We start from the raw sequence: 144,179 nt of genomic DNA on the forward strand, positions 1-144,179 counted from the left end.
TCTTCAACAAATGTTTTTTTGCTGTGTTTTTGTTATGGATATAATTATCTGTGAAACTCCAGAAGGTCTAAGGAAGAGTCTTCACTTAATTTTGATATCGTCAAGAAAATTAGATTAATAATCATACATCCATTGCTGGAGGTGGAATTTTTGAGTACGATGAGTGTTTTGATATAGTGTTTTTTCTTTTACAAATATATTTAAAAATCTAGAGAAGTTCACCAATAAGATTTTATTGTTAAACTTTTGAACTCTAAATGAAAATGAATTGCTATTTTTTTTTTTTTGTAAATTTATGGCTATAACATAAGAAATATGCCTTTCGATTTACTTTAAAAGCCGTTACTGCTCTGTTAGAAACATTTGTATAGTATTTCTGCCTAGATACAGTTTGTCCCATTCTTCTACCCAGGTAGATCAAGCTCTAGTTGATATCTTGCTGCTTGGTGTTTGAGAATGGAATTACTGATGCTCTCTTCCTGTAGCTCTAAATTAAAAATTTGGATAACTGAGTAGTTGTTGTCAAGTTCTAAAACATCTATTAAATCCATAACAAGGAAAACAGGCTGTGATCTCCTCCCACCCTTTGAGCACTGAGTGTTTGTGTTGTCTTTTGAGATGCTTATTCCCACTACTGAAGTCAGATAGCTATATATTTAACTATTTTTTACCTCTGTTGAAGTTGAAATGAATGAATAAAAATGTTGACCTTAGTATAATAGAATTTTGATCTATTCTTTTCTCTTCTTGGAAGAGACTTCAGGACTCTGTTCTGCTTTTTATCAGCTTTTGAATATTGTCCATATCCTTAACATTTTTTTCCTTGTTTATGCTATTTTAGTCTTTTCCAAAAAGGACATATTTCCAGAAAATAAATACAAGTGCTCCTGCACCATATTAGCTTTTCACACTAAGGCCTGAGTTCTGGAGGAAGAGCTCTTGCTGATGTCATTTAGGTTTTTGGTAAGCAGAGGATATTATATTGTTTATAATCTAAAAAATGTTTTTATATTGTTTATAATCTCAGTCAGAACAAAATAGACAAGGTGTGCTATAAGTTTCTTTAAATTAGTTACTTCTACATAAGAAAAGATAGTTTGATAAGGAAAATTAGATAGAAAAGGGTGAGGTTGGGACTCAGATGATGTAAGACACAAAGGCTTGAAGGGGGCACAAGATCTGTGAGTATTTTTTGGTAGGAGAAACTGGTGACAAAAGATCAGATTTGTCCGGTACCTGGGTAACAGGTAGAGTTTTTACATTGCACTTTTTTTTTAACTCTTTAGAAGCACTGGTGCAAATAATGCATTTTTAATATATGATTAATTTTATCTATATGTAGACATTTGTTTTCCTCTAGCTATGAAACAGGTGAGCTGAATCCTGCTTGACCACTGCTTTAGTGTCGGTTAAAGCTGAAGAAAGTAAGCCACTCCTCTCAGTTGGTCTAAAATAGTTGCGAATTTTCATACTGATGGTCATGTTTGGACTTGATTGGACCCATTCACTGGAGGATTGCCATGGTGCTACTGACTCCAGGCATATGTGTTTAAACATTCTGTTGGACAGTGGAAGGTGGTTGTTTCTAAAGTGTTGGGGTTTTTCTTCCATTTAAAAGTACACTGATGAATTTCCTTGGGTTATTTCTGTCATAGAAAAATATAGAATTTGGTTTTCTAGTTGAATTTTCTTTCAACTCATACCTTTTTAGGAAAGAAAGGTTGCATGTGACTCTGAAAAGCATCATATTACTAGCTTTAAAAAAAAACACTATTTTACAACCTCTGTCATAGTGGCAACTGATGACTATATGACTGGATTTGGTAAGAGTTCTCCTTTGATGCAGTTTAGACTTATGCATGTGATACTGAAGCACTTTATCCTAGAGTACCTCTTATCAGTAGCCTGTGATCTGAATGGAACATCACAGAAGCCTTTTTAGCAAGAGCACTGACTAGAAGGGGTAAGGTCTTTCCAATTGCCTTAGACAAACGGTATTGCTTTGTTTAATGTATCAAGTTAATTCTTGAATTCAACTAGTCTTTTTCTTCTCTTTTGGAATTAAAAAGAACAAAAGTTATTTTGCTGCTATAAAAATCATCATAAGAGATGCCATGTAATTACATATTAAAAAAAAACTTTTGTGGTTCTTCTGGCTGTTAGGAGCTGCAAAGTGGATAACAGCTTCCAACCTAATTTTATTTGTATAAATTTTTTAGTGTAATATCAGATATTTTAAAGTTCATTCAAGTTCAAATGATCTTCTGAGCAATATGAATGTATGAAAGAGTAATATCAGAGCAATCTGTAATAGGGTGTCATATTTGTAAAATAAACAAAACCCCAAACACCCCAGGTGCTTTTTTACCACATTTTCCTTTCATCATCATGCTTTTAGTTAATCTTTTTGAACCTCACTAGAAACGCTTCTAATAACCAAATTCAGCATCTTATATATATCTATATGAATATACATACACACAAATATATATGACTAATGGCACAACACTAATATGACACAACACATGTTATGTTCTAGTGTGAAATGGCATAAGGTGTGGCAGGGCATTTCAGTACTAACTCACACACATTGAATCAGCATTTTATGTCTTGGCCTGTTGATGAAAATTCTAGTTGCAGTATAAATAAACTTACCCTTCCTCCAGTTAGTACTCTGTATATCTGATAGGAGACTGGAACTCTTTCCTGGAAAAGAAGGAATATGGGGAGAAGATGTGATTAACTTTATTTCTACTAGCAAATATCTTTAGTTGGCATTGGGTAATAGAGTCAAAAAAATAAACATAGAAAATATTTTTGTGAAAGGTTTGTTTCTTCCCATTGAAAATCTATGAATCTATAATTGAGTTACATGCAGAGCAAAGCATTTAAATTAAGGGCATACTTATGTTAATTAACTGTGCTAGTGCCCATTACTAGTTGTATAATAATATTTTTTCTTTCAGCATTTATATGGGTATATATATTAAATGTGTGGAAATGATAAATTTATTGCTTATTTACAAGTAAGCTCAACAGATGTGTAGACAGAAATAACTGAACCTGGTTTTCGTTGGGAATTTTAATCAATCCCTTCACCTGCTCATTTTTCTTGAAGTTCTAGGTTTAGTTCTCATTTAATTTAATACTTCTCTCATTTAAGGATATGATTTTGGAAAATATAAGTTTAGGACTGAGGAAAACAGATCAGTCTGGCAAGAATCATCAGGAGACTTGGCTGCAGTTCCTGTATGCATCTCTGAAACAGAACTCTTCTTCAACATTTCTCTCCCTTTACCTCTTGACAACTTGCAGTGGATTTTTTTTCCCTCCCTCTGAACTTTTTATTCTTTTGTGGTTAGATTGAGATGTGGGGGTTGGAAAAGTGGTACAATAGATTTTTTTTTTTTTGAAACTTTCATTTCCAGGATCTGGATGGATCTTGACCTGTCTACAGAGAGACTGGACATGGTGATTTTTCCTTTGGCCAAGTGTGTACACTGTGCTTAAATTTCTTCAAAGCATAAGTTTTTCTGTTTAATGAAACCTGAAAATCTAATGTGAATTGTATAATCTTTAGTCTGTAAAAGTTGAAGTTGAGAATTGTGTGGAAATATTTTGTTTTCTTCCTATTTAAAAATACCCAATAACAATCCCCCCTCCAAAGTTTCATGTTAATGTCAGATTTTTCAAGTTATTTAGAAGAGTCTTTTTCAGCCATAATAAGCCAAAGCAGTAAGGTCTCTGGCCGAGTTCCCTCCATGTATTTTAAGTGGAAACAATACAAACTATTTTTCCTGACCTATTTCCTATTCTTATCTAGTTCTGCCCAATTATTTTGTATTTTATATGAATGTAGACGTGCAAAGTTTAATTTGATGAAGGTTCTCCCAACTGGAATTCTAAAATTTATCTTCAGAATTTAATGTGTACAGAATACATCTCTATTTGCATTTGCAAGGTATCCTTCTAGGGCAAGTTGGCAGAGGAATATGAAGGAAGCCAGTAAGGATGGAGGAAGCTGAAAACTGAGTCATGTCACTCTTGGATATATGACCTGGAATAGCGAAACCATTGCTTTGGGGTTTTGACAGAACTGTCATTTGCAGCATCATTAGTGTACTAATGTACATAAATGTATAAAAAATTCTACTGTAGGTGCCAATGACAGCTCAGGATGCTGCATTTCTGCTTTGATGTGAACTGCAAACCTCATTTAGGAAAAAAAAACAGTTTTTGGGAAGAGATGTGTTATTATATAGGAGAGCTGAGTGGTTCTTGTAATGCTTTATTTTCTTTGCCCAAGACAAAGCAATGGTAAAACATACAAACTATTTTGTTTAGGTGATGGAAAAAAATTGTTACGCTTTTAACTCGAGGAGCTTATTCTCTTTTTCACAAAATCTTAATTAAAGTAGTCAGACACATGTGCTGAAGAAAGAGATTAATGGAGTGTGCCTTTATAGCTAATAGGGAAGTTCATATGGTCTAATTACTATCTATTTAAATAAAACTGAAAGAAGATTGGGATTTTGAAGTTCTTTCACAAAGCACAAAAGACTCAGATCTAATGGGTATTAAACAGGAATGCATGTTTGAGTGAAGAATTTTGTTTACACTTAACAGTTTGAAGAAAACTATAAATACAGGTTTAAAGAAAGTACTTTTCTTTGAACTTCTAAGGGGTCATTTGTTATGTATTGCAGCTCAGAGTATTGCTAAATGCTGAATTCATTACCTTATAATTTCTTTTGTAGCAAACTATTGTGTTGGACAATATGTCTACGCTGCTGTTTGATTTAAAAGATCAAAGCTGTTGTCTCTGATGAGCAGTGAAGGCTGCCTATGTTCAGCACTAATAGGTGTACTCAAGTGTTGCCAAGATTAATGTGGAGATGACCTTGTGCCTATTTTCAGAATCGCAGGGGGGCGAATTCTGTCAACAGTGAAGATGCATTTGATAAAAGGCCGAAGCAATGGGGATCCTTTCTGTCAGGCAGTAGAGGAAGCTGTAGAAGACTTGGATTTGAAGATTAAAAATATTATCGATTCACAACAGGAAACCTTGAATGCTAGCACTACTGGAGTCAGTCCAGCACGGGTAATGGGACTTCTTTTGTTCTTTTGACTGTTTAGTGTTATAAGAAAGCAAAAATCTTTTGCCTGTTTTGTTTATTTTACATTTTTAAAAGACTATCTATAGAGTATAATCTTTTTCCTAACTGAATTAAAGTAGTAATTTCCTCTACAATGTGATTTTACACTTGCTGAAAGACTTATACTTGAGGATTATACTGTGAATATCAAATAACTGATTTACATAAACTAAATTTCTTACCTTAAAATGGCAAATAAAATACTCTTCAAAGCTTAATTTGGTTGCGCAGTAATTATAAATGTAGATACTTAGTGTCAGATTTGCCATTAATTTCAAAGCAGTAAATCTAACAAATTTCCAAACAAAAGAACCTCATGAAAGTAGAATTAAGGTTTGGAACATGTATCAGTAATTTTTTATTAAAATACGCAGGTTTTAATTAGTCCAGCATCAAGTATTTCAAAGGGTAACGCCTTCAAAGTAAGGTTGAATATATCAGAAATCTAAAGCATGGTAAAATGTGGAGTGGGAAGGGAATTAAAGCCCTAAACAAACATGTGTAAGATTTTCTCTTTTAACACTATTGAAAGTATTAATTGAAGGAATCAAGATATTTAAAGTTCTCTAAATTAGGTGTTGAGGGCATAATCCAAGACTTCTATTTGTGGTGCATGTACTGTGAATCTATTCTGGTTTATATTATCTTTTTGTGATGAAAAAATCAACCAACTATTTATTTTATTTTATATCATTGATGTATAAGATATCTAATTGTCCTGACACTAATGTATTTTATTTTCCTAGCGAATTTAAAAAATATATAGACACCTTCAATGTGTTTAGAATTGTTAGGATGCTTTTTGTGAAGTCATTGGATTTATGCCATGGTAGTAAAAGATTTTTAACAAATTAACCTTCAGTATCCTTTTTCTTTAAGACTGCTAAAACCAGTCAGACCCTATTGGCTAGTTAAGCTGGTCTAAATCTGTGTGTCAACAGAGTATGTTGGATATATATTTCATCCTCATTTTCCTGTTTGCTATGAATGATGTATTTCCCTGTTTCCTTTTCATATCCTTCTATTTGTTTCTCTTTCCCATCTGAGAAAATTATAACTGCCATCAGTTCTGTCTTTATTTAGCTACTTATGTTACCAATAAAACTTAAAAAATTTATGTAGATCATTATAATGACCAGGTAAAAGCTTTTTACTAAAACTTTATTCTTTAGAGAAATTCACCATTTCTTTTCCAAAATTATATTTATTTCTTACTGTTCTCCAGAAGTTCGTAGTCTGACTCTGTAGAAATGTTTAATATCATCCTTGTTGAGGTGAAGATGGTTGTATCCTGATGTGGGGAGGACCTGCAGTGGAGAAGGTCATGAAGGGCTGTATCCCATGGGAGGTGTTCCACACAGAGAAGACAAAGAGCATAAGGAAGAACTGGCTGCAATCCTCATTCCCCATCCCCCCGTGCCATTTGAGGGAAGGAGGTAGAAAAGTTGAGAGTAGTTGAGTCCAGGAAGAAGGAAGGGATCCCATTATGAGTAAATGTCAATAAATTAGATTAATTTCATGAAGTCAAATTTGTTTTGCCTGTGATTTGTAAGTGAACAATCTGTCCTCATCTTACTCCCATGAGCTTTTTTCAAGATTTTTTCACTTCCTGCTCTGTTTAGGAGGAAGAATAGAACAGTTTGGCAAGCACCTGGCAGCTAACCAGGGTCAACCAGCACAGTCCTTTGTGGGCCTGAGGAATTAGAGATAAGGACAGTAGTTGAGAGAGGTAATGGGTAAAATGTGGACTGAACATTGGTAGAGAACAGGCAAAGTATGGGGAAACTTTTTTTTTTGTACTTGTGAAGAGATGAGGGTTAGAATGTGTGTAAATTGTGTGCCTTTATCAGTGCTGTGTTTACTATTTTGATGTGGGGATTTCTTTTTGTTGATATAAGTGAAATCTGTGGAGATTGTGATGAATTTCTATTTTAACAATTACCCTTAAGCATAGAATTCGGAGAGCTGAGGAGTAGAAAAGGGAGCTTAGACAAATGTTAACATAGTGATATCAAATGACATATTTTAGTGGAATTTGGTGTGGAAGAACATTTTACTAAACATATGGAAGGGTAGATTTCATTTTGTAATGAAAAGAGGATCAAAATTTAAAAAGTCCAAAAAAAAGTTTTCCAAATTAATTCAAGCTCTATTACAAATTAGAGCATCTGTATTGTTCTATTAAGATCTCAGGACGGCAAAGATTAATGCTTTATTCTGATTCTTACATAGAGCTTGGGGGTTTTGTTTTGATTTCACTTAGTAAGAAAACCCCTTGATACTATAATTTTTCTGAAAAAATATCTATATTGAGTTTAAATTTTGGGTTGATAGGATGTTAGGCTTTTTTTCCTATGCAAGAGATTAAATAGTTTCTTTGAGTGCAAATTTAAAATAGGATCTTTAAGTATAGAGGTGAAAATTCTGCCTCCACTGGCTCAAGGCTGCTTCCTCATAAAATGTACCTAAAAAGTGTAACTTCATTAGAAAAATATTTGCATTTCTCCTGGCAGTGGCAGTTTTCTTCCACCATTGCTCAGTTTTCCTGCAAATACCTGGTTTAGAATAATCTAGAGCTCCAGGAGAAGTTACTACTTTATGCAGCAGGAAGCACTATTTTGTGTTGAAGCCTGCATGAGTGATTAATAGGTATTATGATTTATGTCTTCCTAAGAAAATTACTACTGTAGATGGATTCTGGCTGGAACTATTTTGTTTAAAAAAAAATTGATTTATTATTAGGCTTATTTATAAGCATGGGTTTCTTTTTGTCGTACTGAGATCTTTTTGTTGTCTTAGAGTTATTATTTTGCCTTGGACTTTTGTCCATGGTTAATACATAGAATAAGCCTCTGGTGTTGTAGTATTTGAGATTTCTGAAAGTTATTTCTAAAGATTTTTTTTTTGTGTGTCATCAGTCAACATGGTGCCAAGTTTTTACTTCTTTCAATAAGACAAATTCACGATGGCACACATGACTTTTAATAAAAATCTATGTTATGGTGATGTAACTGAAGAGGTTCAGAATAAATTTTGAGGAAATTAAATGGTACTGAAATAGGCCAGTTCTGTAAAGCCAAATAACAACCATTTCTGTAATTGCTATTTCTAGCTATTGATTATAACTTATAGTAGCTGACTGACACGTGTTGCTATGGTTTCTTGAAAGCTACATGCACTAATTGGTGTAATCAAATAGAGAGAAAAATAGAATTTGATCTTTTCAAGACTGTGTTTAAAAACAGTTAACTGATTAGATAAATGCAGTTCATTGCTTGTCTTGCCCTTCAGAATAAAGTCAGGGTATTCAGTGTTTCTGTGTATTAGTGAATAGGAGAACCTATAGTTTTTAAATAACTACCACTGTGTATTAAGCCCTAAATTTCTCTGTGGAATTCCTAATACCTTTGAAGAAAAATATAGCAACTTTCAAGATTTTTTAAGTCCCACAGTGGCTATGGATTTCTCCATCTTTACTGCTTACTGTTACTGAGCACTTCCAGATGTGGATTGGTTTTTTTCTTTAAGGAATTCTTTATTCTTGTGGAAAATCATGGGCAATTCACCCAAACAACAGGAAATGGTGCCACATACATCTGTTGTCATATCTTGATGGAAATCTCACTTTTAACCAACTGCTTTAGCAGATTGGTAGTCAGAGTTGTTGGACTTCACAGAATGTGTTTGTGTAGCAGAAAACAGAAAGTTCATTTCTGCTGCACAGTTTCAGCATAGATTTATATATTTTTCCCTGTGACTTGCTCATCAGTGTATACACATAGCTGTCACTCATCTAAACTCCACTAACTACTTGGGATGAGAAAAATATTCCCATGGAGAAATTCTGCATAAATTCCCCTTACTTGTGCTGATGTGGATTGATTTTGGAGGCGACCTATTGGTCTGGCTTGCTGGACTTTGCTGTTTTATCTTCCTTTTTTTATTTACCTTCAGCCAAAATTGCATTCCATAAATCATGGCACTGCATATTGTGGCAGAGATACTGTAAAGGTCTTGCTAGTTCTTCTGGATGAAGAAGCTGTCAGTCCTCCTACCCAGAACAAAGCAGATCTGTTGTGTGACAATGAAAGCTTAAATTTGTGTGGCATCACCTCTGTTTTGACACTCTTCAGGTGAGTATTAGGAGGTTGCTTTTGTTGTGTTACTTTGTGCTTTTTTTTTTCTTGTTTTTTTTTAAAGGATCTGAGTCGAACAAAGCACTGATGTTACACAAAGCAAATAACCAATGTGCAGTCTGCTGTGAGATTAGGTGTAAAACGATAGCAATTTTAGAGCAGTTTTGAGTTTTCAAAAGTTTTCTAAGTCTTCATTTGCAATTTCTGCGTTTTCAAGATACTTTTATAACATGAATTTTTTGATATAGTACATTTCTGGGCTGGACAAACTCTATGAAGGACACTCAAAAACCCATTTCTGTGGGCACTGACAAGGAAACTCATCTATCCGTGCACTGAAGAAGCAGTGATGATTTATTTAGTCACTGTTCCTGAGGAATCATCAGTTGTTGAAAAAAACAGGATGCTGAGAATTTGGTTACAAAGAGTATTGGTTACAAAGAATTATGGTTACAAAGAGGATTCATGAATGATAGGGGAGACAGTAACATGATGAAGCTATTTTCAAGCTTCATATTTTGGCAATTAAAACAGGAGAACCAATGCAAGGCTGGCAGAAATTTTGCACCAGAGATAACTAGAAATAAATACAATAAAAAACAAGTTAAACAAACCAAATTTTATTTATGAAAAATTGGATAAAATGAGCTACATAAATAATGAATTATTGTTGAAGAACCTGTCCTCATTGATCTGCCATGACCTTAAACAGAGTAGTAATTACTTTAAAATGAACAGGTTAGTTCTTATTTCAAGACCAAAAAATTCCCCTTTATATGCATCATTAATTATTTTCATTATAGGCATAAAATCTTTTCATTGATGTATGTACCTACTTAGATAATGATATGTAAGATAGTGGAAACATTTTGTGTGAAATATGTGGAAAGCTATATTGAATGTCAACCAAATGCTATTCAGGAGGGTGTAAGTAGAATGGTGGCTTAGAAGATCCTCACTAGCATTACAAATATTGATAATACTGTGTCTGCAGAGCTACAATATTGGAAACGCACTGCGAAATGAGTACCAGAAACTGGAACTGTAGGTTTGGTTTCTCTGTGCTCTCTTCAGTTGTCACAGTACATGTGGTTCCTTAGGAAGGTAGAAAATAAGGTAAAGCTTGGAGGGTAAAGCTCTTTGCCTTTCTGTTTCTGAGGAACTTGGTATGGCAACAGTTATTATTAATGAATTGATTTTACATGTTCTAAATACTTACCTCTTTTTAGATCTCCAGCACGATCCAATGGCTCTTCTCCAAAACCTCTCAGACAACGTATTCTGAAATCTATGGATGAAAAAGTAATTAAGGTACTCTGTAGGAATTGCTATGCAATTATAGAGGCATTGTAATAATAGTGATAAAAGTAAGTGTTATATTTCAGCCAGGTATTTGAGATTTTCATCCCATAGTCAAAGAAATGTAATTGTGTTTTACCTGTAGTAATTGGCCAAGCTAGAGCAGTATTGTAATATGAATAGAAATATCTAAAACTGCAGAAAAGAGAGCCTTTAAATTTCAAAGTACTTCCTAATGAAAATTTCTTAGTGATGGTGTACTCACTCTCTTCATTTACCTGTGTATTTCAGGACCATAGAAATAAACCAAGGTATATGAAAGCAGAGATAAAACTTGAAGGCAAGCACATGATTTTAGTTCTGATAAAACAGACATTGAAAAAGTGCCTTTTTTTCTTTGATGCTTTTGATTTGTACCAATCTGAGGACATTTCTATAACATTTCTTTGTGAACAGTAAAATAAAGATGTTAATGTTTGCTTTTTGTAGATGAAATGGAAATTTACTAAGAGCACATTGATATTATGAGGGGCTCTATTCAAAAGAACCATGTTTCTGAAAGTTGTTGTCTTTCAGGGTACTGCATTTTACATAGTATTTCCTTAAAATTGAAAAACTTGAACATTGATGGAGGCAGAGCTTGCCTTCTGCAGTATTTAAACAGAAAGCTAAATAAAAGTAGTGGCATAATATTTTTTACAGCTTTAGTCCTGACAATATGTAAAAACACAAATCTAATTAGTGTGATAGGAAGAGGTGTTCTAAGCCATCAGAACTGGTTCTAGAACAGCATGATGGAGAATAGTTTTCACTGGACATTAGATAAACTTGAACACATAATGCATGTCTAAGAAGTAGAAAGACATCAAAATGAAAAGCACTGTTATTATTTTCAGCATGAATTTTAAATATGCTCCAACTTCATTCTGAGTCCTTTTATGTGGATTGGGTCAATGACGAGCATTTTGGATACATGCACTAATTAGGGTGAAATTTAGTTTAAAACTCATAGGCAAATTATGAAAAATTGATATAGGATCTTCATTTTATGTAAACATCATATTTAAATTGCGGCTTTACTCATCAAATAGCAAAAATGTGTCATAATGTCTACGTAAAATGTTTAAATATATCATTCTCTTAATGAAACTTTTATAATTGGATGCATGAATGGTTGTGTTCAGGATCAAAGTGCAAAAATTATCTAAAAGTAGTTACCTGCCACAATTGAGACATTTGCTAGTTTGACATGTTTTTGACAGAAACAAGCAAAAATATGAGTCAAGTAAAATTATTGTTGCCAAACAAGTAATGACTTTTATAACTAAGACTCAGTTTTGTCATTCATTTTTGATTTCTGCCCTCTTACATAAAATCCTACTTTTTTCTTAAAATGTTGATCTTTCATTTTATTTTCAGGTTTTTTTTCTCTCTACGTCTCTAAAAATTTCTACAGTTTCTTTTGCATGTTTCTACTTCTCCATATTCTTTTAAGTCTATCTTTTTCTTCTTTTCTCTTTCTGTACCTTCTTTCTGGCTGCATACATCTACAAGCAAAACTTCATCTATCAAGAGTTCACAGATTAGAGTGACCTAAGTGTCCCTTTTGTCAAAACTGGCACCTTCTATTAATTCTGCACTATCCTGTGGATACCCAGCTCTTGATCTTGAGGTGGCAGGTCTGTCTTTTCTGATGTATTACTATAACACTGAAGGAGGCATTGTACATGTTATATTTTCACTACATGGCATTTCTGGAATATTTTTCTTTATCTCTATGTCTACTCAAGTGTAATTTACTAGGCGTTCACTTTTAGTTTTTGATGTGCTGCTGTATGTTTTTCTTGGACTTGATAGTTGCAACTTTAGCCTACATTCCTTTACTGAGATTACTGTTCTGATTGTTATCAAAGTGATTGGACACTAGATGCCATCCTAGTGTTTGTATCAGTCTGTTCCTTTAAATTGTGGTATATATAAACTACTTGTTTTAGCCTGTCTGAATCCATTGATTATTTGATTTGCTGCTTTGCTCTGCCCTTGCTTATATTCAGCCTGCAGTACCAGTCTTTGTTGTTCATTTGTCAATTTTCACCTGAACCCTTTTAGCTTTTACACTGTTTCTTATGGCTGAAGGGATTTCCTATAGATATCTGCAGAACTCGTTATACTCCTTTCAAACCTGTAAATCAACCTCTTCTCAAATCTTAGTAGTGCTTTTTGTTGAGATGAATGCCCATTACAGTGACTAATTTCAGTTCCTTTCGCTGTGAATCCATATATTTCTTGTCTAGGATTGTAATGTCTCTTGGTAGAAATAAATTTTTTTCTGTCCTTACTGTACAGCATGTAGCACAAAGAATTCCTTGTCCATAGCTATAGATGTCAAGTGGTGTGGTAATATTTACCACCCTCTTACACTGAGTCAACCTCCATTATTATTCCATGCAAACATCTTGAAATATGTACAGGTTGCTTGTAAACTTTAGTTACAAATTTTGTTATGCATAGTGCACTCATGTTAGCAATTGATTCAGGAGATACCAGATATTTTGTTTTTTGAATAAGGGAGTAGCAATATTATGTTTCTTCTCAATATCTGTGCTCCTTCAGAGAAGTTTCTTTAGCCATATGTGTGATGGTAATGTTAGTTCCAAAAGACTACCCTAAATACCTTTTTACCATGCTGCCTCTGACAGGTGTTAGGTGGTTAATCTACAGCATAAGTTAAGGATATCTCATTAGGACTTATCCCATAAAAGTTGCCTTTTCCATGGTATTTGAGAAGGGAAGAAAAACATAGTAGTAGTGCTTAGTTTGGTTGTATGCTAAGTCTCTATTTCTAAATGAAGAAATTTAGTACAATTTAGAAAGAAAAAAGAGAGACACCTTAACTAAAAATAAAATTAAAAAAAATAAGCGAGAGATAAAATGTTGTTGTGCCCACTTTCCTTAAGCGGAACTGATTTCTCAACTTCTGTGGAATTACACGGAGGAGTGCAGATTGATAATATTTAGACGTAGGGCATGTCATCAGTATGTGTTTTAGTATCTAAAAAGAAGGACAGTGGATAAAATAAACATGTAGCTGTGAACTGGAATTGCTGTTCAGAAATAAAATAAATCTTGTGGATATTTCCATTGTGCCAATACAAATTTCTGGCAGTGGTGAATGACAGGGAAATATTTTTTCTTTTTCAACCCTCATTAAATACTGGAAGTAACACAGAAATATCACCTAACTATATTGGCATTTGTTGGAAAGCAAAGTTGTTGCTCTTATTGCTTGGTGAGAAAGAAGTCTAGGGAAATAGCATGTTGCATTGATTCATTTCCTCTAGCAGAAGTAGGTAAGAACAAGAATATGAAACTTGGTTTTTCCTTTGGGAAGAACCCTTTCCTTTGGGTCTCTAGTTTATCTATTGTTTAAGTGAAATGTCTTCTGGTGAGTGGTATTTTGTAGGAGTCTTTAATTCAGAAAGGTCTGTGGAACATGTATTAAATTATGTCTCTTGTCAGCTGTCCTTATGTCTCTTGTCTACTTTATTGAAGTACATAAGAAGGTTCAGTGGACAGGAGAGAGTTGTTTAATCTGATAAGGGTTCATCCATCCTTATATCTGCTTTTTTGAGACATATTTATATTTATGTGAAATGAATAGAAGCCCTGTTGTTGACTAGTTGTTTTGTAGATGTCAATGGGTTATTAAAGCTTTGCTTAGTGGTGTGAGAGGGGAATGAACAGGCTGTTACAGTAACCTGCTTTGTTTAGGCTGAGGAGCAACTTAGGACAAAAATGTTGCATAATAAGATTTTCATCTTTGTTCTGCACTGCAAAATATTGAGATTTTCAAGTTGTAGGTGAAATCCTGTTCCTGAACTAATGTGACTGAATGGAACTGAGAACTTCAGAACTGAGAATTGAAGAATCAAATTTATTAGGCTGTAAGCATGCAATATATCAGAGTGTAAGAGATCTTTTTTTTGTAAAGTTAAGATTATTTTGGCCTTTTGATATATTGTTTTAGAAATCCTGCTGCATTGTTAGCAGACTTACCCTGAAACAGCTGCAAGGACTTTCAGTAGTTTGGTGTGGTTTTTTTCTTAATGTATCCGGAGACAACCTTTCCTATATGAGGCACTATTTCCCTCCAGCTGGGAACATAGCTGCAGATCTAGTTTTAAGAAGAATTTGTGGCTTAAGGACTCTAACAAATCTTGGCATGCTTGAAGTTCATTGTAATTTTACTTTGTATAGAAATCCTTCCAAGAAAAAAGCTCCACAAAGCAAAAATCCTGGTCTGCCTTTCTCATGTGACTTTTTCATGTCTCTATAAAATGACTTAATATCTAGCTTCATGCACTGCTGTTATTTTTCATAGCTTAGTTCTCTAAATGCTGTTACTTGAGAGAATTGTTTTGCCTATTTGTGATTCCAGTACAAATAAACTGTGACTTGGAAAACTATCAACAGGAAGTTATCAAGAGTTTTCTTGTATGCCCGCTGTAACTGTGAACAGAAGAGCCATAGTAATAGAGAAAACAATCCTCTTCAGGTAGTGGCTTCATCTATTGTTGCAAGAAATAGTTATTTCCTAAGTGCAGTATAATTATGGAGAGCACCAAAGTTGATTAGTAGTTTAGTAGAGGAGAGAAGGTTATATGTTCAGCACAAAATCTGAGGAAAGACTTGGTGTCAGTTGATAAACCACATTTGTGTAGAAAATTACATTTTTATTTCTACATGACCTGTAAACTACTTTTAGTATCCATAGCTGTGAGTTTGGTTTGAAAGCCAATAATGAGGTGATTTGGGGTTTATGTTCTCAAAACAGTAGCAGGTTATTTTGGGATAGCAAAGGCTGGTACAATATCATGCTAAAAAAAAATAATTATTGTTTCAGTACAATAAAAGCTGTTAATACCTGAGATATTCAGGATATTTTTTTAATAACATGCCTTGGTTTGGCATGTTACTATTTTGTTACTCGTCCCTTTGTACTCCTGTCCCTTTTCCAACTTCCTCTTTCAACTTACCTTGAATATTTTTTTTCTCAAAGGACAAGGGTAAGGATGGAGAAAATAAATTTTCTTTCTCTTTTTCTCTTTCAACTAGTACTCTAATTGTTTGGCTAGAAAATAAAAACATGTGTTTGTTGTTACTGATGTAGGTTTTCAAATTCTATTATGCCATTCCAGTGCATAAAAACCAAATCTCAACATTCTTAGTGACTAAATATTGGCAGTACTGTATGCAGATGCTGGAAGGAGATCTGGAACAGATTATAATCTAACTTTTAGAAATAAATAGAGCATGCACCATTAATATTCCACATAAAAGTGACTGTTTTATATGGGCATCTTGAACAACTGAAACCTTTCTCTAGATACAGATGTCAAGGTGGGAGAATGTACTGCTTTATCTGCTTATTAGAACTTCTAATTCACCTACCTGTGCTGAAAGAGTTGTAAATTCTATCCTACTTTCTCCCAGCTGAAGAGTGGTAACAATGAACATTTTTTTCTGAAATGCAGCAGAACCTTTCTTTGTGTGGGGGTAAGAGCAACATCCAACTTGCTTGTGAAGAGAAGGAATAGTAAAGCTGAGTTCATTGTGTGCCATTTGTGTACAGCTACTCAATTAGCAAACTGATCTCCAAACATTTTTTCTCTCCCAGAGCTCTTGGTCATTGGAATGGTGCTCTTAAAGCAGTGAATTTTAGGCAATTTAATGTAAAAAAACTCTAAGGGCTTTTTTCTAAGAGCTTTTTCAAGCTGTTAACAGGCTTCATTGTGTGCTCCAAGTAAATTTTAGGTTCATGTTTCTTCTTAAAAACATTTCAGTGAAGCTCTACTTTCTAATTCAGTGCTAGACTTGTGCTCCCTTGTGCTGCCTTCAAGCTGTTAAATGTGCTTATTGTATTCCACCAATGTAATACAATTCTGTACAGAACTGTAGTGAATATATGTTGGTAGACTAGTTGAAAAGCTTGACTGCTTCAACAAGTTGTCTTACACCATATATACATCCTCTAGATTAGTTCTAGCATCCACAGTCTGATTTGGTAGAGCTTTGTGACCTGTTTGCAAATACCTCACTGATATGTAATGCAATAGGCATATTTCAATCTTTAGTGAAGTTGAAACACAGATGGGTTCATGTTGTGACTTTTTCAGTATTTGAGCTTGACTTCTGTCTGTTGACTCCACATATTCTATCCCTACAAACTGAATTAGTGAAGTGTCAAATTGGAGTGGTAAAAAGAAACACTGTTTATAAATAACCCATGCATTTATTGTTGGTTATAGAATGGTAACTGTCAGGCTTTCTAGCTCAAATTTTATGTTCTTCATGCTGTATTTATTTTAGATTAATCAACTTTGAAAAATTGACTTCTTTGCCTCTTGCAATATGAATGTGATAGAAAGCCATTCAAGTTATTGCAGAATTTTTGATGTGTGTCATTCACTAAACAATAATTGAGAATTGAGGAATTTGTAAAGGATTAAGATTATGTTTCTCAAAAACATATCAAATACCAGAAAATATCATCTTAATATTGTAATTGTACAATATGTTTTTCACTAAATTTAAGCTAGACAGCTGTTCTATCCTTCAAAACACTTTCTGAAAAGAATACAGTGGCATATACTGTCTACAGCTTCCTCACAAGGGGAAGAGGAGGTGCAGACTCTGCTCTCTTCTCTGAAGTGGCCAGGAATAGGACACAAAGGAATGGCATGAAGCTTTTTGAGGGGTTTAGGTTTGATATCAGGAAAAAGATGTTCACCAGAATGTTGATTGGGCACTGGAACAGATCCCCAGGGTAATGGTCGCACTACCAAGCCTGACAGAATTAAAGAAATGTTTGGACAATGCTCTCTGGCACATGGTGTCATTCTTGGGGTGTCCTGTGCAGGGCCAGGAGTTGGACTTGATGGTCCTTGTGGGTCCCTTCCAACTCAGCATATTTTCTAATTCTACTTAGAGTCAGTGAGCTGAGGCGTAACCTTGAAGCATACAAACCTTGGTGAATATTTTAAAGTACAAAGTAAATTAACACTAGAAAGAGATTTGAGTTTTTGATAGTCAAGTTTGTTAGTTTGCCCTGTTAAATCTCCTTTCCTTTCCAGTCTGTTATCTGGCCCAGATATATTGCAGTTTTGGAGTGATAGACAATGGGGAAAACTTGGTCTTTTTGGCTCTTGAAGGAAATACTGAAGATTAAAGTAAAGCTATATATGTCCAGGCATATTGATCCAGAAAGAACAACTGTCTTTCTGTAAATGAGTGAGGTATTTTTTGCCAAATTCTCAGTGTATTCACTTGGCCAACAGCAGTGCCATGAAGAGATATCTAGGTTGCATCTTAGTGATAAGCTTGAGTCTGTTACCCTATATGTAGGAAAGCAGGATCTGATCAAAGTGGCATCAATGTGACTGAATTTTGTGGATGAAGTCCTCTGTGAAAAGAGGTTTCTGGGAACATTATTCTTTCCTTCTGTCTAAATCTGAGAATTTGAGTTAGAAAAAAATTATACCTCTAAGACTCAAATCTGATCTACAAGGTTTAGTCTTGCTTGTGCTAAGAAGAAAAGTAGACTTGCATAATGCAAACCTTGTAATCAGAGAAGTGTGTAAACCTCTTATTTGACAAATCACTCCTGCTATATATTTATGTACTAATATTTATTTTATAACAGTGCTTATTATGTGTTCTTTTCTCTGATGATTTTACTGAAGCACCTGTTCAGCTCAAATTGATTTAAATTCACCTGTGCAGTTAGGATAGAATTATAATCTAAAAATCCAGTTGTATTGTAGTTATCTGCTACATCTTTCAATGTAATTGGTATAATCCAGTGCACTTTCAAATGGAAGTGAGGGCAGAAATTATCTTGCAGTACCTATATTATCCACACTTAATTGTACAGAAAGTACACTTGACCCAAATTCTCAGCTAATGTGAAGCTGTAACTTAAGAATAAGCTGAGGAAATGTTACCTGTGACTTGAACTAAATGGGTATGTTTTGGCAAGTGAGGAGTCAGACACTGACATTCAGTGGTGAAATGGCTTTGTTTTGTGAATAAATGTAAAATCTGAAATATTGATATTCCCCTTCCATATAAAAACATAAATTGAGCTGCAGAAGTATGAAAATTGACTGTTGTAGCTGTGACACCCACTCAAAACAGTGGAGTCTATCAGAAGACAGGGGTAACTTAAGACAGGAAACTTTAATTTGAAGCCCTAGGATATAAAGTGAACCTTTCTGAAAGAGCTGAAAGCAATATTTTTTAATTATTTTAGTACTTTGAATAGAATAGTAAATGATTATTCTTGAAAGCCCTTATGATTTGTAAATGATTATCTAATTTTCTTTCTAATTTGAGAATTTTCTGGTATTTTACATAAAAATAATTGGAAAGCTCATTATGATGCAAGTCTTGCTGGTGTTGTCTTTCAATTTGTAAATAATAGAAGCTAATAGCAGATTGGTGTTTGCAGATGAAGCAATCTTCAATTAAATCCCAGTTTGCCTGTACGTATAAAAATGATTTGAGTGAAAAGAATGGTCAGCATTCCCATGCAATTCCAACCTGCAAACATCCTGCACCAAAGCAACATTTAAAAGCTGGAAAGCCCACAGGTAAGCTATGGTAAGATTGAATAAATAAATGTGATGGGTAATACTTTAAATGCTATCCAAAAAGCCTTTAGTATAACTCAAATGTTTTCAAGGAAAGGAACAAAAATATCTCATTGTTCTCAAAGTCTCATATGCCTGTTAAATCTTTTTGCAATAAAATTGTAATGCCAATGCTTTGAAAATATGTTTGAAAAGTGTGCTGATGCTGCCTTCAGTGATATATGTTGCATATATGACATATTTGTTCTTATTCTACAAAAGTAAGCCAAGTGCAATTTATATTTTTGCCATTAAAAAGGGGGAAAATTTGTTTTACTGCACTACAAACTATATATAATATATAAAATTTCTATGCCCTTTAACCCTCTCTTTCAATATCTTAAAGTTATAAATCCACTTCCCTAAATTAGTTCTTACATGTTTTTGAGCAATGTAATTTTAAATTGGCAATGCACTTATGAACACATAGCAAATTGAATAGCAATGACCAGCATAGCTTTGTTTTATTGGTAATACATTATTTTTGATTAAAAAAAAAATAACATGGCAGTCCTTATAGAAAAAGGATGTATGTTCCCAGGTAACTTTTTATTTCCTCACATATGTTTTTGATATTCTTACATGACAGAAGGTCCAAATTCATATCTTGATGTACCAGGGCTTGGAACTATTTCTGAAAGTGTTCACCAGACTAGAAGCTATACAGAAATGGGAAAGCTGAGTTGTCAGCCAAGGAACAAGAACTCTGAGAATGAACAGATGGATTTGAATAATGACAAAATAATCTGTGACAAGGAAAGTGAACCATCTTTGCAAAAAAATACTAAAAGACTTAAGACTTCAAACAGCTCTAAGAAGGAATTGGACAGCAAAATTGGTGGGAAAAGAAAACAGACCAAAACTGCAAGTAAGAATAAGTTGATTGCTGGTCAGTCAAAATTAACTCGCTTTTTTCAACTCTAAGTTTGTTTTCACATGCATGATATATTGATAGTTGTAAAATTTTGCAAAAAAAAAAAAAGGAAACTTATGAATTACTTCTTTCCATACATAAATAATTGAAAGTAGCTTGTATATTATAGTAGACAACTACTTACAAGTCTGGATTATGCTGAAGTATTTTATTTTTGAATAACAGTACATTGTTAATAATTACACTGTTATTTTGGTTAATAAATTATGTATCTCTCTACAATGCAATGGGAAACTATTTTTGGATATGTATGTACAGTTGCACTAACACTTCGTAACTTCAAATGACATTAAATTCAGAATAAAATGTTTAATCTTCAGAGAAGGTGGTGGATGTGAGTGGTTTTCACACTTGCCAACAAGGTCGATAGACTCTTCCCAGCATACACCTGAGGACTACAGGAAAAAAAGGAGCTTGAAAGTTTAAATCATCAAAGAATCAGATTTCTTATGGCTTCTGTAAATATTAATTTAAGAAATGCTCCCTCCCCCATACCCCAAATCATAACAGTCATGGAAGTCTCTAAATGAACCTTTACCAAATTGCTATATTGATATTGCAGTGTACTTTACCAGAATGAAATAATTTTTCATGGAAAAATAAAACATATTTACTGTCAAAATCTCTTCTTCCTATAGGGAATTTAGCTGAATTTTCTTCATCTGTAGTCTCTCTTTCCTCTATTGACTCAATATTTTGAAATTCAGTGTCAGGTGGAAAAGCCATGGCTCCCTTCAGTGCAGGATAAGGTAGTTGCTTTCTACCTAAGTTGGTTAGCTGAACATGATTGAAGAAATCATGTCTGGAACCTCTGTCCTGTTTTGAGGGCAGACAAGAAGTTTATTTAAAGCCAGTTGTATCACATTTTGTTCTTTATACTTCAACAGTGAAGTTGCTTTTTATGTTTAAAAATCATACATTAATAGTAATGACCTGTATTACATCTTTGGCCAAAATGGTTTAATTGACATAATTAAATAATGAGTCTTGTGTTTGGCAATGTTAAAAACCTGTTGCTGCATACAGGGACATCATCAAATATAAATATAAGTTTCTTCTTATCCCTTCCCCCCACTCTCATCCTTCAAGTTTTGGCTACTATTTGTGAAAATCAGATTTAATTAAACTCTCCAAGTTACACATTTAGAATCTTGGCATTACCTATATAGAGTTGAATTTTTTTTTTCTTGACTATGTTATGTTAAACTGATATTTTTATATATTTTCCTGGTTAATGCTTTAAATTGTTGTACTTGTTTTCTAAAGGAGTATAAATTAATTTCAATTTTACAATTAAGCCAAAATTTAAAACTGAACTCACCAAAACCTTCATGTTTCCAGCATTCTTATCACTGAAAACACTGCTGTCTTCAGTCTTGTAATGCTTCAGCAAAGGTATAGCTCCCCTACTGATACTTTTGTCTCCATCTTGTAGAATTTTTCCTAGATTTAATGCAGTTAGCAACAAATCTTCATCTTCTACCTCTTGAAGAGACTTTGAGAGTAGAAAACCTTGAGAAAAAAGAGAGAGAAAGGAGAGAATTAGGATATATGATGAGATGCACATTTTTAGTTATTTAACTCTTGTATAGAGGTTTGGCACTTCTTAAATTCTAAGAAAGCTTTTCCAGTGGTAAAAAATTGTTTTCCATTTCTGGAATGGCACACTTTATATATTTTACAGGCTGAATGGAAACTACTTCAGTGGCTGACGAGTTCATGCTTTTCAAATGACTCATTTTAAGGAGTAACCTTTTCCATAATCCTTCTAATCCCACCTGTTTAGAAGTAAAATATTTCTTTGTCATACCTAATTTGTTTCTTTGTGTGTTTTTAGAGCAGATTAGTTCCTTTTGGTGGATCAGTACAACAAAGTTTACAGAAAAATTGATGTCCATTTGTGCTGTTTATAAAGCCTTACCTCTGGTTAAGGCAATTTAAGAAGAGGAATTAATCTATATAAGTAAGCAGGATTGTTGAAAAGCTGTGATGCATCATAGTTTTGATCAAAACTGGATTCACTAAAGAGCTGAAATTCTGGAAATTTGATGATAGCTTAGACTACTACTGTGTTAAATCTAAAATAATGTGTATTTTGATGTCGATGTCAGGTTACATTATACAGAGCTAATGGCTAGAAATATTTATTAGTACGTAATTAACTATGTTTGTATTTTCTTACTGAAAGTAGACCTTTCTCTGCTACAAATATAACATAGTCAAATATGCTTGCTAAGAATGTAGAAAGAAAACTCCAGATTTTCATTTAAAATGCCTTTGAAATGTATCTACTGCCCTGTGGAAGGAAATGTAGAAATTTCTGCATACTGTTGTCTTGTTACAGTTTGATGGGGCTGTGGTTTTTTTTTGTTGTTGTTGCTGGCTGTTTTTGTTTGGTTTGGGGTTTTCTGCTTTATCTGGGAAGTGAATAGGGCCAGCTAAAATTGAGCTAATCTCTTAATGTCAGTGCTAGAAACCACACATTCGTTGACTGTTGACTGTGTGTCTCTTAGCTAGTACTTCAGGTTTTATTCTTTAGCTTAGTGCTGGGAACCATGCTGCTATTCAAGGCAAAGCACTAGGAAATTGGCCACTGTTCCCTGCTAAACTTCCTGGAAAAGCACCTGCATTGCCAAAGTAACTTCTTGGTAAGGTATTTCATGGGAAAATACCATGCTGGACTGAGCAGTTTTTTTGACTAAGATTTTTGGTGTACCATCTTTTCTCCAAATGAAAAAAGTGCATTTAATCCTTTTTGGGCAAAGCATCTCTCTCAAACAGAATTGTTGCTTTTCATTGTTTTCATTTCCTTGCTCTAGAGCCTGTACTTGCCTTTGTGAAATTGAAGTGTTGTTTTTTTTTTTTTTTTCCCTTTGACTTTAAGTACCTGGCCACAGAGGAGACAAATTTGAGAGTTAATTGTACATTGTTTAATACTTATTCAATCTGTTTGCTAATTTTTGCCTCACATTAAATATTTCTACAGTTTTGCTCAATTAATAAAGCAAAAGCCATGTATGCTCTCTTGCAGGTACTTTTCATTTAGCTCAGCCTTGACAGAACAAGAGGAGTGCTTTGGAGGTGTGTTGGCAGCAAGCTGTTCTTTTTCATATGTTGGTCTATCATTAAGAGTTGGAAAACAAGCTATCAACCCAGTAATTGTGGAGGTGACAGGAGCTTCTCCTCTGAAGCTCTGGCACCCACAGGTGTGCAGCATCTCACATGGGGCTCACTTTCAAATGCTTCTGTCGTGTAATACAAAGCACAGCTCCAGTGAGTACAACTGACCTGGATCATTCAGAAAGTCCATCTACAGCATCTGGCTGGTTTTCTACTATGAGACACAAGCTGTCTGTGAATGAATGTGAAGTCAGGGCAAATTTATGGTACTTGCCCCAGGACCTTCTACTGCTTCTTGAAGTAGTTGTTAATTTAAGGAAGCTCCAAGGTGATTCTAGTGATAATGAGTATAAACTTCTAACTGGGCTGCCAAGAAATGCAGAGCACATCTGTAAATTCAATGACTTACCAACTGCTCTGAACAGACAGAAAACATTTGTACACCTGCAGATATGCTATGTGTGTTGTGTACACCTCTTCATAATGCCTTGGGGAATCCTAGCACACTAATGTCTATGCTTTTATTTCTTCCTCCTGCATCTTTCAATGTCAGTAAAAATGTAAAATGTTTTAATACATCAGCTTCTATGTTTTATTTGGACTTTTTAAAAATTTATAACTAGTATTATTAACCCAGTAATTCTTTCAGAACAATAACAATTCAAGAAATTCTTCTTGCTTCCACATTGCATCTAGTCACAACAAAATATGAACACTTAACATCAGAAATCTCATGTGGTATATGTAAGTAAACAAAACCTAGGTGATAACATGCCTGGACTTTCTCTGTACTTGTTTGAATTCTTCCAGGAATGGGTTGCATAACAATTGTAATAGTTTCATTTTGTCTTGTAACTACTATAATTACTGTGTACATGTGCTTGAACTTAATTCCTAGTATTGACTGAAGACTAAATGAAGCAGGGTATGTATTGTATAAAGTCAATTATTTGCTATTATCAGAATTGAAAAAAACTTCACCATGTCAGAGAAGCTATTTAAGCAACCTTAATAAATCATTTTAGTCAATCTTAAAATAGTGCAAAACCAATTGGTCAATGTTAATTTGGCCAGTGGCTTACTACTTCTGATTTTAAAGATGGTTGGGTTTTGTTTTGTTTGTTTTATTTTTAGTTTGGATCTTGTACATATTATACAAACAGCTGTATTTTAGTCTGATTTGTGGAAATACTAATCCCTTTTTGTGTATTGTTCTGCCTAAATACCTCAGTGTTTTAGTTCCAAGCCCTTCCAACCAAACCTAACAAGCAGGTGTTAAAGTGGAGATTCTCTGTGCTAAAAATGGAAAGAGTGTATCAGCAGTTCACAGGGCAGATAAGAGCTAATTATTAGACTTCATTATTGACTGTAGGAAATTAAGACTCTTGCCTAGCACTGTTTTGTTGTTCCTCCTGCTGAATTAGTAGTTACCTGGAATCAGTAAATTGATTTAGCATTGAAATATTATATTGAAATAGGCACAATGCTGCATATAAGAGATCAGCTCTGGACTTGTGCAGGAGCACAGCTCTAAATGTTTGGAGAACCTAAAAGTCATCTTTTTAAATGTGTCAGGAGAATGTACAAGAAAAGGGTGGTGGTGAAACGCCACAAACTAAATGATTTTTACCAAATTCCTGCCCAAGATCCAGGTTATCTGAGGTTATAGTCCTCTGCGGAGTTATAGTCTGTGTATTTATAGAATGAAATGTTACATTTGTGTTACAAATTAATTTCACAGTTGCGAAGATATTAAAAGTATTTTCTGCTGTTTGTTTTGAAAGGCATTTCATAATTTCATTTGAAGCAAGTACATAAAAATGTGAATATTTCTTAAGGAACTCTGCAGCAGTAGAAGAGAACAATTTATGCATAGTTTCTTCTAGCAAAGTTAGTGATAAGCATATTGATCACTGCGTCTGTCCCTTTTTAGAATTATTTCTACCATATAAAATGGTCTGTTCTTGTAGGAAAGACTTGCTAATACACTATGTTTAGAATTAAGCAATTCACTATTTAGAAACAAATTAACCCCCCTGAAATTTATCCCCCCCTCCCAACAACTAAGTTTCTTCTTCTGAAAGACCTTTTGCAAAGTAGTCTATATGTAAGTCTATTAAGGATGCCAAATTAATAAATGAAGTGGAAAGAGGAAAAGAGAGATTGCTCAAGCCATAGTAGGCTCTTAATTAAGGAAAAAAAACCCAGTGGTGATAGTGAAATATTCTGTCTTCATGTAAAAATCTGCATTTCTGAGAGAAATGCCTGTGGACAAAGCACACTCAATTATTTTGTAACCAACCAACAGCAGGAACTTCCTTATGAGAACAATAAGGAGGATAAAAAAGACTGGGCCCTGTTACTTTGCAGGCAGATGAGAGGATTTCAGCCAAGAAAAAAAAAAAAAAAAAAAAAAACCACAAACCAGAAAAGCAAGAGGTGCAACTGCAATTTTGAGCTTCATTTGAGCACAGGATGTCTGTGAGAGGCTTTGGAGCTGGCTATCCATTGCAAACCTGCTAAAATTCCTGTGTTTTCTATTCTTCACCATAACTGTTCATATGGTTTTGATAGTGCTGAGAGGAGTAATTTATTTTGCATAACTAACATAAAGGGAGGAATACTTTTTTTAGGAATGTTGATTCTTGAAAGCTCTTTACCAATGGTGCAGGAACGATTGGTGGATTAAGACCCCTACAGGGCAGTGTATGCTCTTGTTGGTACACAATGATGGTAAGACTGACCACAGCTGGGGTTTGAGAGGAGCAGAGCAGCAGTTCTTCTCTTTACTATTATATGAAAGGGGTCTAGGTAAGGTAACGAATGTTATTATCAATATTTTTCACATTATCTATGGATCTTATTGATGATGTAGTTGTGTTCTACACATGTCAGTCCAGGTTCTCTTACTGGGCTGGATCCTTTAAGTCAGCTTGCATGATAAGATGCAGCTCTCGTGTAGACAGAAGAATGAATCCAATTCATTCTTCTGCTCACTTTCTTTTTAGCAGAGCAGTTGTTTGGTAAATTGGCACTTCATCAAAATACAAATAATTTACTGTTGGTCACCTGAGGTTTTTTACAAAAAATATCAATGCTTATTTAGGTTTTTTTGTTTGGTTGGTTTTTTTGTTTCTTTTTACATTTCAGTCTCTTTTAATGCAATTCCATTTTCATCAGAATTGTTTCTACTGATGTTTTTTTCTTATGACAGAGTATAATTCTCAGTTGTTTGGAATCTTGTTAGTTATGGAACAATAATGCTGCATTGTGAGTCCATGAAATATTTTTACACTGTTTTGAATGTCAGGTACATTTTTGAGATATGCTATTTTGTAAGATATTCCTTAAATAAGTCAGAGGTGTTTACACACAGAAATGCTCTAGTATAGTTTTCACATGGTAAGCTGAGCCACATACCTAAGATGTTGGTCTGGGTTTTTCCTTGTGAATTCTGGAAAAATAATCAGATACCTTTTAATTCTGTTGTTGTGAAGTAAAATTTAAAACCTACAAAGATCCACCAGGTATTCTCTGTCTGGTTTGCTGTTCCAGTCTGTGATTTTGGCTGTTCTACTCTTTACTCTATTAACAAGGGTTTGGAACCATATAATCTTTGAGGCCCTTTCCAAATCAAATCATTCTGTGATGCTACTCTTGCCATTCCTATGGTATTAGCACTATAGTGTACAGAATGTTACAATATGTGTGTTCTCTTAATTGTTGTGCAATGCTTGTAGTTGTTATCCAAGGACTAGGAGTGCCTTTGATTTAGTGACTCTCGTATCCTTGAAGGTATTTTCTTCATAATCTATGCTAGCAATCTAACCAAATTGTACCTGCTTCTGTTATATCAATTCCAGTCATGTCTTTTTCATCCCAAGTATGTGAACTTTGTGTATGATTGAAACATCTGTCTCACAGACTGAGGAAGAGGAATTGCAGGCTATTAATCATACAGTTTCTACTGTGTATTACCTTTGTCTGCAGAAGAGACTGTGCTACCACTGATACTCAAAAGTACAGCCAGATACTTATAAAAGCTCTCAAGAGTTCCTACACAGAATGGCAGTCACAGTGGAGATTCTGATGGAAACAGTCCAGGAGAAATCAACCAAGTTTCTGGACATACCACATCCCTCTATGCCAGCATGCCTGGTAATTCCCATAAATGAGGACCTGTGGGAGTCAGCCAAATTACTCTGGCAGATGTCTGCTTCTTTAGTGTTGACAGTCCAGATGGGTGGATTGTTGTTATCCAGTGCTTTCTGCAGGCTTTGAACAAGTCTTTATGCTGGCGCCAGGACTGTTAGCCGTGGCAGCAGTCCACTGGACAAACGAGCATCAAGGTCTACAAAGAACAATGCCACAAGGTAAAGAATTGTGCCAGATGTTACTTAATTAGAAGCAAAACCTGCTTTAAGTTATCTTATTCTAGCTATGATCTGGTGTTCTAATCAGAGATGTCTTTTATGGAAGATAGCACTGCTGTCAGTGAAATACCAATCATCATTTGCATTGATATAGGATCATTAAAGGTTTACCTTAGCTAGAGTTTTGTATTTTACAAGACTCAGTTATTTCCAAGCAAAAAATTAAAATGTTTACCCAAGGATATCCCTATGTTTAGCCCTTGTTTTACATGCCCCATATTTTGACTATTAAGTGTCATTTTCCCAAAGGTAATCAACAAGAACTACCTTCTTTGATAAATGTACTGCTGCAATAACCTTTGCCAAACATTATGGCTTAAGCTTGATCGTTCATTTAGTAGCCAGGTTTTGGTTAGAAGTAATATTTGCTGCTGAAATTTTTCTGTCTTACCATTTTGGAGGTTGCTGTCTGCCATTCATCGTTGCATCCACATTGACTCGCATTCAAAGACTAATCTTTGGCTAATAGCATGTCTGATTCTCTGAAATGTTATCAGCACACTTCCCATATCATACTCTGTCCTTATTTCTGCTGGCACTGCCTGCTGTGGACACTGAGCTGTAAGTGATTTTTAAGTGAGCAAAGGAAGGGTTCCTGCCCTTTACGCTCCACTTATTGGTATGTGGCAGCTGGGTTCTTACGATAGTTCTGTGCAAGACCATGATCTTTATGAGTGGAAGTGCTACATATATGCAAAGAATAGAACCAATGAATATTACAGGTTCAGCCAGTAGACTTGCTGCTACTTTGCAGAGATATTAGATGTTTCTGGATCTATTGTGATTTGCCAGTGTCATTATGCTTAGGATCTAAATGTTCCTTACCATGTACTGGAGACTTGTTCACAGTATCACACTGCAAACCTGCTAGCCCTTCAAAATAATGGGACTATTGAGGGTAAAAAAGCATCCCACAACTGTCTTAATTATGTAGGAATATATTAGGTAGGTAAAATCTTGAAATCTCGTGTGTTGTTGACAAAAGCTTTTCTTGACCAATATGTGAGGCAGAGATTACATTTATCTGTTGCTTACCCATGCCAAAGTAAAAATATATGTGAACTTGAGCTACTAATAATTTCATAAATGTTGTGCATAAATATTGGTGTTTATTGAATCTTCAGCCATTAGCTATTTTTCTGAACTGCTAAGATTGGATTCAGTTGAAATAATTTACAATTTCTAAGATATTACTAATATGCAGTCACAATCAAGTTTGATGACCACTACCTGTTTGTTCAGAGTTGCCATCTATAATTGCAAACATTAATTTTAAATAAATGTGTTAGGCAATTTCTGGTGAGGAACTATCAGGTTTTAAGACTGGACTTTATGATAAAACCTATAAAAAATGACAACAGAGCAAGTTGCACACATTCCAGGGGACATGTGGAGTGCAGTGATGATGACTTCTTGACACACAGGCTGATTTAAGGCCTGATGAGGCAAAGCACTGTAATGGACTTGGTGCCAACAATTAGGAACTGGGTATGAAGATTTCTTATTTTTGTCTACAGTGACCATAAAATGGTGGTGTTCAGGACCCTGGAAGAAAAGAACAGGGCAAATTAGATCACAACTTTGAATTTCAGAGGAATGAACTTTGTTCTGGTTAGAGTTCTGCTTGGGACAAATCCATGTGATAGTCTGGGAGAGAAGAGGGATCCAGAATTGCTGAATTAACTTTTACTCTACAGGGGAATATGTTTGCTAAATTTAGGTTTTCCTAAATGTTAGCATTTATATGTCCTGTTTCAGCAGATGTATATTTAACCTGCATTGTCTACCTGATTTATTAGTTCATCTAGCAAATTATCTATAATATTCAACAAAACACTTTCTTCAGAGCAGAAACAAGTCTAATAGCATTATCTCTAAGTGATCAGAATGAATTTGTTTTCTTTCTGATCTTCTGTGGTGAAAATTATTCTAGTTCATTTAATGAATAAATGTCTGAGTTTAACATTTAGCATAAGTATTTTTAACCTGAAGTGATAAACTTGTACTTTGTGTTGCAAGTAATAACAGTATCACCACTTCCTGCATGAATAGTTTTAACCATTAACAACTTTTCTCAGTATGTATATTTATGGGTTCTAATTAATACACATCTATCATGTTTATTTTAAAATGTAACTGCATTAATATATTTTGTCACTATATTTAATAAAGCCATAGAACATTCCAGAAAATGTAACATAGGACTTTTGACTGTGGAAATATTATATTTGTTAGTGGGAAATGAAGTGCCACATATTTAGACATATTCATTGGTGGAAAGTGATGAAGAGCATTTTATAAATTTTTTTCATATTTAATGAATGTGCAACAAGTTTATATTTATTACATTCTGTGGAGTTGTTGAGCATGAGTTGTTAAACATAAGTTGAAGAAAGTAAAGGGAATTTAATTTATGTGGTATAGTTCTATGCTTCTGGGCAATTTTGTATGAAGAATATTCCATAAATGACTTCTGAATCTGACTTTATTTCTGATTTATGCATAATATGTAATATTGTCTCTAAACAGAATATTTTTATTCTCATAGTCATGGGGTTAATATGTTAATAACTGTGCTAAGATATGAAAATGTCCATGTTAGATGCCAAGCTGTTTTATTTACCTCCTTGCATATGTAAGTTGAAAGAGGGAAAAAGTTTTCTAAGCATTATTGTGATAGTTTGATAGTAAGCTGCTGCTTAAGCAGAATTACGCATTAGTCCTTTTCTGACACTCTCCTTGCACTATTATTTCTGATTACATAATCTCTTGAGTATTTTTGTAGATGAAGTCACAGATAATCCAAAAAACCAACAGTGTTTTTATGTTAGGAGAATGTGTGAATTGCAATCATCTAGATTTTTTCCTGTTGTTGAATTTTCTTTCATAAACAGGCAAACATTTCTAGAATGGTAAGGAAATTGTTTATTATCAGCATCCTAAAATGGGTACAAAAGCTAAACAGTTACATATGACATTGATTATATTGAATAAGATAATCCCTGCAGTATTTTCCACATGATGATTATGCAAAATCATGCTTCCGATGACTTAATTGCAGTTCTTTCCATAATTTTTCATTAGAAATAATCAAGCTCTACATTTTGCTAGGTATTGTCATTAACTTTACATATTTTTGTGAGAGCTGTAGTGCTTAATGAAAAATTGGTTTTAATTATCAAGAGAAGCTGAGTAACATGTCCCTCCAATTTTAAACACTAGCTTCTTTCTTCTTATAATAATTTAGAGATGAAGCTTGTCAAATTAGTAAGCATTTTATCAACCAGAAGAGATGACTGAAGTTAAACTTACAATTAAACCTAGACATATACCTGTTCAAGGAAACAATAGGATTTGACCATCAGGTATTGAACGAGAATTGTGAAAAGGTAGGGAAATACTAGGGTTTATTAATGCTAAAAGTAACTGTGAATTATAGTTTAAAAGACAAATGTAATAAATTTATGTGAATTATGTATTTCATGGTTTATTTTGAAAAGTATGATAAATGTTGAATTAAAATGCAGTGTTTTGTAAACTGTGTATATGTGCAAAGATGTACAATAAATTGTAAACATAGTGGGTCTCTGTCATGTGGAAATTTCATATATTGGAGACTGAGGTCTTAGGGTCTCACAAATGTCAAATCCATTACATACGTTAGTGGAGTCAGAAAATGCATTCCCTATATACCATCCGCTATAGAGCAATTGTTTTAAGAATTAAAAGGTCTGAATGCATCTTTCTTACATTCCTTGGTCAAAAAAGCCAACAGAATATTTAACTATTAGTAGTCCAAAAGACCTTATGGGTCGAAAATAAATCTAAATCCAAAATACTTCTCATACTGACCAGCAGTAGCTTTCATTAAAGTGAAACCATCTATGTACAAGTACACATATTAAAAAACATAGTAACATACATTTTCTTTGAGTATTCTGTGACTGAAAAATTAGTCTCATTGAGATTTTTTGTCCTGACATTTCTAGCTTAGCCAGACAATGAAATATCTCATCTTGCATGTTAAAATGTCACAGGCTTAATAAACAAATGTTGTTGGAATATGATTGAATAGAACTCGGGGTAGAGTGAGAGTATTTGGGTGGAAATTCACATGGAGACGTGTCATGTAGTTTATGAAATTAATAACAGCAATTATCGCAATTCCCAAATGCTGAGCACATTAGTGTTGACAAAGGATGTTCAATGGTACATAGTGCAGTCAAAGGTCATAATGCAAAATTTTGTTATTTTGCATCTCCTGTGAGTGTCTGGCAATACTGGATCTTGGAGACAGCCGGCTACTTTTCTAAAAGACCAGATATTATGTAAGTGCGTAAGTGTTGATTGTAATTGTGAGCACTCTAGTTTGTAGGAGAGGGTTTTGTTCACTGCTCTGGGCACAAGAACACATGTCTTTGGGGGCTTGCAAAGGGAGGGAATCACTTCTAGATCACTTCTGCCAGCTGCTGCTTAGTGGAAGCATCAAGTCAGGAGCTTGTAAGTCTAGTTTGTGATTTAGAGGCTTGTAGGTCTTGCTGATGAGGAAAGGCTATACTGTGAAGTAAATGTAACTTTTTCCCCTTTCAAGCCAATCATATGCTATTTGTTAAAGAGTGCTTATATTTTTTTTTTCTTGTTTGAGTAAGAGTGGTTCCTTTCATTACTGCTAATTTTTTTTTGTTCATCTCTAAGTCCTTTCTTGATGGGACCCCTGCCTGCTGAGCAAACAGAAACCTCTCTGTGCTTACTTGCTAGTACCTTGTACCTGCATATCTGACATTATTTTTCCAGGTGCAAAGAGGACCATGGTTCCTTTCTTCTTCACCTTTGTAAAAATTGTCCTCCTCCTTCATTTTTCTGTGATCTTTTCTTATAAACATAGCTTTTAAATGGTGTGCTGTTCCCTAATATTTCTGGTTAATCTGTAAAATAAAATCAGGAATGCTTGAACTGTATCTTCTTGAATGATATTCTGTTTGCAGAACCTAGGAAAGAAATGTGCTTTTCAAATTGACATTGAGTTGAAAATGCAAGTGAACTCAGGAAGTTCTTGGAAGTGAACTCAGGAAGTTCATGGCCCTGTGCTTTTGGGAATAAGTGAGTTATCAAGGCTTTCTTTGATAGATAAGTCAAAGTTTAATCAGAGATCTGTATAAAACACCTGTGCTAAATTACATGCTTTCTGTTCCTGTAGGCTTTCCAATTAAGTGGGAGATTTCATTTGCAAATCAATTTTAACACCTAAGATAGAAGTAAATGCAGAAATATTTTATTTTTTCTCTATTTTGCCATATAAAGCTTGAGTCAGCATGAAGAATCTTACCTAGTTTTTCACGTGGTGCTTGATACTCACTAAACTAATGATAAATCAACCCTCTTCAGTCTGAGCAGTCCCTGTATTTGGGTAGTGAAGTATCCCAATGGCTGCAATAAAGCAAGAAGCTGAACTGCATAGTAATTGCCTGATAATCCTCTTTCAGCACGACTAGCTGCATATTCACACACTGGAAAATGTATGTGTAAACAGAAGAGATACCTGCAAAGGTGCTTAGGTGCATGCATAACTTATCTGGGAGTGTGAATACAGCCCAGTATTTGATTTTTTTATATATAAGCAAAACTCCTTGGAGTGAATAGAGGCTATATTTTTAATTTTAACAGTAATAACCAGAACTCTGCTGTTTTTTTCATTTGCCATAGGTAGGCATGCAAGAGTTATTACATTTGATTTTGTTTCTGGCATACAACGTAGAAAATTATATTTCCAGATGCTAAGAACCATTCTTTCACTTCTACAGGCTAATCTTAATGCCTGTTGTAATTTTTTTCATTAGTGTAACATGCTCCATTACTTCTGTATTGTATTCCTAGAACTGGGATGTTCTCTTCAATACAGCATTCTTGCATTTATCATAAGAATTGTAGTCTTAAAGTTTCCTGACAATTTATGGCAGTTTTGTTTGGTTTTTTTTCCCCCTGTGTGTGTAATAAAGCTCGTAAAATTCCCTACATAATTTCTGTATCTGTTCTAGTAATTTGCTATTATTCTATCATATTTCAAATTCATTTTCAAAAATGTTAAAATAGGGTTTAGATTGTTTTAGTTTTAGGCTAGTGAAGAAACACTGGATTTTATAGTTGCCCATATAAACAATACCTATTTTTAAGTTAAACGAAAAGAGGTTACAAATGCTAAGATACTTTTGAAATGATGAATTAAAATAGGTTATAAAGGGATTTAGGGGGATAATTTTGAAAAGAAGAAACACTAGGAAATTTTAGAATTAATTTTATTCTTTTGAAATTCATTTGTCTACTACATAATGTATCTGTAGTCCTACAAAATAGTCTGAGTTTGGAGAAATATGCCTTCTAAACTAATAAGGCAATAAGTAATTCAGTGGTAGGAGTTTAAACTGAGTGGCAAAGTTTAAAAGAGGAGCTGTGCCTGTACTTAGCTAGTAAAAGAAGCTTTGAGGTAAATAATGTAGTTTCATGCTTTTATTCTTTACTTCCCTGATGTGTATACTGGCTTGGATGAGGTAAATAAGGTAAGTGGATTTTCTGTAATATACTCAGGGGTTGATTTGTCACTTTTAGAAGTGAAATGTGTTAGTTAAGCATTAAATATAAAATCAGGTCTGTCTGAAGCATTCACAAATATGCAATTATCACATTTTTAACTTGAACACTTGCGATGTGATCTTTCATGTAAAATACATATAAACACAGCCATAAAAATAATTTTTAAGATTTTTTCTGTGCTTGTGCTAAGTACTTCTGAAAGTGAGAAACTACAGTAGCAGAAATGCTATTTTTGAAAGAGATGACAAAGAACTGCTGAAAATGAGATGGTAAATAATCACATTTGCTTCATCCTGTTTAGAGAATAAAAAGTGAAGTGGATTTATATCAACAAAGCACTTAACCCCATTTCTAACCAACTCCTGTCAACAGTAGAACCGGTGATAAACTCTGGTAACTCCTGCCCTTTGCAGCAATGGTGCTGTGTTAGCACTCCATGTTACAAGGATTACACTGTTCTATTGCCATCAAGGTTCCTAAACATGTTTTTTAATGTCAGTGGTTATCTGCTCATCCACTGCTGTTTTGTAGCTGGGACAGGTAGAATTGCCAGCAACATTATAACAGGTCTTTCCCTATTCCAGTTTAATGATTTAATATGTTATCAGGGAAATTTAGTATAGTGATGGTGAATAGTATATCTTGTCACTGGCATTTAATTTTGCCCTCAAAAGAAAAAAATTACATTAATGCAATGCTCTTTAATACTGATTTGTAAAAACCCACAATTATTTAGCAGGAGGTTGGGGAACAAGTACTTCTCTGTGGCACCCACCATCTTGTTCAGTATTTAGGTTTATTTCTGTCTGGCTCCAAAAACTGATGAGAAGTGAGCACATTTACACTGCATATTTTGCATGTGCTGCATTAGACCTAAGTAATTTATTCACCTGTAGATTATTCACTGAGAAATGTACTTGTGGTTTAACATTGTGTCTAAATAGAAACTGAATGCATTACCTAACCTTGTCTGATCTGAAAATAGCAGGGAAAAGGCAGAAAATTAACGGGATGCTAACCTTTTACCTGTGGCATAAGGGTCAGGTGATCTGCATGCTGTTTAGTTTTGTTGGAATATCTTTCATTTTTCACTGAGTGAAAATAGTACCCCTGATCAGAGTTCCTGTTCTAAGTGTCTGCAGAAGGTCTCATGTGCTTGTTTTTCCTTGCCAGGTAGCTTAGAGCAGACATCCGGTGTAATGTCACCCACGATGGACTGCGCTTTAATGCTCTTGATTGCCTCCATGCATTCCAAGTGTTCTGTCACATAAAGGAGATCTCCACTGCCTCATCTTCATGGCTTGTCCTTTGTAAAGAGCCTTTTTCCATCTGTTTCAACACTGTGGATGTATGAGCCATCATTCCATGTCTCCATGAGCACAGCAATATCATGGTCCTGAAACTGCACACAAATCTCTTAATTCCTTGTGCTTATTCCCAATTCAACAGGTATCAGTGTACAGGCTGATTTCCCAGAAATTGTTGCTCACAATAAGGCAAATACTTTAAAATGGTAGTAATAAAAACAATAGAAATCTATTTAAAAAGGGAAAGCATTTGTTGTGTTCTACTGATACACATTCAAGTACATAAAAGGTATGCTAAATCTGTGAAGCAATGTGCCTTATGCAAGAATGCAAATGCTCTTTTCCAAAGATTATATCATAGCTATTCAGTATGACAATAGCTTTAGGCATGAGATAAAACTTTGAGTGCCATTAGTTTAAACTATTGTGCAAAGATGTTTATGGCACTGCTGGAAATACTGCATTGAATTGCACTTGTTTCCTGGGTTTGTATTGGGCTAAAAGAAGTCATTAGCAATTTGCATTTTGAGAGCATTGTTGGTACAATATCGTAGTGTGAGTCACCAGAAGCTTAGTGGCATAAAAAATTGCAGCCTGAAGGCAAAAATAATAATAGTTGGCCTAGAGTACTGCCTCTCATTTAGTATATTATAATCATTGCCTTTTTATGTCTTGTTTTTTCCAAATATGAAATTAGTACTGGTAAAAGGTACTGACTCAGTTCTGAAACTTTTCCTCTGTCCTTGAACAGACACAGGCAGCAGAACCGTGACCTTCGCCTCACAGTTCAGCCCTATACCTTGAATATGTCTTTATGTTGGTGATAAATGCACATAAGCTTCTGGGCTGGGTTGCAAGTCAAAGTTGTCATGTGCTCCCATGGTAAAAAGGATCAAGTGATGTCTCTACTGCTGCTGTGTCAGAGTTTGCTTTTCCATTTTCTGTTGCTTTAATGAGCTAAATGGACTGGTATGGTCATGGTGGCGATATTGGCAGGTGGTTAAATAAAGTTAGTCCTCAGTTAACCCTGAGTTCCCTTATGTGGCAAGGTACTATTTGAAAGAGGCTGGGCATACCTCCATTTCTGACTTACTGTTTGCTTTTTAAGGCAGCGTTAACTGGGAATATGAGAAGTGTAACCTCGGCTTTCCCTTGAATTTCAGGAAGACACGGGTCTTCCCTTAGAATTCACTATATATATAGTTTTTCACATAAGATTATTTAAAAGAAAGCAAGCACTAATTTGGAAGTGAAGAAGTGAAACAGACTGTGATTTCATTTATGGGGGCACAAAAAAAATTAGGGTCAATCTCATGAAAATATAGTTTCTCTAAACTGAGCAAGTTACAATGCTTTGGCCAAATACAGATAAAAATTCTTTTGGCAAAGTTATAAGCTTTGATTATCCTATACTGAAATTGATGCAACAGCCCCATAAATTATGATTTTTTCTAGATGTGGAATATTCCATGTATATATATATAATACTTATAATCATATATACTTATATATTATACTTATAATGTGTCTAAATAATATATTATGTATTACTTCTATATATATATATATACTATATATTTATATATCATTTATATTTATATACAGGTTTTTATAGATTACATCTGATATATATTATATATATTATAATGTAGAATACACAAAATATAATAATATATATTAATATATTATATTGTCATAATATATCAATCTATTATATGTTATTAAATTAATGTAATATGCTAATATATATTATACTTATATATTATTATGATATATATAATACTTATTATATTACATTATATTCTATAATATAATGTAATATAATGTAATATAATGTAATATAATGTAATATAATATTTAGTTCTATTATATATTATATATGTATAATATGTTAATCAGTATAAATAGATGTGAACCTGATTTAGCAACTGATAGGTCAGGATCTTGAATCTAGATAAAGCTGCATCTAGAGTTTTGTTTACTGCAAATTTTTATATAGTAATATATTTCAGATTCATGTCTTGAGAACAACTGAAAGCATATCCCCCACTCCAATTTTAATCTCTCAGTTCTTTCTACTCTAAACTTCACAAATTCTTATTCTGCCCAGTGCTTTTAACACTGTCATGGTTAATTCTTTTTTTCCTGGAGACTTCTTATGCTTGCAGTCATATAGAGCATGAAATAAAGGGTATATCAGCCTTTTTACCTTAGCCTAGACACTTAAAACACAAGATATTATACTATTCTAACATCTCTTACAACATGCTTATATGCTGGTTTATTTTAAAAACAATTTTAATTTGTTGCACAGCAAAACAAAAATTGTGACCTAAACCCCAAAAACCCAACATTTACTGCATCAGCCTGAATCAGTGTAGCTTGGGTAGGCCAGAGCTGCTTAAAACTAAATTTAGATTGGATCAAAACTGGGCTCCAAATCTTGTTTAAAAATGCTCAAGTATAGTCCAAAAATATGTCTTTGGAACTTGAGTAAACTCATAGTATTTGGAAGCATAAATAATTACTCCTACTGAAGTTACTATGACTTTTAAATATATTATTTTTACAAGAAAGGATATGAATGTCTCTGTAGCTACTTGCTGCTGCTATGTACTGGTGAGTTTGGATGACTGTCAAAAATCTAGAAAGTTACTACAAGTCTAAGAAAGAAAAAAACATTCTTAAAATACTGAGTTTTTTCAGATTAATAGCTGCTGAAACAGAAAATCTGCAATTTATTTTTTGGTAGGTTCTATGTATGAGTTATAACTGTGAGACTACTTGACCTCAGTGACGAAATTAATTTTCTTCTTGGTTTATTTTTTTTGCTTCTTATCACTTAAGTTTGTTATTTGCCGTGGTAGCATTTTGATAACAAAAAAGATGAGTTTTTATTTATTTAATGATGATGAAGAATTTATTTAATTTGGTAATTGTAAGTAAGAGGCTTATTTTCTTCCCCCCCCCCTTTTTTTTTTTTATCGAGATCTGAACTTTTTTCCTATTTAACAACAAAGAGCTAGTCAGAAGAGCTGACATTTGCACTGAGTATGGCTATTTTGTTCTTAGTAGGATAATATATTTGTTTTCTTGCAGTAATGTGGATTTCAATGTGATGGAAAAACACTGAAAAAGATTGTAGGGGAAAGATTGTCTGAGATTTTGAATTTTTTGTGCCAGAGACATTAATATCGCTTTTCCAGATGAATGCATAGTTATGACAAATAATAAATAATATATTTAGCCATATTTTGTGCCAAAAATAATTCAAATAACTCTAGTTAGAATGTAGACCCAACTACTAGATTTAGTTCTCGAATAATTTCATAATTCAGACTCATTGCATCATTCTTATTTAAATTTTGGATGCGGGCATTCAAGGTCTATCTTTTCTGCCCATAATGACCTTTCCTAAGCAAATGGCTTAAAATTTAAATAATAGATTGAAGCAGCAAACAATGCCAGATACAGTAAAAATTGTGTGTTATATAAAGAGAGTGATTTTTTTAAATTGAAATTTTGACTTTTTTGAAAATTTACTAAAAAACTTGCAGTTGGGAAAGTATTTTAAAGCATTTTAAAATAGACTATCATAAGGAAAAAAACTACCTTTGATAGTTTATTTTAGAGTTACTGCGTATAACTTTGTCAGAGCAGTTATTTGTTTCTGCTGAGAGCCACTTGCTTCTACTGCATGGTCTGGTTCTGGATTGGTAGCATGGGGATTTGGATCCCCAGGCAAGATCTGCAGTTATAATACATGTAAAAAAGAACTCTATGGAAATGCCAATTAAAGAATGGAATGCAGGTAACATGTTTGAAAAACAGAGTTCATTTTTTAAATCAGCTATTTTCCTTTAAGAATTTAGGAGGCAACTTCCCCCTGTGAACAACTGAGTCAGCAAGGAGTTTGTGCTTTGGAACCCTTGAGCTGGTGGTTGGACGTAGCTACCAAGGTGGAATTTTCCTGAGAGAAGCAAAATTATTTAAGGTCACTGAAGTTTTGTTGCATCTCATATATAAAATCAGCAAATGGGGAAAAAAAAAAAAAAAAGATTGTCAGGAAAGGAGGAATATAAGGTCAAGTGAATATCTAGGAGTATCTAGTACAGTACAATAGCCAAGTATAGTCCTTGCTACTAAGAGGCAGAAGAAAGTAAAAAGACTTTGAATCAAGCCTCAGTTTCTGCCTGCCTCTGTCATGATCTTTATAAAGACTGGCAGCATCTTTGGCCTTGGTGATAATGGAAATATACCTGTAGAACCACCAAAACCGATCTAATTTTGGGAGGTTGATGAAAACCAGGCACAGACAGCACAGAGAGGTGATATTTTTCTCAGGGATAAACAGTAGAGTTTCACCCAAAATGGTCCCTGATCTTTGCCTCTTATCAGAATCAGTGAATTAAGCATTAAGAGACTGAAACTGCCCCAGCTGTGACAATTCAGTCACAACAAAGTTGAGGAGTTCTTTCCTTGATTTGGCATTCAACTGCTACAATAACTGCATCTTGGATTCCAATAAGCCTTAAGAAAGACAACCTGTCAGCTTTGTCACTAATCTCAAAACTGGGTTTTTTTGACAGAAAATGTTGCTCTTCCCATTTTATCAGATTGATTCCTCTAGAAAAAGATTAGACACAGTGAGGATGTTGCTCAGTCATGCATCTGATTCCATCAAGTTTGTGCAATATCAACTGCATTAAATAGATGTTCAGAAATGAAAAAATCCAGTTGTAGTATGTATTAGGGTTCTAGGAGCCCAAGATATAGTCAGATGTGCCTATTTACATGCCCTTTGGTGACATGAGTTTGTTCTTGGTATTTGAGTTTGTCTGAAATAAGTGTTCACTTATTTTCACTTTTTGCCCTCCCTTTTTGCTATTAACTGTGTTGTTTTTGTAGTTTAGCCAATGATCCTTGGACTATTCAGAGATGGTCCAAACTTTGTAATCATCTCTCACCAAGGAATCTGAATTCCTCTTTTATAAAACAGTTTACCTACCCACTCAATTCCAAAACTTCATTTTCGTTTTCACAGAATGCAAGATCTTCCCAATTTATAAGTTATATATTTCTTCAGAGAAATGTCACTTAGGTAGTAACCCTTTGCATGTTTACCTTTGTTGTATGATTGTAATAAATTTTGAAAAGCTCCACAAAGGAATTTACTTCAGTGTAAGTAATGTTTTTTAAGATGTTAAGTGTTATTGTCAATCTTAGTATTTACAAGTGCATAAAATTCGACAAAGAGATTAAAAGATGGCTAGTATCTTGTATTTCCTCCAAGGTTTTAGTATGGCTTCATTCTGCACCATGTCAAATTATGTCTTTACTCTGGGCTAACGAACACTCTGTAAGAACACTTTTTTCTTTACTGGAAAATTGAAATACTCCATAATTAATTATTTAATGGTACTTATATTGGTATTACCTGGATTTTTATTTTCCTGGGGTTTTTGGTTTGGTGGTTTGGTTTTTTGGGTTTTAGTGGGTGTTTTGTTTTTGATTTTTTTGATGTTGGCATTTTCTGGGACACAGAAAACCTCCAGTTTTCAATCAAGTATCCTTGCATGTTTTAATGTTTTAAGAAAAATTAATATGTCTTTTAGAACACTGGAAAGTAAGATTTGTAGCTGTCAGTAGAAATGAGTCTCAAGCAAAAGTTAAAGAAAATAACTTTAATAAATAACTTAAATTTAAGAAGTCTGTACTTGGATGTTGTCTGATTGCAATTCCCATTTCCTACTAGCTAACTGAAAGCTTTATAAAATTTCCACTAACACTGGAGTCTCAGCTCATATTATTTGGCCCTTAGCTGGATTTCTTCTAATTTCTTTTCAATTTTAGTCAGAAACCCTGTTGGCTTTTTAAGAGATTTGCAATCTGTGGCAGTCATATTATACAGAACAAGAGGAAGAGTCTGTGCTTGGTCTTCTGTTTAACAGGAAGGCTGTCTTCAACAGAAGTGCTCCACTGCTATTGCTTTTGCAACATATCATTACAATCAGTATCATTTGTTCCATGCTTTTTCAGCATCTGTGAGGCAGCAGCTGGTTACTGCTTTCTTCATCACCAAAGTGCTTTCAAGGACGTTGCACTAAAAACTTCCAGGAGAATTTTATTAATTTGCAAACACGGGAATATGAGTGTTGCAATGTTGGTTTTAAATGTAGGTCAAGTAAGATGTTAAAAAATACTGGGGAAGGCTCATTCACAGTGGGAATGTGTATGTTACTCCAAATATGAAACATCCTCTTGGAAGCAATGGACTATTCCTATTGTAGTTTTGATGATTCCTCCATTATTTTGATAGTTTTAATTTTCTTCTTTATAATTACCTTTTATTTTGCTAGGGATACCAGAAAAAATACTGGTCCCTTTAAATATTTGTGTTGACATAAGATGTCTACATTTGCTACACTCCAGGATTTACATGGATGTAACACAAGTAAATGTTCTTTAATGAGACATCCTGGCACATTTTAGCCACCTATAATTCTTCTGCAATGTTGAACATCTACAAATTGTGCTTAATTGATGGCTAGCCATCTAAATTTCTGTGAAGTTTGGCAATAAGCCCAAAAAGATGTGGATGTTCCCATTTAGAGGGCATCATGCTGTTGGCATTTCCTTTGCTCACTTGTTCTTACATGAAAGTGGGATTCCTTTTTATGGCAAAGCTATCAAGATATGTATAATGAAGAGGCAGTTGCTGTCTTAGCTAATCAGCAACCTTTTTTAAATAATAATCCAGTATAAACTTGGGGAAGTTCAGATATGAAATGGTCAAAAGTTAATGCTTTAAAATAGGTAAGAAACTGTAATAGAGACCTTATGGGACAGAGGAATGTTAGATTATCTCAGCTCTGTCATATTCTTCATTTAGCTAAGGCAAACCCATTGCAGACAGTGTTGAATAACACCATCAAATGTAATGAAATTGCTTCAAACATACTGTGAGATGACATTTCTGTGATACTTGTTAGACCTAGAAATTTAAAATAATTATTGCTTTCATCGTTCATTAAGAATGAGTGAGGCTGGTCATTTTGGAAAGAGACACATCAAACTTTGCTGTTGGAATTTGTCCACCTATCCACTTGCTAAAGTATCAATACTTCTATTGCACTTCATTTAGTAAATATAAATTCAAGTAATTAAATAGCTACTATAACTTTTAATTAGCTACTATGATTTTTAAAGGAACCTCATGTATTTTATGCTGCTGTTACAAAAGCATAGACTCACTGAGGTGGGAAGGGACTCCTCAGTCAAAGCAGAGTCAGCTACAGCACATTGTTCTGGAGGTCAAACCCATTTGAAGGTGGGCTTGAACATCTCCAGAGGTGAAGACTACAACTTCTCTGGACAACCTGTTCTGGTGTTCAACTCTCTGACATTTTAAAAGGGGGTTTTGCTACATATGAAAGCAATTTCCATTATGTTGCCTCTTTAACTTTCAGTGGTTACTCTTGAAAATTGCCTGGCTTGGTCTTCTGTAGTACTTTGCATCTGAGATTTATGCACGTTCTCCCTTGAATCATTCTTCTCATGCCTAAGTTATCCTAGCTCTCTCACTCTTTCCTCCTGTGTCAAAAATTGGAAATTATTTTTATTTAGATGAGGAAACCATATTTTAAGTATTTTGAATGCAATTCTTAAGCTTATCCCAACTTCCTTAATAATGCATTTTTGTTATTCCTGATAATTTTATTATAGATATGCTGATCCTAAAACCATCATATTCTTCCCCTCTCCCTATTAAAATATCTCCTAGGACCTCTGCATATTATTTTAATGTGTAAAATGTGTATAATAATCAAATATTTCTCATTGCAGTTTAAAAAATGAAAAAAATTACCCTAAGTGTCTGCAGTTGTGTAACATTTAGGGTGCAGTGGATGTAATTAGTACTGTGGATAGTATTCCATTCCGTAAAGTATATTTATTTTAAAGGTGTTTTGATTTCTGCCATCAGGAGTTGTGTGCCCTTTCACATAAACAGCACTAGAAAAACCTTATCTTGGCTCACTCTGTTAATACAGACTGAATGTCTGATTGGCAGACTTTTCTTCACTCCTTCAAATGGCCAAAAAACGTTTTCTCTCACTGCCTGTTGCAGCATGTCTGCATTACCTTGCAAAATAATTTAAAAATTTCCAGTCTAACCTTTCTGAACTGCAAAACCACATCAGTAGCTGCCTATGTTTTTTCCTAACTTATTTTTTCAGTAACTTACGAGATTCCTAATTGGCCTTCCTTCTTCAAAATTTCTTTCCCCTGAATTAATTTATAACTTGTAAGGATAAATATTTTCTAGTTGCAAATTTGAACTATCTTTCAATAAAGGTCAGTGAAGGGCAAGAAATGGGACTTCAGATGAAACAGATCAAGAAAAATTCTTTTCATGGGGCTTACATAGAATGACAATTGCTAAATGTTAAGGTTTTTTACTCTAGTTCAGGTTCTTTCTTACTTGAAGGCATATCACTCTGGTCAAGCATCTTAGAATCCCATCCTGCAGAAATGTGTGGGAGGCTTTGAGTCTCTTTCTTGACAAATTTTACAGACACAAATGAAAACAGCAAAAAAAAAATCAATAGTAGAACAATTTTTCATCATTGAAGTATGACTTAAAAGAATCATAATTCCATATAAATAGCAGGATATAAAAATAAGTAATATAACACCTCACTCTGAAATATGTCAAGGTATCAATCAAGTACTCAGGATGAGTATCCTTGGTGTTTCTTCAGACTGATTTGAAAATGAAGAGACATGAATTTGCTTTAGATGGTAAGAAGAACTTCTTCACTGTGAGGGTGGCGAGGCACTGGAACAGGCTGTCCAGAGAAGTTGTGGATGTTCCATGCCTGGAAGGGTTCAAGGTCAGCTTAGACTCAGCCCTGATCTACCTGGTTTAGTGGAAGGTGTCCCTGCCCATGGACAGCACCAGATCATCTTTAACGTCCCTTCCAACCCAAACCATTCCAGGATTAGCTATGGAAATAGAGGGAGATTTTTCCTGTCTTATTTGTTGGTCCCATGTGCTCTTCTTATTAACTTTTAGGTAACGTTTTCATTTATCAAATACAGCTCCACTTAGAACTCACTTAAGTTAATGGTTAAAATCCTAACATACCCTTATCCCCCTCTTCCCATTCCCTATGTGTTTGTGAGCTTAGTGATTGTGGAAAATGCTATATTATCCATATAACATTTTCATTAACTGCATGATGCTACAGGTCTTGTCTTGCACCAATCATATTGAGCCAAAATCTATGATTTATAATCAGTAAATTTCTTTACTGTAGTGGGATTTTTGCTCAGTTTAAGACCTTCAAAATTTGGTCTGTAGTTTTCTCTGTACTAAAAGAACTTGATCATGTTTTCATGAAATAATTCTAGTATTTTTTTCTATTGGTTTCTCCCTTCCAGGATCTCATTTCCTCTAAGACATCTGGCATGTAAAATTGGCTGACAGGAATGTTGCCTGGTGCATGAGCCTTGGAATGTTAGCACTCTAAAGCTCAGTGCCATATCATGAGTGTGTTTTTCATAATGTTGGGAAGGATAAGTTTCCAGTTTATTCTTGTGCACAGACTCGGGAATTTTCTTTTGACAGCGCCTTCACCAGTTGTTATATGCAGGAACTAAACCTGTAGCTATTGTGGTATAGAGCCACTATGTGTTCAATTAACCAGTCTCAAAACAAGACATCGAAGCTGAAAGGCTTGATTTCTCTCTGATTTGAATGCGTGAGTACATTCACAAGAATTGTAGATGTTTTTTCCCCAACTTGTTTTTCTACTTATCTGTTACAAGGTTGATGGACTGTAAAAATATTTGCTTTACAGAATAGTCATGCTCTATGTCTTTCTAGTAAAACAAACAAAACCAAACATCAGTCAACCTGAAATCATTTTTTGGCTCCACTCATACCAGGGATTTCAACTGATCATACTTTATTTTGGATGGGGCTTTTAGGCAGGCTTATAGCTGAATTACTGTTAGTTTTTTAATATAAGGAACGTATAATTGAATTATTCCGAGCTGCTGTCATCTACTGCTCATAACATATGAGTGGTATTATTCCATTAGTCAGAATTGCATCACATTTGAGCTGTCATACACTCTGCTATACTGAAGTCAGGGAGTTGCAGCTTCTCTCCAAACCTTCTTAAGGTTCGGTGTCTGTCACATTTAACCATCAGGTGAGTGCCAAATTCAGCTAAGCTAACTGAATATACTGAGGCTAAAATTGCTACAAGAAGTTAGATAAGTAAATCTAAGGAGCAATGGTGAGATGGTGGGAGCTAGAAGAGGAATAAAAAGGCAGGGCTGAAAGCAAGGAAGCAAAAAAGAATTTGTTAAAATCAAGGATTAGAAAAACCAAATATGCACTGCATAAATTTCCTTAGAGATAGCCTGGTCAGTTGTCTCTGGCAAATGTTCCCTACGCTTCAGTTTCTCAGTCTGTTTTCTCCTTGGTGTCACTGCTTCTCTTTCTCACTCAGAGCAGGCTGAAGCTTTCTCATTTGTAGGTTTCCACTCAGCATATTTGATTTTCCTTTCCTGTCTGGTTTTCCTTAATTCTGTATTATACAAAAATTTTCTATTTTGGCTGCTTTACATCTGTGGAATTCCAAGGGGAAAAATTGGATTTTTTTTTTTCTAGTAAACAACAATATAATAGTAAAATACCCTATTAACTGCCCTACTAACTGTAAATATTTTTACATTTGCACTGTAATAAATGTGTATAAATTCCTAGGGTTTCCATTGCTATGGAGGTAGGGAACTTGCCTTGGTTTTTGTGTTATTGAAAGATAAGTCACAAAAACCATGTTTTTTTAAGAAAAAAATTTATTTTAGAGAGCCAAACATTTTGCAGACTGCATGGCCCTGAGGCTCTGCTGAGAATTTGCTTCAGAGACAGAACCTAAAATAATATATCCATAGAAAGGATACTGCATGAATCTGAAATCTGTCTCCTTCAAATAACAGCTATTGGTTTTGCATGAAGGAAATAGTTTCTTGTTTGTCAGCTGTAAAATAAACCTTTGTGTCACATACCTTTACAGTTTTGAGGAACATTTAAACAGAATTATAGTCAGATTATTTCTAATTTCCAGTAAATTATGTTGCATAATGCTGTGTGCATAAAGGATTTCAAAATTTACACTAGAAGCAGATTTCAACATTTTCCTTGACGAATTAGAAAGAAATGTGCAGAATCTTGAATTTTGAACTCAAGTTTATGCATATCTGTAATATTTTGCTAAATGTTTAATAATTCATCTGTGCTGTATAGATTCATTGATATTACTTGCCTGTCAGACAATGCAGTTAATGGAAGGCAAAAGTCTTCTTATGTGTTTCATTTACTCTGCTGGTTTTTTTCCAAGACTGAAAGAACCCAAGCTTTTCATGTTTTCTTGTATGTCATGTTTCCTAGACCAGTGGTTATTTTTCCATCCCTTTGGTACTTTCCATTCAAGACCATTTATGGACTTTGATGCAAAAACATTCCAGTGGAAGCCTTAATGCTTTTGAAGTTGCTGTATTTTCTTTCCATCTTCTATTCTTCCTCCTCTAGCTTGGATGTGCATTTTGCTATGAATTGGCTCCACTGGAAATGAAATAAATGGTTAAGTAAATTTAGTTTGTTAAAGGTGAAGAATACTTCTCCTTGCTTAATGAAATTTATGTGCCAAATATAACAGACTTCTTAATTTTTTTCTTTACTGTGATGTTTTTGTATTAGGATGTGACAAATTTATCTCTAGGGAATTGTAATTTTGAATCTATAGCATGATGTCACATAAGTGATAAGGTGTTCTAAATTGCTGTATGAGAAGGCTTGTTATGATTTCTCAGTACTAGATTTTGTGCTAATAAGGAGATGAAACATTATTATTTAAAATATATCATCATATCTATGGCAGGATAAGTTTGACACTTTCAGAGGACATTTTTCTCCACTGCCTAAGAGCCAGGCCTGAAAACTAGAATTTTCAAAAGTTACACCTAGTTGTGCATTTGAACTCATGCACTACAGTGAAATTCACTCATTCACTACAAGAAAGAAATTTCTTGAAAATTCTTTTTTTCTATAATGAGGCAAGCAGATGCTAAGCTAAAGTTGGAAGCTAAAGTTAGCAGAAACCAGAAATCACTTGCTGAGTGTTTCATGGTGTCTAAAATTCTATGGAAATAGGTGAATGTATTTGTTTATATAGATAACCAAATTTAGATGTTTTACCCCAAATCTGTACCTGAGTCAGCTGGCATTCTTTTTTAAAGTTTCTGCCCCGGGTGAACTCCCCTGCATCCCCTAGAACAATGAAACAAGGAGTTTTGAAAGAAATGTTTACTCCTCAAAATGCTGCTTTGCTAATACATAAAGATCACACTTGTTCTTCTATATCAAAACATTTTTTACAAGGGCAAGTTTAAATTCTTGAAGTATTCCACAGCATCTTTTCCAAGTATAAATTGGCAGTTATCTGAAAACTGGGACTATAATTTCTTAGTTATAAATTTGATCATCTTCAGATCTTGAATTTAAGGTGAGATGAATGGCCTTGGAATGAAAGAAGGTGGATTTAGGAAGAATTTGTTTCCTGTGAGGGTGGTGAGGCACTGGCACAGGTTGCCCAAAGAAGCTGTGGATGTGCCCTGTCCTTGAAAATGTTCCAGGCCAGACTGGATGGGGCTTTGAGCATCCTGGTCTAATGGAAGGTGTCGCTGCCTATGGCAGGGGGGTTGGGACTAGATGATATATCAAGTCCCTTCCAACCCAAAGCATTTAATGATTCTGTGAATATTTCTCTTCTATCAATAATTATATGCTTCCATATTCTTACTACTTTCTTCTTGACCCAGTATGTAAACCGAGATGTCTTTACCAAACCTTTAAAATAAGCAAAATCTCGGTCCTCTTCTGAGCAGAGAGCATGAAAAATAATTATGTGAATTTAGTTTATTGACTTTTCTCTATTTGAAAATTGCCCAAATCTCATGTGATTAAGCATAAAAACCCTCTGTGAATGCCATTAGGAATACAAATGAATATTCACATTTTAATTGCCTCCATTTGGTTTTGCTAAGTTATTTTTAAATTGCATGTTAGACTTTCCTCTTATATGAGTAAAGTTTTATTCTCCAGAGACTGAAGGAATTGCATTCACTGTATGATTTTATTTAAGAATTCTCTTTTTCAATTGAAACTGAAAACTTGAATCAGCTGGTAAATTAGAGTGTACTTGCTACAGATTGCTTGTCTGAAGATCTTGCTTCCCTTATAATACAAGATTCTTAAATCTTACTGGCCAGGTGGTGGTCAGAAGAGGGGTCTCTGTTAGCAATTAAAAAAGTATTGGTTTATTTTTTTTAACTGTCTGAGGCTTTTTGTCTCTTTTGGAGTTTTTGCCATTTTGACAGCATAGTCTCTGACAAAGTCTATAGTCCCATAGTCTACTGACAAAGGGTTGAGAAATATGTAGCCACTGCTGATTTCTCCTAATTCAATATCACTTGATTACTTTCATGATTTAAGTTCTTGTTTTGATCCCATCTAGACATAGATTTCTCAAGTGATTATTAGAGAGAGACAAAATCCCCTTACCATTTCTTTTGGTAGCTGAATTTCTATCTGTGTTTTTCAGGAGACCAATAAGACACTGTTTTGACAGAAGAATAACAAAAATTGATAGGTATACAGTTCAGATTGCAGTTGAAATTACTGCATGGTAGGTGTTGGCAATGATTGTAGAAAACTGTATTTGTTTTAGTTTACAGGCCTCTTCAGAAGGACCCCAATATCTGAGAATGACACTAAATGGTTTCATTATGATTTCTAGGCTGATGTTAGGTTAGCAGCTTACTATCCTTCACCTTCTGAATTTGCAGTCTGGTGGATTCCAATGGCTGAGACTTTCATACTTGTAGGATTGTTATAAGTGAGATAAATATATTCCATATATATACACACTCATCTGACATCTGATATGTTTCTCTAAAACTATGTTCAAATGAATGCAATAGCTTAATTTTTTTTGAAGTTAGTCTGAAAAGCCTGGGTTGACTTTATGTGTTTGTTTTAGCATGCAGTTTATTTTCTTCAGCAGATAAAGTATTTAAAACAGTGATTAGCAAGGCAATTATTAAAGGAAAATTTAAAGATATAAGCAACAGATTTAAATGAGTGAATTGGCATTGTCCCATGATGTATAAAGATAGATAATCTCTTTTAACTGCGTAAGAACATCGTATAAATGTCAAACACCGTGACAGCACTTCCTCTTGGTGTCAGTACCTTTCTCATCAGGTCTGTCCTACACTTGATGCTCTGTTTTCCAACTCTAGAATAATAGAATGGCTGCAGCAAAGTATTTGGTTTTGACAGTGAATATAAAACCAGTGTTGAAATTCTTGAGTGCTGCTCTTGGTTTTGTTGTGAATTATCTGATTTTTAGCAAATTAGCTAGAATTCATTATTTTCCTTTTCTTTGATGCAAAATTAAGATAATTCTGCTTCATTTTCTTCTGAAAAACATTGTGATATGTTCCAGAAGTAGAAAGAATTATTCCTCCATGATCTCATAATATAATTATCTGTACCAGTTATTGTCAACTATTTTGTTACGTTCAAATTGTATGGCATATCACCTTGATAATGTGTTCAGGCTTCAGTAATCCCAGGTACCACGTGGCACATTTCTAAACTGATAGTCTTAGAGGGGCTTTTGTCATAGATTATTATATATTACTGTTGTGGTTTAGCTTTTACATTTTTGCATTTGGCCTTTCAGTTTCCTGAAACTTTTTATGTCAAAATTTTGCAGATTTATTCTCTTCCTGAGCATATCTTTAATTGTACAGACATTCTGAAATAGGGAAAATAATAGGCATTTCTGGGTAAGGGGGCAAGCTGGATAGGAAAGAATCCACTGTATTATTATAAATTACCATGGATTCTTCTTAGCCAAATATTTTTTTTTAAATGGCAGAGACACTCCACATCAAATTGCATTTGTTTGTTCCACTGTTTGCACTGATAGATTTATCACCCTTTTCAAATTGTATGTTGCATATTAAGTCAGCTTTTTTGAACCTGGAGAATCTCTCATCTGCACAAGCATGTGCTGCATACATCTACTGATTCTTGCTTTTTCTAAAGCTTGAGAGAGTTCAAGAAACTGATACAACAAGCCAGGCAGAAATCACAAGATACTAGAAAAGCACTGTGTTGTCATGGATTAATTCTGATTTTTTAAATCAAGGTCCCAAAGATAATTTACCTGTATTTTTATTGTGCTGAGTGATATTGGGAAGTTATTCTGTCCAATCCATAATAAAATAAAAACAGTATGATTAATTTATCACATTTGGGAATATAAGAGACATAATGAAGGAGGTTTTTAAAATAATCTTTGGAAATTTTCAGCTTTACTTTTAGCTTTGGAAATTTTACAGCTTTTCACTGTGTTTATTTGCTGCTGGGAAGCTTGAAGAAATAGAAAGCACTGCAAGGAGGAGACAAAGTTTTTTGCTCATGGCCTAGGTTTACTCTCACAAAAGAAGGCAGAGAGTGTGAAATATATTTTCTGAAAGATTCTCTGGATGGATAATTATTATAATGTGAGGGATGGGAAAGAATGTTTAGTGCTGATTCTTTTTGTACAAAGAAACTTGTTGGCACAGAACACAACAGTTGAAAAAGGAGCAGAGAGTAAAAAGGAAAGTGCTTCCAGTACTGATGAATGATAAAGATAATGCCAGAAAGGATAGTTTTAGAAGAGGATATATAATAATTGTCATTTTCTGAAGAAATAGTTAGTCAAGGTACTGGAAAATTACTTTCAGATGAAAATTCAATCCCACATTTACAGAATGGTCTTTTCTTACAGTCTACAGCTTTCTCATGAGGGGAAGAGGAGGGGCAGGCACTGATCTCTTCTCTCCGGTGACAGGGCCTGAGGGAACTCCATGAAGTTTTGCCAAGGAGGTTTAGGCTGGATATCAGGAAAAGTTTATCAGCCAGAGGGTGGTGGGACACTGGAACAAGGCTTCCCAGGGGAGTGGTCATCGGAGTTCACAAAGCATTTGATCAATGCTGTCAGGCACATGATGTGACTCTTGGTGCTGCCCCATGCAGGGCCAGGAGCTGGACTTCGATCACCCTTCCAGTTCAGAATCTTGAATGATTCTATATTGTATTAGCTTAGTGTGATTATATAAACACTTTCTAGGAAGCTGACTTCATCAAATGGTGCTGGCAGCTCCTCAGTCAACAATGTTACTTGAAAAGTGAAGATCCACTTGCATAAAGAAAACAGAAGGTGTAAGGAATTTAAAAATCTTTGTGTTGAAAAATATGTTGATTTGGGTTTGGGGTGGGTTTTTTTTTTTGTTGTTGTTGTTGTTTGTTTCACTGGACAAAGGAACAGAAGAAAGTAAAGGAAAGGAGAAAAGTAAGACAGCATAAATGGAAACTAGCCAAGCAAAATCTAGTCAAGGGAGTTTTACTCTGGCAGGAGAAGAAGTTTGAGCTATATGAAATATAGGAAGCCTGAAGTTTATAAGTTGTAATTTATCTGAAAAGCATATAGTAATTTAAAATCATTAAATGAAATACAGTTTAAATTTACCACATATTAAATATTGTTGAAGAATGTCAGTGAAGGAAGAAAAAAGAAGAGAGAAATCAAAAAAGAATAAAACTCACTGCAAAGCCTTCTGTTGAAGTAGCAAGGGGCATATAATGAGTTCATGAAGGAAAAATATAATATGTCTATATTAATAAATTTACAGGGAAAAATATTTCTGGGTAAGAATTTTAATAATTGTATCAATATCCCTTTCATTATTGAGAAAGATATTTTTTTTTTTTAAATGGACCTACTTATGGTATTTATTTATGTACTGATTAAAATCTCTTACTGAGCCTTGGCCCAAGACTTGGATGGCATTTCATCCTGGTAACTTGGTTGATGCACAGGAGTTTAGAATAAGTAAGTTTAAAGAACCAATCTGTTTCCTTTTAAAAAGGAAACAGAAATGCAGAAAGACTAAAAGAGAAATCATTCAAACCAGAGATTTTCTTTATTTAGTGCCCAGGAAAGTTCCAGTCTGTCTCAGAATAAGGTTGACTTTATCCTCAAAATTACAGAAGCATTCAGAGCCAGACTTGCTGGCCACTGGCGTTCTACAGGGTATAAAAACACAAGCTGTAAACTTAGAAATTTTCAAAAGAAGACCCTAGATGTCAGTGGCTGCATCTGAGGGCAGAAGAAGTGACCATATTTGAACGGGAGGTCTAAGTTTGTAAGATGCTGGTGAAATTCCTTGGCTCATTGGAGGCTTTGGATGCAGTTAGCATGCTGCAAGTTCAGCCTTAAATTATCTTGATTTTGAGATTTGAAACAGTATGGATGGTGAGATCCATGGAGGTAGAGCAAAAAGTGAGATTAAGTATAGGAAGGCATGTTTTAATATTAACTGGTGAAGTGGTTCTGGCTGGCATGGCAGAGAATATGTAATATTTGAATGAAGTTTAAAAGATGGGTAAAAATGATCGATGCTCTTTAAACAAAACATGAGCAGCAGGAAATGTTCGATAGTAAGATTTATTTGCATAAAAGGCTACTTGAAGTGTTTTGTCTGAAGTCAACTGCTTATTTATTGATTACTAAACAACAACAGTAAGTGCTTAAAGCAGTACAGGATTGTTTTCAGCCTGTTAAATTACCAAGAAATTTACTGACTGATTTGGCTCTAGAAGTTATGTGTACAAAAGAATATTTGAAGCTGGGAAGTACCAACAATGATAACAATATCCAGATGAAGATTTGCAGGAAAGGCAATGATATAAAGCATTATTTGGAAAGTAAAGGTTTGAAGAATGTGAAATAAAGAAAACTCTCCCCCTTGCACAGTATGAATGCCAATTCTGGTGGGGATTCTGCAGGTAGGTAGTTTTAATACAAACTATATGAATTCAAAAACAGGTGAGACTGATTGTCTGTAATTTTATTTAGAATAAAAATTGTAGATGTGACAGAAACTTAAATAATTAAGGAAAAACATATCTGAAATTCTAAGCCTAGACAAAAACTGAAAAAAAAAAATGGCAGCTTCTCTGTGGTCTGTTAGTGGTGGAAACAACTGGCTTTCCCTGCTCTATCTGCTTTTGAACCCAAAATATCTTCAAGTGATTATAGTTTTGTTGCGTTCTGTGAGATGCTGAGGGCATGCTTAAAGGTGTAGCACTGGCCTCTCCAAAAATCCTGGCATTATGGCTTTGCCTCGTCCTCTGCAAATTTTAAGCTAATTGAAGTATGTGCGGAATAAATGGGAGATCTGATTTCAGTCCATGTTTAGCTTGATGGCATTCAAACCCTTATCTCTCAGAATGCCCAAATCAGTAGGCATTACCAGCTTTTTTTGTTGCAAGGGCTGGAAGGACATTTGCCACTTTTCCTATTTCATCAAGTCACCATGTAGCAAGAATATAAGGTATATGGAACAGAAGGAAAAGGCAAATAAAAAGTGTGAAAACATTACTTAATGGAGAGAGCACATGCTGAGAAGTAAGTCCTGGAGAGCTTGGAGTCTGAAACAAAGACAGTGCATTTTAATTGAAATGGTTGTTTGATTAAAGATTAAGTCCAAGCACTCCCCAAGCAAACAAAACCAGCCCAGTGGTAATCTGAAAATCCCGCTTTAATCTTTGTTTTATCTCAGTTTGACTAACACTTCTCTTCCTGCTCTGTTCAATTTCTTCTCCGTGTTTTGGTTGTCAAAATACAGAGATGACAAATGACTTCTTTGCAGAAAGCCGGCAGAAAATCTGTGTACAGCTGATGCATCGAGCAACATGTGGGGAATCTTAATAGCTCTGTCACCCTCTCAGTTGGGAAAACATTTCTCAGAGGTAACTCTTTTTCACAGAGATGAAACACTGGCTTAAAACCACCACTAATCCCCTTCATATTTTTACTGGTTATATCTCTTGTACACGCTTTTTAGATAAAAGTTGTAAGAGCCAAAATTTAGGCAATAATGTTAGAATAAAGGGTATTTTAAACCAAGTAAATCTGTATGAAAATATAGGACAAAAACACAGGTAGCTTAATGAAGTTGTCCGTGTATATATTAAAAAAAAATCAGTGTAGTTCTCTGTATTCAGTATTAACTTTGAACTAATAAAATAAGAATGTCTTCCATGACGTTAACAGCTATTGTTGATAGTCTGAGTTTTCACTAAGCTTCCACAAGTCCTGCTGGCCTTCATGTTGCAATGGTTTTCTAAACAGATTTTTTTTCTTTAGTTGTGACGCAAAACTTGTTTCAAGTTAGGGCAATAAATAAGAGGATTTCTAAGTAAGTCAATATCTAGGTTTGGTTAATGTGCAGCAAATCTTAGATTAAAATTGCTATAAATTAAATTTTCTGTGTCTGAGGAAGCACACAACTGAAGAAAGAGGCCAAACACAGAAGCTTTTTTTTCTTCTGAACTGTTAGTAATTTCTTGTACATTTCTTCAATCTGTGGTCTTATTTTGCTTGTGTTAGCATAGATTACCATCCAGTTGTATTTATTAACAAGCTGTTCATGTAAGATTAAAAACCTGTAGTAATGCAATACACATGATTAATAATTTAAAAAAACCTGTGATTAAGATTGTGATTAACTATGATTAAAATAAGGGATTTTTACACTTTTCCTTGGCTGCATTACCAAACCCTCAATTTGTGATCTCTGTTGACTGAATCTTGTCATAAGAATGAAAAGTGTTGAATATTGCTGAGTAATTATTTTTAAACCAAAATCTCCCTAAATTGCTCAAGTATTAGGATAAAACAGCGTGGGTTTAAACATTTATTGCCTGTAAATGTTTAAATACAGAGAATTTTGTATGAAGGGTATTAATTCAGGGTTTATGGACTTAGAGATTGTGCATTTAGAATCCAGAATATCTACTATGGCAGCAAGATAGAAACACAAGGAGTCAGAGTAAAGATAAAATGGGGTAACCAATCCAGGAAACTGTTTTGCTTTTTAGCCTAAATTAATATCTAGGGAAACATGCTAGAACAAGACAACATGCAGTGAAACTCCTACCCTCCGCAGAGTCACAATTTTGGGACTTGGGCCAGATGCATTTTTTTGTTCGTTTTTGCCATGGTAAGGCTCTCCTCAGGCCTTCCAGCATTGGAGTTAACTAAAGTAGATGGAATTATGAAGCACTTCAGCCAAATGGAGATACACAAGTGTTTGGGATGACATGGGATACATAGGAGGATGGTAAGGGAGCTGCACTGTGGTGTTGTGAGGCTGCTCTCAATCATATTAGGAAGATTAAGGGAAGTGTGTGAGTTTAGTGGCTGAAAAAGGCAAATGCTGCACCCATCTGAGAGGGCCATGAGCTGTGGACATGCACATTGAAGGACGACTTGAGTACTGGGAATGGTCTGCATAGATTTACCACCACCATGCCTAACCAGTCTGATTGCCTTAATATCACCTATAAACTGTGCTCTTACTGTCCACCCCTTCTCCTGCTCGTTTAGGGAAAGGTTGAACTCTGAGGGTGCTGGAACAGATTGCATCAAGGTTTCACATACGGTGCCACTCCACTATAAACTGGGCATTCCTGCTCATGTCTCTCTTCTGCTTTTTAATCAGCAGTGTGCAGGCATGAAGAACTTGCCTCTCTTTCCATGACAGTTTAGTGTTTAAAGAACTTTGGACAAAGGACCTTATTTTTCAAACATTTAGGAAATACCAGATCACCCTGTTTTTCTGTGATTGTGTCCTTTTTTTAAAAAAGGATTACCAATAGATTTCTGAAGCTTACCTCACAACAACCATCTTCCTTTTCCTGCAAGATACCATATTTTTCATATAGTATTTATTCACTTCCCCATCTCTTTTATTATTGAGAACAGAAGTGATAGAGACCCAAGCCAGATACTGGCTACAACACTTAGTTCTGTTGTAGCGAGGAGTTTTTGAGAGGCCTCCGTAAAGAGTTGAGTCATGTTCCTCTGTGAGGGAACATGGTCTGTTCCTGGCCATTCATTCTGTCAATTTTATCTATAGGTTCCATAATTTCCTCTGCTGACACTTCCTTTCATCGAGGCTCTTGAGCCACTTTCCATGCCAGTTCTATTTTAGGATGAATGGAGCCTGATCACCCTGCTAAGGTATGTCCTGATTTTGATGTATTCTGAGAAAATTGAAATGTATATGCCAGGGAAGAGAGAGGAAGAATGCAAATTGCTGCAAAATCTGCATGGAAGATTAATTTTCAACACATTTTTTATTAACCATAATCCTTTATTAGACCTCACAGAGGTGTAAACTATACATACAAATACATTAGAAAGATACCCTCTTAACAGAAATGCTTCACATTTTGGACCTGATACCAAGAGGGTTGCAAACATTTCAGTACATTCTACAAACCAAAGGGTGCATTAGCCTTTATGTATACAGTGACAAAGCCCTTTACTGAAATCAAAGTAGATAAAAGTGAAAATCAGTCAACTACCTCTTCCAACCTTTATCTACCATAAATGCATATAAAAGCCTTTAAAAGCATGAATACACTATTATTTATGGAGCATAGTTTACTGTTCTAGACAGCTCATAGAGAGAGGGGAAGAGAATGGTCAAGGTGGCATTACATGAACTGCAAACTAGCAAAACTTCTTGATTTTTTTTTTAATATTTGTACAGATCAAGAGCTCCATTTTTTGATTTATTGGTTGTTACTAAAAAAGCTTATAAGTGCTAGATGGGGGCAATAGCACAACAAAGACATTGTTGAGGTATTTGGGGGATTCTGCAACACGATGTTACATACACAGTATGAAATATTATTTGTCATCAAGTAGTGACATTGTATTATGAGTAAGCACGAGAAATAAAAAAGAATAAATCCAGTTAGAACTTTAATAGATATTTAAATGGTTTCTACTAAATGAACACTTAACACTTGTCACTGTTTGGTTATAATGACTTGAAATGTTAATAGTAGGATTATTCAGTAGTGAAATCAGAAACTCATGTATCCACATTCATGCTTTGCATCATGGAAACCCCAGTTTTAGACAGGATACCAACTGAGGTCCAACACTGAAGACAGAGAAGAGTTATTCCTTATGGAAAGGCTGTCCTGAAAAGTAAGTGCTACTAATCTCTTTGTTTAGCATTCTGGGTGGCTTTGCAGTAATTTGGGAGAAAAGAAAGCTTATACATAATTTGTTTATCAGCAGCAGGTGGTGCTGCTTCTTCTACTTTGATTTTGTTTCCTGACATCCTTAGTCTTGATAAACATGTTTAATATTCAAACGTAAGACTCCAAGGATTAAGAAACTGTGAAACAACCATCACATTCTGACAAAAGCAATGAGAGGTGTCAGACTACAGGTGAAGCTGTTCAGAATATAATGAAGTACCAGTGTGCTTTCAGTGGAGCATTATATGACTCAGGTCTGATGAGATTTAGTTTAATCAGGCAACTATTATCATTATATACTTTTGAGAATTATTTTTTTCACCTTGCTCAGGATTTCTATAGAATTCTGTTGGACTAATTCCTTAGAAATGGTAATAAATGAAAAGATATTATTTATACACTGTGTCATGCACTGTCATTTTCTTGTGGTGTATTATATTCAAACTTTTCTCTACATGGAAATAATGAAAAAAACCATAATTCTTATGCAGTATTTTTATCAATTGTGTTTGAAATTCTAGTGTAAAAAGATAGGATAGAATTCATCTCTGTGCACAAAATAGACATTTTACTTCTTAATTGATAATGTTTTAGTCTGTTGGTTTTGGATCCTTTGTCTTTGATCATTGTTAAAGTGAGGTTTTTTCCACAACATAAGTCAGGTTAATGCCACCAGGAAGAGTGGAACATTCATTTGATTTTTAAATTTATGAAGTTAAATATTTCACTACAAAGTATGAGTTTCATTTAATTAGTTGTTCATATAGTTATTTGAATAAGCATTTTTCTTTAACATGAGTACATGAAGCATGATCCAATTTGTCAAGATAGTCTTTTTTGTTCTGCAGGTATTTTGTTGCTGCTTAGAGGAATGAAATTATACTAATGAACGGAAAATACAATAAAATGCAATGCCTTTGATTTAGTTTAAAAATGGTGGGAAAAATTATCTCTCAACTGTATTTGTTTTGTTTCTTAAGAACTTGTATAAAGTGTGAATATGTAGATATTTTAGGTGGGTGTATACTTGTAGGAAAGAATGGTTAGCAGCAGGAGTGTCACATTGGTGCTTTTTATGACTTTTGTGAGCTGAAATGGCAAAATAAAAAGTTACTGAAGAACACAGAGAAACCAAAAATTATTATAAATAATTTGACATAAGGAATTTGCTAAGCCTTTTCCATTTCTGATGCAGTTAAGGGTGCTGTAGAGCAGGATAAATTATTCTTACAAAAACCATAAATGACAAATTAATGGTTGAGGTGATGACAGAAATTACCTATTCTTACTTTGAAGTGATGCTTATACTTAAAAACAAAATCACACTTAATAGAATTTTTATGGAGAAAAATGAAACAGAAGATAAAATTTTAATGAAGGTTTTGATAATATGGCCCTCAGAGTTAGTATTTTATATCTGCATCTAAACAAATAAATATATTTGCCTGATGACAATGAAGAGGTGTCTTATGTTTTAAATATCTGATAATTTCTCTAGGGTATGAAAAACAAAGACAGAACCTAACTTGTGACATTCATATTACACAATGTCCTTCTAAAATTAGATTCCAGTTGGATTACTGAATATAATCCACAAGATCTGAAGAGAAAAAAGCAAGCATTTCAAATTTTACTTGAAGGATAAAGAAAAGCATAATATACACATGCACACACACATGCACATAGACATGCACACACTGTAGCATTGTCTATATACATATATATGTACATGTGTCTATATATGTGTATATATACACAACTACAGCCTTTATGCAGCTAGTGAAAGATTTCCTAATATAACCATCAGGACGGTCCTTCCTATTTTGGCCTCTGACAGAATGGCATCTCTATACTGCATGACATATAATCAAATTTCAGACATTCCCATAACACTCTTCATGTAAAAAAAATGAAAAAAAGGTGAAAGAAGATTTCTATATGTCAGATACTATGTGCTTGGGCATTTATAGTCCAGTTGAATATTCCAAAGCTGTCAGAAGCAAAAGGTTTAGTGTAGGAGTAGAACAATAGAAAGGATAACTTCTGTGTTGAAATCTTTCTTTCCTTCTTTCAAGATAAATTTAATCTAGTTGCTTTACTGAATGCCACTTCCACACATGAATTGGATAATTAGTAATCTCATTAAGAAAAATTCTTTATTTTATGCAGATTGTACCCAAGAGAAAAAAAAACACTTGAAAGCCTCATCTCCTCCTCCTTACCCCTTGCCCCCAGAATCAAAATGAAGTGAATCAAAGCAAAACAACCCTCTCAGACAAACAGACAAACAATAAAATTATGCTGCAATAGTATTTTAACTAGTTTGCTGGGTGGAGCAGGAGGGTGAAAACGTTGGTTTTGATTAGATGTTGAGTGTTTGGAAGACTAATTTCCACTGACCAATATCCTAAAAAAGAGGGACCAGTATAAGTAGACCCGACCCCCCCCCCCAAATAAATTATTACTATTCCTTTTAAGACTAAAAAATAAAACATTTTAAATATATTGATTATACCTTCATCAGAACAACATAAGTATTCTATTTGGCCTATAGGTGCCAAGAATCTCTTTTTGGGCTTAACTTAGCATAATTTCAAAACAAAAAAATTGAAATGTGAAATTTTGCACATAAGGATGCTCATAGTGACCACATAAAGTAATAAAAGAAAAATAATTCACAGACTTTTAGCCATATATTTCAACTTTTTCTCACAATTTGGAACTGGTGATAATTAAAAACCAACAATTTCCTGTTAGGAATAATTTTTTTTTCATTCCTTATTAAATTCAGATATGCTTCCATCTTTTGTGGGTTTTAAGAACATTACATTTTGGATTATATGCCATAAGTAAGAAAGTAATCAGGTAAAACTAAAAATGTGTGCATAGTGAAAATCTTGATCGTATCATGCTTCTGACCAAGCCAAACCCTACACTGATTTCAGACTAGAGTGTGGCATAAAAATCTCTGGTGTGTTATAGGACTAACTTGCATGATCTGAAAGACTTTCAGTTACATCAAGGCTTTCAGTTCCCTGACTTCTAACACTTTTCTTCATTTGAATTTCTGACTTGGAATAAGGATTCGGAATTTCATTTAAAATCTATGAATTTTTGTGGCATTTTGACTCTTATTCCTGCCTCACCTGCATCAATATAAGATTACTTTGCTGTTTTTTGAGTGACAAAAAGTTGAAAAGTTATGGCTAGTTTTATTTCTATTTTAATAACCATACCTATGTAATTGCCATTTTCATACATTAAAAAAATATTTATGCTTTCTTTTATATTTTAGTCAAGTACTTTCTTAAACAAAACGATAGCACCACTTTGGCATTGTTGGCCAAATCAGTAACAGGTAAAGCAAATATGCAAATACACTTTCCTGAACTTGTCATATCATGCACTTTCTTGTTGAATGGAGGGCCAAGAAGATGCAATGCTTGGCCTGAAGTCTTCATCAATCAGCTTTAACCATTGGTACTGGGAGAACAAGGGCAACTGAGCATGGCTCCTAGCTGTGTGTGGAATTCACTTCTGTAAAGAAAGCTTACCACTAATTCACCCTTCAGTCTTACCAAAAGGACCAGTATGGTAAGCTGCCCTGAGGAAAAAGGGAGCTATTTTCATCTATCTACCAGGACTGGATGCAATATCCCTGGCTTTTATTTCCTTGTCTCTCTTGGCTGAATGGTACAAATAAGCTCATATAAGTCTCTCATGGAAATGGAAGTGTGGGTTTGTAACTACATTTTGAGCAGAATAAAGAATTTATTGATTTTTCCATTTAAACTCTTAATGACTAATTATGTTTTCTATGGAGATGAGAGTTAAATTTTGCTACCTTGATGAAAGAGAGATACTAACTGAAGTGAGTTTAGATCTGCAGTGCTTTTTGGACTGACTGAAAATAATGGGGCTTATATCACTTTTTTAGTTATGCATTTCAGTGGTATTCAGTGTAATAGTTAGAATTTTAGGTCCATTCTAGAAAGCAAAGATCTGTGATCTGTCATGTGACTTACACAACAGGGAAGGATAGGAAATGGGCTTTTCTTTACCACATCAGTGATTTATGAGAATCAATAGCATCTGGTGGGAGCCCTGTTCTTAAATATCTGGAATGCGTTTAAAAATTCATCTAGCTGAACCTTTCAGTTTCTCAAATTAGAAGCTTTTCAAGACAGACTGCTTTCTACTTTTGGGAGGAAGATCCTTTGGGTCATGCTTCAACTTCTTTAAGTAGAGGATTTATTGCAATTATTAAACTAATGCAGCCCTTTATCTTTCATACTAACTGGTTTACCATGTGCTCCCTGCCATATAACTGCAGATTTCTTATACAATGTGCATTCCCCACCCATGCATTTCTCACCTCTGTGGAGGTGGAGCTACTTCCCATTTTGTGATATCATTTATTCTCTAGTAAAGCAAAGTGTTGCCTTGAAATTTGCAGCTATTCAGTATTTATTTTAATTACTTTCAATAATTGTTCTAATTTGTTTAGACAGTTGTCAAATTATGATAAATATTGCAGTCTCTGAGTGACTTTTTCTAATTATGGTTTTTCAACAGGAGAAATATCGTGTCATGAATGTGAGTGTGTGAATCCCAAGATAAGACCAAAAATTTGAATTAATTTACAGGAATTAATGCAAAATGATGTACAGTTATTCAGTTAAAAGCAGATCAGTAAAAAATTATCTACAAAGAAACTTGCTGCCACAGATATCTCAAATTGCTTTTTACACTCACACCTTTCTTCCTTCTTCCCCTTAGAACTTCAGAAGAGACAGGGGACAGAAAGGTTCATGAAGCATGAAATGGAAATATGTATTATATCTGTGACATCAAAATAATGGCTTGTTCTTAGATTGCGTTGCAGAATTCTTACAGCCAGTTAAGTCCTTCCCTCTCCATCCCCCCTGCCAAAAGAAGGCTGTAGGAGCTGTGACAGGTATCAGAATTGCTAACTCTGTTTATTGAATTGGTGGCAAATAATTTAGGTTAGTTTCCCCAGCTGTTTCTTTTTACTTTCTTCCTTTTTCAACATAACTATCTCAGTCAGTGAGAGCTGTGACATATTCTTTTTATTAATTTACTGTTCTACTTTTACATTGCTATGGCAGCTTATTGTGCATATAGACATCCATCTCACAGAAAGCAGAGGGTTTAAAGAGTTGTATAGGAATACATTGCACTTGTTAAAAATACAAACCACAAACTTTCTATGGGAATAGAAAGGAACTACAATAATTTGTTAGACTTTTATGACCTTTCCTGCTTGTTTCACAAGGGACTACTGAGAAGCTGTACATATGCAGTCTGGAGAGAGCTTTCTCTTGTGTTCAAGTCAATAGTTATCCACTCCCTCTTTTGCTTTTAGAATCCTTCCTTCTCTAGAAGGGATACTACAGTAGAAAGTAAGGCAGATTTGAGCAGCCTTCAAAAGGAGATACTTCCTTTATAGATATAATCTGCCACCTCCCTAACTGCTCCCTTCATACACTATTTTCCAGGCCTCTTTTGGAGCTGACCAAGACAGAGCTTCAGCCCTTGCCTGAGCCTACTAATTGCAATATGATGAGAGAAAAAGTTGAATGGGATCACACTGGAATTCTTGGACAGGGTGGAACAGTGCCTTTCTCTTCCCTCCCTCTTCCTCTGCCTTCCCTTCTCTCACAGACAGGTTTAATGTCCTTGGGACACTGTTGGCTGCTTATCCCCCTTCACTGCTTGGCCAGCTTACACTGGGCTGATTTACAAAAATGCAGCAGAGGACACGGTATTATTCAAGGTAGAACCACTGCAGGGTCCATCAAAGTTACATGGCAGGGATTATCCAGGTAGCTCTGATTCCCACAAGAGCACATGAATGGAAGATGTAAGTGGGGGTTGAAGGCGGGGGTCTACGGTTAATCTCTCCTTGAGGACTCATGCTACACTAGTAATTTGGTGATCAGACTATGTTTTCTGATTTACAGAGAGATGCAGCCCAGCTCACAGTCAGGTAAGCCACATCTGATTGTGGGAAGAATTAAAATGGAGGGGACCTTGAGTACCCCTTTTATGATAGAACAGAATGCTGATATTTCAGGAACATTCAGGCCCTGGCGGACTACTCTATGAAGTCACTTGTTTTTCAAATTGTCTTCTTCTGGGCCTACACTGGTTTGCGTTCCACGTAGTTATATGTCAAAACACTACCCTTCAAGTATCTAAAGGAAACAAGTATTTTCTTTTGAAGATGGTAAAGTTATTTTTATCTTGAAATCTGAAGCCATTTTAGTTGATTTAAGCTGAATACTTTTGTAACTAATTTGTTATTTAATCTTTGGCTTGGTCTTTCCATATTTGCTTTTACCTATTACTGTTTTGGCCAGACCCTTTCATGTAACAAACTATAAAATAGCACCGTTGTACTATAAAACAGAGATTTTTTTACATACTGTTTGATATATGTGTATTGTTGATATGCTAAATTTTACATACTGCATTATATGGAGGAAGAAAGAAGTTACCTATATTGTTACAAAATAATTACCTGGAAGAATCATTACTGGTTTGAGAGCCTATGTATGCTTTAACTGCTTTTAAAAATCTTTTGTCTCACAAATTGCAAAAAAAATTTGCATGTTTGCAAGAGAAGGAAGAATAAAACTGTCTTAAAACAAATGCATCTATAACCCATATTTTGTCGAAATGCCACAGATGGAATTAATGGATGTTTGAAACTTTATATGTTACCTTACTGCTGCTGTTACTGGGAATCAGTAAAACTGTCAAACTGTGCAAATATGTAGGGGTAGACAAACAATGTTTTCAGACACTGTAAAACAAACAGCCTGTTGCTTGTAAAGAAGTGCAAATAAAAAAACACCACTTAGACAAGGCTGATGAATGACTCCAGCAGCCAGTGTTCATAGGTTAATTTAGTGCAATTGGATCCATCAAAGGCCCATAAATTTGTAGGCTTTTGAGGGGCACAGGACTTTAAGAGTTTTCGTGCAGGACATTTAAAACAGGTTAACAAACAGCAATATATCAACCACAGAATTTTTTAGCTCTGGTCTGGTTAAAATGTTCTGTTCTCTAAAGACTTAATATTGGAATGTTTAGTTGCATTGTTCACTGGGAGAATGCCCATTGGTTGAAATTGCATCAAGCTTTTTAAAACAAAGGTTTTTTTTAAGTCTTCCAATGTTTAACAAATAATTTATTTACAGCAAAGTATCCTGCAGATGGCACATTCATTCTTCATTCTTGTGGATGGCATGTTCTTACATTCTGTAGTTTCTGTTTCCTGTGTTCCCTCTACTTGTGTTCTTCAAATGCACTTCCTGAAAGTTTAGAAAGAAAAATTTGTTACAGGTGGGTTTAAATATATTGTATGATCACAAAACTTATAATAGTGGGAAAACAGTTTTCCAGAGGGCTGGAACTGCTGGCTAATTGTGTTTTAATCAACAATTCAGTTATCTACAGAGAACTTAACTATGCAGAACTTCTGTACCTGAAATTCCCTGCTCTCCTAGACATAAAAACTTTGACTGTTGTCATTCTAGATCTTGGTAGAGGAGACATCTGCTGCTGGAACCTGGATGGGCTTAGGGATATGGCAGGTACCAAAGATTTCCTTTCTTTCCCAAAGATATTTGCAAAGGAGGATGTATAGTGGCCATGGAACTTTTGAGTTGTAACTGCAGGATTTATGGAATCTCCTGCGCTTTGTTACCAGGTATTTTCAAAATTGCTCTGCTAACTACATATTGCACAGAGGGCATAATAGATTTGTTGATAAGACCTTGAAGAAAAAAATGGTGGGTTTTCTGTAGGAGCTGCAGCCATATAATCTGTGTTTTCAAAACAGACAAGCTGATGTGCCAGGCAAATCAAGAGAGCTTTAGAGTGAATAACGCCCTCAGTTCCCTGTCATTCTATGCACAGGCCAGCCTTCAGAAGCAGTGGTGGGTGTGGTATACACATTTCAATTTGATTTCCTTGTTTGCCACGCTAGTAAATATTAGCCAGGCCCAAGACTGCATAGTCTGTATCAGACCAAAGCCAGAAATTTTAAGTGACTCTCCATATTTATAATACTCATCAGAAGTCAAATTCTCAGTTCAGTGAAATTACAGTTTTTTTCCCCAAGAAAAGAAAAATCTCTGTAAAAGGTGAAGCCATGTGTATGCAGCTCTACCACTGCATTAGCTGTTATTTAAGGCCTAAAATTAAGGAGCCTCTAAAATTTAAAGTAATAACATTTTCTTGCTTTTCTAATGGACAGAAATAAAATGGAAGCTAATTTGGTGCAATGGTTTTGTGGGGGTTTTTAGTGATTTCCCATAAAAATACTATTCTACATATAACCTTTCAATTTCCCTTCAGTATCTATTAACAATAAAATCAGAAATTAAGTTAAAAATAAAACAAATCAGAAACTTTCAAAGGATCACAAAACTTGAACTTATAGAGAGCTTATTAATTTTCACTGGATTTGTACTGGCTTCTGATGGATATGAGAGGACTTATTATTTTAAGTATGTAAAACAAAAATTAGGCAGTACTAGTAATTGTTAACTTTATTATACTACCACCAAGTATAAAACATTGAGCCAAACTAGGATTTATCATCACTGACAAGCCAAAGTTGTTAACAGCAAAATAGTCATAATGAAGAAATGTTTTTATTAGGAATATGCCATTATAGACTAGATTAATCATCTAGTCAGTATTTCTGTGAACAGTTCAGAAGGATATTGGCTTGTCCTCATACAGTTTTGCTAATATTGCTGTAGAATACCATCAGTCAAATAAAGCATCAGAAATGTCAACAGAATTCTGCTTATCCTTAAATTAAAATATATTTTGCTTTTCACTGCCTGTTTCCCTTCCAGTTTTTCCAAAATGACCTTTGCTGCCTTTATTTTTTCCTAAGTTATACATTAGTTTTCACCCTGAAGAGCTCATTCTGGATGAACCCTTAAATTTTAACTGATTTTCATTAAAATCATCATTGCAGCATTTCACAGGAGTCTGCCAACACTTAGGATCCTGCCTTATTCTACCAGTGCTTATACTGGTTACAATGAGCTAAGAAAACAGGAATTTCTTTAGTCGTATGCCCAGGTTTTTTTCTACACAGCAACAAAACAAAATACTCTCCTCAGCGCTGACCCTGGGTGCTCCTCCTTGAAGAGAGTTTACTAGCATATAGGAAAAGCTATATGCTTCATTTTATTTGCCAAAAGTTATATATTCTTAAAGATTACAAACTCTTGATCTATAGACAGTGAGAGCCTTGAAATATAACAACAGCCATTTTGCATTTCAGTGACTTTCAAAGTATAATTAAATTGAAAATTAAATGTGTGTTGCTGAAATGAAAATATAAATTCTCACTGCTACTGTTGTTGTCTGACTCTAAAATGGCTTTATCATTCAAATAAAACAGGTACTAAGATGCAGGAGTATTTCACTTACAGATTTTGATAATTATGACATGTAGGTGGAAAAAGAGTTGTCATGATACAGATTATCTTTGGAATTGAAGGAAGGATGGCAGGCTGCTTTTAGAACACTTCCTTCCCCAGAATGAGCATTTTGATAAATTACTACCAATAAGTGTAATGATAGTACCATGCCTACCATGACCCACATAACACATTTTTTTCAAGTATGAAATACTGAGACCACTGCGGGGGGAAAAACCTCAGACCCCAAAGCCAGGTGGGATTGCCTGAATTAGGTTCTCAGACCTACATTTGGACTGCAATAGAAAAGTTTGGTTTGTTTCTCAAGTCTTTGAGAAAAAGGCAATTAGAAAGAAAACTGCTCTGAGCTGATATTCAGACCCAGACAAAGACAATCATAGTTTTAAGATGAGAGATGCAAAATGTGAGCAATATATAAGTCAGCTAAAGAGCAGGGAAGTAGACTTCTAGCCCTTCACCTTCAGCATGGGTCTTTGGAGATAAGGCATCATTAACAGTAGGGTAACAGCTACTCAGTAATGGTTATTTGACTGAGCTGTAAAGGTACTGGGAAGCAAATCCCAATAAGGCAGACATTCAAACCTCATATTGGCATTGAAAGTTCCCTTGCTGTACTGGTAATAAATGGAAAGTATAATGTTTGTAGTAACAGGCATGATACCTCAGCTGTGAATTCTCTAGGGTCTCTGAACACTTTCTAGTTCTGTGGGCAGTGTGACACTGACATAAAAACAGGGCTGCAAAGCAAACAATGGGAGAGAATAATTCTCTGAAAAGGCCAAGTCCTTCTATCTGTTTCACCTAAAAGTTCACTCATTGGCTTGGTAATGTGTCATGGCTTCAACAAAAATTAGGATTGGTGCCATTGTGCATATTTTGGCCTATGAATTTTTCTGAGTTGATACTGAGCCAATTACAAAAGATCTGCCAGTCTTAGAAAAATTAATGAGAAATAATGCAATACCTTTTCTGTTTTCTTAATGACATTTTCTTAAACCAAAAATACTAATACCTTTCCCCCTTCTCTCTTAGTCAAACTTAGTATTTATTTAAATTTTGAAGATTAGATAAAACATGAAAAGTATTTTTGAGAAAAAACACCTTCTCTTCATACTTTCTTGGTATAAATATTTATCACGTATTTTTCACATATGAGACCTAAAGAAGAAAAAGGACTGTAAATCTGAGGAAGAGCAGAATTATATCTAGATGGGCACCTCTTTTGCCATTTTACTCGGGTTGCAAGGGGATGCCATGGCACTATGTTCATGAACAAGTTCAAGTTGTGCCAAGGCTGGTGCAGATTGGATTGTAGGAAAACTTTTTTCACAGAAAACATTGTCAAGCACTGAAAAAGGCTGCCTAAGGAAGTTGTGGAGTCAGTAACCCTGTAGTTATTTAAAATATATGTAGATGTGGCACTTACAGACAGACTTTACTGGTGGACTTGGACTTGCTGAGTTAATGGCTGGACTCGATGTTCTTAGAGTTCTTTTCCTACCTCAATGATTGCATGTTCTTTTTAACTGGATTTTTAAATCAGCCTTACCAGCCTGCACTTTCAGTAGTAATTTTCAAGGGCATTAACATTGTTTCTGTGACATTGTTTCTGTGACACTGCTTCATTTGAAAAGGTCACAATCTTCCCTCATGTGTACAGTTGTGGAAATTGCTCAGTTGTTTCCTTTGGTAGAGCAGTTGTTTTTCAAAGAGATATTCAATAGTTTTCCAAATTGCCATAAAAATTTAATTCACTTAAGGATAATTGAATAAATTTTAAGCATTTTTCAGAAGAGAAAGAAACAAAAAAATTAAAAGCTTGATGATATTATAAAACTGAAGACAGGACTTAAACTCCCCTTCTTGCTCTTGTTTTGTGCTTTAAAACTCTAAATATACTGTAAAACCAGGAGAAATCATTGCTTTGCTTTCCAGCAGAAATACTGAAACTGTAAATAAGAGAAGATCCCTACTCCACTGAACTAAGATCATCTACCAAAGTATGCCTAGCAGGAACCATCTGCACAAGGAATTGGGGAAACAGATCACTTACTTAAGCACTAGAAACACTAAAACAAAACCCCAAATCCTGGATTTGTCATTTAAAAAGATTGAGGAGATACTGAACAAAGACTATCCAATGTATAAAATGCATAAGAAACTGATTCTCCATGAAATCTGAGAGGAACTGTACAACCTCTTATATATTGCACCTAGTCCTATCTTACATCTTGCATCTAAATATGAAGATTTTGAAGAGATTGTATATATAGAATCATAGGTATATATATATATATTCACTTTCTATGAAGAAGACATAGAGCTCATATATAGCATACCATATTGAGAGAAACAAATTGTTTAACAGAAAAATAATTTGATTTAAGCATATATATAATTTTAGTTAAAATCAGTGGCATATCAACACTATGAACTAGCTCAATGTATTAATCTGGTGTCCAAAAAAATTTTGAACATTGTTGCCTTACTTAATGGTGGCATGTACAATGGACTGCAAAAAGAAATGAGAAAGAAAAAAAATTAAATGAGTATATGAGATGCTTGAGCATGTCCAGAGGAGGGCTTGGTGAAGGGCTTGGAACACAAGGCCTACGAGGAACATTTGAGGGAGCTGGGGTTGTTTAGCCTGGAGAAGAGGAGGCTTAGAGGTGACCTTATTGCTCTCTACAGCTTCCTGAAGGGAGGTTGTAGACAGGTGGGGTCGATCTCTTCCAAGTCTCAAGCTACATCAGGGAAGGTTTAGATTGGATATTAGGAAAAAAATTTTCACTGAAAGAATAATAAAATACTGGAATTGTCTTCTTAGGGAGGTGGTGGAATCACCATCTCTGGATATGTTTAAAAAAAGACTGGACTTGGCACTTGGTGCTATAGTCTAGTTGTGGTGTTAGGGCATAGGTTGGACTTGGTGATCTTAGTGGTCTCTTCCAACCTCATTATTCTGTGATTCTGTGATGTACCAGTTCTTCCTACTGAATTCTGCTTCTCTCCAGTGTACTTTCCTTTTATGTATCATAAATCTGAATAATAGCTTTTCCTACCTGTTTGTATTTTCATGTCCTCAAAGTAATTTACTTCGTCCACAGACAAAAATGAAAATTTGTTTGTATTTCCCATCAGATTTGTTATTTTATTGCCAAGTTCCTATTAAGAAGCATTTACGATTTCTTTTATTCTGTTCAACATCTCCTTTTCACGTACAGTTTCCTTAAAGGTTATCTTCTTTAATATTAATTTGTCACTAATTTAATTTTCTCTCTCATCTTCTAAAAATCCCATCCTTTATTTGTGATGTATGTTGGTTCATTCAGTTTTGCAATATTTCACATCTTCTTGACCTCTTTGATCTAATTCCCTCACCCTTTTTTTCCTCCCTTGTGCTCCTCATTGTACTTCTACTGCCCTTTTCACCTCTTGATTTTTTTTTCCCTTTTTAATTTCTGGGATGATTTCTTCAGCAGCTATGCTCTCTCAATTACTCAGTTATATACTCCCTTTTATTTTTTCCCTTCTTCCAGTATCCCTCCCGAGTGCTACCTCCCCTGATGCTGCAGAAAGATACAAGGTCTTTCCTGTCTATGAAAAACAGTGCTCTCGTGTCTATGTTTTAAACTGGGAAAAGGACAGCTGCCTAAAGATGACATCATTCCTTAGTCCTCCAAGGAAAGTGTTGTGGAGATTCATCAAAGAGCTGGCAGGTATCTTGTCTCCTTTATTCCAATGTTTTATCCATTGCCTTAGCAACATGCATGGGAAGGAGCACACTGATTCTTGGCCAAGCCTGTTTTCTTCTTTTCCAGCTTTCCTTAAGTTTATGGGTGCCCAGACAGGAATAAACCTAAACCAGGAGTTTCTTGTCTGCAGTTGAGCTCCACCTGAAGAAGTCTTCACTTGTTGCCCTGTGTGCCCTTTGAGGTCTCAAGGTGATACTTCCAGGAAGGATCATACGTGCACTGATTTTTGGAAAACTCTTGAGGAAGGAAGGGGAAAGGAGTCCATTCTATGAATTGACTTATGGAAAAGAACAGATGCTGGAAAGATTACAATAGTTCTTTTCATAAAATTGATATTAAGGATTTTAATATACAGCACTGGTTTCCTGACTTCTTAAGAAATCTTGGGTTCCAGGTCTTGTAAGCAAAAATTTTCAGATAACTGCAGGAGTGGTGCCAACATGTGTGTAGGACAGACAGGGTCAACAGTAATAAAATAAATCATGGGAGACATACAGCAAAAGACAGATAATATATAAAACAGATGTTCAGACCTCAAACAGGAGAGACAATTGAACATGAGCTTCACTGTAGCCTAGTCTTAGATGGGTTTTCTGAACTATGGGCTCTGTTGATACATATATGTACAGCATATCTGTTTTCAGAGGAACAAAAATCTGGATACTCAGAACTCTACAACTATATAAATAATACTAATCAATATTGGAAGTGGCTTGGAGAATATAAATATTGAATGTTAAATAGTTAAAATGAAGTATGCAATGATTACAGTGACTACCCATTATATTTAGTTCTGATAAATAAAAAAAGGGGCAAAAATAATGAAGGAAAAAGAATTTGTTCATGTAAATGTAAAATGAATAGCAGAATTTCTTATTTCCTTCTTGAGCACCCACTCTACCTCTACCTAAAAGGGGAGGATGAGTGAAGAGATTCTGGATAGATGAATTGTTAAACATTCAGTGTTTAGTTTCTCTTTTGAAAGAAGTCTTAAATGGTGTTTATGATTGGACTATGTGGGTACTTACTACCCTGTGGCAGGATCAGACTTCACAGCTACTATTGCTATTGGCATAGCAATTCCATGTTTTATTCAGTGTTCTGAGAGATGAGGTGGAACACACCACTTCCCACTTATTTCCCACCTTGGCAACCATTTTCCAAAGTTTCACTCAATCTAGTAGGCAGAGCATACCAATTGTTTTCTGTGTTACCAGCCTTGATAGAATTTTCCTTCCCTAAAATACGTAAGGGCTTTTTTGGTTGGTTCTTTTATTTTTTTGTTGGTGTGCTTTGGTTGTTGGTTGGTCATTGGGAATTTTTCCCAGCCTGAATTTTTCCCGATTTCATTGGGAATTTTTCCCTACCTTTTGTGCTTTTGGCATGTCAGTGTGGCGCTGGGCGCGAACGGAGCGCGCGGATTTGGGCGGCTTTATTGGAGCACAGTACATCTCCAGCCTCCTCAGGTCACAGCTCTGGAAGCAGCATTCATCCACTATTCCCTTGTGGTGTAAGCGTCTACTGCTGGATCCATACCCCGTGGGCTTGCCTATTCAAAACACAAAGGGGAGGTTTTTAGGTTAGAAAGGAAATGCAAAGACCTCAGGAGCAGTCATATTATTAAGATGTATTATGTTAACTGAATCACCAGTGACCATTATAGAGGCTGCCTGTGTGTATCTATTCTAAGATCCTATTCTCAGATACACCTCTGAATATTCCTTTCCAGATATTCCTGGAAATGGACAGCTTTTTCTCTATGTGTGGTTACTATTTAAGCATTTGAGCAAATCTATGCCTTCTTAGAAAAGTATTATTAAAATACTCTCTTGAACTGCATTAGCCTCAAAAATTGAGAGGGAGGAAGCTGAAATCTGACATTTGGACACCTTCCAAAAGAAATTTACCTTTTAGATTTTGTATGAAAATGGATTAAGCCAACTGAGGTAGCTGGTGTGTAAAAACCATAGATCACAACTGTGTTGTAGACAGGAATTACCTAATAAAAAATGGCTACACCGAGGCACTGTGTGAAGTCAGAGTGGGTTGCAAAGGGGAAATAAATACTGTGTACCACTGCAAAGGCTGTAAGGTCTGCAAGCTCAAAAGTGGGAAGCAGGATTTGAAGGAACAAAGTAACTGATGAATAGAAAGGTTGATGGAACAGATAGAAGTGGAAGATTTTTCTATTCCATAGATTTGCACAAGATAAAAAATGGGACTGATATGCATGGCTTTCCTGTGCTTTGCATTTGTACCAGCCATCTATGGAGAATACCTAATTGGCAAATATTTTGTATTTTTCACTCGGCTCCAGTAAAGGCCAACATTTTCATTCATACAACTCTTACACACTTATATTTTTGTCTTTTCTCCTCCTGTGGTTTATGATTTCCTTAGTAACTGCTGAATTCTCTGCTGTCCTACACAGAGATTAAAAGCCCATTATTTCCTTGGATTGTTTGTATGCAGCCAAGTTGGATGTGCAGTTGCCCTGTTATGACTAACTAGAAATGAAGGAACAGTAAATTCACAAAAAGTAAGTAGTTGCTTGCTTACTACATCTATTTTAAAATTCTGATAGAATTTGATTTTAGACAGTACAATTCTGAAAAGATTAAGTGTTTTGTTTTGACATTTTCAGCATTAAATGTTTCCATTTACAGAATGATCCACATTGGTTAAGAAATGAAAAATATGGAAAAAAAAAGACAAGCGTGCCAAGAGCCAAAACATGAAGTAACTCAATTCTGTCAGCTTTACCAATTTCTTTTCTTGCCTTTTCTTTTTTCTCTTCTCCTTCTCAGTTATATCACTGAGACCAAAAATCTGTTATTCACAGAGTTTGGCAGGAGTTTACATTTTAAGAATTACTCAAGTTAAAGTAAGGATATCAAAAAAGTTGAATATTCAGTTTTACTATGGGAAGCCTATTGCCCCCAGTGCTTATACAGCAAAGTCTAGGTTGATATCCCTGTGTTTGTCTTGCAGTTGTCAATTTGAAAAAATAGCACTACAATTTACTGTTCCCTGTGATTAAAACATGTATCCCCTGATGAAGAACCGTTGAGGCCTTAGAATATTAGCAAATGAAAAGACCTCTAGTGGTACAGTGTCTCACATTTTAGCCAGCAGTTCAGCCAGTTAAGAACTATCCCTATGAGCTTTGAAACCCAGGAAACAGGTTTTTTAAATGTCTTTTTTTTTTCCCCATGGACTATAAATTAAACAAAAAAACCCATGCTTACTTAGTATATTGCAATCCACTGGAGGCCTCTATATTGTACATTGCCTGCTAAATTACTTGTTTCATGAGACTAAGCAGTACAGCAAGCCAGGAGTAGATTACAGTAATATTTTTGTTTGTGTCTGTGTGTGTTGTTTTATGTGTATAACTGAAAAGTACTACAAATACTAAGATGTGGAATTTGGTTTGATTTTTTTGCCCCCCTGATTATTTTCCCTCACTGAGTTATAATATGAAATACAAATTTTTCTTTGGAGATTTTTCCTGAAATTTGCCAATCTGGTTGTTTTAGCCTAATACATTTTAAATAGAGCACTCCTGATAAAGTGTGGAGTGTCATTACTTTGCAGTATACCCACAGCTGTGCCACATTTGGTCTTGCTCCCACTTAAAGCATGGAGGGGCAAATTCTATTCCTGGATATACAGGTGTCCAGATCCAGCTGAACTGTAGGTACAAGAACTGATAAGTTAACCTTCCCTTTCTTTTATCAGTCTGTCAATTTTTCATAAGCAATCAAACCTGAAAAGCTTCTGTTCAAGTTACTTTACCCTTCAATGTCCAAATGTAATAATTTATAAATATAATTGATAAAGTACTTTTACTAACCTATTCCTGCTGCCTGCTTTATTTGGCAATCAGTAGCAACATTTTTCTACGCTATCATAAATATGCATAAATAGTTAATACAAATCCTGAATCATGGAATCTTTCTGGTGAAAATCTCTGAGTACTTCAAAATTATTTTTAGAGTAACAAGACCAGAGATACCTATGTATTTTTCTTACAGAATAATAATTTTATGAAGGATTGTATAATATCTAATAGCTCTTTAAAAAGCTTATATGGGACATGTAACATGATAGGAATGAAATATCTATCACACCAGTGATGATTTCAGCTATGAAACATGACATTAGCTTATTTGTAGGCTCAAATATTTGTGCTTCATATGTCATAATAAATACTCGTCCTTTATATAAAGATAATGTTAATATTGAGAAGTCAATTTTTTTTATTTCAAAAAATGTTTTCCCAAGGCTTTCAAAAGACTGAAGCAATCAAGTATACTTAAAATTTGTGTGACGTAGAAAGTGATATTGCCTAAAGTGCTGTACAACAGAGAGAGAAAATTAACAGAAAGAAATATTCCTTTTCAGTAATCATGATCCACAATCATGATTGAGAAGTATCTGATGGCTAAAGTAATTTTAAAGCGATAGATTTTAAATTTCTGCTGACCTCTGAAGTGCTGCAGTATACAAAGATGCTATCACAGAGAAAGATGAGGCAAAGAATTACAAGATGATACCACCACTTCTACAGATGTTATCACTGTTTGGCCCATCTGTTCTGGCAAGATTGCAGGGTCAGATGGTCCCAGTTCATCAAGTTAACAAAGTATGCACTTAGATCTAGGCAAATGTTCAAGCTCCTATGTGGTGTGTTGGATTAAATCACATATTAAACAGTGAGCACATGCCTGAGTGCTCTCCTACACAGGGACTATTATAAGTGAGCACTTCAGTTGCTTTCTAGATGAGAGTCCATACTGGTAAATAAATGGCAAGTGATTCTGCATTTTTAATGTAATTTCTCCTCCTTATTTTTTGTTTTAATAGTATTGCCTTCAGTATGGATTGCACCTTCTGTGTTACTATACTGGGAAGCCACATAGTTTTCTCATCTTTCTGACATAATTTGAGTGCTGCCTTCCAGCTGTTATCAAATGTTCCTTCTATTTACTCAACCTTCAAAGTGCTGCCTGTGGACATACAACAGTCCTAGGCATTCCTTTTTGCTGATGTACGCTGATTTCCTTAGAGGTTTCTTTCATTTTTTTGTCAGTGGCTAGCTCAAAAGAATTTCATATCATGTAGGTCAAAGTTTACTTAATAGAATATTTAGCTCTTATTTAATCTACTTTTTCAAATCTGTCAAAGTCTCTTTCAGTGCATGACAAGAAGATAAAAGGTCTAGTCACAGTGATGTCCCCTGAAAGCAGTCCAAGGTATAGGATTCCAATAGTTAAACAGCTGGCTTCTGCACTAACAGCACAGTCAGTAGAGTAATTCAGCAGGGCTTGTTTACACTTGGTTTCTTACTGTTCCTAATCCCTCCAAAAAATCTTCCTGCTGCTGCCAATGGTTCTACTCTACCAGTGGCTTCAGTGTGAGAAGAACTGGTATAGGTGGACTACAGAAGTTTCAAATGTCAAGTTGTCTAGGCATTCTGTGTAGACTCATAATCTGCTGTTGTAGTATTAAAATCAGAAATTTCAAGAGAAATAGCCCAGGATAAATGGAAAACTAATCTACTCTAGGACGCTAGGAAAGAACTGGAGTTGTGTCCTGGAACTTTTATGTGACTCTCTGTGTTTGCTGTTGCATCTTTTTTAGCCAAGCAGTAGAACTCAAGAGTGCCATGTAGACTGTAATTCAGAAATACATCATAAATCTGAAAAACAGTGCACTTAATCCTAATCTAGTATCAGAGTCAATCTTCAACTGCAACTGCAGCTTTTAAAGTATGGTGAAAGGCCATTGACCTATTAGACTGCTGTAGTCTTGTAGCAAGAAACTCAAAATGTTTCCATCAATACATTGGGCTCAGGTGCAATTTGGAAGCACTGACAGCAGCTTACAGCATCAGGATGTATGGGAGCATCCTGTAAGGCAGCAGGTCAGTCAGACAGGATTTTCCTGTGGCCTGAACAATGGGCTGAGAGTTTGTGGTGCTGTATTGCAGAATTAAATTGAACAAGAACATCCTGTGTGCTAGATCCAAACTGGGAGCTGGTGGTTGGAGAGGTTTTGAGTTGCATGTGCTATGTGCCTTATGGTGGCTTAGAAGGCTAGGGATGTTGAGTTTGAGATTCATCTTGCTCATCTTTGGTCTCTGAAAACTAGGGATCCAGTTTAAGACAGTGAAATCAACAAGCAGGTTGTATTGAGAGGGAGTTTTTCCTGTATTGAATGCTTTGCTTAGAATTAAATTTATTCTTGTCCTCTGAAGGAAACAGTGCTCTTTCATCAACTACAGATAAAGCTAATTGATCTAGTCTTAGCATACATGCCCAGCTCCTTTTAGGAAATTGAATTCAAGGAAAATGAATGAAATTAAAAATTTTTTGTCCTAAATCAGAGAATGTATGCACCTGGTGGAATACAAAACTGTTCTTTCATTTCCAAATTAACAATTAAATATGACAAATTGTTCTAAAGAACATGCCAGCCAGTGTGCTGTTTAATTATATTTAGTTGAGGTGTTACGGCACTGGTTGCACTTGATGATCTTTAAGGTCTCTTTCAACCTAGTAATTCTGTGAATTATGTGAATCTCTGTACCTCTTTTACTACATTCTGTATGTTAGTCTAGTACTGTCTATTTTTGGCATTATAAATGCCTTCATATGCAAAATAAGAGACTATTGATATCACTTTTCATCTCCTTGTAATCTTGAACAAATGGTTTAGTGTTATAATGGTAATACTTCTTGAGGGTGCTCTGGTATTTCTCATCTGTATTTGAAAAATTATGAGTCAATGTTCAATCAGCAGGAAATGCCTGGGTTTTAATACTTCTATGAAGTGTTAAACAAACAAGCTAATAAACAAACAAACAAACAACAAATCTTGGGGATTGTTGTGAAGTCCCTTACCAGAAATACCTCAAGGTTTAAATGTGCAAAGTAGGCAATCTGATTTTCATGTAAATAAGTTGCATGCATTTTGAAGTGACAATATTTAATATTTAGTTTCCACTTTCCTTCAATGTTTTGTTAATGCAAAAAAATTATTATGCTTAGACTGATTTTTGTTTGTATTCATCAAAATGAGCATATATTAGCATTTATAAATGCTCAATGAATGGATGCCCTAGCTCTGAAATCTAATTTAATATGCATGAGAATAGAGGATAAGCTTTATCAGTATGCACAAGCAAAATCTTTATGAAAGCATCTGCATTTGTGAATATTGAGATATTGTACTACAGCTATTGCTTTGTGGAATTCTGGATTGTATTAACTACTGAGTCCAATGCAAGATGTTTTCTCCTTGCTCTGAAATCCTAGCAAGTAAGACTGGGAAAATAGGGACACTCAGTGTTGATCTATAAGAGAAATCTATCAGGATTTCACAGAATGTTTTGCCTGAATAAATGAGTTTTATAAGCTTCACCTTTTGAAAAGAAGATAGCTCTTTGATATTTCAAATGCAGAATAAAAGAACTATTTCACTTCCTTAAAGTCAGTGAGACAAGCGTAGCTTTTTTCCAGATCTTAATTTGTAATTTGCATGACTGTGTTTATTTAGTCCATGCCACAGTTAAATATTTTTTTTCTTACAGAAATATCTTTTCAGAAACATTTTTCCCCCTTCATTGTAGAATTGGGAAGGAGTTCTCTTCCCCTAAACTTATTTCCAAAGTACAGCACTTGTAACATTTTCCGCTCACATACAGGAGTGCTGTACTCTACTCTTGCTATGAAATAGTTGTTTTGGAGGCCATCAAGTGTATTAAGCATGTGATAGAGCCATTATGCTTCACACATTATTTCCCAAGCTATTTACAATGTGTGAAGAGAAAGCACTATATCTTTGAGTGTTGTGCTGGGATATGGAGTGGGAATTTCAGTGTTTAGATATTTTTGAGGGAAAAAAAAAAATGGAAAAAGAATGGGAAACAATATGATATCTTATTTTACACCAAATCAATACTCTATAGGGTGAAAACCTTGCAGACCTAGCACAATTCACAAGCCTACATCAGATTCCAGGGCTGGAAAGTGCCAGATGCTGCCAAAAATATATATACTTTGGCAAGGGAAATGCTTTGCTGAAGAGAAATTCACTATTGCAAGAATAGCCAGGTTGATCAGGGTTTAGGACAAGATAATTAGGAGCCAGTAGGTCATTGCTACATCTGAATATTGCCCCTTAAAGTGCATTGAGGAGGGCAATGACAATACAGACATCCATCCATAATGAAAATATATCCTCTGCCCTTCTTATACACCTCCCACAGGAAATAATTGCTGCTTACCCTTGTGTGTGGTGGAGGTAGGAACAGTCATGGTAGAACCTTTAATATCCTTCTTATCCCAAGCCAATGTAAAACTGCATTTTATTTGGCTTACCAAACTAATAACAATGAAACCCTATGACTGGGTGAAATTGTAGCATTGCTGAAGTCACTGGTAAATATTTTACTGCAGTCAGGATTATGTCTTGATGAAACAGATGCCAGAATTTACTTATATATAACCTGATCCAAGGTCTGCTAAAATCAGTAGAAATATTTCCACTGTCCTTAGTGGGCTTTTCAATATGCTGATATTGAACACTTGCTTTTTCTTCCAACGTTAAAGTTCAAAAGGTAAATATTGTCTTAGTGGCATCTAAAGAGATTGCAGGGAATGGATGTGATGAGATTTCTTGAAGGAAGCAGGAAGAAGAGGATACTGATTTAAAATGTGAAGCAGAATGACTGATATGTGGTTTATGCCAGTGACCACATAACATGCAGTACATTGCTTTGCACTTTGTAATCACAATTTTTAGCTGTACGCTGAGAAATGAAAGAAAATAGCAAGTGCCAAACATTTGCTATTTACTCTTGCTTTTGCATTTTGGCATCATCATCTGATTAGAGGCAGAAGGTGGGAATGGCTATTCCAAGTCCCATCTAATACATTTCCCATTGTCCAGGAGTGCACATATTGGCACACATTACAATTGCATTTTTTATTTCAACAGAATAGTGCTTACAGGAGGATTAAGTAGATGGGCACTGGCCAATATCACCTACCAGAGAGTCAGACAATTTTCATTCCCTTATTTGAAACAAGAGCTGGTTGACAGCTGGCAGTGGGCCCAGGTGGCCAAGAAGGCCGGTGACATCCTGGCTTGTGTCAGCAATTGTGTGGCCAGCAGGACCAGGGCAGTGATGGTCCTTCTGGTCCTGGTTCAGGTGAGGTCACACTTGGAGTGCTGGGCTCAGTTTGGGGCCATCACTACAAGAAAGACATTGAGGGGGTGTCCAGAGAAGGGCACGGAGCTGGGGAAGGGTCTGGAACACCAGGTTGATAAGGAGCAGCTGAAGGAGATAGCTGGGAATGTTTAGCCTGGAGAAAAGGCGACTCAGGGGGAGACCTTTTTAACTCTGTACAACTGCCTATAGTGAGGCTGTCGTGAGATGGGTGTTGGTTGATTTTTGCCTCTTTCAAGTAAAAAGTGATAGGAAAAGGGGAAATGGCCTCAAGTAGTGCCAAGGGAGGTTCAGGTGGGATGTCAGGAAAACTTTCTTCACTAATAGGGTGGCTGCCGCGCTCCCGCCCCGGTTCCCTTTGTCTCAGCCCCGGCTAGCTCTCCGTCTGGGGCGAGAGTGGGCGATGGAGGCACCCTCCGCTGATCCCAGCTGGGGTTTGGAGAGTGCCTTTGTGGGTTCCGGGCAGCGCTGGCAAGCCTCGCGGTGGTAAATGAAGAGCGGATCCTGCTGGGGGCTAAGTCCGAGTTTATTGTAGCCCAACGGGGCCAAATATCCTAGAACGGTGCCAGCCAACAGGAACAAGCACAAGGTGCTTGCACTGACTTATAAACTGTAAGGGAGGGGTATCCAACGACCAATGGGGATAGGGATAGGGGGTGGCTCTGGGATGGGGGGATATGGTGGGGTCCAATGGGGGAAAGATATGGGGGGAGCCCCAGGTCCTCGCCCAATCACCCGGTGCCCTGAGTAGAAGCTTCTGGATGGATGGGAAGGGGCACCGAGTGATAGACAAGGCACCCGGGGGGGGGGGGTAAAATGCCTCTTTCAGGGTGATGGATAGATACTGGGAAGGCGGGAAGGGAGGACAAGGCGGGAAAACTGGGGATAAACCAAGTTGCACACGGGGGTACAAAGGAATAAACCAATACATAATACAGGGATAATAAAACATCCAAATAACGCAACTCCACAGGTGGCCAAGTGTTAGAACAGGCTGATCGGGGACGGTAGAGTCACCACCCCTGGAAGTGTTGAAAAAACCTGTAGGCACTTTGTGACATGGTTTAGTAATCAAGGTGGTATTCAGTCAAAGGCTGGACTGAATGATCTTGAAGATCTTTTCCAACCTCAATGGCTCTGATGGTGTGGCAATAGAAGAGAAAGTAGGAGGGGAAAAGAAGGTAAGGCCAGTAAGGGCCTGGCTCACTCCTCACTGACACCATCAGCTTTAATGGGTTTGCTCTAATGTGCTCTAAGCTCTGTCTAATAGGATCTCACATCATTGCCAAGTGCTTTGCCACTGAAAAGTGTCCAACCTTGTACAACGATGCAGCAACAGAGCCTAGGGAATGAAGAAGATTCAGTTTTGTACCTATGAAGGCCTGAATTTTCTCTAGAATTTCAGTTATTGAACCTTTCTGTACAATGACATTAATTATTCCAGAAGTTACTTAAGCATGGTCAGATGACTTAATGCTTTTGGTGAAAGTCCAGCATGTAGTGTTCTTACAGCCAGCATTTCAGATGTGAATAATTTCCCTCAAAAATAATTTTTTTATTGTCTGCTATTTTTTGCCATATAGGGATGCTTTTTCTTGTGACAGTGGACTTGCAAGATTCTTGATTAGAAAGTACAAATTAACCACTACATTCAGAAGTGAAATTAAGACAGAAAGATTAAGAGCCAGGTTCTTTTATCTTCTCTGATACTAAACAGTACTGTATCCTAAATTACAAGAGCTCTTTGCAGAGAAAGATAAGAACTTAATTTGAGTAATACTCATGGAATCTATCAATTATTTGCACAAGAGAAGGCTGTGTCAGTGCCAGGAACTGAATCTACATCAACATAAGCAGCAGGCTTTAACTATATACCTGTCTTCCTTTAACCATATTTTTGAGTCAGTTGGACATGTAAAAATATAATCTTGAAATGAAACATTCATTTGAGGTCATGATGCTCCTGTTAAATTTGTCAAAGGAGATAAAAGAAAAGTGAAACTTTCCAGAGGAGTACATAATCATTAGGGAGTGAGGATGAGGTCATTGGGATGAGAAAGGGACAATGCATTGTGGCTGGAAACAAAACCAGAACTAAAACTAGCTAAAATATGGTTATGTTAGATTAATCTTTCACTCACACTCCCAGTTGTAGCTCCATCCTTTAGTGATTTAGTTTTGCAAGTAGGAGCTCGGAAAATCAATTCTTGTAAAAGAAACATAAAGAAAATAAGTGAGTGCTGAATATCAGATGAAAATACGCTTGCTCTCCTTGTCCTTCAAGCTCACCCTGTTATTGCTGAAGACATGCAGGGGGATTATAAGGGAACACTGGAATAGTGCAGGGAGAAATTAGTTCCAGTATAACACCTTAAATATCAAAACTACAGTTTCTGTAGGATCCTTGAAATTAGAAGTGCTTGTAAGCAGTAAAGCTGTTTTATGAAACAAAGAGGATGCAATCCTTCTTTTATGGGGCTGACAATGCCCTCTGTGGTCACGCTTCTTAAAAGGAAATGTAGTTGCCGAATGAAGTTTTTTTCAGTTCTCACTTGCTAAGTTTCAGCGGCCTTTTCAAGGATAGTTCAAAGGTTTTAAAAGTTCATTTCCATTAAAACAGAAGTTTTTGTAAGTAACAAGAATTAGTACTTTCTTTTATTATTTTATTTCCAACTTAAGTTTGATTAATGATTGAAAGTTTTGCATCAGTTAAAGATGTTTTTGAATGAGTTCTCTTATTTTGCAATCCTGTTTTCCTTTTGCTTCACTAGGCTTCTTCTCTGGGTCATGTGGGAATACTATAAACTTTAAAATGTTGATCTGGCCTTTATATTTTAGGTACTCACTGCCTTTTTTTCAGCCACAACATCCAAAATTATTTAAACAAGTGAATCCAGTTCAGCAGAAAATCAGTAGGATGAATAAGTATTCTTATAAGTGCCATAATGTGTAAGCTTAATGGTGACTCTGTAAATCCTGTTAGATGTTCTTTGTCTGCAAAATCATTCTTCCCAGTGCTGGGCCAGTGTTTTTCATATCCTCCACTTTGTCAGTCTGAGCCTAGTCCTGCTCAGGATCTATGGTGGTTATTAAAAAAAAAAAAGAAAAAAAAAAGTAGTGTGGAAAAAATACTTTTCTTAGGCATCATTGGCCAGTGGAGGGCTTACATGGTGTCAGAGCAAATGAAAAAGTAGAACCAAGTAATTCCTATAAAGTGCATTTCTAAAGGATCTCTTGTTGGTTATTAAAAATCACAGCCCTTTTTAATTCTCAGGTCTTCAACACCTGTCACTCATTTTTTTATTCCTTTACATGCTAATAAATCTCAAAGCCTGGAGGACTTTGAAGAAATCTCTTGATCTCCTGAAAGCAGAGATTTTGGGTTTGTCTTGGACGTAGACATCAGTATTAATATCTTTGGTGTGGGTCTTTAGATATTTAATTATGAGGTTACAAGTTACTTAGCTGTATTTGAGATTAAGAACGCAGTGTTCCAATTTAGAGTTACAAGGTACAAATGAAAAGGATGTTGAGACATACCCTGTTGGTACCCAGAATTTGTCTTAATAAGATCATAAATAACTAGCCTTAAGTAGTTAATTGTAGTTAATCCTACAATTAAATTTGGTACTGATATAGATAAATTGAATCAAATAGCATAAAAAACAAAGATTCCACACAAGAAAGCCACCTAAACACCAGCATCCTTGCAATTTTTTCATTGCTTCTTCCATCTGATTGGGTACAACTGAAGGAGTTGGAGAATATCTAGGTGAGGTTAAATTATTTCTCAGATATTTTAGATGTACAATTGATTTTCATTTAATAACATATCCAAATCAACTTTTTCATTATCTACTCAAATGTCATTGAAAAATGAAAAAATACTTGCAACCTCCTGTTCTATTAGTATTTATACAGTTTTAGTGAGAATATAGATGCCAGCATATAATATTTCTTTATTTTAGGTCTTCCGTAGCAAAATCTTTTAGAGTTCTTTCCATCAAGAGTGATTTTTTGGATAAAGTATGACCATTGCTCTCACTGAAAATTTGGGCAAAATGTATCCCAAATTAAATTGAGTTTTCTGTGGTTTGGGAAAGTTGGATTAATTTTTTCCTTTGTTTTTTTACTTATAAATTCCTCTAAACTCCTCATTGCTTGCCAGAAAAGGAGGTAGCAAAATAACCCAAGAAGGCTGTGCAGCCTCTCCAGAAGTGAGAAGTACAGCAAGTTTAGTGAGTGTGGCTCTTCACTCATTTTCCCCATTCGTGAAATTTGAAAAGTTTCATGTCTGCAGCCAGGATAAAATACTAAATGGAAGTACAATGAAGTAATTTCCACAATTCTTCTTGTCTAAAATGGGTCTGAATTTTCCCTTATTTGTTTCTAAATGATTACCTAAACTGAATATCTTGTGATTTGGCTTAATTATTTGCAATTTCTCATCATCTGTTAGTTGCTTATGTCTTTCATGTATTCTTTCTTGACTTCTTCTGATACCATTTCATAACTTTTCTAATGAACTTCCGAAGCCCATTTCAGAATTCTAGGTGTTCTTTGTTTATCCCTCTAGCAGTTAGACAGCAGGGCATTAGATACATTGCTATCAATTTAAACTTCATAGTTATTTTGACTTTCCATTCAGCATCATAAAACTGCTATGCAATCAACTGTGATCACTCTAAAGACAAAACCCACAACAAATAAATTAGTGCATATGGTTTTTTCTATGCAGTTTCAGAACAATATTGCTTTAAACCAGATACACTTAATGTATGTCTCATTTAGAAATGGTGGCAATAAACAACACCCTTGCTGGTTTTTTTGCCTCTAATCTTAGTGATACAAATCATAAACCAAAAGGTTTTCTGCAGAAATAGCAGCATATTATGGACCTGTGTGGGACTGAGTATCTTTCTCTCTTTGTGTCTGTCTCTCTCTACTTGCATGGCTGTGATCTTTTGCCATACTACCACTTGCAAATAGATCTGAGCACTGGAATCTCGTGGATATGGTTATATTATAGTGCTAGCTGGCTATGTCTCTGGAAGGTTTGAATGATTCTGTGATAACTGATAATTTTTATTCCTAGTACATGAAGTTTTAAAAAAGGCTTTCTTTCTTTTCAATTGTTCGTATCAATTGTTCTGAAGGTAAAGGTCTATTGAAAAACTTAAACAAAATATTTATCTGACAAGTGCTGCAGTTTATTTTTACATTATTCTCAAGGTTTTGGGTCCTTTTTTCAATTAAGACTGTCTTTATGGTCAGTCACACATTATGACATATATGTTTGCTTTTTTGTTTGACTTCAGGGTTGAGATCCAGGAGGGTTTTTAATTGCTGAATCTTCCTGGGCAATGTGTGCTGTTGAGATGCCTGAAGACTGGCAGTGACATTGTTCCCAGTCGTTGTTCTCCTGTGTTATTTGTATGCAAATATGGGCTGTAGGTCCATTTCTTATTCACACTAGAGGGCTCCTTCACACTAGCTTAGCAGTGTGGCAGCACCTACAAGTCAGAGCAGTGGAAACACAGTGCAGTGCAAGGGCTTGCCTGCATTTAAGGACATAACAAGTTCCTGTGTCTTCCCTTCACAGAAATTGCTGCTGTTTATTGTAACATTGCCACCTCATGAGCAGTGCCAGACTGACCTGTGATAATTTTCTCTCCTTCTTACCACATAAGGTGGGAAGAGCAGAAACACTACAGAACTATTCTGAACAAAGAGAAGTTAAGATTTGCTCCCTGTTCAGCCTAAAGAGAACTCAAGAGAACAACAAATGCCATAATCAAGCCAGCTGATAAAATGGAAATCTTGCCTTGAATGTTTCCTAAAATTAGGTAAGATAGTTGGAGACTACTGAAAACTGTATGGACTTGTCTTTCTACTTTTGCAGTATAGGAGTTGTTTAAATTTCAGTATTGGGGACTGAAACTGGGGATAGGTTGAGGAAAATGCTTGTGCTAACTCTGCATTTTGCAGTAGTCTTTCCTGTCAATCTTTGTATCTTGGACTCCAGTAGGTCAGATAACAGAAAAGAGCTAGAAAATTAGAAGAAAGCTTAACTGTTGAAAGAAGGCATGCCCATGTGATAACTATTCTTGACCTTCTTAGACTAGAATTTCAGGTCATTTTGGCCTGTAAATACAGCTCTGAAATTTGAAAACTAAGTTGGTAGAGAAGATGTGTAAATCAGGAAGCAAAACACTTCTCAAATATCCATCCTGTTCTCTCTTATCTGTCCTCTTATTCACAACAGTAATAGTAATAGTTTTCCTAAATTTCTGTACAGAAATTTCTTTGCATTACACAGATTAGGCTTTTTTAATGTCTAGTTTAAGTGAAGTATTATGGCAGAAAAACCTGAAAACTGACAATAGTTCTGTGCTATAGCTCAGCAACCTTTTAATTTTCTAAAATAACTGAATTCCCCTCAGCATGAGTGGCTGTGTAGCAAACAACGTCTATTCAAGTAACAATATTGAAAATTGTTCCCAAAACACTGAGTTGTGTTGATATTTTAAAACACTGCTACTGTTTTTCTCAGCTTCAGCACTCAAGCTCTGCCCTGCTCTATGTCAGCTTCATGCTTGGGAAATGTCACTGGAGTGACAGCTGGTGAAGGGAAGGCAAAGAGCAGAGAAGCAGCACTGGAAAAGGCAAAAAGCAGAGACAAAGCACTGAAAAAACGCTTGCAACATGTTCCTGTGTTGTAGGGAGAAAGGATGCCAGAAATAAAGAAAGCAGCACATGGGCTTTAATATGCACAGCGTGTTCCATCCTATGTAAAAGACTGTTCAGTGCTGGTTGCATTTAAATGTGTGTGCACGATGGGCACACATTTGTCAGGACTCCTTGCCATTCTTCAATAAAGCAGCAACAAGGAAGATTATCTTTCTCCTACTCCAGGATGATGTCACTGCACCGATAAGTAGGACTTAGAAAAGGTTTATGTTCTTAGCACTAGATTCAAAGAATATAATGCTCCTTTTAATGTAGTGATTTCTAGCTCTACTAATTTTCAATGTTTATCTTGCAAGATCATTAGGAAATTCTGAAATAATTTCTCTGGTTGGAGAGGAACAGAGTGGGGTGATCTAAGGATAAATAAGCTTTTTGCTGTGGAGTTCCTCTACCACTATATCACATCTGGCAAGTATCCACAAGGTCTTTCAAAGTGATATGCTGTAAAACTGCTAAAAATGTAGTCTTTAATAAGTCAAAATATTGTCAAATTTTTGTGTTGAAGTTGGTAGTAGTTATTGAGTACTTGCTCCCTAATAGAACAGACACTTTTAATTTATCATTTCACATTTTAAACTTTCACATTAGACACCATACTGGATCAAGAGAAAGTATCAGTGACAGGACACTTGTTATTTCCTTTTAATCAAAAGAAAACAGATATTATTATACCATATCCTGCATCTAGCTCAGATTCATTTTGACTCATTTCCTTTCAGAAATTGCTGAAAACTCTCCGGAGTTCTTCATGGACAATTCATTCATTATTGTTTCATTGCTCTGGCACAATTATATTAAGTTGTATTTAGTGGATGTAGAAAAAGAAAGGTGAAGAGTTAGGTCTTCTGGATGGGCTATATGGCATCTGCTATAGCTTAAACTGGAGTCAGTGGGGGGCATCCCAATCCCCAAAGAGCAATTCAGCCTGATTTACTACACAAAGTGCATGTAAGTGTTTGAAAAGCAAACTAAATATCCACTATCGTTAACTGAGAAACAGAACACAAAGTTTGGTAATCATACACAAAAATTCCGATTGTTTGGCATGGTGATATTGCCACTAATTGTTGGAGCAGGTAATGATGCCTCATCTCCAGATTGCCTGACATTTGCTAATTTTAATCTCAGCCTTAATGCTGTTATAACTTAACTGTCTGGATTTCTGGTTTTGTGAATTGTGCATATTCTATAGGTTCATGTGGTGTTTTGTTTTCCTCTTGTAGAGCAGTTGGAAAGGAAAAGGTGCAGCTAAACCCATTGAGTCATTTCTGACAGTAAGATTGGAAGCTATATGATTTTGCCCCTTTTGAAATACAACCCCCTCTTCCCTGAAGTGTAGGCCTGTTTTACTGAGTAACTTTTGTGCTTCCACCATGGGAAGGTGAGATCTGGGGAAGAGGCAAAAAGGATTCATGGTTCAGTTGGAAGGGACCTTAAAGATCATTTAGTTCCAACCCTCCTGAAAATTAGTTTGGTTCAGCAGCTTTTCTTGTTATACTCCCCTCATGATAATTTCAAGGAATTGTCATATAGCAACTTTCATGCTGTTTAGAGTGGCTGCTATCATTTGTGGCTGCTGCCATAGGTGAACCTGCTGTCTGATATTGACATTTCCCCATCTGAGCACTGACGTGATTTTCTCTTAAAAACATTTTTTTCTTGGAATCATACTGGTACTGAAGTTAAACAAGGTGTGGCTGCTTTGTGGTCAGGTGGATTGGTGCAGGTGTATCTGTAGAGATGCTTCACAGTCTGTACGATCCAGGGCTGCAAAATCGATATTTATGTATCTGTCCACTGATGTGCAATGGCTACTACACAGGGCAATCACTGCCCAACCCAGACCTGGTAAGGAAAATGTGACAAGGCTGCATGTGCTGCACATTTGTGAGAGCAGAACTGTCCTTGAAACCTGGTTCAAACATGATTCACCCTCAAAGGAGTCAAAGTCCTAGTTCAGGTAAGGTAGCTGCCAAACACAGAACTTTGTTAGCAACTTTTAAAGGCTCCTCTGTCTTAAATTACATTTTGTTCTGATTTTTTTGTTGTCACCTCTTTCTAGATGAGGTTTTTCTGCCTTTTTTGTAGCACCTTTCTCTTATTGCTAATTCTCACCTTCTTTTCTCCTTGATGTAATTCAGTTGTATAATGAATGTTTTTAAAATAAATATACTAGAGTATTGACTCCTTTAAATTCATGATGGATATCTCAAAGCTCAGACTAAGACTTTTTTTCCTATTGTTTCTACATTAAGAATCCTGGAAACTTTTGAAAAGAATTTCTATTAAATTTGAAACAGTAAAAATTTTCTCAAGTGATTTTTCCAAGTCAAAATTATTTAGCAATTCTGAAAAATAATGACTTCACAGCTCATCAGCACAGTATTGATCCAGAACTGACAGATATCCTAACTACAGGGAAGTCACTGACTTAAGAGAATTAACCTCATGCGAATACTAAGAGAAATGGGCATAGGAAAAGAGCATGGAAGGCAAGTGTTCTCTTCTCTGAGGTAGTTCTTTTGATTTATTGGCAGAATGTTGTGGAAAATAAAAGAAATTGCTTACTAGGCTCTAGCACTTTATTTAGAGGATGCGAAGGAAGTGTGAAAAGTGGAATGTGTGGGGAATTAGAGTGAGAGCACAGTATTTTGTTGCTGACAGATGTGTTCTAGACTTCAACATTTTACTGGGGTGGTACAATTCAGTTGTTATGACACATCCAGGAAGAAAAACAGAAAACACGAGCTGGAGACTTGGAGAAAATTAAATGATGATGACTCAGAACTTACACCCCAAAGTAAAATGAAGATTGAATCTGATGCAAACATGAAAAAATGAGCTTCCTTCAAGTTATTGAAGCTTTGCACTGATCTTCAGATGCAGAGGGTAATATTAGAAAGTTAACATCAAGGTGAAAGGCAAGGATGATCATGGATTAACTGCAAACTCAGCTTGTGTTTTTGCTGTAGTTTTCTTTTCAAAGTATTCCTTTTTCTCATTGTGTAGTCAGCCCCACATCTGCTTCTGCTGAAAACTGAGGAAAAGTGTTTCAGTGCCTAAAAGTGTTATTGTTTGACTCGTTTGGCTGGGAGAATGAGTCTCAAGTAACCTATGAACTCTGTGCCATATTCCTGCAGTAAGCAGAGGGCCTGCTGGGGTGATCTACTTAACTTGCCATTAAGTTTTATGTAAACTGTTATAACGTTGTTTAAAAGGGTTTGCAGGATTCTCTGCAGTAATATGGCATATATTAACTTCTAGACTGAAAGTAGTAGCCAATTTGTATCCCTTATGTAAACAGATCTATTTTTTTTTGTATTTATTGAACTGTCTTCCTAAGTTTGATAGGCTATTACCTATAATTTATCATCAGTACTGCAATGTGACACTTAGCTTAAAACTTTAACCCTTGTAGTATTTAGGTTATATGTGGATGTGCTGCTAAAAAGTAGTATTTTGCTGGACCTCGATTGTTACCTGATTCAGGGGATTTCAAAAGCAGTTTTAAAAGGTGAATAAACATTGTTGCCTCATTTTCACATGTGGTGAAAGTTAGACAAAAATACAGATAAAATTAGTTGGTTCAAGGTTATGTAAACCATTTAATCCCATAGCCAGAAATAGTCCTGGTCTTCCCAGCTGCTTACTCTTTATCTATTTTCTATCTAAAGAAACACTTTGTCTGTTCTCTGAAATATAGAAGGTGGTAGATGGTTTACACCAATTAATCTTCTCATATTAGAAAGTCTAATTTCTGGATACTTGGAATGCACAGAAAGGGACTGTGCTAGTCATAATTGCATACTGCCGGACTCCTTCATTTCAACATCTCATAATTTCTTCTTTATGGTTGCAAAATTTATAATTAAGTTTTCTGTACATTTGAGGAATTGGCTAACAACAAGATCATCTTATGCAGCACATCACTCTAGTCACTGTGGGTTTTATTCTGTAAGTAATTTGTGTCCAGAAGTCTTGTGCACTGTAAGTAGCATTTATAATAATATAATTTACTCGGTGTTGAAAGACAAAATGGTGGTCTGGTTACCAGAGAAATTCAGGTATTTTTATCATTGCCAAATAAGCTGTAGTACTGTCTAACCAAGATAATGATGTTGCATGGAGCACATCTCTTATCTTCTGAAAGCACCGACTCGCATCTTGCCAAGTACAGGCCAGCTTAAGAGGCACAGTGAGATTTTACTTCACATTTTTATGCATCATAAAGACAGTGCTAGTGTTCTCCTTGATGGATTATCAGGAGGGCAAGGGCTACATCACACCACTGCTGCTGATTGTGATCACAGAAAGGCACAATCAGACCGATATTAGTTCCTCTGGTTTATAGCTCCAACATACTGATATTCCAAAGGACGGATAATAGATAACACCAGCTACTCCATACCATGTGTCACCAGAGGCAAGGGGTATGTGTCATTCCCTTTACTAGTACCTGGCAATGCCGAGATCTGTTTATCACCAGGGAAGAAAGACTATTCTTGGTCAGGGCTTTGCTATTGTCCTGCAGAGCAGCTACTTTGGAATTTCTGCAGCTCACGGGAACAAGGCAATTTCTGTTCTTCCAGTGAGAGGATAATGTTTCTCTGGAAGGGCACTTAGGGTTGAGATAAAGGAGAGGAGGATTACATTCCTAATTTCTGTTACATGTTGTTCTCCATTGCTTGTAGTTGTTGAACCAAACCTGTATTTAGTTCATTTGGGCTGATACCTGCACCATTTACTCAGCAATTCAGGTGTGCTATGGTTTTGATTTTTTTTTTTTTTTAATATTTTGGTGCATTTTGGCCCATTTGTAATGTAAAAGCCCAGGTGTATTGCTGTACATTAAAATGATCATGATTAGCTCTTACTAGACTATTTTATTGTGAATTAGATTGGTGATGAAACCTGTTCTTACTGCGTCTGTTGTCTGAATCCAAACTTCCAGTGTTAACATTGGCTTAACAAGCTTTATATTTTCTGTTTCCTTTATACAAAATACAAAGAGCTCATATTTCAAAATAAATCTCCTGAACTGTACTTTATTTAATAGCTGACACAGCTGAGATTTTAAGAAGCTGAATGCACATAGAACGCATTTTAAGAAGTGACATTGCTATAGTTATGAGTTACACAACTCATGATGTCAGCCCTCTGATTGGTGCCATGGTATTTAGCAATGCCACTTGGACAGGAAAGTTCACACACAGAAGCCTGTCCAACAGTTCTAAGAATTTTATATCTTTTGAAGTATTCAATATATTTCTTTATGTGTTGAAGCACTGGCCTTCCAAAACTCTTGTTTTCATTTTCCAGCAATCTCAGTGAACTTGAGGTCATTGGATTGTTTGCTTTCTCACTGGCTAAACTGAAATCAAGCAGCCATCAGGTAAATTAGTATAGCTTGAATGTGACTAGAAAGAATTTAAAGCAGACATTCATGACAGTGTTATGACTTTGCTTTTAACTTAGCATGAAGATATACTACAAACTTCAGAGGTAAAGGCGCTTCAAAGGAAAAGTGAAATTTTAGTACTGGCTCAAAATGAGAAACAATGGGATTTTCAGATTTCAGCTGCATGTTTCAGTTTTCCATGGTTGTAGTTGTTCCAGGAAGAAAACAATCTACTTTTGATACAAAGTAAGTTTTAGTTTTCCAAGCCATCTCTCTATCTCCTGAGACTATAGGGAAACACCAAAATGAAAAATTCAGCAAGATATTATCAACCTATACTGGCATTTTGGCAATGATAGCTTATCAATTCCTTTGTTTGGAAAAAAAAAAAAAATGAGGCTAGTTAAGACAGACTTGACCAAAATATCATATTTATCTGCTTAGTTTTTTCAGAGCTACCAGTTTCCAAGCTGTGTACAATATCATGATGCAGAATGGAAAAAGGAGGAAGGAAACCAGCTGACATACCAAGTGGCTTTTTATTTAGTAGATTATTGTTCATTACAAATGACACTTGGTGTGTGAAAAATATTGAATTTTTATGGTGACTGTTGAGAAATGCACTAGTGGTCTTTGCTAAGCGCATAATAAAATCGCTTGAATAGATGCTCATCCAGTTGGCAGTTTCAACTGACTACCTGTATGGATAAGCCTAATTCATGTCACTACAGAAGACAGGAAATTGTTGAAAGTTTAGAAGGAAATTCTGAGCTGGCAGTGTGCCCTTGCAGCCAGGAGGGCCAATGGTACCCTGGGGTACATTGGGAAGAGTGTGGCCAGCAGGTCAAGGGAGCAGAACTTCCCTCTCTACTTGGCCCTGGTGAGACACATCTGGAGTGCTGTGCCTGCTTCTGAGCTCCTCAGCACAAGAGCGATGAGGAGATACAGGAGAGGGTGCAGTGAAGGGTGACAAAGATGATGCAGGATCTGGAGCATCTCTCTTATGAGACACTTTGGGAACTGGGTCTGTTTACTCTAGAGAAGACTGAGAGGGGATCTCATTAATGTCTATAAAATACCTCAGAGGTGGGTGCCAAGAGAATGGTGCTAGACTGATTTAAATGGTGCCCAGCAAGAACACGAGGAGCAAAGGCCATAAACTGAAACACAAGAAGTTTCACCTTAACATGAGGAAGAACTTCTTTCTATTGAGGGTGCCAGAGCACTGGAACAGTCTGCCCAGGGAGTTTGTGGAATCTCCCTCTTTGGAGACATTCCAAACCCATCTGGACTCATTCCTGTGTCACCTGCTCTAGGTGACCTTGCCTTGGCAGGGGGCTTGGACTACATAATTTCCAGAGGTCCTGTCCAACCCTAACAATTCTGTGAACTCTGAGAAGTGCTAACACAACTACACTACTTGAGCTTTTAGTGAACAAATTTAGGGGTTTTCTGTACCATCTTCCATGGAGTCCTTCATTAGCTGAAAAGGAAATTTAATTATTTTATGTTTTCTCTTAATTGCTTTTAACCTGTTCATCTAAAGTCAGATCTCTTCACCAAGAGATTTCAATAATTTAAAACTTTAAATATTTTTGCTTTGACTTCTGTTTATCACCAGCCACTTGGCAGCAAATCTTGTTCTTGTTCAGAATTTGTTGCTGTCCTTCACAGCAGGTGCTTTGGAATTTCTGCAGCTCACAAGAATGAGGAAATTTCTGTCACACCAATGAAAGCAGAAAGAAGCTAATGAGCCTTTGGAAAGGTGTTTAGATTTGAACAAAAACAGAGGAGGATTATGTTGCTTTTTTCCCAGGTCTTCTGGCAAAAGTGCTTTGTTAGTTCAGGTAGGATAGAGTATGTGCTGAAGTTGCTTTTGAGGACGGGGTATACTTGCAGCTTTGGTTTTGCCTTTATCCTTCATTGTTCGCTGTAAGAAGGGAAAGTACTACTTTGCTCTATTACTAGGTTAAACTCATTGACATTTGTATTCTAGTTTGAACATGCAAAGTTCTAGCAAAAATATACATTTTTTTTTTTAGGAAATAAAAGTTCTTGCCATCTCCAGTTGGATATGGAATCACTAGGCCAAAAAACTTAGAAATAGTCAGAGGAATAGATGATTTCCTGGGATACTGTAGTGTATAATATATTTGTCTGAAGGCTGCAATCAAATACTTCTAGAATGAGTACTTAAAAGGAGTTTATGAGGAAAATATTAATTCTTATTGTCTGCAGTGTTTGGATCTAGGAAGTCAAATAGGCATGAGACTACCTATTACACAATGAAGACACTGATTCTTTTCCTTCTCCCAAGAACTGTGTATTCTGCATAACTATGGATACGCTTAGGTAATTTAGTGATGGACTGTGTATAAGAATGTAAAATTTATAGGCCTGTGACCAAAATTATGACTAATATTCCCTGATTCTAAGGAATTCCTAGACACATCTTCAGTCACTGGTTCTTCCATTAAACTGTTCTGTTTGCATTGCAGCATGCTTGCAAGTGAGTCTAATTTACGTATTCCTGTATTATTTGTTGTTACACAAAGTAATAGTTTTTAATAATACTTATTCCTTATATTACAATGCACTTTGAATCATTGCAGTAAATTTACATTGCAGTCAGATAGCGCAGTGGAGACAAGGTCTAAGCCACAAGTATATGAAACTTCTAAACAAAACATCCTGAAGAATTTTGTGAGAATTTAAATTAAATTCTCCTGGTGAGAAGACAAAGAGAATTATAAGATATGCATTGTCTCCAAATTTCTGCAGTGATTTTAATTTTTCTCATGTTTGGTTTTCATCTGGTATTGTTTGTGGTGCATGTTTAGGCTTTGGCATCTTGCAAATGAGGTTAGTAGAAAGGTAGTATTTACAGTACTTATTAACCACTGTCTGCTCCAGAATGCCTCTTAGAATATTTATTCAAATTCAACCATCATTATTTTTAGCTCACTTGGGAAATTATTAGCTTTCATCTGATGCCTCACATATTTATGCTAGAAATAAGAAGATTTCATACTAAGCGTATTAGTGTGTTTAACGTCAGAGAGGAAGCCAAGTCATTATGCCAATTCCCATTTTGAAGAGCTTTTAATAGTGATAGCTTTTTCACAAGTAGTCAATAAGGTCCATAAGCAAATAGACAAGTAGCTAAAGACCCTGACTTGTATTTCCAAAGATGTTGAAGCAACTAAACAGACAGGCATATGCCTGGAAGGATTAGAAAAACAAGTCAAAACAAAAAACCTGCCTAGGTTTACCTATCATTGATTTTAGTGGAAATTAGATACATGACTGCTTTTTAAAAATCTCTTGAGTGTCCATCTGCCTCTTCAATGCCTAAACACCTGACTCATATGCCTGTAAGAGCTTCAAAGGTCTCAATGCCTATTCATGAGACTCATGCTGATTTTTGAAAATAGAGTTACGCTTCTCAAAAGTTCATTTTCAATCTTTTACATATAGCCATCTACCTGACTGATTTAGGCACTTTAGCAAGAGATTAAGTATGAACTTTGATAAATAAGGGAGACTGGCCATCACCAACTACATGAAGTTTAACAAGGGTAAATGCTGGACTGTGTACCTCGGATGGGGCAACCCTGATTGTGTGAATACACAGGAGAATGAGAGGCTGGAGAGCAGAAAGGGAACTGGGTGTCCCTTTGCAAATTCAATATGAGCCAGCAGTGCCCTGGCAGCCAGGAGGGCCAACCCTGTCCTGCGGGGCAACAAGCACAGCATGGCCAGCGGGCAAGGGAGGGGATTGTCCTGCTCTGCTCTGCACTGGGGCAGCCTCACCTCGCGTGCTGGGGGCAATTTTGAGTGCCACGGTACAAAACAGACATGAAGCTTTTAGAGAGTATTGAGGGGAGGCCATGGGAATGGTGAAGGGCCTTGAGGGAAGGCTGTATGAGGAGTGGTTGGGGACACTTGGTCTGTTCAGCCTGGAGAAGAGAAGCCTGACAGGAGACCTCATTTCAGTCTGCAATGTCCTTGTGAGGGGAAGAGGAGGGGCAGGCACTGATCTCTTCTCTGTGGTGTCCTGTGACAGGACTTGAGGAAACAACATGAAGATGAGTAAAGGGAGGTTTAGGTTGGATATTAGGGAAAGGTTCTTCAACCAGTGGGTGGTTGGGCACTGGAACAGACTCCCCAGAGAAGTGGTCACAGCACCATGCCTGACACAGCTCAAGAAGTATTTGGACAGTTCTCTCAGGCACATGGTGTGACTCTTGGAGTGTCCTCTGCAGGGTCAGGAGTTGGATTCCACAATCCTGATGGGTTTGTTCCAACTCACACATTCTATGATTTTAGGAAGACCTGAATGGTAGATGATCTTTAAAATTACACTACAAGCTTTTCAGGTTGGTCTGAATAATGTTAAAAATGTGTTGTTTGATATGTGTGTACCCTTTTCAAATCAGGAACAAATACTATCTATTGATTGCTCAAAAGAGCCTTTATTTTCTGTATTTATACACAGAAAGAAAAATATTAGAAGTTCAGGGGGTATTTCTTAGGAAAAAACAGGTGACTAGTAGGAAAGCAATGGGAATCCAGTCAAGGGAAAATATTTGTGGTATAATGATACTTAGGGCCAAAAGACCTAGGAAAATCGATGATCAATGTTTTCTTTAGTGAGCATAGAACAGAGAACTTGTGAAATAGAATTCCTCAGACTAATTCCCACTATCGTAAATGAACTGCAGCCATTTGAAGTTAACAGATAACCATGAGTATCTGTGGATTTATAATTTTGGATTATGAAGAAACTCCTGGACAGGGCCAGCCTTGCTTATTAACATTACTATTTTCTCCTTCTGTGGCATTGGCTTTGTCCCTTCTTTATTATTAACATTTTCTCTTTGCTATATGAAAAAGTAGAAATACACCTTAAAAACATTACATCCTAAAATAAAAAATAAACAAGATACTTCCACCTGTTTCATAATTCAAATATAATCATTTTGCATTCAGAATCTGTTGCAGGTTATTTGAGTCTTGATGAGGGCAGGGAAAGCCTTATTTATTAAAAAAGTTTTGTTCTTTTTCACAGGTCTGAATTTCATCTGTTTCATATCAGAGTATAAACTTCTATTTGAAAAGGACAGCAGACAGTAAGAATATCACCACTTATGAATTCTGCTCATTTTATTAGTCTTCATTTTAGTGATAACAGGAAATAGTTGTACTTTATTGCATCAAGTCCTACTGCTTTCAAAAACTAAAATGAAATGACTGTGAAAGAAAAATTAGGGGAGTTGACTTAATGCCATTGTAGCTGCAGTTGTAGAATTCCATTCTATTTTTTTGCAAAAAGAAAGACAAGGGTGAGATTCTGCAAAATGTCTTCCTTTTTTTTTTAAATTCAACAGGTTTTATTGACCATTCCACATTTTAAAATATTTGTATATTGGAATAGCTATATTAAATGTAGTGTATGTAATTCCTGAAATAGTGGTGGAAGTCCTTAAGTGTATGAAATAATTTTTGTGTCTCATATGAGAACATCCTTTATGTTTTTTAAATGCAAAAGCAAATGTGTAGTGGCAGCATCATTTCTACCCCATTTTCCTCAAGCCAAACCATCTGGGAAGAGTACAATGCACAATAAGCACCTTGAAATAAGCTAAGTCATATACATATTTATTTATAGCAAGTATAAATAATTCTTTCTTGATTTTAGTGCTTGTTTTTTACTCTGCTTCAAAACAATACATGTACTGAAAAAGGATTATCAATTTCTAAACAACCTAAAGAACTGTTCCTATCCCTGTAGATGGTTTGGAAACTTCAACTACTGCGATTCCTGTTCCCTGCAAAGGGATCACTTTAGAGGAGATCATGAAATGCCAATGCCTTTGAGGTTGTTCTGTGCTTTTCTGTATGGCCTTGGATGAAGAGGGGTACTGGAGTGAGGAAGATGGAGATGCTTTGTGTTGTTGTTTCAAATCACTGAATGGTTTACAGCTTCAGGTGGGATTCTTTCTTGGCTCAGTCACATTACTGCTTTTATAGGTGAGCTCATTAGGTCAGCAGTAGCTATATTTTGTATCTTCCAACTGATAAAATAGTTTGGTTTGGAAGAGACTTTTAAAGATCATGTAATCCAACTCCCTGCAATTAGCAAGAACATCTTCAACTAGATCAGGTTTACCAGAGCCCCATCCAACTTGACTTTGAATGATTCATTGCCTGAGTATCTCAAATCTGTACTTGAGCATCATTCTCTGTCCTTTCTCCATTATGATACCATGATAGAAGACACAGCCCTCTAATAGAGAAAATCCTTTAATGGCATCTGATATTTAGCTGTCTCTGTAGGTTATAAGTATTATTATTGTAATTTCTTAAAAAACTGATGAGAAGTGACTACTTATAGGAATAGAAATGATCTTGTGTGAACAGCAGTGTAAAAAACTGCTTCATTATCTATGCATGGAAAAATGCACCTTGTTTTGTAGGAATAAAACACGAAGGAGTTTTAATTGCTGTAACACGTGAGAATATATTCTATTTATTATATCAAGAAGGAAAAGATAAGCTTTTCCCTTGCACTTTTACTGTGTCCAACTGGAGTGCTTTCTCCAACAGGATTCACACTTAGTCAGACTAAAGCCTGGGAGTTTCTAAGAGCTAGAGGAGCAGCTCTAACTGGTGTTACCTTCATAAGGCACTTTCTGGGTCTTTGCTTAACTGTACTATACCATAGCAGCTAAAATAAACTTGGATTTGCTTTGATCTAAAATGGGATCAGTATGAGTGAATCCTTACCTCTACATGGAAGTTCATTGTGTGGTTTTAAACAGATCCATTCCACCAAAATTTAGGCTCCTAATGGAGAGTCCTCACTCAACTGACTTAACAAGCATAAGAATACAATTGCTACAGCTTCCTTGCTTAATTTAGTGAAGAAAGAAGAGAATGTCCTAGGGAAAATTCATAACTTAATGAGGCCCCTGAAAATTTTTTAGTCCTCTCACTAACTGCAGGATGAACTTGAGTAGACTCCTAATTCAGCATCCTCATTTAAGTGCCCAAAAGTAGATGGACTGAATCTGAACCAGAATCTCCTTATTTCAGGTCACACTCTGTTCAGTGTTAATCATTCAGCAAGTTCATTCTGTATGTGGACAAATTAAAATTATGTATGTCTAGGAAGGTCTGAATTTAAAAGTCTTCTGTCTGAAAAGACACAAAAGGAACAGTACAGTCAATAACATAAAACAGAGATGATATCTATTTGAATACATCTATCTTTCTTTCTCTATATAAATCATGGAGGTATAACATCACCTATGCTTCCTACACCTCTATGCTCTCTTGAAAAAATGAGAAAATCCCAAAACAACACCAACAAAAACATCATAAGGAACACTTTTATATTACTGACTTCCAAAATATAAGTAGGATTGTAATGCAAATTGTTTCAACTAGTGCATCTGTTTTTCAGCAGTGTACATTTATTTAGAGTGATATGCCAGAAACAATTATAAAAAAACACAGAAGTGTTCTAAAAGCAAATATATATGGTGTTTTTCCATTTAATCTTAGCTATATATTTCAGAAATAAACATGGCTTTTATTCAGGATATGTATTTGCCAATAATACATTTGATTAAACTAGGAAAATTAGACGTACTATCAGTAGCTTGCTCCCAAATTACACAAGAAGAAATTAGATACATTTTCAGTAGCTTGCTCTCAAATTTCTACAGTCTATGAGTCACCAGATTCTTCCTGCCAAACTAAATATGTCTGTAAAAGGCTGGAAACTTTAATGGAAAGAAACATAAAACTTGAAATATGTAGGAAAAACTAAGTTTTTTTTCACGGAAGACCTGTTGACTAGTAATTCAGGAATTCGGGGGATGTAGAAACAAATTATTGCAACGATATTATTATTTATCCACAGAAGTTTCAAGGCGACAAGTGTATTCAATTTAAACCTGCTGTGTTAACCTGAAATAAATATCTTTATTAGCTTTCATGTAATCTGAAGTAATCAATGAAGACTTATAAAAAGAAGCTTTAAAACTTTCTTTATAAGAGTAGCAGCTTATATCCAGTTGTTTTGATGGGGCTGAGTTAAAAGAAACCTTCAGTATAGTTGATGCAAGTCTGAAAAAAGAATCCCTCTTGTATATTGAATTTATTATATGTGGTCTGGAACAGCCTTCAAACATAATTAGGAATGTACTCATCTTTTCAGATACACAAGCAGAATGACATCTTCCCTACAATATTCCCCATGACACTTAGACTTTTTATACCTTTCCATAAGCCATATATTTTAACATTTTCTTTAGAATACAGAGTTGTGAAATACAGGGTTTGTGTGTGTTATTTAAGTTTTATCCATTGCCTTAGAAGGATATGGCTGTTAATGGCCCTTCTTTTGAAGTCAAACCAATTTTCAGTAGGATTTGTTTTACTTAGAACCTGTTGTTTATAGGATTTGGGGGTATTAGGTTTTTACGTTTTTAGAGATAGAAATAATGTTCCTAGAATATTTATTTTCAGAAAAAAAACCAGTTCACTGAGCTGGATTGAATCAGAATGATCTGAGCCAACCCCTTCTTTTTTCTGCATACTCAGCCTTGTGTAAATTTCTGCCCAATACACAAAGACACAAACAATATAAACAAATAGTTTTGTATAAAAATATCATATAATTTCAGGTTTGTGTGAGTCATAATTTCCCAAAGGAAATGTTTAAACAGGACACTTTTTCTCTACTTCCACAGTTTTAAGGGCACATAAGGAAGCAGAAGGGCCTGCTGTCTGGAAGCATCCTCTTACTCTAGAAGAGATATATTACATAAATGGGAAGACTGGGATCACAGCTGAATTTCAGAATAAGATGGGAAATATTTAAATATGCTGTAGACTCAAGGAAAAAAAAAAAAGGCAGGAGACACATGAGCCCTAGAAAGTTTCTTTGATAAAAGGAAGCTATTCCAGTTTTCACTATTAAAGGATTTAACATGAGATAAGCAAATGCATTCTGCTCTGCCTAGTAAGGATATTGAAAACATAAAATTTCTTTGCATATGGGATTCAATCAGAAAACACAGCAAGTATCTCAGAATAAGGCTGCCTTTTTGTAGGAATTGAAGTAACTTTCCACAAGCTAGACTCACCCACTCATCATTATATGGTATGCCCCTTCAAAGACTATGGATGTGTTAGAATTTTTTGTTCTCAGAACCTCATTTGCTGATGCAAACATGAAATATCACTGTCATTACTTAAAAGTTAGACCCAGCATTTGGGCTTTATCTTTCATAATGGTTTTGCACTAAATGCACCACATAGAAAGTGGGAATTAATGGCTTTTCCTTTCTCTTAACATTGAAGTTCCTGCGATTATTACTAGAGATAAATTTAGCATAATTTATCCAAAAAAATATACATTTGTCTTAATTTCTAGACTGAGAAATTACTTAACTGTTGGTTGTCTCTTGCATTTGTTGTCATATTTTTTAATGATTAAGCTTGTGTCACAGGGAAATACTGACATTAGGATATGGTTTAATAAGCAAGTCCAGATCCATCCTTTGTTAGAAAGCTCCAAGGTAGCTTTAAGTCTCTATTTGATTTTCAGTGATGTGAAAGGGTTTGAAACATGCCTAAGAGCTCAAGTGCTGAATAAGCCCTAGAGAAACGGCTCTGTGAATTTCTGCCTTTGAATGAGCACTGTGCATGGAATGCTCTCCATGCACAGGTAGTAAATGCAAAAATGTTTTCATTAGTGGAGCATGTGGTTCTGCCAAATGGAATGATTTGCTTTGTGACTCCTGCTGCTGCTGATCAAGAGTCAAAAAACCTTTACTGATACCAGAACAAAGAAAGAGGTCCATACGCACAGAGCATGGGCCAGAGCTGAAGTCAGGGAAGGGTTTTTCTCAGTATTTAAGATTCAGTGGAAAAGTAAGAGGGGCAGCTATGCCAAGAATTAATGTTGATCTTGCCAAGCGCTTCTTTGAGTGACTTTATCCAACATGAGACTAAACAATGTATTAAATACACATCTAGCAGTTAGGGAATCAAATGTCAAGTAACAGCTTTCTGTTATTTGAGACCAAATTTGAAGCTTGGTCTAGTCCATAAAGAAAAGGTAAACATCATAAAAAGCATTAACATCTTTAATATCTACTAGCTAATAAGGACATACATAAATTGAACTTCTGGAGAAAATGTACTTATTTGGTTTTGATAGTAGGCACTTTTTACAGAGATATTTCTTTTTGAAATTTTGATCAATTATTTTTTCACTTCATTGAAATTATCATCACTACTGCAGTCCCTCTTAAGGAAAAGGTAGAAAAATTATAAAATCCTTGGTGACCTGAGAAACTAGCTGTAGGGGAGACCTGTTTGCAGGGACTAAATTTAGTGTGTATCACAGGTTAACTGCTCCTAGACTTACTCTGCAGTCCATGGAGAAAGAAGACAGAGCCTTTCTCTCGGTTATTAAGGAGGTAATTTAAGGAGATTAACCTCACTAAACTAAGATTAACCTTTATGAACAACTCATTACCATTTCTTAATATGGTAAAAAATGACAAAATTATTTCAAATTCTTTTTCTTATTTTCAGAGAATTTTCTCAATGTTTACTACCAGGGGCAACAAAGCACACATCGAACTTGTGTCAGCTGTTTGACTATACAGTGACACCATTCCAGAAGTCAGAGCTGTTGTTTTCTTTCTTATACAGATATATCAGTAGCTGCACCTATAGTTCTGATTCCTTGAGCCCTGACTCTGCAGACCTGGCTAAAGCACACCTGAGCTGCTTTCCAGGTTAGCTTTCTTGTAAGAGGTAAGGAACCTAGGGGTAGATAGAAGAATACACTCAAATGTTCCATAGATACAGTATTTGAACATGAATGGGGCATGTAGCCAGACCAAGGAACTTAAAAACACTTTCAGATCTTGCTGTGTGAACACAGCCAAGATGACCAGCATATGTTTGCAAAAATTTGTAAGACTGTCAGTGACACCAGAGTCTGTGTGTGTCCGTGGCAGCCTTTCAGCATGCCTCTGCTGGGCTTCTAACATTAACATTCCTCTCAATCAGGGACGCAGAGAGGAGCTAATGACTCATAGCTCCTACAGGTATGGAGTACTTAAAGAACTGAGTGCCATGCCATCTCTTGTAATTATGCTGATAGGTTTGACAGGCCTAAAAACTTTAATAACATCTTAAAAGCAGACTTCCTGAAGTAAACAAGAAGCTCTTAACTAGAGGGAAATGGGAGAAGCAAAACATAATTGCCTATTGCTCTGCTACTTGTTTTCCTCTTTTCCAAGGCAGCAATTCCTCCACATATACCTTAGTTCTACAAAACAATGGGATCTCATGACAGCTCTCATTACCCAAAATTATGTTCACAGGCTTATCCTGATTTTCTGATTATTATAAACTAATAGTCTTACATTGTACACAGCTGGGGATTTTCCCAAAGACAGCAAACAATTTTGATTTTCTTAGTGGACAAAAAAATGTAGTAAAAATCTGCAGTAATTCTCCTCAAAGCAGTTGACACAGGGAACATTAAGCTGGATGATAGAAAAGCCCATCTTTTATGGGTTTCATTGCTGTACACATGGAAGCATGTGCTAGATCATTCTCTGTTGTCTGAAGGATATCAGAGGAGCTCCAGTGTCTCAGGTACCTAAATTCAATCTTTTATTTTTTATGCAAGTGATGGTACAGAAGATTTGCCGCAAGACTAAAGCACTGTTTTCATCAGAAAACAAAGGTAATGTGGGGTTTTAATTCACGAAGTTGATTGTCATGTTTTCAATTAAGTATTGCTATCTAACTTGGGCTTTAGAAATTAGAAGACTATGACAGTTAGAAAATGTCTAAGGAATTAAGATATCAGTTTTTTATTGGTACTCATGTATTGTTGTAAGACTGTTATGTATATATTGTAAAAGGAAAAGGTATACTTTCAGAGAGGAAACTAGATAAAAAATAAAAGAGCCTTTTCTCCTTAGAACAAACTACTAGATCTCATGGTAGTAACAGCCCTGAGAAAACTGCATGAGCAAGAACAACATTTCTGAAGAAATTTGTTTTTGAGTAATCTACAAAGTAAATTCCTGTGATAAGACTAGACTATTCCATGAAAAATTTCCCCCCTCTTGGGTGGGAATTTTGTAAGTTTCCTGCAATTTCTCCTTTAAGTTTTTCCACCATTCTCTCCTCTCAGTTGTTTTGTAATGAGCATACCATGGTAGACCTTTCTGGACATTAAAATTCATGTGAATGTTGAAGCCATCCCACTTGGCTTCATGACTGTTGGATCCAAAGGTTTTGAGATTGGAGAAACATTGAGAAAAGCTGTGTTTAAATGTAGCCACTTTTGTAGCTGTGGCCAGGTTCTCTGTCACCTTCTCTTAACAAAACCTAGCACACATGAACCTGAGAGGTAGAAATTCTAGAGAGATGTCTCTAGATAAAAGGTGACAACAATCTGCTTTTCTCTGGTAAATCATAGGAGACAAAAAGCTGTCTGAGGAGTAGCAAGTGCTGGTTGGAATTAATGTGACCAAGGAAAAAAAAGATGGTCAATCTGGGGTTTTGTGCTGTGTTTTCCCCTAAAACACTTTGGAAAATACTCCTTGTCAGTCTATCTCAAGATGAAAGAGAGTGGTAGAAATTACATTTGACTTTCTGTTGAAGTCAGCACTTCTCCTTGTGTGTTGTAAGCAGCTGGGGCATCTCCTCAGAAGCTGTAAAGAGTTTCCTTATAGAGCTAGAAAGTTGGGCAGAGTAGACTATATAAAGGAAATTTTTGTCTTGCAGTCCTAGCCATAGATACAGCCTTGTGTCTGGGGAGTACAGAGTTTCAACAGAAAGTAATAGAATTATTTCTATCTTCACTTCCACCCACAACTCCCAAGGAATAGTCAGAAGCTTTGACCCTGACTCTGAACCAGAATTCTACCTCAGCCAAAAGGTATTCTTTATATTTGGAGTCTCTAGTGAAATACAGAATGATGGAAGAAAAAAAATTTTCCTCACAGCTATTTCCTGTACAAGTTAAAGTCAAATACTACCATTGATTATACTTTATTTAAAGGAACAAAAGTATGAGAAAAGAAGACTTAAAATACTACTTTTATTGATATACTCTTTACAACAAAATAAAAATGTCACTGGGTTTTTACCTCTGCAAATGACGTAGCATTCTTAAAAAGAAATCAAGCAAAATTTTAAACTTCTAATAGTATGCTGCATTCTGTAGTACATTTGATATGAGGATTTCAATTTGTTTTACTAATGTTACTGGGCTTACTTTTCTCTAGTTCTGTATTTTAGATTGAACTCTAACAAATAAGAGGGAGAAGGTTAAAACAGATTAAATTTCTTCCTCATAAATAAGAAGAGCAGGTAGAGCACACACATTACTTGGCATCCAAGGGGCCACATACATTTTAGCTTCATAACATTCCTGTTGAATGATTCAAATGCAGGCTATTGATTGCAACTGTGCAAGACTCCTAAAATGGGGTGGTCATTCATAAGTAAAACCTTCCATAATTTTCCATATAAAACATGGTCAACATTTATGGTGTCATTACACTACTTCAAGTGACAACTCAGAGTGTCAGAAAACAACAAAGACTCGAGAGAAAGTCTAAACTGACAGCAGATAAAGGTCAAGATTACAAAGGTAATGATCTCCTATGGAACACTGGAAGCCCATCATGGTATTTTAAATTAAGGATGACCTAGCTTAGAGATTTGAAACAGATTGTGAAACCTTAGAATAGTTGAGATTGAAACCAAAGAGAGTTGTTGCTAATGATTAGCATTTCACATGACCTCTTACCTTGAGGATCACAAAGTACACCTGACAGTAGGTCTGATTGCTGGGCAGTAACAGCTACTCTGGTGGAAAGCAAGCATGAGAAGTCTCTGAACCAGCAGCAAACATTTTGCTGCTAGAGAAAACACCTGAGATACGTACACAGTAAAAGAACAGTTGCTCTGCTGTACTAAGGATGTGTTGTCTCGTTTTCAGGAGGGGGAGATGAGAGTCTTTACATGCACACCAGCAATAAATAATTTATAGGACACTCAAATAATCCCTAACTCTTCTGCTAATAAATGCAACAGACTTTGGTGTATAAATGAACACCTGATGAGTTTGTAGGAAAATGTAAATTCCTGTATGAGAGATTCCTGTACTTTTAATACTGTGTTTAACACCAGAATACTAAGATAAACAGCACCCTGGAGTAGGTGTTTATTCACAAGAGTTGAAGTGTTGAATACAGAAAAGAAGGGTTATTTTGTGAATAGTGGATTACTTTGCATACGTAAAACAAAGGTTTCAAAAGTGAACTTTAATAAAATGTGCCAAGAACATACTGAAAATCTCTACCATTTATATGTTGAAGAAATTAGGATTTTTTTAAATTCAGAAGTGCAAGAGTCTGTTTTGATTGCAAGCAAAGAGAAAACATTGAAAGCAATGACTCTATGAATAGAAATAAATAGGAATAGGGTGGTTATGATCAGAAAACCAAAACTAGTAGCATAGAATACAAGAAGCTTCAGGCATGAAGGAATATCAAGGATAGCAGAGAAGCCTGTATTGTTATTAATAGTAAATTCTAGCTTAAGAGGCCATAGGAGCCTCTTAGCATTCTATAATGTTTTGAAAAAATGTATTAATGAATGTATTCAGAATTAATATATTCTTAGCTAAAAGTTTCATTAATTTTGTTTTTTATGTGGCAAATAGCTGAAAATCAGAAATAGATTTCTGTTATATAAAAGTTGAGTATTTCTTGATCCTCACTATTACAGAGTTAATTTTATCTGGTGCCTGTACTGGTATTAGTCTTTATTATCTCACCATGCATGAATTTTCTCCACCTGTATTTAAATGATGAAGCATGTGGATACTTGGATGCAGTAACTTTCTGCTTGCTGCTTTCCAGCTCTTCATTTTTTTTAAACCAGATGTTGAAGCTTAGTGTGTTTTTAATATGATTCAGTGTGTAATTAAAGTGTTTACTAGTAATCTAACATAACAGGTCCATGTAGTTCTGCCTCATGAGTGTCTTTGGTTTAGTATGTGCTCTCATTCATTTAATTTCAGTGTGGAAAGCAGTAACACAGCAGGTGAAATAGCAATAGCTGGAAAGTGGCAAAAAACAATAACAAGTCTGAAAATAAAAATTTATCAGAAAGTCAGAGAGGTTGAACAGAGGCACAACTTTATTCTTTACTGAGGCTTTATGGTAACTCAAGGCTTTGAGCATCTTCCAGATATAGGATACCAGTCCTAGTTGGCAGTCTGGATGATCATAAGTAAACTCATTTATAGCAGTTGCAGACTCCAGTGGATTACATGAAACGTTTAGCAGTTAAATGAAATAAAGGGTGGACTTACTGAAGTAAAAGCCTCTGTCTCCACACACGAACTGAAGAGCATCAACCAGCTCAGCACCACAGAGTGTTTCCGGGCCAGCAGCAGCAGAACTGGTTAAGGTAAGCAAACACAGGCCAAGGTAGAAGAAATGGATGTAGGACACAGTGTGCATCTTCACCTGCCAAGGAAGCAGAAGCAGTGTCGGAATTTCCCCAGAGAGTCTTACAAAAAATGACTCCTACACCCTTGTGAATGAGAATGAATATGTACTGTGATTTCTTGGACTATAAACATGGTATCAGGAAATGTCTCCCCATGATTTTGCAAATGCCTACATGTTCTAGTCCCTGTATTTTGGAAACAGATTATTTATTCTGGTGAGTACTCACAATCACATCTAGTTAGGGAGCCCTGTAATAACTATGACTTATATTTGCTTTTGGAAAGCAAAATATGGAAGAGTGGAATAGACAGACAAAGGGAAGCCTGGAATAACAGAAAAAAGGAAAACAACCTTGAATTGGTTTGTCTCAGACCAGATAAGCTAAGAGGGAATATGATAGGTGCCTGCCAATGTACTGTGGGAAATGGAGGTGGCATATGATGGAGAAGATCTGTTTAAACTAAAATCAACATTGTCACAAGAAAAAATGGCTCTAAACTTGCTGTAAGGAAATTTTGCCCAATAGAAAAAGAGCTCATTATTGGTACTCCACAGTTCTCCAGCCACCTTACAAAGGAAAACATCAGGACAAACCAAAGTTGCCAGGTTCAACTTGCCAAATTTAAGGAGTTGGTGTGGAATTTTATGTATCAGAAGACCACATTCAGTGACTCTTACAGTCTCCTCTTACTAGCAGGCAAACATTTGAGAAATTACCAGGAGTGTGAATTTTAAGCCATTACAGATTTGTATTTTTACTTGTTGCAAGCAGCTATACTTCATTGACTTTCATTATACCCTTTTAGGTAGCTGTGGCCATAAGTTTTACACAGAGGTGATAATTCTTTTCTCATTTGCATTTGATTACAAACTATCTTTTTTCCTGTGATTATGACTGAAGAAAGACCAGTCCTCAATGGTTGTAAAATTGCATATATCCATTTATCCATCTCTTTTTGTATCCCTTTATGTACACCTAATTTCTTACCCAACATGCAAAGAAGATAGCTTTTCCTTTTCACACTAGGAAAAGCTATTTATGTATAGTAGCAGGATATTGAGTAATGTGTTTAATGCATATTCTGAACTTGTTTAGATCACTTGCCAAAAATGATAGTTTTGAAAGGTGTAAATCTGCATTTAATTTCATTCTCTTTCAAGGTTAACATTATCATTGCAGTCAGGTAAGAAGTTACAAATCTGTCTTCGACATACAGTTAAACTTGGCTTAAAACTGTTTTGTGTTAGCAGTCTAGTGCAAAGTATTGAAAGTAAAATGATTCATCTTCCCTAAAGTTTCTTTCAGGGTTTCAGGGATCATTTAAACTTTGATATTTCTTCACTGAACTTTTGAAAAAAAGATGAAGTTATCTATTTTCTGATCAATTGGGATCTGATCCAGTGGGTGATCGAGCCTTTTTTTAGTCAATAATTTTTAAAAATTCTTATTTTCTTGGCAAGAGATCTTAGCGCCTTGCTGGATGAGTCTCTTATTTCCACTGTGAAAGTAATGAACAATTTTAAATCCCATGATATATCATAAATCTCATGACATAACAAAAAAAAAAAAATTCCCATTCTCAAGACAAGTATCTTAAGCAAACTTTGCCATGCAAACCCCAACAAGCTCGAAAGCATGGACATGACTTCAATGGCAGATGGAAAAAGATCAGATTATAAATGAATGATTATAACATGAGACACTATTTCCTGTAATGATTCCATATCTTATCAACAATTTCTTTTTTCCTTTGCCATATTTTTGAATTTATAAGATAAATGTGATGCACCTGCAGTTTAAGATGGTTCCCAGTTCTGAGGAGGTAAAGCAGAAAGCTGTTTAGCACACTGCCTCAGAAAGCTGAAAGACATTACAAATACAAGAACATTATGTATTTAACAATTTGTTCTCGTATAACATTTGGTCCAGTAATAAACATAAATTTTAGACATTTAACAATTTTTTATTTTTCAAGACTTCTCAGCTGGCTTGCATTTTCAGATAAATATCAGCACTGAACTATGACAAAACAGATTATCTACTGTTTTTCCTTTAGTGTAAGCCAAAAAAGGCTGCACAGTATAAACCACAGAGAATTTCTAACTTTATCTCCAAATTTAACAACAGTCGAGAACTTTCAAACAAGTAAAAACTTTGCAGAAAAGAAAACAGACTCACATGCTTCTAGGGTTCAATCAATTATTTTATAAATTAAATACTGTTTCATCAAAGCAAATTCAAAAACATAGTTTAAAACTTCAACTTTACTTCATCATTTTAATTAAACACAACATTAATTGATTCAATATACTTGTGGTAAAATCAAAGTACCCCTTTATATCTGAGGGGAATATTGTTAAGAAAATACGAAGTTGTAATCCAATATTGCTTCAGGTTCTCTACAATCAAGCAGAGTACTTACATTATCCCCAGTTTGACTAGAAAGTTGAGAGCTTAAAGGAAAACGCATTGGTGTGTGGGTGGGGTTTATCGAAGCATCTAATTACATTAGGAAATTGAATAAAGGTTCAAGATGAGCGTGGTTAAGCACTTCTTTTAGTTGCATAGAATGACTGACCATATTTTCACAGCTGGAATTTCCTCTTTTTTTCAGTAAAATAGCCAGCTTTTGCTACATTCCTCTTTTAACAGAGTAGCAGTACAAAGGAATGTCATATATGAACACTACATCTCATTCACTTCTTAATTCTCCTATGTAAGTCCCCTTCATTTAACAAATTATCACTTGACACAAGTTGTGCATAAGAATTCTTCACATGCTTGGTCATTTTAATAACATGTAAGAACATCTGCAAGAATTATAAGTATCGTGAAGGAGGAGGCAACATTTTTTTGGAGACTATATGCTACAGCAAGAAATCAAGGGTTATATATTCAAAATTACATTTTATTCCAGAGGGGTTGGGCCTGATTATCAAGCCATAGTAGAAATGTGCAATTATTATGAGATATCAGTATTCACTAGTAAATGTTGTATAAACAAAGCATATGTACTCTAGAGTGGATCAAGGCTTAAATACTGTTAACTTTGAGCAAAGAATCTGGGCTACATGCTAACCTAAATCAATATGTTCCATTGATTCCAAGGAAGCTTGGCAGGATGCACAGCTGAGGAACTAGCACATTACTTTTATGTCTCTTAGTGCCTTGCTCAATACTTAAAAAAAAACCCCAACCCTTCTTCTTTCAAGTATATTGGAAAGGATGCCCATTTATACATTAAGGGAATGATTTCATCCCTTGCAATTACAGATCTGTAATTAGGTCATTAAGGAATGAGATAAGTGTGTTTTAAGTGTAAGATCAACTTAAAAAAATGATTAGGCCCTAAGCAATTAAAATAAGATAATTCTTTCAACTATATAAATACCCTTGCAAATTACTAAGAGGAAAAAAAGTTCTTGAAGGTTATAAATTTGCAGATAATGGAAAGTTGGACTAGAGCCAATTGACAGAAACAGAGGTCAATGCACCTACTGAAGTCACATTTACCTTAAGACAGTTTATATTATTGTGCAGAAATTATAGGGTCATAACATCAAACTTCACATGCAAACTTTCCTGAGAAAACCCTCCCTAGAAGGGAAAACTTGGAGATGAACATGTAAGGGAATTTCCATTTTCTTTATGTACAATTGCTTAAGCTGTACAAATATGCAAGGTCAGCAAGAGTCGCAGCTGGTTTCTAATGTAGAAAACAAACTGAACTTCTCATTTACTTTTAATTTATGAAAGCAAAAACCAAGTAAATGCCACGATGCTGCCAGAAAATTGCTGCAGTGACAACATCACTTAAAAGTTTCCTTTTGAAAGCATGAACATTTTCTCTATAATTGTGTATAATAAAACTGCAGAAACTTAACATGTGAATAATACCTTTTACCTATAAAAGCCTGCACCTGCAGAAAATAGCTAAAAGTTCTTGTTTTCAGAAGCATTCATTAACAATACAGACAATGATGTAAGTGGACCTTTTAATAATGACATAACTGAAATATTACAAAGTTCTCTGAATAGAAGTGAAATTTAAGACATGTATTTGCAATAGTTTACCCTTACAGTTATCTATGTAATTGCAACTATTACATACAGCCATTTTCCAGATCATGTAAAATTGCATGTTCAGCAATATATAAATAATTCTCAGTTCTAAAATAATTATTGAAAAGTGCACAATACTCCTCAAGACAGCAGCAGACAATACACAGCAAAATAAAACTAAAAAATTATTCAAAATAGTAATAAAGATTTACCTTCAAGAAATCACACAAGCAGCACTTAACTAATTGTGTTGAAAGACTGTTGATTTTTTCCATTGCTTCTTGAAAGTGCAAAGTCTGGAAATGAATTTGTTAGCAGTAATGATGAGAAAAAAGAAATCCAGAGAGATGTGAGATGTTGAGAGCAATGTCACATTTCAATATTGAGGACTTTATTCCATTGCGCAGGCTCTATCTGCTCTGATTTTAGCAGTGACAGTGAGATTTAGCAAACAGAAGAGGGATTTAGAGAAAATCCTCACATTTATCTACATTACACAGACACTGTAGACAGGAAACAGCTGGGGGAGCATTTGCCTCTCTCTCTCTCCCTCTTCTGGCAAAGTTACCGAGTAAGGACTTTTTTGGGCATGGTGACAAATAACATCATACCTTTGCATTTTAAAACTAGAGCACAGAAGCATATTTTTTTCCCTTTAAAAGAATGTGAATTAGTGACTGAGGAGTTAGCAGACAAAAAGAGCTTGTGCTGCCATGAAAAATAAGAAATGTATTCTGGTTAACTTTCAGGTAGCTGTGTGTGTGTATTTATGTGTGTATGTGTCTGCATTTCAAATATATGAAAACTTAAATACGTATGGGCAATGTTTGTATATATGCATACCTTTATATATATATGTATATATATATATACACATTTTATTTATGCATAATAGCATAAGCATTTTATTTATACAGTAGGGAAAGGCAGGCAGTTATCTACTTTTCCCTTAATGTGTCTTTACGTTATTAAACTTGGCACACCTATATGCTGACTACCAATTAAAATCTCCATCTCTCTCTGTGATTAACCCTAAAACAGCAGTCTGCAATTTGATAAAAATAACAGAATTGTTGAGAACTACTAGTAAATAGGGCAAAGTAGCTTTGTGATATTTCAGTAACCATACAGGAGAAATCATGTAATTGCCTAGAACTTACAGTACTGTGAATATAGTAACACAAGTAGCCCAGTTTGGGGGGCTTCCATTATGTTTATCTTAAATCTGCTGTTGTAATTATAAGGTGGTTACCCCTCCTTTCTAGTAGTAATATTCAAATTTCTCTTGATAACAATTTAAATGACACTGAGAAAGAGAGAATTCAACTTTATTAGTTCTGCAATACCTAACTTCTGCCTTTTTATTTTTCCTCAATTATGAGTATATTATAAATAACACCAGCTGGCCAGCAACATGCTCTCACGGGTTATGATGTCATTCAAATCCCTCAACTGTGTTAGTGGCTTGCAATGTGCTCCAAGCCAGCTGTTTTTCTATTTATAATGTATGCTTGCATTTCAATACTTAGCTATGGAGAATAAAGTTGTGATGTTGTTTTATAGACACAATTTATACTTGTTACCCTTTGGGTTTGGAAGATGACATTTAAAAGTAGAGGACTAAACAAGGCTGCAGCTCCAGAGACCAAACACATGTCACAAGCAGTGCATGATTTCCATAAAAGATGTTTCAGAACACTGCATTTTGTCCCTGTCTGCTTCCACTAAGTAAGGGTTGCATGCTGAGGTGCTAGCTGTACTTTATTATTAAAAATAACAATTGAGATAATGTTGGCCCAGATCTGTTGTCAGTTTTCAGATCCATCTTGAACTATAGGGTGCTTGCCAGGCAGAAAGGGCATATTTAGTTATTTGTATCCTCTATGAATGGCTAATACTCTGCTCTGTGCAGTTTTAAACAGTGTATGGTTAGCTAAGCTGATTAATCTTTGGAAGGGATTTCTTCTAATGTGCCATAATGGCAGAAGCACAGGGGGCTTTAAGGTAAGTTTGCTTAGTTCAGATAATACTAATATTTCAAGTATTCTGATACATATTTGTACTGCAGGTGCTGTGTTTTAATGTTCTGCTCTGTTTTATTCTCTCCTCTGCATTTCAGAGGTCACTGAATGGTGGCACCATTCTTGATGAAGCCTGCTGCAACTCGCAGGACATGTGTCACTTACTCCACTAGCATCAGAGAAGAATGTGGGAAGACAAATTAGAAAGCTCTGATAATTTTTACCTTTTTTCCTTTTTTGCTTTTTGCAGTACTACAGATGGGTGCACACACTTCTGCCTTTTTCTTCCTAAGTAAGAGAAGGAATACACTCCTTCATAACCTCCCTGCTGCCCGGGCTTCAAACGCTCTTCTCACTCCTCACTGCTTGCATTCTCCTAGGTTTTAGCAAGCCTCTCTCAGTCATGAGTGCAGCAAGAAGCAGAAGATTCAGCTTTGGGCTGGCAGGGCAAGCAGAGAATCACAGCATCTCTAAACCGCTGGTAATGCTGGTTCCTTCCACAGAGCTATTCTCAACGCACCTGATCAGCCTAAGGTTCTGTTGCACTTCTTTCTTTTGGTTCTTGTTTTAAAGTGGTATTGTAAAAAGGCAGGAAAACAGAAGAGATTCAAGGAAGGTTTCCATTAGGGATTTTTAGACATAGTGCAGTGCTTTTCTTCACAAAGAAATTATTCCGTTTCTTTTTTTAACAGAAAATTAAATATCCCTTAGATCATACTGATCTGGGGATCACTAGTTTCCTAAAATATAACTTCTGTGCTGGTGATAGTATTCTAGTCAGTATAGCAGTCAGTTAACTATTGGAGATGGGTTCATTTCTTCCTTGTTAAATATAGTAACTTTTTAAACCACCTAGAATAAAGTACTGCATGACTGCACACTTATTTGTTTGTATATGTTCCCTTAAATAAAATGCATCTGTAAACTGCAGCATTTATGGCAGCTTTAAAAGTATTTACAAAAGATTTACAGATCAAAAAAGTTTCTAATTGGAATGTGTGTAGCTATTCTACATTATAAGGTAATAGCATATATATATTCTTGCTTGGCTTCTTAAGTATAACCTTCAATATTATAGTAGCCACAAAGATATATGAAATATGTGAGAGATTAAATCAGGTATTTAACATGTCTAGACCCTCATATTTTATATTTAATACACCAATGATTTCACTAATATGCTCTAATGGTATAGATCATGTGCCAGTTTTTCCAGGGAAAACTCTGCTTTACAGAAGATAGCACACACAGTCATCCTAATTAATATATTGTCCCTACTTAAATCCTTTCCTAAGGGGTAGGAGCATTGCCACAATGCCTAATAACACCTGACCCAGTGTGCCTTTGTCTTGCATTCTTCTGTTAGACCACTCTTACCAAATGCAATTATTTGTAGCTGTTGTTTGGTTTTTTACACCGGGATTACAAGTGTTCTGATAGAAAACCAAGACAAAACCACTCTAGTAGATAGAACCATTGTAATAGATGTCACCACTATAACAGATATCACTGAGAGGGTGATAGGGCATGGTTTAGGAGGGTGGAAGAAGGCAATAAACACAGTGGCTGGCAAACAGCTGCTCTTCATTATGTAAAATGGCCAAAACAAGTTTGTCTTTGCAGGAAGAGATGAAGGAGAGTATTTTATTAATATGGAACTCTGTGTTGAAGTTAGTGATTAGTGAAGTATATGGTGGAAAATTCCTTTCATAAATTTAAAAGTTGGGAAATAAAAAAAATTATTTTGCTAATTGATTTGAGTTAAAGATCTCTTTAAAAAAAAAAAAAAAAAAAGCCTCAAACACCTTTTATAATGGTGACCTAAGCAGCATCATCACTAGATGAAATGCAAATAACAAGCTTGATGGGAAGGATGAGGGCATGCAGACTGAGCTGTCATCGCTTTGTCAGTATTGAAGAGACACCAAGGAGAAAGCAGTGCCATGAAAAACAGTTTCTCATTAGAGCAACACAGGGAGAGTGCAAGCTTCATGATTAAGTTTTAGAGAGGGTCACGTAAATTGAAATCTATCGTGTTTTCTGATCAAGAAAAATGAGTGTTTCCAGGAGCAGGTTGGATGTGTGAGAAAGTCCAGCATTATGGTTTATAGGCAGCAGTGGTAAAAAAAAATTATGTTAGTAACAGCTAAAAATTAATCCATGGACTTGTAAACTGACGGTGTATGGTGAAAATGCTGTGATGAATAAGACAAAATTAATTTCAAATTTTAATGTATAACATTAATTAAAGTAGCTACTGTTTTGATAGCTTTATGTTAACATGGGGTTTTCTTTGGTTTCTGAAACAAATGTGCTGAGAGTAATACAAAGCCAAATATTGATCTTATTTTCCTACTCAAATGAAATATACATCAACTATTAGATATAAATGTTCACAATTTGAACAATTAAATTAAAAAATTATATTATGGAAGTTACACACTAATTGTGTCATGATATGAGCTATAGTTATGACTGTAAAACAAAAATAAAAAATATGAAAATTAATATTAAATATAACAAAATATAAATATAAACAAAATAAAAAAGCTCAAACAAAATGTGTTTCAACATTTTTGAAAGCATTTTTTTAGATTTTTTGTAATTTCTGCTTTGTGGAAAATTTTGAAATAGTTTGTTCTGATTCAGAATAATCAAAATACCAGCATTTTCCATTAAACTGGAAATTCCCAGTTTTAGCTGTTTGTAGTCTTGCTCTCACTTTCCCAATATTAAGTCCTAAATAGGTCATCTTTGCTCAAAAAATTTGCTTACTTTCTTATTCCTAAAAGCAGCAAAAAAGTCAGAATTAGGAAAGAGAGAAATTTAGGAGATATGATTGCATAAGCTCTGTCCTTGCATTCATAGAAAGAAGGTAAAATAAGTGGGAATTGGGATGAGCAACCATTAGCATACAATGTGTATGAAGGGTGATTTCTACGATTCATTTAAGTACCTCTGTCACAGAAAGAAGAATGCATAACCTTAGATATTCCCTTAATTTCCTAGACTGTTTCTTCCACATTTAGGAGGAATGTACAGACATATTGATTTTTTTCCTGAGTCATCATTATCATCAAAGCTAAATCTGTGCTCGTAGATTTTTATAAAATAGAGTCTAGCACATATGTTTAATGGTATTTTGCTTTTTCTGTAAGACACATGAATGCCAATGACTATGTGTGGTTTTTTTTTTAGTTGATGACTTGAAAAACTGTAAAGAAAACTGAATACTGTAAATTTTATTACAAGAAGGTTGCATATATCCATAGAAAGCAAACACTCTAAGAAAATGGCAAAAATGTCCATCTCTTTTATATTGGCCTGAAGAGTACTTGCATGAGTTAGACACTTCAGAAACTACTCCTTATTCTACTTAAAAGCAAACTCTATTTGGAAATGAAATAAGATGTCTCTAAACAAAAAAAACCAAAAAAACCATCTGATTTGACCATTTTAAATGTATTTAATTTGCAATTAATCTGGTGCTTATTGTATGTCTTACAACTATTTCTTATCGGTTCATTTCTCTTCACTCTCATGATTTAGTACTCAGAAGGGGCTTATCCCATTAAATTTATATAGTGTTTTGTGGACTGAAGCCAATGTGTTCTGCACGTTCAAATACTGAGCTCTGTCACTGACATTTTTCTGCATCTTTTCTTCAAATAGAAGTTACAGATAAATCAATCACCTCTAGTTTGGCTTATTGATATAGTGATGCTCTGGTTTATTTTGAACAAAACATTAAAAGCTAATGGAAAAAAAAAATCACCCAGACCCATAAACTAATTAATTATAATTCTCAGATTTTGGTGAACTGTGCTTTCATCAAGAAACTACTGAATAATTTAAGTACTAAAAAGAGCCCACAGAAGGACAAAGATGATCCAAATAAAAGCTATATTGACTCTGATGCATGAGTGCTTCTCGGTAACAGACTTCACTTTCATTTTGAACAGAATTGTCTGAATAAATGATCAATTCTGATGTCCTTTCTCTATTTTCATCCTAAAATATGAAGTACGTTGAACTAGAGCAGAATGATCTTAAGTCATGCATTGACTTTGTGGTTCTGAGCAATATCTGCTTAGTAAGCTTGATGTATTTTACACCCTTTATTTTTATCTGCTTTGCTTTGATAATGTTATTTTGCCATTGGATATGGTTTTAGGTTTTCTGAAAGGTGATGGCAGCTTGGGCCATTGAGACCAATTTTGCAAACTTCTGGTTCTGCGCTTCAGAGCACCCTGTATGTAAATGAATTAAAACAAAAATGCACCGTTGATCTCTAACAGATCTTAATTATGGTTACATTGAACTTGGCTCTTATTATAATTTCTACCTTTGAATTCTACCTTTTAACCACTTGAGTAGTTTCTCCAACCAGTTCCATGTTTTTCTCTGTGAGATAGGAATAATAGTTACTTCAGGTACTTTGAGACTCATAGAGGGAAAGCACAGTAAGCCATATTGTGTATTTTTTGGAAAACGTTATCACGGCTGAAAGAACACCTCTGTATGTTTATAGGAAGTGACAAGCTACTGTGTTAGCCTTGCACATATTATGTCTCTGTCATCTTCCAAATGTGTTAAGCACAGCTGGAAGAATTCCCAACAGATGCTTCCTTTTACTTATTTTCTTATTTTTTGCTATTAAACCATTCACAAATGTTCTTGTCAAAGACCTACTTCACAAAACTTTTTCTGGAATGATTGTTGTACAATACGAGTACAACCAGGTATGATAAAATTTATGCTTCACTACTATGCTGCTTAAAAAAGCAAGACTGTTATCTGAACTTAAGTAAAAGAGGAGTAACATCTCTAAAAACAGTGAAATGTAACTGGAAAGGGAACTGCATCCCAAGAAGTGGCAGACACCAATGCCCAGCTTATGTATTGCTTAGGATGTAAGGGAACAATTTTTAACTAATCCTTAGTCTAAATATGGACACATGACTGGTTTATAGAATTAGGTTCTGGTTTTACAAACAGACTCATAAGCATGACATTTTTTTGAGTCTCTGAACCTGCCTATGAGGTGAACCATGCACCTGTGCAGAAAAAAAATCCCTTTCTGGCAAGGTTACTGGTTGGGGTGTTTTTCAGTGGTAATGAGCATCTGCAGCGCTAACTGGACTTTTTTGGTGCTAGTAGGTGGTAACTACCTTTTAAGATTGACAAGATCATTTTGAACCTATGCATGGTTTGTGTGATAGTTCAACCTCTTTTCCTTCAGTGTTATGTAGAATTTTACATTTTAAAAAACCCAACAAAGTAAAAAAATAATGTACATAAAGGTTTTGTTATATGAAAAAGAGAAGAAAGTAAGAACACGTGTTTTAACTTTGTTAAAGAAGGTCAAGTCCTGTGAGGAGTATCATGGGCTAGAAGTTTAAATGATGAGGAGAAATAAATCATAAGATATTTTCTTTCGTTGTTTGGAATTTTAGCTTTCCTCACAAAAGATTAAGAGAAGGAGAGCACATTTACTTTGTATTCTGTGTTATCTGTTTCAACAGGACTTTCCTGTTTCTATGTCTACTTCATAGCTCTCATATTTCAGTTTCCTAAATCTTTATTTTTCTAGCTTTTTTTGTTTGTTTGTTTACATAGGATATTTCCTACATCAAAGATTATTATTGCTTCTTTAAAAAGTGTTACTTTTTGAAAACTATTTTTATGGGAAAGAGGATCAGCTTGATGGTAAAGGACTGAATATTGGTGCAGTTTTGAGATCATCACACATTATCAATGTTTCAAAACACTGAGATTTGAAAAGCCTAGGCAGGCTGTGTAGCAGATTTTACCAGTGGAGCAAAAATCTTTGCTTAGTATTTGCTTAAAATCTTTGATTTTAAAGTTTCTCATTCTTTATAAGTTTCTATTTCCATTCTTTTTTATTCCTTTTGACATTAAAGAAAGTGTATATGCAAGCACAATATCTACCTATATTTTGCTTGTATTTATTTGGGAATTTTTCATACTTTTCTGTCTTTTGGTGAATGATTCATATTTTAACAGACTTTTTTTTTAATGGCTTTAGTCATTGTAGTGGATTTATATGGGACGAGGTCATTCAGAATCACAGGTCTGAGCCAGATCAGCTGTGAACACAAGATCATATTTCAGCTAATAAGGCAGAGCAGAATTCAGCACTGATGTGGTTTTGTGCTGGTTGCAGAAAGAGATGTGGTATTCATTGCAGTCTAGGGGTGAAGGCAATTGTTATGTGAGCTGGCATAAAGACTGCAGGTACAGAATTAACCTGTCAAAACTCCAGCAAACTTTGACAGGCACACTGAGTTCTGTTTGAAGCTTTGTGTCATGTATGCTTGGAATATTTTTATCTAGTATTAGAAGCCCTAAAATTCGGTACTAATAATTGAACCATGGACTCTAGCAAGATTGGAACATTGGCTTGGAATCAGGTGATTTTTTAAAAATTCTATAAATATTTTTGATACTCTTTATAAAAGATGACATTATTCTGATAGGTGCATTAAGTTTATTTATTTTATTCTAATATTTACTGATAATTTTTATCATTTTCTTCTACTCTTATTCCAGAAACATTGTTTACAGGGAAACAAAGTGTATGCTATGTGCTTTTCTAAGTGTTTTTTGTTGTGATAGCTATACATTATTCTAGTCTATTGCAATATGTGTAAACTTGCTGTTCTGTTCATTACTGGAAAAGCATTTGCCTATTTTTCCAGTATTTCTTCCATCATAAGAATCCATAACATTGTTACTGTATAAAAATAACATCCCTTTCACTCGAAATTAAATAATGGGATATTATGGTTGAAAAATAGAGTGCAGGATATGATAAGAAGATGCAGTTGCACCTGAATCCTTTCATCAGCTCCCACTGTGCATTCAGCTTTTTTCCTGAATGAAAACTGAATGTTTTTGGAAATACTCTGTTGCTCGGTAATAGGACAAAAAGTATGGACTTGAGGCTACCTGAACGAGCACATATTTGGCATCTCCAAGACCACTTTCCAGGCTTGTATGCTGAATACTAAGCATATAATTTCTCAGTCTTTGTGCATTGAACTAACTTTTTTTTCTTTACAGTTTACTCCTCCTGCCATGAAAATGGTATCGCATTACTATTTAGTAAAATTATTATTGCTTCTCTGTGTGTGCACACAGCATGTAGTGCCCAAAGACTGGAAAACCAGTATTTAGTTCAGTGCCAGACTTACCAGCAATGTTGAGTTTGGGGGCTGTGCCTACACTCCACTGGGCAGACAACTCAGCCACCATCTTTTTTTGGATATCACAGCAGGAAGGTTCACAACGTGGTCAGGTCTTGACTCGAGGCTCAAAATGCACATCTCTGCTGGGGAACTCAGAAGCCCTTCTCAGTTTCACTGTCCTTATGTTGTCACAGGAAACTCACTGACTAAAGATTGCCTGAGAAACAGCCTCCTCAGTTTTTATGTGTCTCAGTCTTCCTGGAGGCAGCCATTTCATGACCTTGCACATTAAAAAATCCAATGTGATCCAGAAGCATTGGTACAAATTACTTGTATGTGCTAACTACTACTGGGTTTTGGCTCTCAGGTGAGCTGAGGAGTAGAGCAATCTTTGTTCCAAACACATGGAATGCTTTCATAGCTCAGCAAGCACATGGCCTTTGGCTATCTCACTACTATATGTGACAAACTAATCAGGGCGTTCTCATGATACAGCTGGGAAGCTCTGTCAAGGAGGTTCGTCTCCTAAAAAGAAATGGCTTAACCAACATTTTTATACTCCCTAAAGGTGTGAAGGCATAAACTGATGCCAAAAGCAGGTGTTAATGACAGGTACTAGGTCCCCCATATCATCCTTGTAGTTGCAGATGGCTGTTTTTCATTCTCTTTCCTGTCTTGCATTGGAACATCAAGCTGTGCATAGTGAGAAAAGAGCTGTCATGTACTACTTGGGCTTTATACAGGGAGATATTTTTAACATTCTGACATAATCAAATATAATGAAGTCTGTATTTGATTTTTTTGTCATGTCTGACACTTTTTAAAAGGCATTGTTTGAATAACAGGTGAGACAGAATGGTTTGACAAAAAGGAAAAAAAGTGTTTTCATTCATAGTGGTTGCTGGCTTCCTTACTGCCCACAGAATTGTTAACATGTTTACATGTGATCTTAAATACTATTCAGAGTTATATGGGTAGTGAAATCTGTCCTCAAAACAACTGCTTGAACTGGTAAGTAATCCTAATGTTAATGAAAATGTTCTCAGAAACTTGTCTTACAATACAGTATTTTAAATATCCATATGTGTGCATGTCTGGCATGAGTTGACCGTGTGTTATAAGAACCAGCTGAAGTTCATGATGTAACCATGTTAACACTTTTTAATAGCTTTTTGAGAACACAACACAATTGTGTTAATGATAATCAGTTAAAGACTCTATTTGTTCCAGATGTTACTTTTCTAGGCAAAAAAAAAAAAAGTCTTCTATATCCCTGCTTAATATCAAGTAGTCAGAAAAGTCCTAATGTGAACCTAATCTCTTTCTTTAGATAACATACTACTGAGCCATAGCTTGAATTGGATATGTGAATACAATTCTGAAAGAAACATAGATGCCTAGAAAAGCTTTTTATTTTTTTTTCTGGCATGGATCTTTAGTTCCCAGTGGCCTAAAGTCCCACACCACAAAATCACTATAATTGGCATGGCTGGCAACTTCTTCTGTCATTGTCAAACAGATCTTTTACAGTAAATTTGTAGGAACTCTGAAACTGAGCTAATACCAGAAGTATCAAAAGAGAAAAAAGAAAGAAAACCACACACAGATTCAAGTATACCATTAAATGACTGATTTTTGATAAACTGTACTATTAAGTGACCTATATCAACAAAAAAAGACACATTTATTTATTAGTTGCTCACATTTCAAAGGGTCATCCAAGATAAACTTGACATTTAATGTCTCATCAATGAGAAGGGTTTTACTAGACTTATAATAAATAGACACATCCAGGCTTGTCACTAATGTTAAATAAACATTTATCTTAAAGAATATATCCTCAGGAAAGAATCTGCAAATTTGGAGGTGGGGAAACATTACACATGTAAGCTTATGCTGCAGTAGTAGCTGGAAAATATCTTTAGTTATTACAGTAGACTGCAAGAAATACCTTCTTCTAGGGCTTTTCATTCCTGCATGAAACAGGAATAGGTATGATGGCCCAGAAATGCTCCTGCACCAGGACAAATGAAGGATGTTCACAATGGGCTCCAGATTCCTGCAGTTATGTACTTCTTTGCATTGCTCCAGAACATCCCTGCAATGAAGATATCTGAGGCAGAGGACATAAATAAGACAACAATGAACATGTGACCACATGGGGTGACCACACGACTTTCAGCCACGCTGTTCACCTTCACAGGATGTCCTTGGCATGTAGTCAGCTCTTGTAAGGATACTTCTCCTTTCTTTGCTCCACACCATAAACACTCTGTCATCCTGTTTTTCATAAAGGAGCCTTCTCATTGCTGCCCTTCAACATTGCCATTGGCTTTTCTGTGACTGTGTGCTACTGGTCATGGCATTGAAGAGGAGAGAGGAAGGGAGCAAGAGGCTTCAAGAAAGGAGCTGACCCTTCTTCCCAGAAGGAAAGCAGTATTGTTCTGCTCTGGCACTAGTCATTCTTGGCCTGCTTTGCCAGTATCCCTGTCCTTCCCAATAAATTTACTACAAGGAATTTAGCTACACAGAACAGGTGTCACACATCTGCTGAGATTTCCTCCAATTTAGTCAAAGAACAAAGGCATTGCCTGTGAACTAGGTGGACTGGCAGTGTGGAGAGTGCTGTAAGCATCACTCAGGACTATAGAGCTCTTCAAAATGCCTGTGGGGAGAGCACGGATTGCCACTGTTGATGCAAATACAGGGAAGACCTTGACCTTGGTGTATACTCTTCTTGCAAGGTAAGTGAGATATACCATCTGTACCAACATATATTGGGCATTAGGCCAAAGTAAGTCTATTTTCAAACAGCAGAACCTTTTTTATTTTTTGATCAAGCGTAAAAGTCACTTCTGTTTCTCAATTCCACTTCTGTTTTACAATTTAAGATGATTTTATTAGCCTTACATAGATAAAAGAGCTGTAAAATATTGTAAAATCTGAAAGACAGGCCTTTTTTTCTTCAGTTGTTAAATACAGACACTTTTCCCCAAAAAGCATAGAATTATTTTTGCCAATACAGACAGAATTTATATAAAAAGGCTACCCATATTAATCACAGTCAGATTAAGCACTGACTTTTTTTAGAAGCACTATAACATGTTTATGCCCTTGATGGGCTGCCTTATTTTGATGTTTTTATGTATTAGCAAATTTTGCAGTTCAGGGAAAACCATAAAATTGAAATACCAGTGACCAGGTTGTTTTTTTTCCAAAGTATTTAAGAGAAAATATTTATCCCCTAACATCCATATGTTTTTGTGAAAGAGAAATGGGCAAAGAGTGAGTGCCACTAGCCTTCTCTGTCATGCAGATTGTTGAGCTCTCCACTGAGTGTCCCTTAAAAAATATCTGTTATCACATTTTCTGCATGTGAGTGTGAACAGAATGTCCTGCATAGGGAAAAGTGGCCATGTAGACAGGAGAGATGTTCCACTGCCTTTACTGCATCCTCATGACTGTAGACCTGGATCTCTGATTAACTGAATTTCACCTCCCAGGGAATGATGTACTCCACTTCCTTTTGCTTGTCCCGGATGTCATGGTCACACCTTCTCTCCAAAGGGAAAAAATGCCTGCCAGGGAGTTTGGTCTGTTCAGCAGGGTTTTGGAAAGGACATATTTTATGTAGAGCTACTGGGGTTAAGCAGTCTGATATGAGATTATGGCAGGATGGGCTGCGCTGTGTTAGGCATGATGTTTCGGAATACTGGGGTGGGCTGGCAGGAATGTAGATCATCTAAACTGTCTAAGGAATTCAGGGCATGCTGGAAAAAAATTCTCTTAAGGTTTATTTCTTGACATTAAAGCTGCAATGCTCTCAGTTTCACATAAAGGAGATGTGAAGTGCTAGACAATGTGGGCAGTCAGAGAGTCTGGTCTTGAGTGTGTTGCTGAAACTGTAACAAGGCAAACTGTAGCTGCAACACAGCATTTGACTTGACTCGTTCTGGCCATAGCCCTGGCATGGGTGTTTTAACATGTGCCAAGCTGATTATAGTCTGCAGGAGACTATGTGCCAACTGAGAATTGCTGGAAGGCAGGCCAACATCAAAACAGTTAGAGGGTAAACTGCTTGTTGACTTTGTGAGTGACTTCTGGGAAGAGGGGCAGCCTCTGGCAGCCTCTGAAATTGCTGAGAATGGAAGGAAGTAGTGTCCTCTCAGAAATGCAGTTTGGGGTGGTTATGAGAAAAAATAACCCTTGAGCTTCTTTGAGACAAGAGTTGTGGGAAAGATAAAATGAGTACATGGACTCAGTGTGGGGGAAGGGAATGAAGAAACTTGCTGGGTTTGTTAGGAAATTGGTTCGTTTTGCCTTGTGCACTCCAGTTCAGTCTGGAGGATTGGGACCCTGTATCAGCCAGTGAAGTCAGGAGGGTTTGGAAAACACTCGGTCCTTATTTGCCACAAAAGCCAAAAAGAGAATGCATATAAGTACAGACTTTTAATAAAAATGGGCACAGAAGAAACCCTTGTGCTTTACTCTTTCTGCTGGCAATAGATTGACCAACACCCCTCAGTTTATCCTTGCCAGTTTTCTTAATAGGGACTGAAATTCATAAGTCATAGCTGTGTTTCTTGGCTTTGGTCTGTGATTAAAATCATTGCAGATGGAACAGGAGTGGATAGGTAAGCCTGTGGTACTTAAATCCAGGCATTTATTAATGATAAATTGCATTTAGTTCATTAGATCAATCCTTCTGAGCATTTTTATTTCTACCCTCAATTCCCTGTATCGCTAGAACCAAAGGGAGTTGTAGTGTCTGCATGTTTTTAAAATAAACAGAAAAATCCTTGATGGTGCTGGACTAGATGTTCCTGATAACATGTTGCCAACAGAAAAGTTCTCATCCTTGAAGAAAGTTTTTCAAGTGGTCATGACACTCTCAATCGCATAAGCCTCTCTTCAGAACAGACATTCGGTGCCCTCAAATGACTCTTCAGACTTGGCTCAGAAGCAGGCTGACACAAAAGGGGCTAATTAACACACACATTTTCATGTGGAGGAATCTGGTTTCCAAACAGATTTTTACCAGTAATATAGCTGACAAGCTGAATCTGCTAGGACTGTTTCTTCCGTCCAATTTGAATGAAAATGGGAACAAGGGATAGGAGAAAGAGACATTTCATTCCAGTGATGGTACAGACATGATGAATTTCTTTGAACCCAACTTCTGTCATGTTATATTTCTTCTTAAATGGAGCAATGCACAAAATATAAGAGGCAACAAATTAAAATACAGATGTTGCATGTGCTATTTACATATCCAGAGAAAATGTGAGTATGAACATTTCAGGAGTATGTATGCATTTATGGAGAAGATACAGAAAAAAGGGTAAAAAAGTGGTTCTACATCATAGCACTGACACATTATAAACTCAATTTTTCACTTCTGCTATAGACTTCAGATCCTGTAATTCCCTTATAATGGTTGCAGCAGTATAGCCCTACTCTGCACAAAATATTTTAAGACTGTCTGTGTGTCTGTCCAGACAATTGTGACAGGACTTTAAGGCAAAAGAGTGCAATTAGTAGAACCCGAAAATCAAACCCTTCCTCTGCTCCCTCACACTTCCCCAACACCACTTAGGAGAACACATCCTTAATGTGCAGGGCCTTGGGCTCTCCTACTTAATTCATGTTCTCTCTGTTCCATCTAGATTGATTCTGAATCAATTATTATTTACTGTCACCTTTATGGGAAATTATACATATACCTCTCTCCCACCATGGATAAAACTACTAAGTGTTGATAGCTAATTGCTCCAGATTAATCAATTGCCTGTAGCCATGTATCTGGCAGTGCATTGTAGTGGCTTCTAGTAAAGGGCTCTGGAGATACTGAGAGATTTTCACATGTTTTGGTGAAACTCACAAGGAGTCCATTGTAACACTGTGCCCTTTGGATTAAGATTAAAGAAATTACTTTTTTGTCAGTTTATCAAAGGAAAATTAAAGTTCCTTAGACATCAGTTACATTGAATCTGAGCCTTTAATCATACTGACAAGAAAAGATAGAGAATTTGAGCTAAAGAATGTGTTCATAGCCTTAATGTTGGATGGCTGGTATTTAACTCTGTGTAAACTACTGATTTTTACTGGGAAGAGTTTTAACTCACTCAAGCTATGTACTTCTGTATCATTTCAGTTTAAAGTATTCTATATCACTATATCCATTCATCCCATATGGTAGACTGGATCACTCCAAAGACTATTAGATAAAATTCTGGAAATGCTTCATTCACAAACCTGTTTGGTTTGCATCCAGCAATACAAGGAAACTCAAGCAGCAGTTTAGGGGGGAAAAATATTGTGATTCTCAATGACACTGCCTGGGCAGTCTTTATTCCATGTGAAACTCTATTTGCAGTATTACCAAATATTAATATACTGAAATCTGTTATTAATGGGTGCTGGACCAAATCCCAGAAAAACCTTTAGGAAATGCTTAATGAAAAAAAGTGTTGACTCGAGGCTTATCTTTGAGAAAGGAAGAGAATGCTTAAGTGGAAATTATATATAAACAGAAAATGACCTGGTTAATACATGAATTACTATGCAGTTATTTCAGATTACAGGCTTTTTCATGTCTGACCAATAGAAAAATGTACAAACAAGTTATAATTCCAGAAAGAAAGCCTCCTGGACAAACAGCTGGGGGTAATTATGAGACCATGACCAAGCCATCAACAGTGTAGGTGTTACTTTCAGTTTGGAGCCAAAGGGAAAAGGAGGCAGTTAAAAAAGTGCCCTGGGGAGGAGTAGGATGGAACTGTAAATACAATAAGAAAGAGGGGCCACTTTAAAAAATAGTAGCAGCAGTAAAGAGCATAAAAGAAATAAAAAATATACATGTTCAAAAGAAAAACATGAGTTTTAGAAGCAGAGAAGTGGAGAAATAGCTTAGGAGTTGTCCAAACTCAAGTTGAATCGGATGTTACAATCCCCCTACCCCCCAGCAAAACCTAAATAAAAGATGTGTCTAATTTTTTTTTCTACTCTTCCTAGAGTGGGTTTGTGACACTCCTTTCCTCCTATAGTTCCCTTTTTTCTCCTTCTATATAATTTGCAGTGCACCACAAGTTTTGATTCCCCAGTGTTATGTGCTATTCTTCACTTTTATTGATGTGCACTTTCTTGGATTGTCTGCATACTTTAGCATTATTTCTTCTTTTCAATGCTATTTACTCACTCTACAATACTGAGGATTTCCAATAATGATTTCAGGTGGAATGAGGTATACAAGTGACTTTTCTTAAAAAAGCTTTGCTTCTAATTAAATTTTTTTTTTTTTTTTAATGAGGGATCTCCAATCACTGAATGTCGTGGGTGTAAATTCTGCCACATAACATGAATAGGTATTCAATGAAAGTCTAACATTGTGGACAGATACATTTTGGACAGATATAGTCATCTACTTTACTTTTCTCATGACCTTTACTCAACAGAACAGTGTTAGATTTAGTATTGCTAAATGAGAGGACTGGAATTGCCCATTCTACAGTGATGTAAGATGCAGAAAGAGATTTATCATTGTTGTTGATCCAGAAAGAGTAATTTTTCTTTCTGAACCCTTAAAAATGTAAGCAAGACTAACCAGTTCCAGGCAGGCCCTGGAGGACTATAAGATGAAATTCATTTTCTCATTCAGAATCAAGGAAAACAATTACGACAGAAGGTCAGTACACATTCATAGAGAAAAGAGGTAATGAGAATCAAAGAAGCCAAGTCCTGTCACTAAGTCTCATCTGAAACACCTGGTGCAAGCAGATAAGTAGCTCCCTAGTTTTGTTACAACTTGATTAAAGTACAGCTGAATTTTTGTTGATTTTGAATTATAGACTTTCTGCTATGTGTTCTACCTTCAAACTAGTTCATTTTTTTTTCCATTTCATAAATTCCATGTTCAGATTTTGTAGCTTGTTTATTGCCTTTGGACCTACTGGTTAGCATTGTGAAATCCTGGTTTATAATTTGATTGACACTAGGAGACCACATGTAGGTTTTGAGCAATTTTTAGCCTAAATTCTTGTAGGAAGCACCATACAAACACCAGAAAATCTTTTTACAAAAAGTCTTGAAGGCAGTTGAAAGAAAATGTTGAGCTATGAGAAACAAAAAAAATTTTTAAAAGTGTAACTTTAACTTGTTATGTTGGTGTGGACTGAGAGTGTATTCCACTGTTTGGGAGGTGTCAAGTTGAGCATGTTATCTTAACCACAGCCCTTTATAGTGGCTGAGTTCTAAACTTGACCCAAGTGCATGTTTAGCCAGATGTCACTTGCGATTACAGGAATTTGGACTGGCTTTAAACTAAACCACAAACCTGGATGAATGAATGTTGTTCCAGATGCATTATCTCATAATCCTAAAGAAAATAACATCTCAGATGAAAGGACTATAGAACTTTCTTTTGTATGAGCTTTGAAAGCTAAGGCTAATCCTGAGATCATTGAAAAGGTTTAACCTACCACTGCATGAAATTTTAGCCAAACAGAACTTAAGAGCTCTAATACTTTTAGAATCCCTTCTAATTAGTAAAAGAATATTCAAAATTTATTGAACTGGAAGCAATGATCTTGAAACTTACAACAATTTCTCACTTTAAAACATTTCAAGGCATTTTTTATGTTTGTTACCTTACATTGTGCCAGTAGCATCTTGATCATGCATGGAATATGCTTCATTGTGGGGAACTCTTTACATGCACTGTTATGCAGAAAGGTCCCAGAGATAATAAAATTCAATAATCATAGAATCTTTTAGGCTGGACAAGATCTTTAAGGCCATTGAGTCCAACCATTAACCCACTGTCAAGTCAACTTTTGTGACATAAGTATTTGCATTGAATATCTGGAGAAAAGGGGACTGGGAGGAGGACGCAAATGTTTTGGGGAGCTTCAATCAATCAGTAGCTACTGTACTGTTGCCTTTTTGCCCAGTCTGGAAATGAAACTTGAGGTAATTTTGGCAAAGAGATAGTATAAAAGAGGATCTTTAACAAAGGCCTTCAGAGGCAGTTACAGAAAGATGTCCACAAAAGCCCACCCCTAGAGGGATGAGTATCCATTTATAGGTTTTAGAAAATTAGCATAATTGATAAAAAGCATCAATTAGGAGGACAAGTGGTGATGCAATTCCACCACCCCCCCCCTCCCCCCTTCCCCCCAAGTCAAGCCCCTTCTCTGGAGCACTCCCTTCAGCATTAGCTGTACTTTGTCCATGAGAATGTATCTCAAAGACTTGGTTCCCAGGAAGAACCAAGATAGCACTGGGGCTTGGTACCTCCCAGGGCTTGGAGCTATGGAATTTGTTCTTTCTGCTAAGGAAAGGCCATGGAAAATTACTAGGAAAACCAGCTGCTAATACAATGGGTGACAGAGTTACAAATATAGTTGTGAAGAATACAGAGAACAATTAAAAGAGAAAAGAAAAAAACCGAAATGGCATCAGTACATTTCTGATCGCATTATCATAATCATGTGTCTATACATGATTAATGTTGTCAATCTTGCTCTTCTGCTCTTCAGAAGACACTCCAGGTCATTAGTTTAGTTACTGGCTTTTAGCTTAAGACTTCGGATGAAATCTTCTCCCCCACAAAGTATTCCAGAAGACATGAAAATAAACAGGGCTTCCAAACAGACATGCTAGACCTGTATGTTCAGTGCACAGCTGAAGGTTCACTGTAGTCAGTAGTATGCTATTGACCTGGATTTCAAATCAAGTTATGGTGTGTTAAAATGCTGTCTTCTGTCAGCTGAGCTATTGTAAAGCTAAGTGGGTCTTCTTAGCCTCTAGCATAAGCAGAAATAAGTCTCAGTTTTAGTTGTTTATTATTACAGACTGATCTAAGTCACAGTAATTTCCCATTGTTTCTGGCAGAGTGAACTAGCAAGATCGTGTGTTGTCCAATAATTTGTCAAGCAACTTGATGGTGTGTCTGAGTCTTTATTGAGAGCTATCTGAGATATTCTAAAAAAATATATGCCTGGTAAAACTCACAGAGCAAACTGATTTATATGCAGATGCAATAATTAACAAAATTAGGCCCATTTTCTCAATGGTGGGACAATGTGTTAGATTACTGGAATAACAGAATTAAAAAGAGGAAAATAACATGTATTTCCCTAAAAGACTGTGAGTATCTTTGGCTGATTCCTTTGGTGTGACCAGGAGTGGGTAAGAGTTTTTGAACTCCAGTTGCAGAAACAGCCAGAAACAGAATGCATTAGAGGTATGTGAAACAGTGACATGGGCTAAACATAAAAGAATTGGAAATCAGTTATGCTGAAGATATTACTGTCAATATCTTAGATAAAAATATTTAGGATTGCTCACAGTACATATGCCTTTGAGATGTATGTATTAAGCTAATGATGAAGGATTAGGTATTAAATTAGGCAGCTAATTCATACACGTTTGTGTGGAAAAAAAATATATATATTCTCTTAGCTGGAATTTGACACCTTGTTATAAAGTATATGAATGTGTCTTTCTGATGCCAAATAGAAATCTCCAATAATAGTCTGCTAACATGATATTCAATTACTTCCTTTGCCTCTTTAACCTGCAGCAGCCAAGTAGGTCTCTTCTCAATGACTCTTTACATAGCTAATCCTTTCCCACCATGGACAATTTAAGATAAATGACACTTATTCAGTGAAATAAACTTTATTCTGCTTTTGTTTCACGATTTATTAAACTCAGGTTACCAGGTTATTTAAACTCACCTCATATAATCTCCAGAAGAATAGGGAGAATAAGCAATTACTGCCTTTGATAAGAATAGCTAGTGCAAGAGTCACCTGAAGTAGAATTAAATTCTTTACCTGTGCAACATAAATCAGAAAACACAGCTGTCATACAATTGAAGGTTTATTTTCTACATATATGTATAAGTTAGCTACAGGAATGCTTTGATAGTGTTTTCTAAATGTGGTGTAACACTGCCAAGGAAATAATCATTTAAAAGTGCTGAGGTAGCCATTCAATGTCATTGCAAGACTGCTCTAAAAAAACCTGAAAAGTCATGGCAGTTGGGCAAAATTCTCAAGGACTGGCAGACAGCAAAAACACTCCTGTTTTCAAGAAGGATGAAAAAAAAAAGTAGCTGATATTATTTATTTTGACTTTTATAAGGCTTTCAACACTCCTACGAGAGTTCCTATAATATCTGCATAGACAAACCAGTGAAGTTTGGATGACGTAGTGAGGTGGATTGGCTGAAGACTTACTGAACTGCTGGGATCAAAGGAAGCAGTGTGGAGCTGTACTGGAGGGTAGTCATGGTTTGTGTGCTCCAAGAATGGGACAGTGGAGCTAAAACTGTTAAACATCTTCACTTATGATCTGGATAAAGGGGCAGAGTGCACACATAGCAAGTTTGTGGATAATGCAAAATTAGAACAATTAACACACTAAATGGTTGTGCTGCCTTTTAGAGAGACCTTGACAGGTTGGAGAAATGGGTCAACAGAAATCTCATGATTTATAACAAAGAGAAATGAAAAGTCCTGTGTGCATATGAAGCTTCATGGTTTGGAAATGGTGTTCTCTAACTTAATTCTTCCCACTGGAAGCACTCCAAGATACACATCTCTCATTTGCTCCTTGCAGTGGGCTGGAGAGGAGAATTGTAGGCACAAAAGGTAAAGATCCTGGGCTGAGGTAAGAACAATTTATTGGAGGCAGCAATGAAATTAATACACAAACAGTTACAGCAACAATACTAGTGACAGAGGGTAGAAGAAAAGAAAATGTTATTGCTCACTGCAGCAACACCTGACCGTAGACAATTCCATATGGCTCCTGTTACCACACTCCCCCACGGCTCCCTCTGGCTCTCACAGGCTGTGTGGTAGCACACAGCTTCCTCTGCCATGCTTTACCCCACTGGAAGGAGTCCCTTCTCCCCAGAAGAGAGAACCTTCCCCACCTGGAGTGGTTTGGGATAACTTCTGGGTACTGGTCATTCCCCTCTTAGCTACTGCAAAATACAGCCCTGTCCTGGCCAGAACCAGAACAAAGGAATAGCCCCATTCACCAACACTGGCTGGAGACCAACCAGTTGGAAATCAGCTTTCCAGAAAAGAACTTTGTGCCCTGAGGATTCTGGTGGACAAATGGACTATGGGCTAAGATTCTGATCCTGTGGTCACAAGAAGGCCTGCCAAGTTCTGGGCTGTATTAGCCAAATAATTTCCAGAAGGTGGAGGGAAGCGGTCCTTTCCCTTTTCCCACTCTAGTTCTGGATTTCCCTATATACAAAAAAGGTGCTGTTGTGCATGTTGGCAAAGGGTATGAAGATGATTTAGCGACTGGAGCATCTGACATGTGGATGAGAGACAGAGAACTAGAATTGGTAAACCTAAAGAGGTCTTAGAGGGATAATTTCAAAGTGGAAAAGGGGGAGAAGGAGTGAGAACAAAGTTGGGTTCTTCTTGCTGGTATCCTGTTAAAAGATAGGAAACCATGGAAACAAACTGAAACACAATATACTTAGGTAAAACATAAAAGAGAGGTTTTCAGTGTGAGTGTGTTCAAATGCTGGAAGAAGTTGCCCATGGAGATTGCAGACTCTCTGTTCTTGGAGACATTCAAACCCCCATGGACAGAGTACCAAACAAGGAGATTTAGTTGGCTCACACTGCAGGGTAGGGTATAAGGGGAGAACAGCTGATATTTTTAGAGGATTGATAGAAAATATCCAGAGGTTTTTTCAAGTCCCAATGATTCTATCATGCTGTGATAATGTGACTTTCAAGAACTATATTTTCCATGCGCTCTTCACAAACTTTGAAGCCTAGGATGTCAGTGTATCACTGTCATGAATTATGCGACCAAAACAGAAAATCTGTCTGATTAAACAAAATGACCACAGCGCACAAGAATTTAACCTTGACCTTTTCCAACCTGAGGTTGTGACAAATTGGTTGTGCACACAGGTAGTAAAGAAGTATGGGCAGGACAGTTTTTGGAAGAAGCCCATTTTGTTTCCACTTATATAGAGCCTGTGGGAAAGTTTTGATAGTTGTCTTGGCATTCAGTTGTTTACAGGAAACCATATGCAGGACATGCAAAGCAAAAGTCTGAAACAGTTGAGCATTCTTCACTTTTCATGAGACTACATTCCTACACAAAAAGTAAACCACACATATTGACTTATTAATGACATGGAGAATATTTTGCCTCTTATTAAATAAGACTTCTGCTAAAGAAACACCTCCTATTCCCTGTGAAACACCCTACAGGGTATTTCAGAAATTGAATAGAGTTATATTTCTAGTTCTCAGTATTAACTTATTTAGGATAACATTTTTTTTCTTGTATGGAGATAAATAGCTGGGTAAAGCACATTATTATTACTAATTTGGCTCAAGTCACAATTATGATGTTCAAAACTAGACAGTACTTCTACAAATATCTTGATTTTTTTGCTGACTGACGTTTTATATGTTTTAACTTTCAGCAGTAAATGTGTCACTCATCCAGAAGCTTTATCCAAAAGTCATAGTTGGCACACACACCATTATACCAAATAATACCAAATAATGAAGAAGAATGGAGACTGATTATTAATGCAAAATGGCTTGAATAAGCAAATTAATAGAATGACAAAAATAGATTAAATAATTGAATCTCAGAAGGGATGTTAAAATGTATGTCTTACATAAATCAAAAATGAAGTGGGTACGATACAGAATGAATCATCCTGTGAATAAGAGGAAGATGAAATAAAATGTTATTTGCCAGTAGTAATAGATGGTACCACTCTGGTTCTGTCAATCTGCTAAATAATAAAGATGGACCTGACACAGGAAGTCAGTAGGAGTTTGGCTTGGCTAAGGAAAGTAGCATAGAGCACTAGGAAAGTAATGAATTTAAATATGAAATATCTGTTGTGTTGCACTACATTCTAATCCTGTCTCCAGTGAATCAACTAGCTAAATAATTATTAACATCACTGAGGACAGGGAAGGACCTCCTCTTCTCTGGTACAAATTAATTTTCTTGTTAGGTGGAAAGTTAAATTTAAAGTAATCTGCAAATAGCCCATAAAATGTTAATTTTTATCAAAATAATAAAATCTTAACAGAATTTTTTTAGTAATGTCTATCAGTGAAGGACAAGTAGGAAATAATGTTCATTTTAGAGTCAGTAGAAATTTAAATTTTTATCATGGCAGAGGATACATTAAAGAAATGGCAAACCTGTAGGACAAGAATATTTTAAGAATTAGCATTTAAATAATATTACATTCTAAAATCTTAATAATATTATCATTATCCAATGAGTTATATAAATATCTATTACTATATTCAGCACTGAATATTTAATTATTGGATTAGAAAATGTAAGTTTAATATCAAAAGGCATTTCCATATAAATTTCTATACATAGAATATCACAGATGATGTTTGAAAGTTGCTATTGTTTTTAACCATGTCCAGATTGAATCAGTTTTTAAAAGCTTCCTTCTTTGCTCTACATATTAGACTGAAAAAAAACCCAGGACAATGACTGTTAGTTTATTGATTTTACTAATCTGAATTCTCAAGTTCTAGTTTGTCACTGCTAAAGGGAAAGTAAAAGAAGAAATAGTGGTATGGTTTTATTGCACTAAGAGTAGAAAAAAAATAGAGAAGTAAAAAGAGGCTAGAAAGACAGATAGGAAATAAACTTGGCAACAAAAGTCCTGAAGTGCAGGAAGGTCAGAACAGGAGAGAAAGCTTGGAGGAGACAGATGTGCTTGGGAACAAAAAGGGTAAATGAAATTTCTGGAGAAGAGTGAAGCCTTGGACTCATTAAAGCAGAGAAAACAATCAAGAAGGAGACTTTGGGGAGCAAAGAGAGCAATCACACCTTGGAAGGAAAAAGAGAAAGAAACTGGGAAGTGGGCCTGAAAGAGGAGAGCAGGGGAGAATTGAAAAATGAGGTTTTGGGAGAAGAGATAGGGCTTTGTTATGATGGAGTTAAACAAAGAATATTGCTAAAGGCTCCAGCTCTCTGAAATGTCAGCCAAGGTGGCTGTCTGTAAATCTCCGGGTTTATTTATTTGTCTTGCCACAATATATAAAGGAATTTATTTAGTTAGTGAAACACATTTTTCTTGCGTTCTGCAGAGCCTATTCTCCCTTTGGTGTACATGCTTACGGGAGACTGCTGAATAAATCGATAGGAGAACAGATGTCTTTGAGAAGTTTTCCATTGGCAATTTATTCTTCCTATTTCAAATTTTTAAGAATATGCAAACTTTTGGAAAAGTTTGCAGAGGATATGCCTAATTCATACAGGCTAGAAACTCAGAATTTTTTACTTAATTGTGGAATACAGAGGGCTGACAAATGGCTGGATGATACAAGCCTGAATCACTTAATCACTAACATGGTTAGATTGTCAGTGATGTTATTCCACCAGAAAGTGTTCCCCTAGGTGAAAAACAGTTGTACACTTATTCCAAAGACTATCTTGGACAGTGAATTAAGTAGTCTGAGTGATTAAAGGATTCAGTGAATGCTGGAATAGATTAATTAGTCTTTGATTATGGTGTACAGAGAAGTAAAGAAGTTATGAAAAAAAGAGAGTAGTTCTGCTAACAACATAGTTCTTCCATTTAATGTATGAAGTTTCATTGAATTTATCCAATTATAAAATCACATATGTCACATTCGGAAAAGAGCCTGCTTCCTTTGCTCATAACAATTAGTATGTCACTTTTCAGGTGGATACCTGAAGGCAGCAGAAGGCCTTGAAAATTAATGTACTGTTCTTCATATAAAGATGAAAAGTAGGTAAGGAGATTAAAAGCTTTTTTCAGTATTTTCCTTCCTTTTCACTGTGTATCAGCACAATGCTTTGAAAAGTTTCCTTCCTTGTTTAATCTGATTGTTGGTTTACAACACTGAGCTGCAAATTGAGCTAAACCCCCATGATTTTGCAGTGCCTCATGTACTAATGCCCACATTTTGTCACAGGTTTCATAATTAGTTAAGTACATAAGAATGTGTTTGTGCTTGTTGTCAAATCTGTAGCTGGTCTACTCTGAAGACAAAAATGAGAAATACAAAATGTTTTTACAGCAACTATCAAAACCCACTATTTTTCTTCTAGTATGATGTGACATCTGTTTAATTTTGGATTAGGATATTAAGAACCGAATATTAAAGACTTCTTGTACTTGGGAAAAACACCTTATTTGGGATCCTGATGGTGTAATTCTGTTCAACTTATATGTAAAAATATACATGTATATATAAAGTTTTCCCTCATTGAGTGCCACACTGACGCACACATGGACAAATTAGTCTAAAAAGAAGGCAGATGGGTTGCACAAAATATTTTGGGTTGTTGTGGGTAGAGAGGACAGACTGTTCCTGAAAACGAAAAGGATAAAAGTTCTCTGCCATGTCATTGAGGGGAGGAAAGGATAGACTTAGTGATGTTAGATGCTAGAATTGTCGGGTTCCATGTGTTGAACCAGCTGCCATGAACAGACTGGTTCCTGACATCTGGTATAAATCATCTGTTGGTGGCTGGTACATGGACCCATAATCATCACATGAGAAAGAGGGAAACTTTGTCTGGAGTCCATTTGAATGCTTACTGTTACAAAGGGTCTTTGTCTTTAGCAGGAATCAAAACCCAGGATGAATAGAATTCTGAACTATTCATTTTATTCTTGGCTGCAGGAAAGATTATTTTCCATATTTTGACTAGTCTAGAAAAGGTAGATGCCATCCTTGTTTTGAATTTTGTCCCTTTTCAAAACCAGGCTGAGCAGCTTTTTTCATGTGTGATTGATGCACAAAAGAGGCTGGTATCACAGGACTTGCCTTGCAGTGACCTCTGTGAGATTGCATCCACAGCCTCCCAGAGGAATCTGAGTGAATGCTAGAGCCCCAACAGCTCAAACAACTCTGCCAACTTGCATCAAGTTTACATTAAAACAAGAAAGAAAAAAAATTTCAAAGCTTTCAAATGGAGAAACATTTTTTGAATTAAGATTTATTACTTGGTTTCATAATCTGTTACTTGACAGCAGCTGGCTATACAAAGTATGGAGTCTATTGGATTAGTTTATATAACAGATGGTTCTGTTTTCAAATTTACTCCAAATGTTCAGATGCTTTAGTAAATTAATATTTCCCATCTGATAATAGCTCATGGATTCAGCTTTAATCTTCAGTCTTTCAAAAAAAAAAAAGAATTAATAAAGACCACTGGGAATCATTGACACTCAATTTGAAAATGATAGCCTGGGGAGTGGCAGGGCTGGGGCAAAATGCATAAGAAATTGCAGTAAGAGTACTGTACTGAGGTTTAAGCTAAAATTCCAGTGTATGCAGTGTTAGTGTGTACTTCTTAAAGTATTTTTATTGGAAAATTTCAAGATGTCTTAGTTGTGTACATTTTATAAAAATCAGTCTCGAAAGAACATAAAGCAAGACCAGGACAATATATTCATTAAGCTTCATAAAAGCTATGTAAATTGTGTAAGATTATCATTGTAGTGCAACACCCTATTGCAATATAATTATAATGAATGGTTCATCCCATATATATATATATATATATATTTAATCATTGGAAGAAAAAGAAAAAAGAAATCCAAGACAGCTTTTAAACACCTGCAGGCAGTACAGTGTTGTCTGTTTCTTACTCAGTAGACATATGGAGATGTTCTATGTCTGCATGTCAACCTTATATCAATTTTCATCAATTTTCTTTCTTTGTCTCCACTGACATCTTAAAAAAACTTACTAAAGGATGTGAGCAAAATAGGAACTGCAAGCAGTGAAGACACTGTTCCAAAATAAATTTGCTCTCTGTATATAGATGTGATATGATACCAGTTTATATTACATAGCACTTTTAATTAGGCAGCCCACTGCTTCTACAGAACTCCATTCTCATTAATGACTATGACGAATGGTGCTCATTGAAGATTGGTCTTTATTTGGCAGTTTTCACAGTCTCATTTTTCAATATATGACTGTATAAATTATTTATTATGTGCCATCCAAACCCTGTCCTGAATATAGAAATTTTACTCTGTACAGAAATATTTCCACTGGACTCATGCTTTAGTGCCACTGGAACAGTTCAAAGAGAATATGTGACTGCAGACAGGATTTCAGAACGCTGGAATTATGTGCCCAAACTCTACATGGGATGTAAAGGGAGGGTAAAGATATTTCAAAGGGTTGTGTGGATTGACTCTCAGGTTGAGTAGACTGCTGTTCAGGGATGACACATAGAGGGTTACTGAAAAGAAAAAGTGCACCTAAAATCTTTCCACTGTGAAATCTTAAAAACCTTACTCAAGAGTATGAGATCACACATCCTTGCACTTTGGACAGAAGTCTATCCCTCATCCTTGGTGAAGTATCTAAGTTCTTGCTTTCAATAAAGAGCAGGGAACATTATTATTTCAGAATTTGACTGGAAGAGGAGGCAGCAAAAGATTTGAAGGTATTCTTACTGTGATGTTGATTGTGCAACAGTTTACCGGTTAAGCATTCACTTGACATTTTAGAAATCCAGGTTTCATTATTTTCAGCTCACTCTGATAGAAGAATAAAAAGTGTGCTCAACAGCCATTCCACTGCGCACTAAAGCAAGTTCTACTCAATAAGGCAAGAAAGAAGAAAAGGTGAACCAATATTTCTTAATTTAATGGCTAGGCCATGCAGTTGAGAATGAAGGAGGAAATGAGTGAGCAGCTGCTACTCAAAATAGGGAATATCTATTTCGCTGCTTTTCCCTATGAGGAGTCCTTAAAAAAATATGAAAAAGCTAAAATTGAGTGTGGGGCTTTCTGATCCAGTCCTGCTGTTGCCTGGAGCCTAAAGCTTGTCCAGAAAGTTTATGAACATCATCCTTTCATGTTGTGGCAGAGTTTCAAAAGGAAGCAGTGTTTCTACCCTCCCTTCCTTGCATTCCCCAAAGTCTATTGTGTGGAAGTTTTGAGTATGACTCACCTCAGAAGAAAGGGAAAATTGAGATGTACCTCCTACATCCCCAAAGAATGGCATATTGACTAGACTGTTGCTTAACAGGAGGTACCACCTACTTGGTCAGTTAGGTTTCAACAGAAATCAGTGGGAGTAAGCTTTTTAATAGATAAAGATGGGAGTTTCTAGAGCCAAATCAGACTAAGAAAAGCATGTTAGATTGAAATAAGCCCTATTTACAGAGACATACCTCTCAGTGAATAAGAAGGAGCAGAATTTTAGACTCTACACTGTGAGGTTATTGAGACTTATGGATATGAGGTGTTTCCAGGATTGGGTTGAAGCAGAGGGGTGCTATAGGAGCTCAGAATGATTTCATCTTCATGACAGTCCTGTCCAGTATGGACTATTTTTATCACAGAGCAACAACAGACTTTAGATAAAACAGTGAAATAACATGAATTAGCCATGCTAACAGTTTAGTTGACATTATAAGAACAGTGTAAGTGAAGAGTAGAGCTCATCCTGAGGCCTCTTTGGTCTCACTGATCTTGGTTACAGGAGTAAGAGCTCAGTACACTTGCTGTGTGGTTTCATGCTGCACAACAAACAAAGAGCAACCTTGTTGTCCACTTCAGAAAATTTCAGATTCTTTGACTTTCCCAGCAAGAACTAAGGGCTGCACCTAAGAGCTGAGGCGGAATCAACTTACCAAAGGGAAACTTTAACTACTCTAGACTGGAGGAGATCCTTCTGCCTCCTGCATATTTCAGTCTCAATGTTAGGTTTTATGGCAGGTTAGCTCTCCCCATTCAAGAGACAGCCTTGAGCATCATGCACTAAATCGGGCCTGACTTCACTTGGAAGAACTACATTGTCATGGACTTTTGTTGTATCTGTGTGTGCAGGAGAGAGGCACATCAAAGCTTCCTAAAGCAGCTTGCAATGCAGTAACACAGGAACAAAAATCAGACCAAAAAAACACAGGACATTCAATCCTGCCATATATGGTGGATCCTCACGTGTGTCATCAGTGGGCCTGGGTTCTTGAACACAGCTGTTTGGCACTTGAGCTGACAAAGTACTCTGTAGTGGCAGAAGGCTTCTGTCTTCCACTAGGGGGGAATGGATACACATACTTTGCTGGTGAGTTAACAAATCTTTGCTAGCTCATGAACAAATTATGAGACTTGGGGGTAGTAGGTTAACTGGCCGTAAGGCAACGATTAAAAAGTCATAGCCTAAAAATAGAAACATACCCCAAGAATTATGCCTTCTTTCATTTTGTCTGTCTGTATTTCTGTGAGCTTTTGAAGTGTTAGGTTAATTTTTTTTTTTCTGTGACTAAGTGGGGAAAAAGATGAAAAAGTAGGACTTCAAGGAGAACGCCACGTATTGCAAGATGCACAGTAAAAGTGTATGGATAGGTGAAATAGATAACTTTTTGGTGGCTGAAAGCTGGGCCCTCAGTTCAAAACTCCTGAGCTGCCCTTGCCATAGACACCATTCCTGTGCTACACGCAGTAGCCCAAAGCTCCCTCAGTCCATTCACTGCAGCCAATAGAGCCAATAGCAGCTGACGGGCAAACCATGTGGCTGTTTCTACATCCAAGTACTGTGAAGCAAAGGTGACGTGGCCACACACTTAGAGGCCTTTCCAAAATCCAAAACAGTGATGTGAAGATCCCAGTTCTTGAATCTTTGATGGCTGAAGTTGGGAGAGCTTTTGAGTTTGGGTCTCAGTCAGGCCCTCACTCCTGTGATGACTCCTGGCTTCCCAACAGCCTTATAAATGGAAGCTCTTCTGAGTCCTTGGGCCTCAGTTGCTGCTCTCAGCTTTTAATTTCCCTATGTGTGTTCATTCTTCTATTAATGCCAGTTCTCCCCCCTTTCTCACCCTGTGGGAATGAATTTTCATTCATTATGGACCTCTCCAGTTCCTACTGTAGTCAACAAGTGCTTTGCTATTGATTTCCATGCAAACAAGATCTGGCCTTTCCTATTTTTTCTCTCTTCACATCTGTCATCTATCTATTCTTATGCTGTTTCTCTAGACCTTTTTTTTTTCTTATTTCTGTGTCCAATATTATAAACTTCATAATTTAAAAAAATATATTTCTCTGGCCTCTTTATGCACTGTAATCTGAACCCTTTTGCTCTAAACCTCCCTAACTTTTCACACACCCATTCCCTTGTCCCTCTTTCATTTGGTTTCTTTTCCAGCCTTTGGTTTTCCTATTTTAACCTCTCCAACTGACATAGGAAACAGAAAAATAAACAAAAGTACTAAGACTTTCATACAGTAGCTCCGTGAGGTGGTTGTTTGAATTCATCAAAGGGTATTCATTTTTCAAATTTTAATAGCCTGGGTAGGAATCTTGTTCATTATTAATCTGTGTTAGAATTGTAATGAAACACTGTGGTGGTGGTAATTAAATTTCAAGACAGATGCTTCATAAATAAAGAAGCATTTCATAAATATCAAATTATGCCACTATCTTAGCATGTGCAGGTTCTCTGTCATTACAGAGATGTGACAATTCTCTCTGGATATTCATTACAATTTAAGAATGAATAAAGAATAGAAAATGTAGGCATGAAGGAGGAAAATACCTGTAGCGCTGTGGTTATACCTCAGATCTTTTATATGTGAGTTTTAAAGGGTTTTGCCTTTTTAATTCAGCACTCATTTCAGCATGGAAAATTAATATGTAGTTAAGTAGTAACTGTCTTCAACAGTACATTTATCTGTGTGTTTCAGTAACTGCTGAATAGCCCTTTTTCTTGCACCAGGCTTTCTCTTTGAACACTACTCTGTTCCCACTGCTGCTTTCATAGATATGGCAAACTTGAGCACTTATTTCTTTGGATTTTAAAAATCTCTTGAAATGAGACTGATAGGTGTGTAGTTTCCAAGGTCCTCCTTCTTGCCCTTCTTGAAAACTGGGACAATATTTGCCAACTTTCAGTGAGCTTGGACCTCTCTGGATTCCCAAGACCACTCAAAAATCATAGAGATGTTTTACAATTACTAAAGTGTTGCAGTGAGGTCCATTTTGTGAATTGGAGAGAATTTTCCGTTCTGCATCACTGACATACAACATTCTTCTAGCATATTTGCATATAAATAGCACTAGACCCATCCTTGTATTGAATCCATGTTAATATTTTGTGTGTACAGAGGTGTGCTTTGTCGTGTAATTGCAAATCATGTGGTGAAATCCAGTCAACACCTTTGGAGATTTAAATGAAAATCAAGTCGTTCTGGTATTTAATTTTTATTAATCACAAAGTACTCTAAACTTTCTCAGAGTCTGATCTTTTCATCCTAAGCTTATTTGATCTTCATCCAAGTAACCAGCATGATTCAGTATTCTCCCAGGATATAATATTATAGTTTGCAAAGTGATTGTTAAATGCATTAATAATTTCAATGGGATCATTAATAACATCTCTTGTCAGCGTCCTAGCTTGGATAATAACTTTCTTGTGACTTGCATGAAATAATTTTTTTTTATAGGGGGGAAGGGTATTTTCCAGAGGTTTCTAGATGTCTTTCAGTTGTTTTCCTGTGGCTGAAATAGCTTTTAACTGTGGTATGTCTTGAGGTTTATGCACTCATTTCTAAGAAAATGTGATAATTGGTTAACCAACCATTCCTCTGTAGTTGTCCTGATTGCTTAACCTTACAACTCCATCAATACTTTCTGTAAATAACAGTAATTATACATATTTTTCATAATAATGTCTTGTTGTAACAGAATAATTTAAGGTAGCAAATGTCT

The 144,179-nt window shown here is 35.7% G+C and overlaps 3 protein-coding genes and 1 long non-coding RNA gene across 15 annotated transcripts in view; 2 read left to right on the forward strand and 2 right to left on the reverse strand.

Annotated features, from left to right (window-relative positions):
• The window catches only part of PARPBP (PARP1 binding protein), a 38,178-nt gene extending 17,910 nt beyond the window's left edge, over window positions 1-20,268 (forward strand). For 5 of the 8 annotated variants that reach the window (XM_085570295.1, XM_021536737.4, XM_085570298.1 and 2 more), the window contains 5 exons: window positions 4,918-5,101; window positions 9,111-9,289; window positions 10,522-10,603; window positions 19,101-19,242; window positions 19,871-20,268. In XM_085570295.1, the coding sequence (XP_085426421.1) occupies window positions 4,918-5,101; window positions 9,111-9,289; window positions 10,522-10,603; window positions 19,101-19,242; window positions 19,871-20,205 (922 nt within the window). In that variant the 3' untranslated portion in view covers window positions 20,206-20,268. The remainder of the gene's footprint in view (window positions 1-4,917; window positions 5,102-9,110; window positions 9,290-10,521; window positions 10,604-19,100; window positions 19,243-19,870) is intronic. The other 3 variants (XM_085570301.1, XM_085570296.1, XM_085570297.1) reach the window with 1 other exon arrangement.
• A 204-nt stretch (window positions 20,269-20,472) lies between these two features.
• PMCH (pro-melanin concentrating hormone) lies at window positions 20,473-27,613 on the reverse strand. Its single transcript, XM_021536722.4, has 5 exons — window positions 27,398-27,613; window positions 26,080-26,084; window positions 21,537-21,727; window positions 20,830-21,031; window positions 20,473-20,610 (listed from the first exon to the last, which is right to left on the reverse strand). Exons 1-5 carry the CDS (start codon window positions 27,502-27,504, stop codon window positions 20,561-20,563), a joined length of 555 nt encoding a protein of 184 aa, XP_021392397.3. The 5' UTR covers window positions 27,505-27,613; the 3' UTR covers window positions 20,473-20,560.
• Window positions 27,614-62,993: 35,380 nt separating this feature from the next.
• IGF1 (insulin like growth factor 1) lies at window positions 62,994-112,709 on the reverse strand. Of its 5 annotated transcripts, none has more exons than XM_077783369.2 (5): window positions 112,413-112,552; window positions 109,932-109,998; window positions 107,996-108,152; window positions 72,538-72,719; window positions 65,119-65,261 (listed from the first exon to the last, which is right to left on the reverse strand). In XM_077783369.2, exons 3-5 carry the CDS (start codon window positions 108,144-108,146, stop codon window positions 65,202-65,204), a joined length of 393 nt encoding a protein of 130 aa, XP_077639495.1. In that variant the 5' UTR covers window positions 108,147-108,152; window positions 109,932-109,998; window positions 112,413-112,552; the 3' UTR covers window positions 65,119-65,201. The 5 variants fall into 5 exon arrangements, with proteins under 5 accessions (XP_021392027.1, XP_077639495.1, XP_077639492.1 ...); XM_077783366.2 differs by having other exon boundaries at window positions 109,928-109,998; XM_077783367.2 differs by lacking the exon at window positions 112,413-112,552 and adding an exon at window positions 110,561-110,578 and having other exon boundaries at window positions 109,928-109,998.
• Window positions 70,997-86,232, forward strand: LOC146763404 (uncharacterized). Its single transcript, XR_014952323.1, has 3 exons — window positions 70,997-71,134; window positions 73,602-73,709; window positions 86,099-86,232. It is a non-coding gene; the product is annotated as an uncharacterized LOC146763404 (long non-coding RNA).
• Window positions 112,710-144,179: the final 31,470 nt, after the last annotated feature.

The sequence above is a fragment of the Lonchura striata genome, chromosome 1A, assembly GCF_050655825.1.
Source record: "Lonchura striata isolate lonStrDom1 chromosome 1A, ASM5065582v1, whole genome shotgun sequence".
Taxonomy (NCBI): domain Eukaryota; kingdom Metazoa; phylum Chordata; class Aves; order Passeriformes; family Estrildidae; genus Lonchura; species Lonchura striata.

Coding starts and splice junctions, on each gene's coding strand:
- IGF1 (XM_021536352.4), bottom strand. CDS start 112,475: ATGGAAAAAATCAACAGTCTTTCAACACAATTAGTTAAGTGCTGCTTG. Junction 108,153..112,412: donor GCTTGTGTGATTTCTTGAAG/GTAAATCTTTAT, acceptor CTTCCTTGGCAG/GTGAAGATGCACACTGTGTC. Junction 65,262..72,537: donor ACATGCCAAAAGCACAAAAG/GTAGGGAAAAAT, acceptor CTAAACTTTCAG/GAAGTGCATTTGAAGAACAC.
- PMCH (XM_021536722.4), bottom strand. CDS start 27,504: ATGGGAATTACCAGGCATGCTGGCATAGAGGGATGTGGTATGTCCAGA. Junction 21,032..21,536: donor CTGGAAACATGAAGGTTTTG/GTGAGTTCAGTT, acceptor CCCTCAAAACAG/GACAGAGGTTCCAGACATGA. Junction 20,611..20,829: donor AGGAAGAAGAGATTTTGACA/GTAAATATGTTT, acceptor TTTTTCCTGTAG/TCCTCAGGTGTATGCTGGGA.